This window comes from Chiloscyllium plagiosum, unplaced genomic scaffold (genome assembly GCF_037043375.1).
Source record: "Chiloscyllium plagiosum isolate Xiang-an unplaced genomic scaffold, Cpla_swu_hap1 HiC_scaffold_17, whole genome shotgun sequence".
NCBI lineage: Eukaryota > Metazoa > Chordata > Chondrichthyes > Orectolobiformes > Hemiscylliidae > Chiloscyllium > Chiloscyllium plagiosum.
Window position 1 is genome coordinate 2,358,343 of NW_028270155.1, and position 111,919 is coordinate 2,470,261.

Genomic DNA, 111,919 nt, shown 5'->3' on the forward strand with positions numbered 1-111,919 from the left:
TCAAACGTTTAGGGGAGATATGCGTGGAAAGTTCTTTAATGAGGGTGGTGGGTGCCTGGAATGTGTTACCAGATGAGGTGGTAGGAGTGGGAACGATAGCATTATTTAAGATATATCTAGACAGATATATAAATGGGCAGGAAGCAGAGGGATACAGATCCATATAAAATAGGCAACAGGTTTAGATAGAGGATCTCGTTCGGCACAGGCTTGGAGGGCTGAAGGGCCTGTTTCTGTGTTATAATGTTCTTTGTAAGGCTGCTGTGATATGGATAATAGGTCTGGGAGCAGCAGACGGAATGACTGTACTGTGCATCGGTGAGATTTTCTAATCAACCTGTACAGAGGTAACACTGCATAGGATGGTCTTGAATCTGGGGCTCTCAGGTCAGAGGTAAGATTACTACCACTGACAGGAGCCTTAAAATACATGCTGAGGAAGAAGACACTTTTCCCCAATGAGCCTGCTCAGCCATAACAGCATATTTCTGGAGCAGGAGTGCCTAACCCCCCTGGCTCAGCGATGGGGCACTACCACTGCATCACAAGTGCCCTTTATCCAAGAATCCTAGAGATGTACAGTATGGAAACAGACCCTTCGGTCCAACCCATCCATGCCGACCAGATATCCCAACCCAATCTAGTCCCACCTGCCAGCACCCGGCCCATATCCCTCCAAATCCTTCCTATTCATATACCCATCCAGATGCCTCTTAAATGTTGCAATTGTACCAGCCTCCACCACTTCCACTGGCAGCTCATTCCACACATGTACCACTTTGTGAAAAAGTTGCCCCTTAGGTCTCTTTTATATCTTTCCCCTCACCCTAAGCCTATGCCCTCTAGTATCAGTGAGATCTTGTTAAATTCAGTTACCAGCCTTGGGGCAGCTCAGTGGTTAGCACTGCTGCCTCACACTGCCACCCGCAGGTTCAATTTCACCTTCTGGCAACTATTTATGTGGAATTTTGTATGTTCTCCCAATGTCTGCATGGGTTCCTCCAACAGTCCAAAGATGCACAGGTTAGGTGGGTTTCCAATCGGAAATGTAGGGTTACAGGGGTAGGGTAGTGGAGTGGGTCTGGGTAGGATGTTCTTTGGAGGGTTGGTGTGGATGTGAGGGTCCAAATGGCCTAACACACTCTTGGGATTCCATAACCAGTCAGTGCGTGGGTCTACTGGATTACTAGGCCATCCTTCCTCCACTGCCAGTATTAGGTCAACAGCCTTTAGATCTTCAGTGTGATGCTGTTCTGACTGAGCTACTTCAGCTCTGCCCTTTGGTGTCAGTAAAAGCAAACAACCAGAGAGGGTACATCTGTCAGTGTTAATATGGATGGGAGGTTCTGGACAAAGGGAAAATAACCAAAAATAGTACAAGCTGTGAAACCACTTGTTTAGGTAATAGCAGTGGAATTAAAATGGATGAATTTGTTGCAAGGATGGAGTTGACAAAAGACGGATTAGGTTTTTGAATGCAATAATTTAGTAAAACAATTACAAAATGTTAACATTTCAACTGTAGTTCAGTTTTATAACAAACATCAAGACCATAATCAATCACTGGAATAAAAAGATGAAATTCCTCAGTATTTAACTTGTGATCCATTAATAAATAGTTGTCCACAGTCTCTTAAGGCAAGACCCATAAATACAATGGCAACAGGTTCCTGTAGTGAAAACTCCAGAAACACAATAAATAACTCATGATTAATACTGTCCCCATCTTCATTTAGAATAAACTGAGCTGCCCTGTTCAGAAAGCTAACAGTAAGATTGATGTATCTGTACAGCAATATGTGAAAAGGAGGAGATTTCCTCTTTTGGGAGAATCTAGAAATAGGGATCACTCTTTAAAAATAAGGAGTCACCCATTTAGGGCAGAAATTAACAGAAACTTTCTCAAAGGGTCGAATGTCTTTTGAGGAAGTGAATTCCAAAATGTGGCAGAAACAGAGTCCTTGCATATTTTTAGGATAGCAGGAGATAGATTTTCGATAAGCAAAGTGGGTGAAAGTTTAATCAGGGATAGATAGGACTGTAATTAGATTGGCCATGACCTTATTGAATGCAGCAGCCTACTCCTCATTTGTCTGTTCACATGACTCTGAACTTATTCAAAAGTCAGGTTTAAATACAAGTGATGTCATCATTATGATGAACCTGTAATGATGGACACGGACATCATCATCATGGAAATTAAATTTTGGCTAATTGAAGGGATTAGGTAAATACTTGAAGGGAAAAATTTGCAGATTTTTGGTAAAGAGCAGGGGAGTAGGATTAACTGAATAGTTCTTTCAGAGTTGGCACAGACAACGGGCTGAGATTCACTGATTTTAATCAGATGCCAGGACATTTGCAGTTGTAATTTATACACGTTTTACAGTCAGTGTGACACCTGCAGTGGGGGTGCAGCTTCTTTCTGCTTGGTCCAGTAACCAGCTGCAGAGAAATGAGGCACAAACGTATTGGCGTTTTCACCCTTCAGGGGAGGTGGACACGAACAATGTGGTCACAGCTGATCTGTATCGTAACTGCAATCATCCTGCATTAGCTCCACATTCATTATTGTCCTTGACAAACAAAACTACGGATTTAAAATTAGCTGAGCTAGAATCGACTGCTTTGAGACAGCACCTTTCATATTTCCTCATCCTGTGGGTGAATGTTCCTTCATTACACTCCTGATGGGCTAATGCTGATTTTAGGGACATATTCCTTAATCCTAGGCTCCCGTCAGTTTACTTAGCTACACTATTAATGGAATACTCCAGTCAAAACACTCTTAACCTTATCTATTCTAGGAAATAAATGACTAGTTTAATAATGTCTCCTCAGAATTTAGCTTTTGGAGGCTTGGAATCTTGACTGCACTCCTTCGAAGACCAAACGGTCATACCAAGGTGCAGTGCACAGACTTGTACAGATTACTCAAAAGATTTGTACAACTGTGACACAACTCCTTCCCCTTTATAACAAACCTTTTAAAACAAACAATGACCTGTTTATTTGGCCCCAATTATTTGCCTGACTGAATTTCTCTTCTGGCATCTATTCCATCTGCCTGGATGTTTTATCTGTCTGTCATAGGGGAGGTATTCAGAGTCACTGTTATCAGATTGAGATGACTCCTCACTAGAGAAAAGTAGGCTTCTGTTGAAGCTGTTGTACAACAGCATCTGATCATTAGGAGTCTGCGGAGGTCTTTTACGGAGCGACCATGGTAAGGTGCGTGCATTATGTCCTCTGCAATTATCTGCCTCACTGAGCTGGTAATGGTCCCCAACTCCATATGAACCGTTCCCCTGTGAACTCAGTCTGTTGGATACTGATGGTTGGGCATTCTGGTCAGTGGTTAGTCTGAGCAGGAATATCTTGGGTTGAAACAAGGGAGAATGTAAAAGTGTTGCTTGTACTGCTGGTGAGATTGGGGCTGCTGTCAGGGCCTGCAGATCAATGCCATTTTGTCCAGGCTGGTTTAGTGACAGTAATCCTGAATCAGGAGAGTAGTCACTGTGTACTTGGAAAGGTGATGATGTGCTGGAATGGGATGCACCAGGACAAAGGTCAGCATTTAACCCCAGTCCTGTGGAGGCGACTGGTTGGGACAGAGGTTTATTGGCCTGGGTCTGGATTGAGGGGCACACTGGGACTGGGCTGGTACTGATAACCTGAGATTGGAGTGGGTTGGGAGGGGACAACTTCCTCATACAATCCTCAAACTGTTCATTACATGACTGGTCAAAATGGAGAGCAGAGAAGACCAGCCCTTGACTGTGAGCCAAAGGGGAAGGACACTTCCTGTGGTCCTCCCCCTCTGTGGCAACTCCTTGTCCATTTCTCAGGCTGTCCAGCCTCACGCCAACTTCAGTGTGATTCCCTCTCATCTCTGTCCAGTTCACAGTTTCCTCAACTTCATTTGCTATTTCAGGATGTGAAATTCCCAGCCACTGCTCTGTTACCTTCTCTTCCTGATGTTTCATATTGCCACAGAATGGCTGAGAATTTCCTTCTCCATTCTCCTGGGCTTCCCCAGGTTTTTGTTCTGCTCCAGTGCAGTGGCATCTACTCTGGACACTGTGTAATGGGGAGCTGGTCGACGGAATTCCAAACAGTATCTCACTGTTACTCCAGTTGAGATCTAAAAGACAATAAACATGTTCCATCAATTCAGCACGGTTTTCGAATTGCATCTCGTCAAATGTGAGAATAGGCACACAAGTGTGGACGTTGGAAATCAAACATAAGGAATACTGGAGACACATAGCGAAGGGTCACGAGACTCAACATTTATAGTATTTTTTTTCTCGTCACTTGTTGCCAGACCCGTTGTATTTACACAGCATTCTCTGTTCCTGTTAAACACATTTGGCGATGTCGCCAGACCATAGCAACACGACGGCTGGAGGAAGAGCGCCTCATCTTCCGCCTAGGAACCCTCCAACTATAAGGGATGAACTCAGATTTCTCCAGTTTCCTCATTTCCCCTCCCCCCACCTTGTCTCAGTCCCATCCCTCGAACTCAGCACCACCTTCCTAACCTGCAATCTTCTTCCTGACCTCTCCGCCCCCCCCACCCCCTCTCCGGCCTATCACCCTCACCTTAACCTCCTTCCACCTATCGCATTTCCAACGACCCTCCCCCCTACCTTTTATCTTAGCCTGCTTGGCACACCTTCCTCATTCCTGAAGAAGGGCTCATGCCCGAAACGTCGATTCTCCTGCTCCTTGGATACTGCCTGACCTGCTGTGCTTTTCCAGTATTACTGTATGGGAACAAGTTCTGGAGCATGTCTTCAGTATTATTGCTAGAATGTTGTCAGGACCTCCAACCATTTCCAGATATTGCACGTCAAATAACACCCCAGAGGCCAGTATTGCATTACCAAGTCACCCTTTATTTACCTGGAGAGGCTCTTTGACACTGATCCAGCTCTGAGTGACAGGGTTTCTGACACTCCTGTTTTATTAAACAGTATAAAATACCATTAACAATAAACAGAACAACAGTTCACAAAAATGGGAAGGGGCAGAAAAGCCAAACCCCACACCCCACCGTTCAACCAGTTTTCAGGGAAATGAGGACAAACCTCAAATCCCACTTTCAGTCAAAAGGTAACAGTAACAAACACAGACAAGACAGTGCAATCAATACAGCTATAAAACATACATCCGACACCCGTCCACACCACATACTGATCAGATCGTCCTTCACTAGCCTTCCTGCAGGACAGTTCGTCAGCATTCCGTTCTCTGGCTACCCTGCGTACTGACCTACCCTCCCCAGGCCCACTTACACTCCTGTTTTTACAACCTTATACTCCACAATCCCCTGATGAAGGAGCAGCACTCCGAAAGCTTCCAAATAAACTGTCGTGTGATTTTTAACAACGTATACCCCAGTACAACACCAGCACCTCTAAATCATTCCCTGACCAGGAATCGAACTCAGGCCACAGTGGTGAAAGCACAGAATCCTTACCACTAGACTACCAGCAAAAGCACTGTCAGCCAGGGCTCCCTTATTGGACCACATTAAACAATAATGGAACTAATGCTATGAGGTCCACCTGGCTGACCTCATTACAATCACTACAACATGGAGTGAATCAAATTGGCTGAAGATGGTTATCTGTAATGCTGAGGACCACTGGAGGAAGCAGAGATGGATTGTCCACTCAGCACGTCTGGTTGAAGATTGCTGTGAAAGCTTCAGCCTTACCATTTGCTCTGATGTACTGGGCTCTTCCATCATTGAGGATGGGGATATTTGTGGAGCCGCCTCCTCTTCCAGTGAGTTGTTTAGTTGTTCACCACCATTCACAACTGGATGTGGCAGGACTGCAGAGCTCAGACCTGAGCCATTGGTTGTGGAATCGCTAAGCTCTATCATTTGCTGCTTATGCTGTGTGGCAAGTAGTCCTATTTGGTGGCTTCACTAGGCTGACACTTCATTTTTAGGCATTGAACCTGGGTTGAACCAGTGAAAGTAATAGGGTGGTTGTTATGGGGGACTTTAACTTATCTGATATTGAATGGGAAAGCTATAACGCGAGTTCGTTAGATGGGTCGGTGTTTGTCCAATGTGTGCAGGAAGGTTTCCTGACACAATATGTAGACAGGCCAAGAGGTGAGGCCATACTGGATTTGGTTCTGGGTAACAAACCAGGCCAGGTGTTAGAATTGGAGGTAGGTGAGCACTTTGGGGACAGTGACCACAATTCGGTGACTTTTACTCTAGTGATGGAGAGGGATAAGTGTGCACAACAGGGCAAGAGTTATAGCTGGGGGCAGGGAAATTATGATGTGGTGAGGCACGACTTAGGATGCGTGGCTTGGAAAAGTAGGCTTCAAGGCAAGGGTGCAATTGATATGTGGAGCTTGTTCAAGGAGCAACTATTGAGTGTCCTTGATAAGTATGTACCTGTCAGGCAGGGAGCAAAGGGTCATGTGAGGGAGCTGTGGTTTAATAAGGAATTGGAATCCCTTGTTAAATGGAAGAGGGCGGCCTATGTAAAGATGAGGAGTGAAGGTTCAATTGGGGCGATTGAGAGTTATGATAGCCAGGAAGGATCTGAAGAGAGAGCTAAGAGCAGCAAGGAGGGGACATGAAAAGTCCTTAGTTAGTAGGATTAGGGAAAACCCAAAGGCTTTCGATAGGTATGTCAGGAATAAAAGAATGACTAGGGTAGGAATAGGTCCAGTCAAGCTAGTAGTGGGAAGTTGGTGTGGAGGCTGAAGAGATTGGGGAGACACTGAATGAATACTTTGCGTCAGTATTCACTAAGGAACAGGACATTGTTGCCGATGTGAACACAGAGTCACAATTAATTAGAATGGACGGCTTTGAGGTATGTAGGGAAGAGGTGTTGGAAATTCTGGAAAGGGTGAAAATAGATAAGTCCCCTGGGCCTGATGGCATTTATCCTAGGATTCTCTGGGAAGCAAGGGAGGAGATTGCAGAGCCATTGGCCTTGATTTTTATGTTCTCGTTGTCTACAGGAGTAGTGCCAGAAGATTGGAGGCTAGCAAATGTGGTTCCCTTGTTCAAGAAGGGGAGTAGGGATAACCCTAGTAACTATAGGCCGGTGAGTCTCACTTCTGTTGTGGGCAAAGTCTTAGAGAGAATTGTAAGGGATAGGATTTATGAACATCTGGATAGGAATAATGTGATCAAGGATAGTCAGCATGGTTTTGTGAAGGGCAGGTCGTGTCTCACAAACCTTATTGAATTCTTTGAGAAGGTGACTAAGGAGGTGGACGAGGGGAAAGCGGTAGATGTGGTGTATAAGGATTTTAGTAAGGCGTTTGATAAGGTTCCCCATGGTAGGCTACTGCAAAAAATATGGAGGTATGGCATTTAGGGCGAGTTGGAGATTTGGATTAGGAATTGGCTGGATGGAAGAAGACAGAGGGTAGTTGTTGATGGTAAAGGTTCATCTTGGAGTGCAGTTCCTAGCGGTGTTCCACAAGGATCTGTTTTGGGACCATTGCTGTTTGTCATTTTTATAAATGACCTGGAGGAGGGGCGAGAAGGTTGGGTGAGCAAGTTTGTGGATGATACGAAGGTCAGTGGAGTTGTTGACAGTGAGGAAGGATGTGTCAGGTTACAGCGGAATATAGATAAGCTGCAGAGCTGGGCAGAAAGGTGGCAAATGGAGTTCAATGTAGCTAAGTGTAAGGTGATTCACTTTGGGAAGAATAACAAAAAGATGGGGTACTGGGCTAATGATCGGATACTTGGTAGTGTTGATGAGCAGAGGGATCTTGGTGTCCATGTACACAGATCTTTGAAAGTTGCCACCCAGGTAAATAGTGCGGTGAAGGAAGCATATGGCGTACTGGCTTTTATTGGTAGAGGAATTGAGTTCCGGAGCCCTGAGGTCATGTTGCAGTTATACAAGACTCTGGTGCGGCCGCATCTGGAGTATTGTGTGCAGTTTTGGTCGCCATACTATAGGAAGGATGTGGAGGCACTGGAACGGGTGCAGAGGAGGTTTACCAGGATGTTGCCTGGTATGGTAGGAAGATCGTATGAGGAAAGGCTGAGGCACTTGGGGCTGTTTTCATTGGAGAAAAGAAGGTTTAGGGGTGAATTGATAAAGGTGTACAAGATGATTAGGGGTTTAGATAGGGTTGACCATGAGAACCTTTTTCCACGTATGGAGTCAGCTATTACAAGGGGGCATAGCTTTAAATTAAGGGGTGGTAGGTATAGGACAGATGTTAGGGGTAGATTCTTTACTCAGCGAGTCGTGAGTTCATGGAATGCCCTGCCAGGAGCAATGGTGTACTCTCCCTCTTTATGGGCATTTAAACGGGCATTGGATAGGCATATGGAGGATAGTGGGCTAGTGTAGGTTAGGTGGGCTTGGATCGGCGCAACATCGAGGGCCAAAGGGCCTGTACTGCGCTGTATTTTTCTATGTTTTTTTCTATGTTTTCTATGGTCCCCTGGTTTGATGGTAATGGTTGAATGGGAGATATGCCAGGCCATGAGGTTACAGATTGTGTTGGAGTACAATTCTGCTGCTTTTGATGGCCCACCGCACCTCATGGACGCCCAACCTGGAGTTGATAAATCTGTTTGAAGTCTGTCGCATCTCGCTGTGATCGTGCCACACAACATGGAGGGTATTCTCAGTGCGAGGACAGGATTTTGACTCCACTTATTGCCTGTCCCTAGCTGCCCTTGAGAAGGTTCACCTGCACCTCCACACACACCATTTACTGTATCCGTTGCACCCGATGTGGTCTCCTCTATATTGGGGAGACAGGCCGCCTACTTGCAGAACGTTTCAGGGAACACGTCTGGGACACCCGCACCAACCAACCCAACAGCCCCGTGGTTGAACACTAACTCCCCCTCCCACTCCAAGGGCATGCAGGAGCTTGGCCTCCTCCATCGCCAGACCCTGACCACACGACGCATGGAGGAAAAGTGCCTCATCTTCTGCCTAGGAACCCTCCAACCACATGGGATGAATGTAGATTTCTCCAGCTTCATTTCCCCTCCCCCCACCTTATCTCAGTCCCAAACCCCCGGATTCAGCACCACACTCTTGACCTGCAATCTTCTTCCCGACCTCTCCGCCCCCACCCCTTCTCCGGCCTATCACCCTCGCCTCCTTCCACTTATTGTATTCCCAGTGCCCCTCCCCCAAATTCCCTCCCCCCTATCTTTTATCTCAGTCCACTTGGCACACCAGCCTCATTCCTGAAGAAGGGCTTATGCCCGAAACGTTGATTCTCCTGCTCCTCGGATGCTGCCTTGCCTGTGTTTTCCAGCACCACATTTTTCAACTTGAGAAGGTAGTGGTGAGCTGCCTTCTTGAACTGCTACTGTCCACCTGCTGTGGGTTGACCCACAATGCCATTAGGGAGGGAATTCAAGGATTTTGACCCAGTGACAGTGAGGGTACAGCAATATATTTGCAAGTAAGAATGGTGAGTGTTTTGGATGGGGATTTGAAGGTGGTGGTGTACCCAGCTTGCTTCCTGTAGTTCAATACAAAGGGGTGCAATTCATCATCGGAGGGAGGGTATTACATGGTAACCAGCTAGAGGTTTCATTGCCCACGTTTAACCTGAAGCATGGTGTCTGGTCTCAGACACTGGTCATGGTGTCTGAGACAATGTTAATAACTCACAGGACAACTCCCTCCTGGTGAGACAGGGATGGCGATGGTGGTGTCTGGGGGTTTGTCTTAAGGTATGATTCCTTGAGCATGACTAGATCAGACTGTTGTTTGACTAATCTGTAAGACAGCCTCCTATTGCTGGCACTCTTTAAAATTGTTAGTAAAGAGGACTTTGCAAGGTCGACAGGGCTGTTTCTGCTGGTGTCATTTCCAGTGCTGAGACTGATGCCAGGTGGGCCCCCTATCTGGTTTCGTTCCTTGTTTGCAACTGAAATATTGAGAACTCCGTTTCAGGCACTGAGTCCAGAGAGCCATCACACTGAGTGGAAAACATCCTTAAGTTTCCTCTTGGTCCTTTGGCTCTTCCACCTGATAGCAGGGAGTCTCTATTCCAGTGCAAAGTGTCAGGGTTGGGGTGGGGAAGCTGCTCCACGGATATACCAGGGAGATCTGCTTGATCATTTCAAAGGGCATTTAAAGAGTGTACCATGCGTTTACAGAGTGGAACCACAAGCCTGTCCAGATTGGGTAAGGACAGCAGTTCCTTTCTAAATTTCAGAATGAAAGTTTGAAATCTTTATTTCCAGTATCTTCAAACTAACAACTGGCCATGGTGGGATTTGAACTCATGACCCTGGGATTACTGATCCAGTAAGAGAGTTTGTCCCACCTGCAGGGAGCGGGGACGGAGATAGTAAAAGAGAACTCACTGGTTAGATCCTGGCTGCGCTGTTCCTGGAGTCGTTGCATCAGTGTTAGCAGCACATCAGAGACACACGTGGGGGGGTTGATCAGGACAGACAGGAGGCTCTGTTCTGTTAATGACAGGCTTCCAACATTGACACCAGCAGCCAGCAGCTGTTGAGGCAAACAGAAAAGGAGATAGCATTAAAAGTAGCCCAGGGGCTATCATCAGCGGGCTGTGTGGATGAGCTACTCCCCTCTAGCACGTACATCAATATGACCAACTGGAGATGTGAAGGTAAGACAAAGGAGCAGCAGCCTGGTGTACCATTCATTACATTCACAAATGATCTGATCTTGAACCCAACCTTGTACCTACCTATTCCTCATAACCTGTGACTTCTGGTATTTCCAAGGCTGAATATTTAAAGCGCACCCCCCCCCCCCCACCTTCTCCCAGATCTAACCCTCAACTCGGCACCACCCTCTTGAACTGTCCGACTGCCCATCTCCCTTCCCATCTATCTGCTCCACCCTCCTGTCTGACTTATCACCAAGACCCACCACCTTAATCTATTGCATTCCCAGCCCCACCTCCCATTTATCTCTCAGCCTCCTTGACCCACACCCAACCTCCCCAACATTCCTTAAGAACAGCTTCTGCTCAAAACGTTGACTCTCCTGCTCCTCAGATGCTGCCTGATCGGCTGTGCTTTTCCAGCGCCAGAAATTTTGACTGATCTCCAGCATCTACAGTCCTTACTTTCTCCTGACTTATGTGATACACCAGCCTCCATCCACTGCGGAGGACCAGAATGCCAAACATAAATGCTGTTTGAGAGAGAAATTGCTCCTTCGTTTCATACTGAGAGGTCTCTTACACTGAAACGGTGCCCCCTCGTTCTAGATGCCCACATTTCCACTAGTGATTAAAAAGACCAGGCAAAGATGGCAGATTTCCTTCCCTATAGGTCAGTTGTGAAGCAAGTGAGTTTTTAATAACAATCTTGTGGCTTCATGATCATCTTCCTGACTCCAGCTTTGTAATTCCCAAATTCTTTAACTAATTGAATTGAAACAGTCGAGCTGCTGCGGTGGGATTTGAACTCTTACCTCTGGATTGTTATGCAGTGACATTACTCCTTCACAACCCTCCCAATGTCAGAATGAATGAACGGTGTGCAGTGTCAGTGTTCGGGTGGCCTGACGATATTTCATTGTCAGCTATCTAGAATTGTTCCACACAGATTCATACAACCAAATCAAACAAAAAAAACTAGGGAAGTGCAGCTGAAAATAACTGGCTGGAAACTGAGCAGCTTAACTTTGAGTGAATAACAGGGCCTGTTCCTGGTTACCTGATCAATCCTTGGTTGAGGCAGGATGCTCTCCAACCTCTCCAGGAACTCCCACAGCAGTCTCCGAGTCGAAGCCATGAACAAGCTGCCAAATTCCTCCTCCAGTTCATCCTGCACAGACCAAGTAACAATCACTAATTGGGTCCGATCAGCCCCAGCCACCCAAACACAGACACACAGAGAACGGACACAAAGTGCATCTACAAGTTAGCAGGCCCAGAAGCACCCGCTGAGTATTACCTCCACTGGGACCTTTACAGAGTGGGACATCTTCCCATTGTAAGGTATAATTGACACACTGTTTGTTTAGCTGCCAACGGTGTGATGGTGCCATGGGCCGGGCCTCCTAAAGCTGATCAGTTCATGAATGATTTTTGTAACAAGGAGGCGGTCATTAACCAAACACCCCACCCCCACAACCAACCTGTAAATTCATCCTTTAACTGTGAAACAAATACATGATGATTCACTGACAGCCTTCATCTTATTCAGTGCTGGATTCCTTTTCACCTACAACCTAACTCCATCCAAGTTTTGCAAAAACACGTGCAGTTGTTTCATTGCAGTCAGGTTACACAGTCAGTCTCCAGCTGGGAGACGTGGAGCGCTGAGAACATCAGAGCAGCAGTGAGGGAGGGCCACACTGTCAGTGGGCAGAGGGCTCAATCCATGCTGTTGGGAGGCATTTACAAGAAAGGGGCACACAACGGTGGGTACATAAGTATTAAAATGGATCTTCAGTCTTTTAGTTTCATCCTGTGAAGTGATGATGTGTTGATGGTGAGGAGGATGGGGTTAAGGCCCGGTTTTTGGAGGGGAAATAAGCTGGGATTGCCTTGCTGCTAGTCACCAGCCATGAAGCTACACTGTAAGGGTGAACGGAAAATGAGGGGGGCCGGCACCTCCCTTTGCCCCCTGTTAAAGAACCAGCTACTGATGACCACACCATGAGGGGCCACTAACCCTAACAGGGACTGCCTGTCAGCTACCAGGAGAGGGTGAAGATGGTAGGCAGCAGAAACACCATCCTGAGAAATGCAACAAAAACTCTACTGGAAGCAGCTGAGCAAACCATAACTGCTCCAGTTCTTCAGCCCCATTGGAGCCCCTGGTCCAGGCAGGGCCAAGAAGTGCACCAATGACGAGCCACTGTCCTGCTCCCCGGGAAGGGGTCAGAGTTCAGGCTGGTTTACTGCTAGTACCTGCAGGAACTGTTCCCGGTAAACGTCATCCCGGACCAAAAGTAGAACCAGGTTACGAAACTGCAGCCGGCACTGTCGCTCCTTCTGAATATCTCTTCGGGTCTTCACAGGAATGCAACAGAAACAGGATAATGTCACAATCAGCATTTCCGCCCCCCAGACTCACTCTTCCCCCCTCCATTCCCTGCCACCAGCCATTCCCTGTCCCATGCACTCCCTCCTCCCCATTCCGTCCCCCTGGTGTAACAAGCAGTAAAGTCTGCACAGGGAAAGGGCACGTGGTCAATATGAGGTCAATGCCTAGACACAGAGCGCCCAAGAGGCTGCAGTGGATTGATGGCTATTCTCTTGGGATTGGAGGGGGTCAGCCGAGTGTGTAAAACAATTCACAACTTACTGCCTGAGGATCCGCTGTAACTACTTTGGGGAAATATCGCTCGAGAGTCTGAAGAATGTCCAACAAATTCTGTCGTTTCACAAACATCTCCATCAGCAGCTGTACAGGGAGAGCAATGGAGAGAGAAGCCTCAGCCTCAGCAGGTCTTTCATCACAGAGACAACAGACAAACCCATCAGACAGGACCTTACCCACCAGCCCAGCCTGCTTCACAACCCAGCCATTCAGACAGAGGCTAACCTGGGGACATAGCTCAGGCACAGTCAATTTAAATAATACAGAACCAAGCTCATTACTGGAACAGATCTCCCCTCCATTCAATCAGCCTTTCTACAGTCTGACACACTCAGTTCACTATTGTCAGCGTCTGGATTAGTGGTGCTGGAAGGGCACAGCAGTTCAGGCAGCATCCGAGGACAGGCAAGATCGACATTTCGGGCAAAAGCCCTTCATCAGGAATAAAGGCAGAGAGCCTGAAGCGTGGAGAGATAAGCTAGAGGAGGGTGGGGGTGGGGAGAAAGTAGCATAGAGTACATAGAGTACAGTGGGGGAGGAGATGAAGGTGATAGGTCAGGGAGGAGAGGGTGGAGTGGATAGGTGGAAAAGGAGCTGGGCAGGTCGGACAAGTCCGGACAAGTCAAGGGGACAGTGTTGAGCTGAAGGTTAGAAACTAGGATGAGGTGGGGGAAGGGGAAATGAGGAAGCTGCTGAAGTCCACATTGATGCCCTGGGGTTGAAGTGTTCCGAGGCGGAAGATGAGGCGTTCTTCTTCCATGCGTCTGGTGGTGAGGGAGCTGCGGTGAAGGAGGCCCAGGACCTCCATGTCCTCGGCAGAGTGGGAGGGGGAGTTGAAATGTTGAGCCACTGGGCGATGTGGTTGATTGGTGCGGGTGTCTCGGAGATGTTCCCTAAAGCGCTCTGCTAGGAGGCGCCCAGTCTCCCCGATGTAGAGGAGACCGCATCGGGAGCAACGGATACAATAAATGATATTAGTGGATGTGCAGGTAAAACTTTGATGGATGTGGAAGGCTCCTTTAGGGCCTTGGATAGAGGTGAGGGAGGAGGTGTGGGCGCAGGTTTTACAGTTCCTGCGGTGGCAGGGGCAAGTGCCAGGATGGGAGGGTGGGTCGTAGGGGGGCATGGACCTGACCAGGTAGTCACGGAGGGAACGGTCTTTGCGGAAGGCGGAGAGGGGTGGGGAGGGAAATATATCCCTGGTGGTGGGGTCTGTTTGGAGGTGGCGGAAATGTCGGCGGATGATTTGGTTTATGCGAAGGTTGGTAGGGTGGAAGGTGAGCACCAGGGGCGTTCTGTCCTTGTTACAGTTGGAGGGGTTTGGTCTGAGGGCGGAGGTGCGGGATGTGGACGAGATGCGTTGGAGGGCATCTTTAACCACGTGGGAAGGGAAATTGCGGTCTCTAAAGAAAGAGGCCATCTGGTGTGTTTCTCTAAAGAAGGAGAACTGTAAAACCTGTGCCCACACCTCTTCCCTCACCTCCATCCAAGGCCCTAAAGGAGCCTTCCACATCCAAAGTTTTACCTGCACATCCACTGATATCATTTATCATATCCGCTGCTCCTGATGCGGTCTCCTCTACATCGGGGAGACTGGGCGCCTCTTAGCAGAGCGCTTTAGGGAACATCTCCGAGACACCCGCACCAATCAACCAAACCGCCCCGTGGCCCAACATTTCAACTCCCCCTCCCACTCTGCCGAGGACATGGAGGTCCTGGGCCTCCTCCACCGCCGCTCCCTCACCACCAGACGCCTGGAGGAAGAACGCCTCATCTTCTGCCTCGGAACACTTCAACCCCAGGGCATCAATGTGGACTTCAACAGCTTCCTCATTTCCCCGTTCCCCCACCTCATCCTAGTTTCTAACCTCCAGCTCAACACTGTCCCCTTGTCTTGTCCGGACTTGTCCGACCTGCCTAGCTCCTTTTCCACCTATCCACTTCACCCTCTCCTCCCTGACCTATCACCTTCATCTCCTCCCCCACTCACCTATTGTACTCTATGCTACTCTCTCCCCACCCCCCACCCTCCCCTAGCTTATCTCTCCAAGCTTCAGGCTGATGAAGGGCTTTTGCCCGAAATGTCGATTTTGCCTGTCCTCGGATGCTGCCTGAACTGCTGTGCTCTTCAGCACCACTAATTCAGAATCTGGTTTCCAGCATCTGCAGTCATTGTTTTTACCTCACTATTGTCAGCTCACAGCCCCTAGCCCACACCCTCATTCTACTCAACTCTATCTTGTCCAGACCCAGAGTTCTCAACCACTCCCATTATGACAAACCCTTCATTCCCAGGATCATTCTTGTGAACCTCCTCTGGATCCGCTCCAACACCAGCACATCATCTTAGATACAGGGCCCTAAATTGCTCACAATATTCCATATGCAGTCTGACCCTTATACAGCCTCAACAGAATATCCCTAAACTGTGATAATGCTGCTCCTTTAATAAGGTTAGGTTGTCCTTGATTTTTTTGTTTGGATGGTCGTAAAGACACAGGCTCCAAAATGTCTTGGGGAAGCTTTGAAGTTTTTTTTTAACTGTACATTTGAAGGGGAGTGCCCAGTTCTCCCAGCTCAGCTTCTCTCTGGGTTGGTTTGTTTGGTTTTAGCAGTCTGGCTAGTCAGAGCAGTCAGTCAGTCAGTTTTGAGGCTGCTGGTCAAAAAAACAGCTCCATGGAAGAAGGTGTTCCCTGCTGAATCTCCCCAACATCTCTCCTGTAAGACCCAGTGTTTGATTTTACCTTTGGTGCCAAGGGGTCTTTATGGGGTTTGTTGCAGGAATTTGGAACAGCATCATTAAGCTGTAAGAATCTGTCAGGGTTTCAGAGAGGTTGTTAGTTTATATTCTGCTCTCTTTTGTTTGTGTTTCAGTAATCTTGCAAATAAATTCTGTTTTGTTTAAAACTAACTGGTTGGGCCATCTCCATCCCTCCTGGGATACGTATGTTACATCCGCTTAAAACAGCTACCAGAGTTAGGGTCTGGGTCTGGGCAACTTTCTTGAGATGTTTTGAGGGGGTCTGGCCTGATCCATAACAAAATGAATATTTACATAACATTTGCCATCGGAACCGCCAAATGAACCTGCCTGTTAACCTCAAGAAATCCCTGAACTATGACTTTGTGCTTCAGATTTCTGAAGCCTTTCCCCATTTTGAAAATATTCTATCCCTCTATTCTTCCCACCAAAGTTCATAATCTCACACTCTCCATGTGCCACTTCTTTGCCCACTCTCCCAGCCTGTCCATGTCTTTCTGCAGCCACCTCAACACTACTGTCCCTCCACCTTTTATGCCAACTGCAAGCTTAGCAACAATGTCCTCAGTTCCTTCATCCAGATCATTAATGTATATCATGAATAGCTGTGGTCCCAACACTGACCCCTGTGGATCTCCACTAGTCATTGTCCGCCATCCTGAAAAAGACCCCTTTATCCCCACTCTCTGCCTCCTGCCAGTCACACAATCCTCTATCCATGCCAGGACTTTTGATGAAGTTTTTGAACCCTAGGAAGTTAAATGTTCTGTTTCACTGGCTTATCCTCGTGTTTATAGGCAGTGGGAATTCAAAGGTTAAAAGGTCCCCTATTGGAATGATTCTCTACATATATGACTGTATGCTTGTCCAGTCTCAGGCAGAGACCAGAGATCACAGCAGGGGTCTGGCTGCCCCTGAACCACCAAAGCCGTCTGGAGCCATACGCGTGTATTTCGCTCCCAGCCCCGAGCAGATACTCACTTTTTGAACAGGACTGTCAGCCCCGATCAGACACCCATTAACTACCTCCCATCTCCATTCATATAGTCCCTTGCCAGTTAACAAGAGTATGTGAAGACTAACCACACTACTGATACTAAAACACATTATCTACCCCTTTATCAATTAGCAGGAGATTGAGAACAGTATAGTCACAGGTCTCTGTGAACAGTTTAATATTATCACAGGAAGGCAGTGATCTCCAGCTACTGGGAGAGTGAAAACCACATTGTTAATGAGATTTGTATTCCGCCCTGTGATGTCAGAATCCTTTATATCAATTATACTCAAACAAGATATTAAAAATGCTATTTACTTGTAATGTTCAGAGATTCATTGGTGAATGCCTCCATGAGAAGGCTGCCAGACTCCTTTGGTGGCACTGTTTCTGAAACCCGCGGCAGAGATCCAAAGTGTCCTGGATCTGAAGGTAGTGTCATCCAAAATTTACTTTAACACCTTGCCCCTAACACTATGGGCTCTTCTCATTTAGCAGCCTCCCGTGCGGCACCTTGAGGAAGGCCTTCTGGAAATCCAAATAGATCACATCCACTGGCTCTCCTTTATCTCACTCGTTCATTACTTCAGAAAGAATTCTAACAGATTTATCAGGCAACTTCCTACTACTGTCCTTGATTGGCCCTAATCTTACTCTAGTCATTCTTTTGTCCCTTATATACCTATAGAAAGCTTTAGGGTTTTCCTGATCCTATCCACTAACAACTTCTCACGTCCTTCCTCGCTCAGCTTAGCTCTCTCTTTAGGTCTTTCCTGGCTACCCTGTAACTTGTAATCGCCATAACGAAGTCTTCATATCTCATTCTAACATAAGCCTTCTTTCTCTCGACAAGAGATTCAACTTCTTTAGTAAACCACGGCTCCCATGCTCAACAACTTCCTCCCTGCCTGACCGGTACATACTTATCAAGGACACACAGTAGCTTTTCCTTGAATAAGCTCCACATTTTAATTGTACCCATCCCCTACAGTTTCTTTCCCCATCCTACACATCCTAAATCTTGCCTAATCATATCGTAATTGCATTTCCTCCAGCTGTAGCTCTTGTCCTGCAGTATATACCTGTCCCTTTCCATTGCTAAAGTGATGTGGTCACTATCACCAAAGTGCTCACCTGCCTCCAAATCTAACATCTGGCCAGGTTCATTACCCAGTACCAAATCTAGTGTGGTCTCACCCCTTATTGGCTTGTCTCTATTCCTGAAGAAGAAGGGCTTTTGCCCGAAACGTCGATTTTCCTGCTCCTCGGATGCTGCCTGACCTGCTGTGCTTTTCCAGCACCACTCTAATCTAGACTCTGGTTTCCAGCATCTGCAGTCATTGTTTTTGCCTTGTCTATATTTTGTCAGGAAACCCTCCTACACACATTGGACAAAAACTGACCCATCTAAACTACTTGAATTCTAGTATTCCCAGTCAATATTTGGAAAGTTGAAGTCACCCATAACAACTACCCTTTAACTCACGCTCCTACTGAGAATCATCTTTGCTACATCTACATCTCTGGAACTATTCCGAGGCCTACAAAAAACTCCCATCAGGATAACCTCTTCTTTCCTGTTTCTAATCTCAGCCCATACTACCTCAGTAGAGGAGTCCGTAAACGTCCTTTCTGCCACTGTAATACGGTCCTTGACTAACAATGCTACCTCCCACCCCCACCCTCTTCTACCACCTTCCCTGTTCTTACTGAAACATCTAAATCCCGGAACCTGCAACAACCATTCCTATCCCTGCTCTATCCATGTCATTGAAGTGGCCACAATATCAAAATCCCAGGCACCAACCCACACTGCAAGTTCACCCACCTTATTCCAGACGCTCCTGGCGTTGAAACAGACACATTTCAAACTGACGTCTTGCTTGCTGGTGCCCTCTTGCGACCCTGAAACCTTATTTTGGACCTCCCTACTCTCAACCTCCTCTATACTCAAACCATCATTTAGGTTCCCATTCCCTTGCTGAATTAGTTTAAACCCAACCGAAGAGCATTAGCAAATGATCCCCCCACCACACCCCCCTCCCCTCTCCTCCCCTCCCTCAGGATATTGGTAGTCCTCTGGTTCAGGCAAAGACCATCCTGTTTGTAGAGGGCCCACCTACACCAGAAAGTGCCCCAATTATCCAGGTATCCGAAACCCTCCCTCCTGCACCATCCCTGTAGCATGTGTTCAACTCCTCTCTCTCCCTATTCCTCACCTCACTAGCATGTGGTTCGGGCAACAAACCAGAGATAGCAACACTCTTTGTCCTAGCTGTAAGCTTCCACCCGAGCTCTCTGAATTTCTGCCTTAAATCCGCACCATCTCTTCTTACCTATGTCGTTGGTGTCCACGGGGATCAAGACTTAGGGCTGTTTTCCCCTTCCCTTCCTTGGGATGATTTTCTGCTGTGCCTCCCAAATTACCCCGGGAAACTCCAGCCATTGCTGCTCCATTGTCTTCCCCGCTCGGCTCCCCTTCCAATCAACTCTGGCCAGCTCCTCTCGTGTACTCAATTATAATCCCGTTACATCTGATTCCAGCTTCTCCCTCACAAACTGCAGAGTGAATTCTATCATATTATGGTCATTATCCTCCAGGGGTTCTGTCCAGCTCCCTAATTAAGTCTCCTTCATTACACATCACCAAACCCAGAATTGCCTGTTCCCTGGTAGACTCCAGCACAAGCTGCTCCATCAAAACCGTCTCATAGACATTCCACAAACTCCTTCCCCTGGGATCCACTGCCAACCTGATTTTCACAGTCCACCTTTGTAAAGTTCCCCATGATTATTATATTAATACCGTTTCTGTCTCCAGTCCTCTGGCACCCGTCCTGAAATTAGAGAGGAACAGAACACTTTTGCAAGTGCCCTGATTTCTTCTGTTATATCACCCAATAACCGGGATACATTACATCGGGTCCTGGAGATTTATCTCAATTTATACCTACCATACCACTCAGAGGCTCCTCTCTCTCCGTCTTTGCTAATTTTTGAAAAATTATATAAGATCGCCTCCCTGATTTCTATACCAACATCTCTCTCACTGGTGAACACCGACACAGTATTTATGTATAACCACACTTAGGTCCTCTGCTCCACACACAAATTACCAATGTAATCCTCAATGGCCCCTCCTCTGCCCCAAAACATCTTTTCTCCCTCAATATAATTGTAAAATAATTTAGTTCTTTCATAAAAACCGAAACCACTATGGATCCAGAACTCAAACAAAAACAGGAGTTACTGGAAAAACTTGAATCATAGATTCTTTGATTCTAGCTTTTCCTGTAATTCCGAGCTCAGCCGGTCTGGCAGCATCTACGGAGAGAAATCAGCCTTAATGTTTCAGATCCAGTGACCCTTCATCAGGGCCGGTCTGTTCTGAGGAAGGGTCACTTGACCCAAAACGTTACCTCTGATTTCTCTCCATAGAATGCTATAAGACCCGCTGAGCTTTTCCAGCAATTCCTGTTTTTTGTATCTGAACTTAAAATTCTTTCCCTTATTTTACCTGCCATTATTCAGACATATCCCGTTTTGCTCTTCTGCTTTCTTTTAGGAGTTTCCCCTTGCACATTCCGTACTGCTGTAAGGCTCCTGCTGCTTTAAGTCCTTGGTATTCACCATCATGGTGATAACCCAATGCTATTATCACGGGACAATTCATCCAGGGAGCCTGGTAACCTCCCCCTCTCTCAAACCAAACACTCAATGCTGCCATCTTATGGTCATTGTTTCCTACAGGATATTTTACCTTGAGATCATTTATTATACTTGTCTCATTCCACATCACTAGGTCCAAAACAGCCTGATTCCTGTTTGGATCCACAGCATACAAAACTGTCCTGAATATACCCTGTCAATTCTGCTGGCTCCCACTGCCAGTCGGACTATCTCAATCTATCGCGAAGATGGAAGTCCCCCATGATTAATGTACTGCCTTTGTTGCACATCCTCATTATCTCCGGATTTATTCCCTATCCTCAAGCTCTCTCCCACCAGAGTCTTCTCTCGTTATTCCTTGCCTTCACCTAAATCGATTCTACACCTTCCGCTCCAATGTCATTTCTTGCTGCTGTACTTATTCCATCCCATCTCCCTTTCCTTCCTGCCTAACCTTCAAAAAGCCTAATCTCCTTATAACCATGCCTATGTAATGGCTAAGCTTGTACCCATTTAACCTGTTTTAGCACCATTAATTACTTTATTTTGTTCTGATATTACATACATTTGAGTAAAGAGCCATTAATTTAATCTTCTAACTATTCTTCCCTCCTTTGACCCTATTTGCTGCTTTACACTGTTCACAGAAAAGCCTTGATTACCCAAATGAGACGAGTGGAGTGTATTTCGTTCTGATAACTGATTGTTCAGATAACTGACCTGATCGCAAACAAAAGCAGCATTTACGGGACCTTGAGATCTTGTTCGGATGATCATAAATTTGGATAATTGATGTTTGGATAATCAAGGTTGTTCTATATACATTCTGTTCCTTCCTGTCCCACTTCAGATGTCCTGCAGTGTTACATACCCATTTGTTTTGTCAGCCTACATGTTCCTCCCTCCTTAGTCTTTCCCCCCCTCCTGCATCAGCCACCCTCCTGGCATTCTCCTCAGGATCACCACCAATTAGTTTAAAGCCCTCTGTTCATCACTAGTTATTTGATTCGCCAGGATCCTGGTCTCAGTATGGTTCAAACAAAGCTCTTCACTGGAACTGCTGTCTTCTGCTCCAGTGTCTCTGCCGTACAAACTGAAACCCATTCCTTCCCCATCAATCTTTAACTCCTTGACTTTATTTACCCAATGCCAGTTTACTCTTGGCTTAGTCGCAATCCAGAGAGGATTACCCTGGAGGTTCTGCTTTAGCTCCTAGCTGATCAAATTCTTTGATGGGGTTTAGAGAGGTGCTTCTGCTCAATGTCATTGGTTCCAACATGGACAATGTCTGTAGGATCTGCCTGTCTGTCTCTCCAAGAACATGTCCTTAACCATGGCACTGGGCAGGCAGTTTAGCCACCAGGACTCCTGCTCACAGCTATACAGAACAAAGTCTACCCTCCATCCCAAAATTACACCGACCAACCCCCCACCACATCTACCCACAACCCCAAATTACACCACACCCCCTCCCCCACCACCACATCTACATTCCTATGTCCTTCCCCAGCTCGAATGGCTCCGTTTACCAGAGTACCACGGTCAGTTTGCTCATCCTCACAACAGTCTGCGCATCTCAGAGAACCTCACAGCTGCTGGACTATTGTTGGAGCAAAGACCCTCCGACAACTTTACCCTGGGTCCTCAGACCTCCCTGACCAATAGTCACAGCCTGTCCCTGATCACAGCCTAATTCCAAATGACCTGGTCTGAAGTGTGATTGCCTCTTGGAGCTAAGGTCACTTCCCCCCCTCCCTGATATGGTGCAATATCTGCAGCTTGTGTCCACCATTCCCTTATAATTGCAGCAGTGAGAAATGGAATTTGCCCAGTTCCATACCTACCTTGGCTTTGAATGCAATGCAGAGTTTGAGGTAATGTCGGTAGGAGACCAGGCCTGCAGCCTGTTCCCAGGTGGTATTCACGAAATCCAGGACTCTGTCGTAATGCTCAGTGCGGTCATTTCTCACGCTGTCCCATAAGGCAGCAGAGACTACTCGGAGAGACAGAGCTCCACAATCAGGGATATGAATACCCCTTCCCTCGAGGCAAACTGCAAGAGAAGAGGAACAGCTCCTGACACCTGACTATCTTCTGGCGATGGACACAGCAAAGGTTTATTAGACCGATTCCTGGGATGGTGGGACTGACACACAGGGACAGTCTGTAACGGTTAGGATTATATTGATTGGAGTTTAGAAGAATGCGAGGGAATCTCACAGCAACTATAAAATTCTAACAGGACTAGACACAGTAAAAACAGAAAGAATGTTCCAAATGACCAGGGAGCCCAGAACCAGGGGTCACCGTTTAAAGGATACAGGGTAGGCTGCTTAGGACTGTGGTGAGACATGTCTTCACCCAGAGAGTGGGGAGCCTGTGGAATTCACTGCCACAGACAGCAGTCGAAGCCAAAACACAATGTGTTCAGGAGGGAGTTAGATATAGTTTTTAGGACTCGAGGGATCAAAGGATACGGGGATTGATTTGGATGATCAGCCATGATTGTAGTGAATAGCAGAGCAGGCTCAAAGAGCCGAATGGCCTCTGCCTGCCCCTATGTTTCAATTAGCAAATAATTCCACAATAGTTCTGGCAGCTCTGCATTAGTCTCTGTGACAGGACAGAGTGGAAGAGATTAAAAGGAAGATAGTGATGGGATGAATACAGATATTAAATGCAAGGTCTAAGGGAGGTATGAACGTGAACAGTAAAATCACCATTAATAGCCACTTCGAAAAGGCAGGTTGGAGGTTACAGTATTAAATTGTTAGTATTACCTTCAGCAATCTGTGTAGTGGAGGACACAGCTTAAAAATAAGGGGTAGGCCATTTAGGACAGAAATGACGAGAAACTTCTTCACCCAGAGAGTGGTGGCTGTGTGGAATGCTCTGCCCCAGAGGGCAGTGGAGGCCCAGTCTCTGGATTAATTTAAGAAATAGTTGGATAGAGCTCTCAAGGATAGTGGAATCAAGGGTTATGGAGATAAGGCAGGAACAGGAGACTGATTAAGGGTGATCAGCCATGATCATAATGAATGGTGGCGCAGGCTCGAAGGGCAGAATGGCCTACTCCTGCACCTATTGTCTAGTGCTCAGTTTGTAGTAACCTTCACTGGAACATTCAATTTGATCTTTTCCTGCCCTCCAGAGACAACAGTTTGACATCATTCATGTTGCTCCCACTTGTTTCCCAACCTGGGATCAATGATATCACTGTTTACAGCTCCCCTAGACCTTCCTTTCTGTTTCTGCACTTCCCTGATTACCATCTCCTTTTGTCTTGCAACATCAACCCTTCTGCCATTGTGTCTCTGTTGCCCAATCAGATCCTCTCTTGCTCCTATTTTCCCTGCAGCTATTCTCAATGAAATATGTCACCACTCTCATAGTTCCCATTTCTGATGAAAGGTCACAGACCTGAAATATTCACTCTGCTCAGATGCTGGAAGGCCTGAGCATTTCCAGCATTTTTCTGTTTCAGTTACCTAGTAAATGCAGTGAAATGAGTTTGTTATTTCAAATCCATTACATCTGCTCAGGACAGGGATAATACAGAGATTCTGTTCCCTTGAGTGTTTGCTGAAAGCAGACACAGACTGAGAGCATCTCCTGGGAGAATGCTCAGTAAAGCCTCAATAAATGGCCACCCTCAATTTAGACAGCTTCCAATTACCATCCAAGTTGGAGCCAGGTGTACTGGGTTACCTAGGGACCTAGTTGTTGATACACCTGCTACCCAGGGTTCCAGTTTCTGCTGTAACACAGACAGTATGCTTCCGGTGGTGGGAAATCAGCAAGTTATTTCCTCCTATTCTAAACTGCTTCTTGTTAGTTCAACATCATATCAAATGTAACTGTGACCCAGAGTGTGGATAAGCAAGTCGATCACAAGAGTCACCGCAGGTGATGATATCTTGTCCTGAACAATGTTTATGGCTTCACTGATAAGCAGGATGCACTGTACTGGGTGACTGAGAGCAGAAACACTCGGTCACTTGCTCTCCACACTCAAAACCATATGCATCGTTACAATTACAATCGCGGTTGAGGACCCAGCCTCACTCATCACTCAATACACTCAAGAGAGTGTGGTGCTGGAAAAGCACAGCAAGTCAGGCAGCATCCGCACAGCAGGAAAAATTGACATTTCGGGCAAAAGCCCTCCATCAGGAATGAAATGTTGATTTTCCTGCTCCTCGGATGCTGCCTGACCTACTGTGCTTTTCCAGCACCACACTCTCGACTCTGATCACCAGCATCTGCAGTCGTCACTTTTGCCTGCTCAATACACTCAGGCTGCAGAGGCTGGGATGGGGAATGCTACTTATCTGCAGGTTTGCTCAGACTTTCCTTGTGCAGTTTTCATGTCAGCAGTACAGATCCCAGCAGATAGTGTGCTTTGTGTCAATACACAGGTTTATGGAAAAACATCTTCTTAACTTTGAATATTAAAAAGCATGATAATTCCTGCCACAAAATTCTTGTTAAAGGGAATGCTATGGCTATTCAGGAATAAGGCAGAACAGAGAGAAACATCATAGGCACATGTCTGACTGACTTCATTTAGCAGGAAACACTCAGACACTCAGCTTTTAGTGACTAGACTTGGATGAAACTGTTACCTCACTGACTCTAGGGGGCCTCACATCAGTCTAGGTCCAAAAGGCCGATCCATTCAAGAGCAGAGGCAAGGTTTCATCAGTTTGTTTGGTTCAGTTTGGACCAAACCAGACTAACGACAACCTTAACCTGGTTACCGCAGCCAGCAGCAAGGGAACATCTCTCTGTACAGAGACAGTTCCAGGATTAACAAATTATTCCTCAACTCTATCCTGATAGAGTGTCCCCATATTACTCAACCAGAGAAAAGCCCGAGGGAGCACTGCGCCATCAAAGGGTCAGCGCCGAGAGAGCACTGTGGTGTCGCAGGGTCAGCTCGGAGGGGGTGCCGCGCTGTTGGAGGCTCATAGAGATGTACAGCACGGAAACAGACTCTTGGCCCAACCTGTCCATGCCGACTAGTTATCCCAACCCAATCTAGTTCCACCTGCCAGCACCTGGCCCATTTCCCTCCAAACCCTTCCTATTCATATACCCATCCAAATGCCTTTTAAATGTTGCAATTGTACCAACCTCCACCACTTGCAATGGCAGCTCATTCCATACACATACCACCCTCTGCATGAAAAGGTTACCCCTTAGATCTCTTTTATATCTTTCCCCTCTCACCCTAAACCTATGCCCCTCTAGTTCTGGACTCCTCGGCGCCGAGGGAGTGCCGCACTGTCGGAGGGTCAGTGCTGGGGGAGTGCCGCACTGTCGGAGGGTCAGTGCTGGGGGAGTGCCGCACTGTCGGAGGGTCAGTGCTGGGGGAGTGCCGCACTGTCGGAGGGTCAGTGCTGGGGGAGTGCCGCACTGTCGGAGGGTCAGTGCTGGGGGAGTGCCGCACTGTCGGAGGGTCAGTGCTGGGGGAGTGCCGCACTGTCGGAGGGTCAGTGCTGGGGGAGTGCCGCACTGTCGGAGGGTCAGTGCTGGGGGAGTGCCGCACTGTCGGAGGGTCAGTGCTGGGGGAGTGCCGCACTGTCGGAGGGTCAGTGCTGGGGGAGTGCCGCACTGTCGGAGGGTCAGTGCTGGGGGAGTGCCGCACTGTCGGGGGGTCAGTGCTGGGGGAGTGCCGCACTGTCGGGGGGTCAGTGCTGGGGGAGTGCCGCACTGTCGGGGGGTCAGTGCTGAGGGAGTGCCGCACTGTCGGGGGGTCAGTGCTGAGGGAGTGCCGCACTGTCGGGGGGTCAGTGCTGAGGGAGTGCCGCACTGTCGGGGGGTCAGTGCTGAGGGAGTGCCGCACTGTCGGGGGGTCAGTGCTGAGGGAGTGCCGCACTGTCGGGGGGTCAGTGCTGAGGGAGTGCCGCACTGTCGGGGGGTCAGTGCTGAGGGAGTGCCGCACTGTCGGGGGGTCAGTGCTGAGGGAGTGCCGCACTGTCGGGGGGTCAGTGCTGAGGGAGTGCCGCACTGTCGGGGGGTCAGTGCTGAGGGAGTGCCGCACTGTCGGGGGGTCAGTGCTGAGGGAGTGCCGCACTGTCGGGGGGTCAGTGCTGAGGGAGTGCCGCACTGTCGGGGGGTCAGTGCTGAGGGAGTGCCGCACTGTCGGGGGGTCAGTGCTGAGGGAGTGCCGCACTGTCGGGGGGTCAGTGCTGAGGGAGTGCCGCACTGTCGGGGGGTCAGTGCTGAGGGAGTGCCGCACTGTCGGGGGGTCAGTGCTGAGGGAGTGCCGCACTGTCGGGGGGTCAGTGCTGAGGGAGTGCCGCACTGTCGGGGGGTCAGTGCTGAGGGAGTGCCGCACTGTCGGGGGGTCAGTGCTGAGGGAGTGCCGCACTGTCGGGGGGTCAGTGCTGAGGGAGTGCCGCACTGTCGGGGGGTCAGTGCTGAGGGAGTGCCGCACTGTCGGGGGGTCAGTGCTGAGGGAGTGCCGCACTGTCGGGGGGTCAGTGCTGAGGGAGTGCCGCACTGTCGGGGGGTCAGTGCTGAGGGAGTGCCGCACTGTCGGGGGGTCAGTGCTGAGGGAGTGCCGCACTGTCGGGGGGTCAGTGCTGAGGGAGTGCCGCACTGTCGGGGGGTCAGTGCTGAGGGAGTGCCGCACTGTCGGGGGGTCAGTGCTGAGGGAGTGCCGCACTGTCGGGGGGTCAGTGCTGAGGGAGTGCCGCACTGTCGGGGGGTCAGTGCTGAGGGAGTGCCGCACTGTCGGGGGGTCAGTGCTGAGGGAGTGCCGCACTGTCGGGGGGTCAGTGCTGAGGGAGTGCCGCACTGTCGGGGGGTCAGTGCTGAGGGAGTGCCGCACTGTCGGGGGGTCAGTGCTGAGGGAGTGCCGCACTGTCGGGGGGTCAGTGCTGAGGGAGTGCCGCACTGTCGGGGGGTCAGTGCTGAGGGAGTGCCGCACTGTCGGGGGGTCAGTGCTGAGGGAGTGCCGCACTGTCGGGGGGTCAGTGCTGAGGGAGTGCCGCACTGTCGGGGGGTCAGTGCTGAGGGAGTGCCGCACTGTCGGGGGGTCAGTGCTGAGGGAGTGCCGCACTGTCGGGGGGTCAGTGCTGAGGGAGTGCCGCACTGTCGGGGGGTCAGTGCTGAGGGAGTGCCGCACTGTCGGGGGGTCAGTGCTGAGGGAGTGCCGCACTGTCGGGGGGTCAGTGCTGAGGGAGTGCCGCACTGTCGGGGGGTCAGTGCTGAGGGAGTGCCGCACTGTCGGGGGGTCAGTGCTGAGGGAGTGCCGCACTGTCGGGGGGTCAGTGCTGAGGGAGTGCCGCACTGTCGGGGGGTCAGTGCTGAGGGAGTGCCGCACTGTCGGGGGGTCAGTGCTGAGGGAGTGCCGCACTGTCGGGGGGTCAGTGCTGAGGGAGTGCCGCACTGTCGGGGGGTCAGTGCTTAGGGAGTGCCGCACTGTCGGGGGGTCAGTGCTTAGGGAGTGCCGCACTGTCGGGGGGTCAGTGCTTAGGGAGTGCCGCACTGTCGGGGGGTCAGTGCTTAGGGAGGGCCGCACTGTCGGGGGGTCAGTGCTTAGGGAGTGCAGCACTGTCGGGGAGTCAGTGCTTAGGGAGTGCAGCACTGTCGGAGGGTCAGTGCTGAGGGAGTGCCGCACTGTCGGAGGGTCAGTGCTTAGGGAGTGCAGCACTGTCGGGGGGTCAGTGCTGAGGGAGCGGCAGGGCCCAGACGGTACCAGTATCCGGGCCCTCTCTCTTACTCACTGCGGGTGACGGAGTCCAGACGGTGCCGGCTGCTGTAGTCGAGCAACCATTGCTGTAGTTTCGGGAGAACCCTCCGGGGTGAAGCCTCTTGCAGTAGCATTACCGCCGTCCCTTTGACAAGTCCCGACAAGCCCGGCCTCCCGCCCCGTACCTAGGCCCCGCCCTGCCCCGAGCCAGGCTCCACCCCTTCCCGAGCCACGACCCCGCCCCGAGTCCCGCCCCCCGCTCCCGCCCGAGCCACGGCCACGCCCCGAGCGCCAGCGCCGAACGCCCCAGCCCCGCGCCACGCCCCCATCACGCCGAGCCACGCCCCCGCGCCCAGGCCCCAACCCATTGCCGAGCCCCGCCCCCTCTCCAGCCCCGCGCCCCGCCCCCATCACGCCGAGCCACGCCCCCGCGCCCAGGCCCCAACCCATTGCCGAGCCCCGCCCCCGCTCCAGCCCCGCGCCCCGCCCCCATCACGCCGAGCCACGCCCCCGCGCCCAGGCCCCAACCCATTGCCGAGCCCCGCCCCCCGCACCAGCCCCGAGCCACGCCCCCAGCGCTAGCGACGAACGCCCCAGCCCCGAGCCCCGCCCCCCTCACCCCGCCCCCCTCACCCCGACCACGCACCCGAGCCACGCCTCCGCGCACAGGCACATTGCCGAGCCCCGCCCCAGCCCCGAGCCATGCCTCAGCCCTCGCCACGATCCACGCCCCCTCAAACCGAGACTCGCCCCGGCCCCGAGACTCCGCTCATGCCCCCGATGCCCCGCCCATGGATTCGAGACCCCGCCCCCACACTGCGGGCCCCGCCACCGACCCGCCCACTCCAAGCTCAGCCCCGTCCCTTCCCCGTGACCCGTCCATCAGCTCCGCTCCGCCCCATGACCAATATTTCACGTGATTGGCCAGGCATGTCGCTGACTTGCGGACCAATCAGACCGCACTATCCAGTGGCCCACATGCGAGCGGGAGACACTGTCTATCCAATCGCTGCCCGCGTGGTCCTGTCCAATGAGTGCGCTCGGCGGGAGTTCCGTCAGTCTGAGGTGAGAGTTCATAACGGATTTGGAAGGTGGGTGAGCCTTTACATAATCAGTATTAAGAGTTGTTTGTTTTTAAATCATGAAATAGGGGAGTAGAATCTACTGAGTCTGCTCTGCCGTCCGATCATGGCCGCTGTGTGTCAGGCCCATTCCCCTGCGGCCCTTCCTGACCATGACCCTATCTCTCTGTCTGTGTCCTGCAGTAATGTCTCACAGAATCACCACCCTCGGGATGAACAAGGTCCTCCTTGTGTCCGTGTCCCTTCACTCTGAGGCTGCTCCCTCGGCTCCGTGTCTCTCATATTCGTGGAGACACCTCCTCCATGTCCTCTCTATCCAGGACTCTCAGAATTCTGTAAATTGTAATCTGATTTCTTCCCCTTTTCTAAACTTCATCAAGTGTAGATCCGGAGCCCTCAACTTGTCCTCGTACGGCAAGCTCTTTATCAATTTAGTAAACCTTTTTTGAAGCTCTTCCAACATTGCTCACAATAATAATGACATAAGTTCAGACACTACCCAGAGACAGATTCCAGATCATTCTCAGAAGCATTTTGTGCTGCAAGTTGCTGCATTCTGGATTGCCCTACCTTCAAGATTAATGGAATTAGCCTCGTTAGTAATTTTTAGATGAAAATTAGATAAATACTTGAAAAAGGGGTAAAGTTCCAGGGCTCTGAGGAAGGAGCAGTGAGAGTACAGGCAGATTAGATCACTCACAAAGAATAATCTATGGGGATTGGTTGAGAGGTTTTTCAACTGAGTGGTGAAACTTTTCACGTGGAAAGATTGCATGGTGAAGTGCTTAAGAAGAAGGACTTTTTCTACCTTTTATATTCTATGTTTTAGCTTATTTTTCTGTGTTTTAAGATGGTGCCTGAGAGTGATGACACTATACAACACTTTTCACTGAATATTGTAACAATACATGGTGGTAAATAAATCAAATCAGATAAATCAAACTAACCTGAAATCTATTCTTTGTTTCTATGGGACCCCTGTCTTCTTTTGGCTGACCATAAGACCTAAGAGAGAAATTAGGCTATTCAGCCTATTGAATCTGCTCCACCATTCAATCATGGCTGATTCATTTTTCAACCCTTTCTTTTGCTTTCTCCCCATAACCTTTGATCCCCCTATCATTAATCATTGTCTAGCAAAATGGGAAATGAATTGTACTTGGTGCACTGTTTACGTTTTCCAGGGGAGTTCTTGTAATAGTTTGACTCTCACTGATTGACACTCTCTCTTTGATTCGCAATAAACGTAAAGAATACTACTGGTGTAGTGTTGGTAAAGAAAAGGGATTGGTTTATTTGCAACCATTTATCCAGATTTTGAGCTTTTACACAATTTTGAAACCTGATTTCTGGTTATTTTCCAGACAGGTAAAACAGAATGTGAGATGTTTGTTATAAGATTTCAAGAGCAGTGATGGAAATTTCAATGAGTTCCAGTATGTCAAGCACCCCAGTCCGTGCTGGAGCTAATGCAGTCCCCAGTGGACATGTCATTGTGAATGAGAAATGGAGAGGTTCAGAACTCGTTCAAGGTTTTCAGGGTAAGTTGGTACAAGATAAGTCTTGTTCAATATCTTTGTGTTTCAAAATTCATCGGAGTGTTCGAGGCTGTGGCTTGACCTTGGAGAAATTTATAAAATCATGAGGGGCACAGATAGGGTAAATAGACAAGGCCTTTTTCCCAGGGTAGGGAAGTCTAAAACTAGATGGCATAGGTTTGTGGTGAGAGGGGAAAATCTTAAAAGGGACCTAAAGGATAGCTTTTGCACGCAGAGAAGGTGGTGTCTGTATGGATTGAGCTGCCAGAGGACATGGTGGAGGTGGGTACAATTACAACATTTACAAGTTATCTGGATATATAAGTAGGAAGAGTTTAGAGGAATATAGACCAAATGCGACTAGGTCAGATTGGGATATTTGGTCAGTGCGGATGCGTTTTACTGAAGGGTCTGTTTCCATTCTATATGGCGCTATGATTATAAATACTTTAGTCCAGTTTCTGGTTTCCTTTCGTTTCAAGAAATGTTGATGTCACTGACAAGGTGAACAGTTTTGCCCATCCCTGATTGTCCTTGAACCTAGTGGCTCGCTGAACTGGAGTAGAGATCAGTGAAGGGTTGATCATGTTCTTTGTGGTCTGCAATCACAGTTAGATCAGATCAGGTAAGGATGACAGATTTCCCTCCCTGAAAGGCATTATTGAAGTGGAGAGACTTTTATGATCGTGGTTTCCTGACACCAGCTCTCAATTACAGATGCATTATTGAACTTAAATTTCACTAGCTACCATAGTGGAATTTGGGCCCATGAGCCCAGAGCATTAGTCTAGGTCTTTGGATTGCTAGTCTAGTGACATTACAAATGTGCCACAATATCAGCTAATGATCTGTCACTATACAGCTACACTCCAGGCAAACATCATAAATAACCTCTTGTGTGAGGTTTAGGGTCGTGTATGGAATGAACTGCCAGAGGAAGTGGTGTAGACTGGTACAATTGCAGCATTTAAAAGGCATCTGGATGGGTATATGAATAGGAAGGGTTTGGAGATATGGGCTGGGTTCTGGCAGGTGGGTCTAGATTGGGTTGGGATATCTGGTCAGCATGGATGGTTTGGACCGAAGGGTCTGTTTCTGTGCTGTACATCTCTATGAATGGGACTGTAGCATTGATTTTTTTTCTGTCCTCTGGGAATTCCCTGTGCCACTCACGTCACTTCTTGTTCCCTGCCATCTGGCTCTGTCCAGCTGTATGAGAATATTTCAGTGTTGCAATTTGACCTGTCTACCTGCAGCAAATTTATCTCTAATCTTGACTTTGCTCTTCATCACAGCACTCCTATCCTAGAGGTCCTTAACAATGTCTGGTTCAAACCTTTTCCTTATCCAGACACTCTTTCCTTTCCAGGGATAGTGTAATTCAGTGTGATATTCAGCTCCAGTCTCCACAGACCCTCTGGACCCCACAGATCACTTTGTGCTGTCAGATTAATGATTTGACATCAAGCTCTGAGTCAATATTTCCTCGACCAAATATTGAGGTGAAACTATCATTTCAATCCTTGACACATATGCCACTGTCTTTCCGTTTGTTCTCTTTGGACCAAACAATGCTTGCTGGAGTTTGAAATAAAGGGTGGGTAGATACGCATTTGGAATACTCTTTCACAAAGAGCAATGGTTGCTGGATCAGTTGTTCATAGAGTTGTAGAGATGTACAGCATGGAAACAGACCCTTTGGTCCAACCCGTCCATGCCGACCAGATATCCCAACCCAATCTAGTCCCACCTGCCAGCACCCAGCCCATATCCCTCCAAACCCTTCCTATTCATATACCCATCCAGGTGCCTTTTAAATGTTGTAGTTGTATTTTAAATCAGATTATCTTTAAGCAAAGCTTTCAGGGAAATGGACCAAAGGTAGGTATGTGGAGTTGGGCCACTGATCAGTCATGATTTTATTGAATGGTGGATCAGACTGAAGGGACTGAATGACCTACTCCCATTCCTATGTTCCTTAGTTGACTGTCTTGAACATACAATAAACCACACAAAATAAATTGATTGTCGACAGATACTAATCAGCCACCCTTCTTCCCTCTGTTTGGGCTGTATTCCCACCTGTCATTTACTCCTTACTCCCTCCTCCCACCCTATCTTCTGCATACAAACCAACATTTTCCTAGCTTCCATCAGTTCTGAGGAAACATCACTGGATCCAAAATATTAACTTTGATTCCTCTTCACAGATGCTGCCAGACCTGCTGAACTTTTCCAGCATTTTCTGTTTTTGTTTCTAATCAGCCATCCTCTGGATATACTTTCTTTGTAGGTCGGATAACAGTTATTTTTGAAGATGGTTTGGGTCTGGTTGATTTCCACATCTCCAAGCGTCTGTGTGTCTTGTATGTTTCTGAGGCAGACCTTGTGGCTGGAAATGCATATAAAAGGAAGCTTGTCCGATTTCGAAATGTAAGTATGTGGGTGGGATCTTCCCTGTGCAGTGAAACTGATTGAGTTCAATTTAACTTCGGTTCCAAATTTCTCAAACCTATTTTTTCTAAAAAAAAATTAAAATATTACTTTTAAGTAGACATGGGTCAGTGGAGAAAATCTACCTGTTCCTTCCTTTGCCTGTTATCCTTGAATACCACATTGTGACCAGAAGATGCTCAGCCTACACTCAGACCCTATTGATAAAAGTTTGGAGCCAGATATTATGCAAGATGGACCTTCCTGTTACTTTACATTCCCTTCAAAACAATGATGGAAATTCTGAGAGAGCACCATGATACTTACCTAATAGGCACCTGATGTGTCCCAGCACTCCACACAATTTCTGATACCAATATCATACCATGCCTTGCAAACTGACCAGGCATTTCCAGCAGCTCGGTTTGTACTGAAGGCTTGTGCAAGGTCACCCCATGTCAGTTCAGGCTGCAGTGGAAAAGTAAAAATTGACCACAACATGCCTGCACTGAGAAGTAGGAATAATCCCCAGTTGGGAACTCTGTGTCCCAGGGATTGCACCTGGAGTTACACAAGAACAGGAAGCATTCAACCCATCAACACTTTCATTTCTAAAATAGACCAATGCTGAAACCCCAACTCATTTTCTCTGAGGAAGTGTCATTGGACCCAAAATATTAACACTGATTTCGCTCCACTGATGCTGCCAGACTTGCTGAGCTTTTCCAGCAACTTCAGTTTTTGTTTCTGATTTGCAGCCTCTGTAGCTTGTTCAGTTTCATTTCTCTAGGTCTCATTGTTATAACTCAAAAGAATGGATTCAATTAGTCCTCCTTCCCAACCACCACGCCAAAGGATATCAGAGAGATGTGAGGCAAAGCCTTTTTAAGAAGCAAGTGGTAATGATCTGGAACTTGCTGTCTCCCAGGATGGTAGAGGATGTGATAAATTATTTCAAAAGGAAACTGAGTGGGCACTTCATGGAAATGAACCTGTAAGACTGTGGTGATAGAATGGAGATTTGGGACTGTATGGATTGCTGTACAGAAAGCTAGCATTGACTCACAGGATTATGTAGGACATATGGTATAGATCCAAGCCATTCTGCCCATCAGTCCATGCTGGTGCTTATGCTCGACGCAAGCCTCCTCCCATCTTTTCCCCATCTAAATCTATGATTGATGGAGAAGGTGGGCAGTATGGTCTGATTCTGTGTAGGTATGACATAATGTGGAGCTTAACAAAAATAGACAGCATCCCAAAGAGTCTGGAGGAAGTTATCATCAGTCATTTTAATTTGAGTTTTGCTGAAAAAAGTCACCTTTTATAAAAGCTTTTCACCTTGCAAGGAGGGATTCTGGGTAATCCAAGATGGAGGATGGGAAACATTTCTGGCTGTAACAGCTGCTCCTTTCCTGAGGTGATTTCCTCGAATTCCAGGAGCAGCAATTACTGTTTTATATGCTGTTGCATTGTTTTGGAACTTTGGAAAAAAAAAGTCAAAACAACAGCAGTTTTAAAAGGGAGAAGAGCAGACAAAGGAAGCACATCGTGAGGTCAATGCAGGAGAGAGAAAGAACCCACACTGCTAACTGACAGATTTAGCAGTTACTGCCTTTGCTGTTGGACTCATGTATCGCTGGACATCAGATTGCATCTGGAAAAATTAAAAAAGTGGAATTCATAACTGATCTTAGAGGAACCTGTTTGGAAAGGTCACAGCACAGAAGCAGATAAGTGGATTTTAAGCCTTAAAATAAGTCTGCAGTAGTGAGTAGAGTGGGTTCTTTCTTGATTATATGTTTTATTAAGCTATGTCTCTTGATTAAACTTAAAATATAAGCCATAAGTATTAATTTAACCTGGAGCTGTGTTTTGTAGAGGAATAAGACAGTGTTATGTTTTGGGTCGTAGATTGAAAGAAGCAAAAATGTCCTTTAGTAGAGTGATATGCTGCTCTTGTTGGATGTGGGCGTTTAGGGAGAGTTTACGGGTTACTGAGGAGTATATCTGCAATAAATGCCGTTGGTTGCGAATCCTATCAGATCAAATGGATCGATTGGAGAGGCAATGAGGAATTTACAAGAGCAAGGGAATGTGATGGATGGCACTTATAGGAAGGTGGGAAAGTCACAGATACAGTCACAAAGATGGATTAACTCTAGGAAAGATAAGAGAGGTAGGCAAGTCATTTAGGAGTCTTCTGTGGCTATCCCCATTTCAAACAAGTATGCTGTTTTGGAAAATGTAGGTGATGATGGACACTCAATGGTATGTAGCATGAGCAGCCAAGTTTCTGGTATTGAGACTGGCTCTAATGCAATGAGAGGTACGTCGGCTTCCAAGCGATCAATTGTGTTATGGGATTCTCTGGTCTGAGATACAGACAGACGCATGAGAATTCCTAGGACCATGGCATTCCAACTGGAACTCTATCAACAAACACATGGAGTTAGACCCCATCTACCATCCCCTGAGAAAAGGAACAGGAAGTGACTTCACCACAGGAAATGACATCATCAACCCAAACGTATAAATAGAAACCAGAAATTTTCAGTAGTGCTTCACTGAAATGTTACCCAATAAGGTAACAAAACATTTGGAAATGAACCTTTCAGTGAGTAAACCTACATCCATAAGAAAGAGATGATCATCTATTGGGATTGTGTTATTGGCCCCCTAATAGTCAGAGAGAAATTGAGAAACAAATTTGTAAGGAGATCTCAGTTAATAGGATGTTTATGGTAGAGGATTTTAACTTTCCAAACATAGACTGGGACTGCCATAGTGTTAAGGGTTTAGATGTAGCGGATTTTGTTAAGTGTGCGCAAGAAAAATTTCTGATTCAGTATGTGGGTGTACCTACAAGAGAAGGTGCAAAACTTGACTTACTCTTGGGAAATAAGACAGGGCAGGTGACTGAGGTGTCAGTGGGGGAGTACTTTGGGGCCGGCGACCATAATTCTATTAGTTTTAAAATAGTGATGGAAGAGGATAGACCAGATTTAAAAGTTGAAGTTTTAAATTGGAGAAAGACCAATTTTTATGGTATTCAGCAAGAACTTTCAAAAGCTGATTGGGCATAGGTGTTCACAGGTAATGGGACAACTGGAAAATGGGAAACCTTCAGAAATGAGATAACGAGAGTCCAGAGAACTATATTTCTGTCAGGGTGAAAGGAAAGGCTGGTAGGTATAGGGAATGCTGGATGACTAAAGACATTGAGGTTTTCGTTAAGAGAAAGAAGGAAGCATATGTCAGGGATAGACAGGATAGACCAAGTGAATCCTTTGAAGAGTATAAAGGCAGTAGGAATATATTTAAGAGGGAAATCAAGAGGGTAAAAAGGGGACATGAGATAGCTTTTGCAAATAGTGTTAAGGAAAATCCAAAGGGTTTTTACAAATACATTAAGGACAAAAGGGTAACTAGGGAGAGAATAGAGCCCCTCAAAGATCAGCAAGGCGGTCTTTTGTGTGGAGCTGCAGAAAATGGGGGAGATACTAAATGAGTATTTTGCATCAGTATTTACTGTGGAAAAGGACATGGAAGGTATAGAATATAGGGAAATAGATGGTGACATCTTGAAAAATGTCCATATTACAGAGAAGGAAGTGCTGGATGTCTTGAAATGCATAAAAGTGGATAAATCCCCAGGACCTGATCAGGTATATGCTAGAATTCTGTGGGAAGCTAGGGAAGTGATTGTGGGGCCTCTTACTGAGACATTTGTATCATCGATAGGAACAGGTGAGGTGCCGGAAGACTGGAGGTTGGCTAACATGGTGCCACTGTTTAAGAAAGGTGGTAAGGATAAGCGACGGAACTATAAACCAGTGAGTCTGATTTCGAAAGTACATGTATTTGGAAAGGCAAGAACTGATTAGAAATTGTCAACATGGCTTTGTGCGTGGGAAATCATGTCTGTCAAACTTGATTGAGTCTTTTGAAGAAGTATCAAAGAGGATTGATGAGGGCAGAGCAGTAGATGTGATCTATATGGACTTCAGTAAGGCATTTGACAAGGTTCCCCATGGGAGACTGGTGAGCAAGGTTAGATCTCATGGAACACAGGGAGAACTAACCATTTGGATACAGAACTAGCTCAAAGGTAGAAGACCGAGGGTGGCGGTGGAGGGTTGCTTTTCAAACTGGAGGCCTCTGACCAGTGGAGTGCCACAAGGATCGGTGCTGGGTCCACTACTTTTCGTCATTTATATAAATGATTTGGATGTGAGCTTAAGAGGTACAGTTAGTAAGTTTGCAGATGACACCAAAATCAGAGGGGTAGTGGATAGCAAAGAACCTCACATTACAACGGGATCTTGATCAGACGTGCCAATGGGCTGAGAAGTGGCAGATGGAGTTTAATTTAGAATTAATTTTGGGAAAGCAAATCTTAGCAGGACTTATACACTTAATGGTAAGGTCCTAGGGAGTGTTGCTGAACAAAGAGACTTTGGAGTGCAAGTTCATAGCTCCTTGAAAGTGGAGTCGCAGGTAGACAGGATAGTGAAGAAGGCATTTGGTATGCTTTCCTTTATTGGTCAGTGTATTGAGTACAGGACTTGGGAGGGCATGTTGCGGTTGTACCAGGACATTGGTTAGGCCACTGTTGGAATATTGCGTGCAATTCTGGTCTCCTTCCTATCAGAAAGATGTTGTGAAACTTGAAAGGGTTCAGAAAAGATTGACAAGGATATTGCCAGGGTTGGAGGAATTGAGCTATAGGGAGAGGCTGAACAGGCTGGGGCTGTTTTCCCTGGAGCATTGGAGACTGAGGGGTGACCTTATAGAGCTTTATAAAATCATGAGGAGCATTGATAGGATAAATAGACAAAGTCTTTTCCTTGGGATGGGGAGTCCAGAACTAGAGGGCATAGGTTTAGGGTGAGAGGGGAAAGATATAAAAGAGACCTAAGGGGCAACCTTTTCATGCAGAGGGTGGTATGTGTATGGAATGAGCTGCCAGAGGAAGTGGTGGAGGCTGGTACAATTGCAACATTTAAAAGGCATCTGGATGACTATATGAATAGGAAGGGTTTGGAGGGATATGGGCCAGTGCTGGCAGGTGGGACTAGATTGGGTTGGGATATCTAGACGGCATGGACGGGTTGGACAGAAGGGTCTGTTTCTGTGCTGATTGATTAGCAAGTTGGACTCTGATTGGTATTGGCAATGCATTCTCCTCTCAATAATCTAAATGTTTAGCTTTACTTTGAATTGGCATTCTTGCAAATTGTCCTGATTGAGTGAAAGAGGAAAACTTTTCAACAAAATGTCTGATTTCAACAATTCGCAGTGTCTGTACTACCAAATGACTGTGTTTTTAATTCACTGAAATCCTCCTGTATCCAGGCCAACACTATTCCCTCAGTCGACATCTGTAAAACTTATTGATCTTGATGTTGGCTGTGGAACTCCCCTGGTCTAGAATGGCTACTGCATTCACAACTTTATGAAATGTTATGAAACTAAAACCAACATTGAGGGTGTATTTGAATTGCAAGGATTAGATTTTCGTTGTTTAGAGTCTCCAGAATTTGGAGAGACTGATACCCACCTGGCCAGCAGTGGCTCCTTTGCTGGAAAATACATTGATATCCTTTGGCCCATCCAGGTCTATGAAGCTTTAGCTGAGACTGCACTGTTCTGCTTCCCCTCCATCCTGTTAAGTGGCTGATTGTCTGTCTGGTAACAAGTTCAAATTCTCGCCACTCTCTTGGGAAAAAAATTCTTCTGAATTCCCAGTTTAATTATTTGGTGATCATTGATGAATGGCTTCTGTGTCAACTCTATCAAAGCTTTTGGTCACCTTTCAACGTTTCCTTTTCAAGAAAAAGCTAGACTGTCCGTTATTTCACAATAGGTACATCCTTGCAGTTCTGATATCGTCCTCATGAATAGGTCTATATCCTCACCAGTGCCTCTATCCTTTTTCAAGAAATGGTGACCAGATCAGTACATGCTCCACCAATTGCAGATGAACCAAAGTTCGGTACAATTTCACCTCATTTCCCTCCTATTCAATTTAAATCAATTAGAATTTCACTTGGTGACATGTGGATTACCTGTTCTGCTGTAATAAATGATGGCAGGATGATGGATTGCTGTTATCGACAGCAATCCATATCATCACCCTGCTACTAGAGAATTAGTTCTGTAGAGGTTAGTGGCTGCAAGAGAGGGAGGATATTGGAGAGGCAGAATGTGAAAATAAAAATGGTTTTTGAATATCTAAAGGATCAATTCAAAGGATGATGCTCAGAGTGAGAGGTCCTTCATTATTTGAGGGGTAAATGGTCTGTTAATTTTGTCAATATTTTTATCGGCATCTCTTATCTTGAACTCCAGGCAAGTACTTTAAATGGAATCGTTGTGGTGGAAAAAAGCCCACTGAGTGAGCAGTACTTCCCTGCAGTGCAAAGGTTTGTGGTGTTAGACCTGGGAATGACTGTGTTGCCTGTGGCCAACCAGACGGAGGCCTCGCATCTCATCGCCCAGTTGGTAAGAACTGCCTGCCACATTGTTCTAATGCCTTCCTTCAATTCCAGTCTCCCTTCTTCATCCCTATCCTGTTTATCCTCACCATTCTAGTTTGTGTCTTCTGCCTGGGCCCAAGATTCTTAATAGGAGAAAGTAGGACTGCAGATGCTGGAGGGTCAGAGTTGAAAAGTGTGGTGCTGGAAAAGCACAGCAGAGCCTGATGATGGGCTTATGCCCAAAACGTTGACTCTCCTGCTTCTCGGATGCCTGTTGGCCTGATGTGCTTTTCCAGCACCACACGTTTCAACCCAGATTCTTAATTCCATCCCTCAACCTCTCTCTCTCTCAAACTCTCTTTCCACTTTTTTTTAAGACATTCCTTAAAAACTCTTCAACCAGCCTTTTGGTTGCCTCCCCTAATATTTCTTAAAAGTTATGAAATACTCAGCAGATCTTGGACAGGGAGCGGAAATTAAAATTTCCTTTCTTTTCAGGGATTCACGGGATGTGGGTGTGTCATTAGTGCCCTAGCCTAATTTTCTTTGACAAATCAACAAACTCTCTAGAACCAGTTCAAAATGTAACTGTTTTTCAGCAAGGAGAGACAGAGGGGAGGGGAGATCTGTGATAGTGGAAATGAGAGTAAAATGATGGCAGGATGATGGTACAGCAGTCATTTTGTCATGTTTCTTTACTTGTTCTATGATATTCTCTTTTGACTCGCATCATCGCACTCAAGTGAAACAGATTAACTGTAATTTATTTTGTTGCTGTAATTTATTTCATGGGAGCTTGCTGTGCACAGATTGTCTATTGTGTTGTCCACGTTTTGACAGGAATGACCTCATTGTCGGACAAATCTATGCCACACTAACATGGAAACAGTTTGCTATCGAGGTTAACAGTCCAGTCGACATTCAGCTACCACACTGTGAATCGTTGTGGTGCCACCAGAACAGATCTCTCCAACATGTGTTCAGTTGTGTGGTGATGGTCTAACATTTGCACCCACTGTCACAAATTTGAGCTGTTTCTCATGTCCTCTTGTGCAGCAAGTGGTCACGTTATCCCCTCAGGTTGAGAGTTGTGTGGATTTTCCGTGAAAGATTAAAATCCTGGACATAACTGCTTTGGTCAGTTTCAAGATTGGGGTCAGGGATGTTTGTAGTCAACCTGGAGCTGGGCCATTGAGAGTGGGGCTGTCATCACTTTGTGGAGTGTGCTGTGTGGATCAGGGGCAAGGTTTTGAGGTTCTGTGTCGATAGCAGTGCATCGTCAACTGACAGTCAATGGTGTTTTCTTAATGAGGGCATTTTCATTGTGAACATCAGGAGGTTCAATGTGTGCTTGTACAGGTAGCTACTCTAGTCTAATGTCTCCGAGTACTCTGCTGTTAGGTAGACCAGAGCAAGTGAAGCTGTGTGTAGTCTATTGCCTTTGCTGCCAAAGTGGTTTCCATCTGAGATTCAATCTCATCTTGACCTTCACTCCAATGGCCTGGAGGTGTTGGCATTCATTCAATGTTTGGTTAAGATGCCAAAACATTTTTTAGATTTAGGTTTTATTGTCTTATGAATTCAAATACAGGAGTACAATGAAAAGTGTACAAGGTCACCTTTCTCCAGGGTATATCTTAGTGTACAAAAAAAAAGGATTAAAAACAGAAGCAAAAATTAAAGAACAGCCAAAGAAAATGTACAGATCAATTGCCCATCATGGGTCCTCACTGCCAGAAAAACAAAGTCCATCCCTCCATTTTGATCTTGGGTCATGAGTGAGTGGTCAGCAGAGAACTAGACAGTTAAATTCCCCTTTAAGTTGTTCAGGTGGAATGCTGGAACAACTGTTGTGTTTAACAATGTGATAAAGGAACAATGATTGAGGAAAAAGAGGGTTATGCTGGTTGAGTTAGACAAGGATGAATGAGAGAAGGTTTATGTTGAAATGAGTGGCTGGGCTGAATCACCTGTTTTGGGTCAAACATTGAGATGCCCTGAGGACACAAGGGTTACAAAAGAAATGAGAGTTCTTTCATTCTAGTCCATCTGTTTGGAACAATTGCTGTCACTCGTTTGTGAACTAACCCCACCCACTGTCTTCTTGCAGATTCACGAGGAGAGTAAGGAGCAGGGGCGCAATCCCTTCCAGCGCAGGGCACACTCTCATTTGTCTGATGCTAGGATCCTGGCCAGCATCCAGCAGATCCCTGGAGTCGGGAAAGTCAAAGCCATGAGTCTGCTGCAACACTTCCCCAGTATTCAGCAACTCAGTGTTGCCAGTACCCAGGAGCTAGAAGCCGTGGTAGGTCAAGCACTGGCTCAGCAGATCACTCTGTTCTTCTCACAAGCAAACTGATGCCTGGGCTTTACAGATTGTCAACGTCAGTGATTTACTCAGAGCTGCCTCATGGTGGGGCTGCTTCTTTGCCAGCTGTGAACCAACTCACTATACAATACTCCAGGTTGATCAGCATCACAGGAAGCTGCTGCAGGAGATTCTCCTGCAACATCCTGTGAGTAATCATTTCAGTGATGCTCCTGGCTCGGAATTGATATCTAACTTGGATTAGAGAATGGTGAACTCCGGAACTAATGCGGAGAATACTCTCCAGTCTAGACCAGTTCTGTCTGCTGCAGTGCTGTGTTTTTAGAGATAAGGGGTTGTGTCCTGGGAGAGATGTTCAGAGTGTGTTGACTGGGAAATGCATTTGTGCAAAAGATTCTCAAATTAAAAATAATTCCAATGCCTCTCACTCCCTATTGTGGATAAAACTCCATCAGGTCAGATGCAATTAAACTGAAGTCTGCAGCTTTCTATCAGACACTATTTGCTTCGAAACTCGAGGTTTTTCTTGTCTTACTGTGACTGTTAGAGCAGTTAAATATCTTGATATGGTGATGTATCAGTGATGTCACTGGACTAGTATGACAGAGGCCCAGGCTAAAGCTCCAGGAACATGTGGCAATTGGTGCAGCTTGAATCAGTCTGGAATTGAAACTAGTCTCAGTTATGGTCACCATGAAACCATAGTCAATTAGACTGTGTTTAAAAACTCACTTGGAGTCCTGCCATCCTCACCCACTGTGGTTGACTCAAGTGCCCCCTGAAGTAGCTGGACAAGCCACTCAGTCCAAGGGCAATTAGGATGGGTAATAAATGCTGCTCTGTTATTCACTTCATGAAAGAAGCATTTTTAAAAAACGAAGAGAATATTGCCTAGAAGGTAAACTAGTAAAACTTGCAAATGACACAGTGAGTTGTATATTCAGGACCATGAGAGATAGGAGCAAAATTAGGCCGTTCTGCCATTTGATCAGGGTGGATATGTTTCTCAATTCTATTCTCCTGCCTTCTCCCTATAACCTCTGATCCCCTTACTAATCAAGGCCTAGTAGTATTATTGCTAGACTATTAATCCAGAAACCCAGATAAAAGTGTTCTGGGGTCCTAGGTTTGAATCCTGCCATGGCAGATTATGTAATTTGAATCAACAAAAATCTAGAATTAAAAGTCTAATGATGACTAGGAAAGCAATTGTCAGTTGGAAAAAACACATCTGGTTCACGAATGCCCTTTAGGGAATGAGATTGTCCTGGCCTCTGTGACTCCAGACCCACAGATGGGCAATGAACACTAGTCTAGCCAGCAACACCCACATCTCATGAATGAAACCACCTTTTAAAGCAAGAACTAATCTGTCACTGTCTTAACAGCATTCAATGACAGAGCTGCTAAGGCCTTCTATGGCCAGGAGTCTCACAGTGACCACCCTCTAAATCAGAACATTTGGAAATGAACATCGTGACCAGTTCACTGTTTATTTCCTCTGTTGTAGGACAGGCAAGAAAGGGAACAGGCAGATTTCTCACACTTAGCAAAATATTGCTAACAAACAGGAACTATTCAGGGAGAGAAGCAGAATTAATACTGGAGATGAGAGATATATGCAGCTTCCTTGGTTTGTTTTACTGATTATGAAACCACTGCAAAATCTTGTATAATTAAGCCCAATTATTTTAATTCTTTCACCATTAGAGTGTATAACCAGATCCTGATGTTATTGATCACAATCATCTTTATAGCTACAGGGATAAAGCGTACATGTCAGCAAGGTGATTAAATATAGGTCTTTCCAATCTAGAGGATAGAGGTGGGGCTGACCATGGCCTGGGTTCAAAGGATGCAGCCAGCTGGAAGCTGAGCTATCTGTTTCCATTACTTCCTGAGAGAATCTGGTCACTAAACTGACCATGAAGTGGCTGAAAGTTTCTGGAGATTAGTGTTTGCTGGGCTTCCTCTAGTGTAATCCTGTTAAATGCTCCAACTCCCCTTCCAAGTTGCAGATTGCTATCAGCTTCTGGACTAATGTCTCTTCTGCTCTGTGGCAGTTACTCAAACCTCTTGTGAACCCAGCAAATCAGAACTTTCCAAGTCTAACTAATATATGTGACAGAGGTGCTGGTATTGGACTGGGGTAGACAAGGTCAGAAGTCACATGACACTAGGTTATAGTCCAAAAAGTTATATGAAATCATAAGCTTGAGTAGCACTCTGAAAGCTTGTGATTTCAGATAAACCGGTTGGGCTATAACCTGGTGTCATGTGACTTTGACCTTAAGTAACATGAAGAGTAGGGTCTGAGTTATTGCCTGAGGCTGCAACCCTCTCCTGGTTCCTCTGGAGACTGGTTGCTACCGATTGTCATTCTGGTCACAAGTCAAGAAATTCAGGCAAGCAGTTTTACACTTGATCTTTAATTTCTACACATCTGTACAATGAGATTTTTAAAAATCACAACATAAATAATCCAATTACAAAACAATGGCTGGAAGACTGAGTTGCAGAAGTGTCTCTCTGTGTTGTACAAGGTATAATTGCTGTACCAGCAGGACAGAGTTCCAATAGAAATGGCATCCTGGTGAGCAGTACAGTTTGTCATGGACAGCAGTAATAATCTTCATTTGGAAGAGCTACTTACTACCATCTCATTTCATAGGCAATAGCACTTATGTTTAACCAGGTAGAAAGTGCCATTCCTAGGGGGATAGATCCTATCCTACAGGGTGACGTGGTCAGATCTGACTTCCCCATCCCACAGTACAGGCAGAGTGGGACAGGAGGGGCAGAGCTCAGTGGAAAGATAAAATCTGATACATCTTGATTGCGTTAAATATAGGATAAGCTCTGTACAAAACAATGTATAAATACTTCCTGAAATTAAACCCACATAGACCCGAGTAAAATATAGTTAAAGATATGTACCCAAAAATAAATCAGACTTTGTTTTAGATTTATATTCTAATTATTAAATTAAGGCACAATTTTCATTTGAGTATCAAACAGTAATATTTTAAATCTACCCTGTAGACAGTATTTATAAACTAACAAAGCATTGTATTGGCCATACAACCTCAGCAATCCAAAACACTTGAATCTCTTTTTAAATGGAATCAGCTGCTTGTTCATTCTGCAAAAGACTTGAATTTGATAGAGGGGATGTCAATTCATCTTGGTCCTTTGGAGCCCATTTCTGGGATTTGCACCAAGCAGGGGGTTAGTTGACCAATGGCCAGAACTTCTATCTACTGAGGAGAGTGCGTTAGCAAAGTGTCCTGCCCTCTCTCTTCCTCATTTATCAATCCTATAATGTCAAGTGGAAGCTTCAATCAGACAGGGTGCAGCAGGATGTAAGAGAAACACATACACATACAAGAACTAGGACACCTCTGTTACATTGGATGGTAGAGATAGAAGTTCATTCTGGGAAGAAAGTAATCAGCTGTTGAAATTTGTATGAGGGTTACACTTTTGGTCACTCAAATTCAGTGAGCTGCATAGCAAGAGTTAGGATTAAGGCAGCTGAACATCAAGCAGGCGACATACTGCATCTGCTAGGAGGACACTTTGTGGGAGTTAAATGGTGCTTGTCCAGACAATGATTCTTGAAGCCTTCATTTTCTGGCTTCTGGTGCAAGTGAGAGCAGAGGCTGGGTAGGATGTCTACATTGTGTTAGGGGTTAGACTCAGGAGTCCAGTCACTCGGCAGGGTCCCTCAGTACAGGCAGCTCCCATCTAACGTCTCTCTGTTGGAAACTTGCTGGGGACTATCATCTACTGCCGAGGGAAGGCTGACTGTACTTGCTGTCTTCTTTGTGTTCTTACCACCCCAGTTCAGGAATGACAGTTTCTTCACCACTTTCTTGCCTTTCCTGCTCTTTGCATCATCCAGAGTCAGGCACGTCAATGAATAGGTTTTGGGTAACCCTCCACTGTACGTCGCACACTTGGGCTGAGATCAGAAATGAATAAATTAGCAAAGTGTCCAAAAATTGCTAAAACCAGTCAAGATACTGTCTGTGCTTGAAAGACACTAACTATTTGCTAAACCATTTCCATTGGCTAAAACAAACCAGTTTTCTGCATAATTAGCAAGTGTCTGATGAAACAGTAGCAAGTCACAGAGTTACAAACTCACAACTGGATTTAGAGGAAAACTGAACATTCCCTGCTTTCATATGGTCAGAGATATACAGCACAGAAACAGACCCAACGGTCCAACTCATTCACACCGACCAGACATCCTAATCTGATGTAGTCCTGCTTGCTAGCATTTGACCCATATCCCTCTTCCATCCAGATGTCTTTTAAATGTTATAATTGTACCAGCCTCCATCACCACCTCTGGTAGCTTACTCCATACATGCACCACCCTCTGTTTGAAAATGTTTCCCCTCAGGTCCCGTTTAAATCTTCCCCAGAAGACATAGGAGCTGAAATTAGGCCATTCAGCCCATCTAGTCTGCTCCACCATTCAATCATGGCTGATCAGTTTCTCAACCCATTCTCTTGCTTTCCCCCCACCCCCCCATGACATTTGATCCCCTTGACAATCAAGAACCTATCTCCGTCTAAAATATCCTCAATGACCTGGCCTTCCCCTAACCTTAAACCTATGGCCTCTAATTTTGGATTCCCTTACCCTAAGATTAGAGGAGTCTTTCCCCTCGTTTTTTTGCCACTCTAATGAATTGGATATTTTGACAGTAGAAGCTCCTTTGACTAACACAGAGAGAGAAGGGTTGTAGAAGTCGTTGGTTAAATAATTAAAGTTGAGGAGAAAGAACCGAGTAACCACCAGCAGAACACATCTTGGTGAGAGGATTGCACCAACTGAGCTCCCAGTGGTCTGCTTGGAGATTCCAGAGACCACTCAAACCAATTCAAGGCAGCTTCAATTCCAGGCCCCATCAGGCAATGTACACAGCAAGAATAATGATGTTACATCTGAACAGAAATTAGTCACTTATAATAAACCTCTGTAAACAGAAATAGAGTTTTATCATTTCCATCCTTGAGCCAATATTTCCAATGTTGTTGCTCATTTTCTTGAGAGAAAGTGTGTTTGTTGGAATAAATAAATGGAAATACTTTGCTGAATTTCAACAGCAATTATACTACAGGCAATGAAGCTGGTTGGAGGTTATAGGGAACACAAGCCTGGCCATAGGAATAATTATATTTTTCTCAACCTGTCCTACCTATAATCAGCAATCATCGAGTTAACACCCAGACTGTGTTTTTGATGGAATCCTTGATCCCAAAGTTTTATTGACAGGAGACCAAGCAGGACAGCTGAGGACATGTTCACCTGATCCCTGTACACTGTAACCACATCTCAAACTCATTTGCATTACACTTGGGAAAACACTGGCACAGAATCAGGGTCAGGAGTTGAGCTGAGACTGAGATCACAAAAGGCAAGGCCAGTACCAACCCTATTTCCATTCCAGTCTTAAACCAGCCACCCCTCACCAGCTGCAGATTGCCTAGACAAGACTGGGTGACAATCAGACCAGGCCAGCTGACAGAGGAGAACCAAATGTTCCCTCCCCAGTCAGCAAAACAGCACCACGGTAAGACTAAATTTGCAGTGGAATAAAAACTGGAAGGGGGGGGGGGACCTCGCTGGCACTGGGCCACACTGCTTGCTGGACATGGGGGAGGGGGGGGTTGCACCACTGGCCACCTACATTCTCCTCCAAATCATTTACACTTGTATCACACACAACAGGGGACCCAGCAGCGTGCTCCAGAGGGGGGCCCCGACACTGGCCACACCGCATTGGGCTATTGCTCATGATCCATTGAGTTGCTGATCAATGGGCTAGATTGCCCCTTTAGCTCGTTTGCCCCTTCAGCTCGTTTGCCCCTTCAGTTAGTCTCACCAACAGACCAGCATTGCATCAACCACAGTAATACCCTTCCCTACACCCCAAAGACAGATAATCCCTATCACCTTCTCCAGACAGGCTATAATGCCAACATCCCATGGAGTACTTAATAAATACTCACTCAGTCATAGAGATGTACAACACGGAAACAGACTCTTCGGTCCAACTCTTCCATGCCGACCAGATATCCCAACCTAATCTAGTCCCACCTGCCAGCACCCAGCCCATATCCCTCCAAACCCTTCCTAGTCAGATACCCATCCAAATGTCTCAAGTGTTGCAATTGTACCAGTCTCCACCACTTCCTCTGGCAGGTCATTCCATACACATACCACCCGCTGCATGAAAAAGTTGCCCCTTAGGTCTTTTACATCTTTGCCCTCTCACCCTAAACCTATGCCATCCAGTTCTGGACTCCCCACCCCAAGGAAAAGATTTTATTTATCCTATCCATACCCCTCAATTTTGTAAACCTCTAATACCTTCCCTGGATGTATTTTCAGGAATATCCTCCCTCAGTACAGCTGTAATGCTATCCCTTATCAAAACACCACTCCCCCTCCTCTCTTGCCTCCCTTTCTATCCTTCCTGTATTTTTTGTATCCTGGAACATTAAGCTGCCAGTCCTGCCCATCCCTGAGCCAGGTTTCTGTAATTGCTATAATATCCCATTCCCATGTTCCTAACCATGCTCTGAGTTCATCTGCCTTTCCTATTAAGCCCCTTGCATTTAAATAGATGCAGTTTAATTTATCAGTCCTACCTTGTTCTCTACTTTGTCCCTGCCTGCCCCGACTGTTTGACTCGCTTCTGTTCTCAATTGTACCAGTCTCAGATTGATCTCTTTCCTCACTATCTCCCTGGGTCCCACACCCCCACGTTACTAGTTTAAATCCTTCTGAGCAGCTCTAGCAAATCTCTCTGCCAGTATATTAGTCCCCTTCCAATTTAGGTGCAATCCGTCCTTCTTGTACAGCTCATTTCTACCCCAAAAGAGATTCCAATGATCCAAAAATGTGAATCCTTCTCCCATACACCAGCTTCTCAGCCATGCATTTATCTGCTATATCCTCCTATTCCGCCCTCACTAGCTCATAGCACCGGGAGTAATCCAGATATTACTACTCAAGAACCTTCTTTTTAAATTCCTGCCTAACTCTCTAATCTCCCTTCAGAATCTCAACCTTCTCCCTTCCTATGTTGTTGGTTCCAATGTGGACAATGACCTCTTGCTGGCCCCTCTTCCCCCATGAGAACATTCTGCACCCTGAGACAGCCTTGATCCTGGCACCAGGGAAGCAACACACCATTCGGACTTTTCGCTGCTGGCCACAGAAACGTCTGTCTGTACCTTGGACTAGAGAATCCCCCGAACACAATTGATCTCTTGGAACCCGACATACTCCTTGTTGCATTAGAGCCAGTCTCAATACCAGAAACTTGGCAGTTCATGCTTAGTTCCCCTGAGAATCCATTACCCCCTACATTTTCCAAAACAGCATACTTGTTTGAATGGGGATAGCCACAGAGGACTCCTGCACTAGCTGCCTACCTCTCTTACCTTTCTTGGAGTTAACCTATCTATATGACTGTATCTGCGACTTTTCCCCCTTCCTATAACTGCCATTCATCACATACTGTTGCTTTGCAAATTCCTCATTGCTTCTAACTGTCTCTCCAACCAATCCATTCGATCTGATTGGATTCTCAATCAACAGCATTTACTGCAGATATAATCCGCAGTAACCCGTAAACTCTCCTTAAATTCCCACATCTGACAAGAAGCGCATATCACTCTAAAGGCTATTTTTGCCCCTTCACAATCTACAGACCCAGAAAATAATAGTCTTATTCCTCTACAAAACACTGCCCCAGGTTAAGTTAATAGTTAAAGCTTAAGTTTAATCAAGAGACATCTCTCTCAAAAAAAATCAAGAACGAACCCACTCTACTCACTACTGTAGACTTTCTGTATGCCACACTTAAAACTATACACTTATCAGTTTGTGCTGTGAACTTCACCCAAACAGGTTCCTCCAAGATCATTTGTGAATTTCACTGTTTGTTAATTTTCCCAAACGCACGCCAATGTCCAGTGATACATGAATTCAATAGTGCAGGTTCACTGGTGTCAGTTTCTTTCTCTCTCTCTCCTGCACTGACCTCCCCATGTGCTTCCTTTGTCTGTACTTCTCCCTTTTTAAAAACTGATGTTTTGACTTTTTTTCCTCCAAAGTTCAAAAACAATGCAACAGCATATGAAACAGTAATTGCTGCTCCTAGAATTTGAGGAAATCATATCCAGCACCTAAAATACCTCAGGAAAGGAGCAGTTGTTACAGCCAGAAATTTTTCCCATACTCCAACTGTTCCATTTTCATTGTTGGAGTTGGGGGTCTGCACGGTTGACAAAGAGGAAAAAGGGGTGACAAGGAACTCAGCTCATTTGAGGTACCCAAGAGATGATTTCAAAGTGAAGAGGATTATAGATGAGATATTGATCCAAGCCTGTAGTTCAATCATGTCTCACTTCCCTTCTCCTCAATCCCATAGGAAACAGTTACACTACACTCACTAACCAGCTTGTTAGTTACACTGCACAAGTATACCAGAAAGAATCAGCCTCAAAGAGAACATGGCCAAGTCAGAGAAGAGTAATGAGGAGTGAGGACCAAGTCAGGATTTCTAGTCTCAGGATCGACTTAAACAGAAAGCTTTACTGAGGTAAAACCAGCCAGCGAGAGGCACAGGACCTGCTCTGCCTAACAGATATTGAACAAAACAAACCAGCACTGCCAATGTGTAACAACGGCATTAGATTTGCTCATCCCTATACAATATTCCTACACTGTCCCAGCAGAATCTGTGAATGTCCCACAGTCACTCACCAGCTGCGCAGTCTCCAGGCCTTGAGGGCTGATGACCTGAATGTCTAATCCATTTTCAGGCATTTCCTTCAGCATTTGAATCACTTCACTCACCGAGCTCCATTTACAGTCCTTTCCTGCAACAGACACAATGATATCTCCATCTTTCAGGCCTGACCGCTAAAAACAGAAAGAGACAGAGTCAGAACTCCTTCACAAACTACTAACTGATCCATTAAGCTGCTCACACTGGGGGGATTCAAGCCGGCGATGATCCAGTAGGTCTGCCCTGCTGAGCTCTGCACCAGAACCCAGAAAAACTGGTGCACTCACCCTCCCTCTATTACCCACTGTGGTAGAAATGGTTAGTTTTTGATCCCCAGAATTGCTGTGTGTTAGTTTAAAATAGTAATGAGAAAATTGACTAAAGGGAAGGGACTGCGAGGATTGCAACAAGCAGGGCAGTCCCCTGCAGTACAGGGCACATCCACGGCCGCAGCGTCAGCCCCTGTGAACGCTCTGAGAGAAGATCGATTCAGCAATGGACGAAACACTGACCAGGCTGGAACTGATCTCAGTCATGCTGCAGAAGCATGATCAGGAGATCCAGCTCTCGGGCAGCACATCATGGAGGTGGAGCAATGGACTGCAGAATTCTCAGCAGGCGGGTCCATGCCCTGGAACAGCAAGTACAGGCCTTGGGAGTGCATGTCGACGACCTCGAAAATAGAAGCCATCGGAAGAACATCTACCTGCTGGGTCTCCCTGAACAGGAGGAAGGTGGCCAGCTCGTCAGTTTCTTAGAGCAATGGCTCCTGCAGTTTCTGAAGCTGGTAGTTGAGGTAGGCCACGTGCGGATTGAACGGGCACATCAGGTCAGTGTGTGCAAGCCTGGATCGGACCAGCGCCCCCACCTGGTCCGAGTGCGACTCCAGCATTACAGGGATAGGGATAAGGAAAGGAAGCTGGAAGCCTCTGGAGCACTAGAGAAGGATCTACAGGCTCTGATATACAAAGGATCACAAATTATGCTTTTCCAAGACTTTTCTGCAGTCGTGGTTCGCAAGAGGAAGGCCTTTGATGAGATAAAAAGGCACTTGAAGGACTTGAATGTCCAGTATTCCGAAAGATATCCAGCAATATTACATTTCAGCCACGGAGGTTCCGTGTTTAATTTTGACTCACCAGGAATGGCAAAGGACCTCCTGGCTGCCTTAAACTAGACTGGCTGGCTCGAATAACATGGACAATAATGTTTACTTTGATTTTCTCTGTAGTTTGCCTGGTTTTTCTGGTTGTCGGGTTCTTTTCTATGTTGGGGGGGTCCTAATTGTTCTTTTTCCCCACTGGTTTTTTTTGTATCAGGAGTACCTAGGGTTGAAGTATGGATAGGATGGGGTTGAGTGCCCACTTTTTATTTTGTTGTTATAAGATATGTGTAACTTTTTCTTGCTTTGTGTTATCTGGGGATTCAGCTAGAAGGATCCATGGAGGGTTTAGTGGGTAGTGTGAGCGCCCCTTGTGGGCAAAGGGGAAAGTCTCCTTTCATTTGTCTTATATGTTGGTCTGTTGTAGAAGTAGTTGTTAGAAGTTTTGAATTGATAGTTTTGGTAGTTGTATTTTTAAAAATATGAACTGTTTGCTGTTTGCACTCAGCACACTACGAGTGGGATTCTTCCTTTGGAGGGAGGGGGGGTCGGGTCACGGGCTGTTTCAGACAGCTATGGCTACCCATTCGTTTAAATGGTGCACCTGGAATATTAAGGGAAGTCATTCACCAATTAAAGGAAAACTGATACTTTCAAACCTTAGAAAAAAGAGACGGTCGATGTAGCCTTGTTGCAAGAAACACATGTAAACAATAAGGAGCACTTGAAGTTACAGCAGGGAGGGGTCGGACAGGTTTTTTTTATCATCCTTTAATTCAATCTCCCATTTCAACTGTTAGACCAAATTAAGAATGAATATGGGCAGTTTACGATTCTTAAAGCTTTAATACATGGAAAAGAGTATGGGATCTTGAATGTATATTGCCCCCTGTCACATCCCCTCATTTTTAACACATGTGCTTTCCAGGGTGATGGCCCATGGGGCACGTCGTACAATTATAGGGGGAGACTTTAAATGACTTATCCATCTGGAACCAAGTTGCAGCGAATTACAGCCCTCAGGGCTACTTTGAATGCTGTGCTCACCCAAACAACAAGGAGGGAAATCTCCTTTGCAAAACAGAGGTTATTCAAGTATGGTGATAAACCAGGTGGATATCTAGCGTACCTGGCCAAAAAGAAGAGTGCCCTCCCAATCTATCACATTCAGCAGGGAGAGTGCTGGGACACTTGCGATGCCAGAAATATGTAACGCAGCATTTAGGAAGTCCTACTCTGAGCTGTACCGGTCAGAGGACTGTGAGGACAGATTGGCAAAGATGGAGTCCTTTAAGACCCTAGACCTTCCAGGTGTAACTTCAGAGCAGGCGTTTCTTTTGAATGCCCCTCTGACAATCCAAGAGATAAGACAGTGATAAAGCACCCGGCCCAGATGGACTCCAAAGTGAGTTTTTCCAAGGACTTTATAGACACGCTGGCCGGGCCACTGTTGGATATGTACAACTACTCATACAGTCAGGACTATCTCCCAATCTCTGAAGGAAGCAAATATTTCTCTTATTCTCAAGGGAAAGCACGAGAGGATTGCACTTTGTATAGGCCTATATCGCCACTGAACATGGATTTTAAAATTCTGTCAAAAATTCTGCTGTTGAGGTTGGACAGGGTTTTGCCCTTCGTCGTAAATGAAGGCCAGACAGGTTTTATTCAGGGTCGCAGGTCTACTAATAATATTAGAAGAGTATTAAACATGGTTCAGGTATGCCAGCAAGGGTCGATTCCGGGCTTGGTAGTCTCCCTGGATGCAGAGAAAGCATTTGACTGGGTGGAGTGACCGTACCTCTTATGTACTGGAATGGTTTGGTCTTGGAGGGGTTTTTGCTAGGTGGGTGGCAGCGTTATATAATGACCCAAAAGCAGCGCTTTTCACTAATGGTACAAGATCGGACAATTTTAGTATCGGCAGAGGCAGCAGACAAGGGTGCCCTCTCACTGCTATTATTTACATTGGTGATTGAGCCAATGGCAGAGGCCATCCAGAGGGACCCCGATATAATTGCCCTGAGGTAGGATCAGTTAGGCATAAAGATCACCCTCTATGCAGATGACGTTCTTATCTTTTTAACTGATCCAATGATTTCTGTGCCCAGTTTAATAAAAGTGATTAATCCATTTTGTTAATTTATTAAATTAAATTTAATTAATTAATTTTATGAAGTCAGAGGCCATGCCTGTGGGGAGCCTTCCTAGAATATCTGGTCTTGGGGGTGGAATCAGAATCCCTTTCAGGTGGTCACAGGGAGGTTTCTTAAATTTAGGCATTTTTATCACCCGGCCTTCGATCAATTATATAAAACTAACTTTGTGCAGTTGCTAGAGAAGATAAGACAGGAACTTCAGCACTGGGAGGATCTTACAATATCTTGGTTGGATAGAATAGCTCTGGTTACAATGAATGTTCTTCCTCGTTTATTATATCCCATGCGAATGCTCCATTTGCTGCTCAGGCAAGCAGTACGGAGGCTTTACAGTTGGCTCGGATCTTTCATCTGGCACCATAGGCAGCGTCCTATTAAGCTGGCCAAATAGCAGCTTTCACAGGGCATGGGAGGTTTGGATGTCCCCGATTTTAAGAAATATCAATTGAGTTCCCTATTTTCTTAGGTGGCTGACTGTGCCTGCCAGGACCCGCGATCAATCTGGCTGGACATAGAAGCCTCTCAGGCAAAATGCCCCCTCATCAATTTGTTGTTTATCGACAAGATGAGGACGGTTATGGACCATTGCAGAAATCCAATTGTCCTTAACACTGTTAAAGCATGGAGAATGATGAAACAAGGTGAGGGCAATTTACAAAAAGCTTCCCCTTTCACTCCCATAGTAGGAATGTTCAGATTCTGGCTGGGGTTGATGGATTCTTGCTTTAAACTCTGGGAGTCAAGAGGAGTCTCCTGTTTGGGAGATTTATTTGACGGGGAGGTCATGATGTCTTTCGAGCAGTTGAGCCAGAAATACAAGCTATCTAGGAGGGATCTCTTTCGTTACTTTCAGGTTAGGGATTTTATACAGAAGATGACGACATTGATGGTTAGTCCCTATAAATTGGATATGGAAAGGAGTGTGCTTCAGTCCACGGGCGCTCTCTTGGTCAGCACCTGCTATCACTTGTTAGGAGGCAATGCCCAGAAGGACAGAGAGACTGTGCAGAATCTGGACTCAAGAACTGGGGGTGGAGATCTCGTCAGAGGCATGGAAGGATATTTGGGAGAATGTAAGGAAGATTTTGAATTGTAAAAGGATGCAGGCTATGCAACTGAAGGTACTCCGCAGGGCTCATTTGGCATTGTAGTGGCTTGCGAAATTTAAGAAAGGACTGTCCCCAATGTGCCCCAAATGTAAAATAGATGTTGGTACCACTACTTATGGCTTGTGGTTATGCCATGAGCTTCTTAGGTATTGGGGTACCATAGCAGGTGTTTTGGAAGAGGTCTTGGGAACTGAGGTCAAGGTAGATCCAGTGTCCCTCCTCTTGGGTTTTCTTTGGACACACATGGGAAGAAATTCTAATATTCTTTCATTCTGTGCGAGGAAGAACATTCCAATGTCAGGAAAATTCCCTGGGATTCTCAGGGTGCGTAGGTTAGTTAGAGCTGAAGTTATAGCTTTATGGACTGGTGCACCAGAAAACGGAACTGTTTTATAGGACGTGGCAGCCCTTTCTGAATTATATAGATGCAGACTTGTCAGCTATATTGATCAGAGCCTTTGTGTAGTCACGAGGGTTATGTCTGGAAGGCCAGGGGCCCTTGGGGAAAGAATACTGAACAAATACAGGTTTGCCGACTGATGCTCCCGGTGGTGGGGAGCTTTGGTGGGATTGCGCTGAGTGTGGTAACTTAACTGAATGTAATTTAATTTACCTTGGTTTAATTTAGTTTTGTTTTAGTTATATATTGAATTGTAATTTTCGTAGGACCCCCCTTCCCCCCCCAAAGTGGTTTGTGGAGCAGAGTAGTCGTTTGTTTACTGTTATTGTCATAAGATTGTTATACGGTTTTGTAATTTTGTCAAAAAAATTAAAATCTTGTTTTCTCAATAAAAATCCTTACAAAACAAAAGCTGCTCACACCTCTCTCAGGCAAGAAGGAAAGAGGTTGGGGAAGCACAAAGGAGGGAGTCAGAATATCAACCTGTGAAATCTGTGCCAGGCTGCCTCTGCCCACTGACTGGATTCTTGGGTAATCTCAAATTCCTACATCTTACACTTGTGGACATTCTTGCTGAAGTTTAATTAGAGTGAGAGCAAGCCTCAGTCTCGGTAAAGGGGCAGGAAAAGGGGAAGTAAGCTCAGTATCCCCAGTTCTGGCTTCCTGCCGTGATCAGGTCACCGATTCAGTTGTCATATGCTCATTGTCCCTGGACAGAATGTGGAGTTGAGCTGTGTCTAACAGCTCAGCATAGACCCTGAGGGTTGGCAAATACTCCATCTGGTACGGTTAAAGATGAGAGATGGATTGAGAAACAAACAGCTGGGTTTTGCTCACACAGCAGCATTATTTTAGTAGAGAAAGGTGAGGCTTTACTCACAGCAGCATCACTGGTCGGATCCAAGCTTGTAACCTGCACAGCTGACTCCCCTTGCAGGGTGAATCCATGATCTCTGTCTCCTGCTGTCAACTGGATTTTACGAGGCGCTGTCCACTTCTGTTTCGCTGAGAACACACCAATCGGCCCCTGAGAGACGCAAATCAGCCACAGATTAACACCACGCCCAACAAACTGACTGAATACACTACTTGAGTTAGTAATAGGATTACACAGCTAACCAGGTGATCTCGCTGTGCCAGTGGCACTCAATAGGATGTTTGGCTTCAGGTAGGGTATTAGACCCAGGGGAGTTAAGAGGCTGTTCATCCATGAGAGCTGGTTATGGTCTAAAACTGAAAGAACTATGGGTGCTATAAATAAGAGATAAAAACAAATTGCTGGAAAAACTCAGCAGGTCTGGCAGCATCTATGGAGGGACAGAGTTAACATTTTGGGTCAAGTGACCCTTCCTCAGAACTCCAGGCAGTGATTTCTGAACAAGAATCACTCAATCCAAAACATTAACTGTGATTTCTTTCCATAGATACTGCCAGACCTGATCAGCTTTTCCAGTAATTTCTGTTTTTGTGCTGGTTATTGTTATGGGACACATGATCTCGACAGCTTGGCTAAAGACCTGGCACATGGAATTCGGTCCCAACCTGGCAGATGGTGACATGTGGATTCAGTATAAACTTTGAATTAAAAACTGGCGTAATGATGATCATGAAACCACTATTGAACATCTTAATAACCAATCTGGTTCACTAATGCCAGTTAGGGTATTTTCCTTTCCTCATCCTCACCTGGTCTGTCCTGCACAACTCCAGACTCTCAATACTGCGGTCAATTCTTAACTGTCCTCTGAAATGATCTGGGAAGCCATTTAGTTATATCAAACTGCTACAAAGTCACATAAAACCATGAACCATGTCAAAGCCTAGATGGGTGCAGCTCCAACAACTTTGAAGAAGCTCAACATCATCCAAGACAAAGTCCAAAGGACAGGACTAACGTTGAGTAATTGGAGAGGAATTGCTTTAATCATCTCACCAGACTTCCTGAATCAGAACATGCAGCTGCCCCCTTACCTCCCTCCAGAACCCTTAAACCTCTACCCAGTGTGACAAGCTCTGAAGCCCATTGAATTGTCTGATGTTCCTGATCGGCAACAAGCTGCTTTTTGAAATGTTGGTCTTGTTTATTTTGACAAACTGAAGGGTAGCCGTTGAAGAGTGGAAGCCAGGGCACTATTTGGGAGCTCAGTCAATAGCAGCCTGTGTGGGACATTAAACACAGGTGGAGATGCAACCAGCCAATGGCAGACCCTCCACAATGAATGCAGCCAAATGGCAGAGAGCGCATTGAAAACACACACGTGGATGGAAGTACAGCATCACAACCAGCACTGAACTGTCAGGCCAAATGGCTGTTTCAGTATTTTTCACATAACACTGATTTCCCACTAAGTTATGGCTGCACCAGCCAATCTGATTCGGATTCTCTAAAGCCAATCCCTGCTTCGTCTTGGCTCTGCTGGGCTGCAGTGTGCTCATGGTGAGGATATTAGACAGGAATCCTGGGTTCTGTCCAATAGTGATCACTGGACTGGTTGCTACATGTGGGGCTAGAAATGAGCTTAGCCTGTAAGCCTCACCACCTCTCCAGTCAGTCATCTTTACCAATCATTATGGAAACAAAGGATAGCCATCATGGAAGATGGGTCACATTTCCTCACGCTGAGGAATGTTCTCAGGGATGTTCTCAGCATTGAATATGGTGGAGAGCAGTTTGGGAGTTACACACGTGCGTACGCTTCCAGTCTTGGATTCTTCCGGCACCCATCTGAACCCTGAGCCCGATTTCCTCACCCAAAACACACCCTGGTCCCAGTTCTCCCTCTCCCACCACCCCAATCCCTGCTCCCAGATAATTACCCCACAAAGATCCCTGATCTCTCTCTCACTCTCTTTCTCCCCACCCCCTCCTTGCCCAGATTCCTGCTCCACATCTCTTCCCGACCCCTGCTCCAATCCTCTTTTCGGCCATCTTCTCTTTCTTCTGTCCCGACCCTGGCTCCCCAGTCTCCCCTTCAATCCCAGTCACTTCCCCTTTCCCCATGTCCCCCTCCTCCAGCCTCGAATACATACCAGCTTGTGGAAAAAATCCCCCACTTTCACCTTGGAGAACTGAGGCTGCACTATTTCATTCTTTTGATCACTTTTGGCTGCAGCAAGGAAACAAAACCACACAATCATCAATCAGAGAAGGCAGAGCAATGATTATTGAATAATGAATTAGCAAGAGAGACTCCCAGGGAGATGACAGAACCTTACCGATTATATTGGGGGCATTCAGCATGTCAAAGTCATCCTCCTGTTCATGTTCAGAATACTTGGTGAGTGAGCGTTTGTGAGATACTCTCAAGATCTCCTGTAGGATCTCTATCTTCTTTAGTGATTTGCAGAGATTTTGAACTCTCATAGCTTCCTCATGGCCTATTATGGCCTTCCTTAAGTGTGCTTTCCCTGTAAACACAGAACATCTGTGAGGAAGACCTCAATGCAGACTCACAAAGGAAAGTCTTCCAGCCCACATTGACTGAAACCTGATTTTTGTCAACCCACTAGTCCATTCATCAGAATACTCAAGATTTTAAAACTCTCCTTTTTAAGGGAAATATCAGAGCTGTAGGAGACAGTCTAGGATGTAGTGACACTTCAGAACAAATACATTCCTAAGAATCTAGACACTCAGATGTCCAAGACACCTTTGGAATATTGTATTCAATTCTGGTCTCCCTGCGACAGGAAGGATGTTGTGAAACTTGAAAGGGTTCAGAAAGGATTTACAAGGATGTTGCCAGGGTTGGAGGATTTGAGGGAGGATTATAGGGAGAGGCTGAACAGGCTGGGGCTGTTTTCCCTGGAGCGTCGGAGGCTGAGGGGGTGACCTTATAGAGGTTTATAAAATCATGAGGGGCATAGATAGGGTAAATAGACAAAGTCTTTTCCCTGGGCTGGGGAAGTCCAGACAAGAGAGGGCACAGATTTAGGGTGAGAGGGGCAAGATTTAAAAAGGGACTCAAGAGGCAACTTTACCATGCAGAGGGTGGTTCATGTATTGAATGAGGAAGTGGTGGAGGCAGGTACAGCTACAGCATTTAAAAGGTATCTGGATGGTATATGAATAGGAAGGGGTTAGAGGGATATGGGCCAAGTGCTGGCAAATGGGACTAGAATAATTTAGGATATCTGGTTGGCATGGAGGAGTTGGACCGAAGGGTCTAGAACATTAAAGCACAGTACAGACCCTTCAGCTGGCAATGTTGTTCCGCCCTGTGAAACCAATCCGGAGCCCATCTAATCTGCACTATTCCATTCTCATCCATATGCCTACCCAATGATCACTTAAACGCCTGTAAATCTGGTGGGTCTACAACAGTTACAGGCAGTGTGTTCCACGCCCCTGCTACTTTGAGTAAAGAAACTACCTCTGACATCTGTCCTATATCTATCACCCCTCAATTTGAAGCTATATTTCCTCATGTTAGCCATCATCCAAGGAAAAAGGCTCTCCCTGTCCACCCGATTTAACCCTCTGATTATCTTATATGTCTCAATTAAATCACTTCTCAACTTTCTTCTTCTCTAACGAAGACAGCCTCAAGTCCCTCAACCTTTCCTCGTAAGACTCTCCCTCAATACCAGGCAACATCCTAAATAAATCTCCTTTGAGCCCTTTCCAAAGCTTCCACATCCTTCCTATAATAGTGACCAGAACGCGATACTCCCAAGTGCAGCCGCACTAGAATTTTGTACAGCTGCAGTAGGACCTCATGGTTCCGAAACGTGATCCCTCTACTAATAAAAGCTAACACACGTACGCCTTCGTAATAGCCCTATCAACCTGGGTGGCAACTTTAAGGGATCTATGTACATGGACACAGATCTCTCTGCTCATCTATACTACCAAGAACCTTACCATTTGCCCAGAACTCTGCATTCCTGTTAGTCCTTCCAAAGTGATTCACCTCACACTTTTCTGCATTAAACTCCATTTGCTACCTCTCAGCCCAGCTCTGCAGCTTATCTACATCCTTTTATAACCTACAACATCCTTCGGTACTATCCACAACTCTACTGACCATTCTCGTCCGCAAACCCATCCTTCTACCACCCTCTGTCTTCTTTCAGCTAGCAAATTTCTGACCCAAACCACTAAATGCCCCCCAATCCCATGCCTCCGTATTTTGTGCAGAAGCCGACCTTGCAGAACCTTATCAAACGCCTTACTGAAATCTATATACACCACATCAATGGCTTTACCTCATCCACCTGTTTGATTACCTTCTCAAAGACCTTCTCAGTAAGATGTGTGAGGCAATGACGTACCCTTCACCAAACCATGCTGACTATCCCTAATCAACTTATTCCTTTTGAGATTATTATAAATGCTATCTGTTTTAACCTTTTCAAACTCTTTACCCACAACTGAAGTAAGGCAGGAGAGTCCACAGCAATGAGGATGTCACCTAGAAAGGGAATGAAACGTCTGCAAACCAACTTACTCTTGGTTCTTGGATGCCATTGGTTTTAACTTTTCTGACCAGTCTGTCGTGTGGCATTTTATCAAAAGCCTCGAGAAACCATGTTAACCATATCACTTGCACAGCACTACTCTCCAAAACGTTCCTTCCCTTCACCAATCACTGCTGCCCTTGTGTTTATCTAAATGACCGTGTCTCTGAAATTTTCCCAGCTCGCACATTAGGTGGACTGGATTATAATTACTTGTTCTACCCATCTTTTTAAACAATGCTATAACGTTAGCAATTCTCCAAACCAGTAACCAGAGATTATTGGAAAACTGTGGTCACAACTTCTACTATAATGAACAGAGGAACAGGAGTAGGCCATTCAAGCAATCATGCCTGCTTACCCTTCACTTTCAGAGAGAATGAGCCCTTTCAGAATTGCTCTGTGACTGTGCATCTATACCAATCAATACTTATAGCTTCTCCTTGATTACAACGTCTGCACCCTCTCTCTTGTATGGAAAGATACCAAGTGAGTTTTCCCACACCATCCACCTCTACAAATGTTAGCTTTCTGTTTGCTGACTCTATCCTTTCCATCATATTATCTTGCTTTTGGTGTATTCAGAAAATACCTTTGGGGCTTTGCTTGATTTTATAGAGTCGGATGTACAGCATGGAAATATAATGTTGAATTGCCCATCAGTCACGATTGAATGGCGGAGTGGACTTGATGGGCCGAATGGCCTTACTTCCACTCCTGTGTCTTATGGTCTTATTGTAATAGACCAGTCTATTAGTCTTTAGATGGGTCAGTTTTTGTCCATTGTATGCAGGAGGATTTTCTGACACAGTATGTAGACAGGCCAACAAGGGGCGAGGCCACATTAGATTTGGGGAATTTGGAACGTGGCCAGGTGTTAGATTTAGAGGTCGGTGAGCACTTCAGTAATGGTGACCACAATTTGGTTAGGTTTACTTTAGCGATAGAAAGGGACAGGTATACACCAGAGGGCAGGAGCTACAGGTGGGGGAAAGGCAATTACGACGCGATTAGACAAGATTTAGGATGCATAGGAGGGGGAAGGAAACTGCAGGGGATAGGCACACTTGAAATGTGCAGCTTATTCAAGGAACAGCTATTGTGTGTCCTTGATAAGTATGTACTGGTCAGGCAGGGAGGGAGTTGTCAAGCGCAGGAGCCATGGTTTACTAAGGAAGTTGAATCACTTGTCAAGAGGAAGAAGGCTTATGTTAGGGTGAAATGTGAAGGTTCGTTGGGCGATTGAAAGTGACAGGGTAGCCAGGAAAGACCGGAAGAGAGAACTAAGACAAGCGAGGTAGGGACATGAAAAGCCATTGGCAAATAGGATCAGGGAAAACTCTAAAACTTTCTATAGGAATATAAGGGATAAAAGAATGACAAGACTAAGATTAGGGCCAATCAAGGACAGTGGGAAGTTGTGCGTGTAGTCAGAGGAGATAGGGGAAGTGATAAATGAATATTTTTTGTCAGTATTCACACTGGGAAAAGACAATGTTGTTGAGAAGAATACTGAGAAACAGACTACTGGACTAGATGGGATTGAGGTTCACAAGGAGGAGGTGTTAGTAATTCTGGAAAGTGTGAAAATAGTTAAGTCCCCTGGGCTGGATGGGATTTATCCTAGGATTCTCTGGGAAGTCAGGGAGGAGATTGGTGAGCCTTTGGCTTTGATCTTTATGTCGTCGTTGTCTACAGGAATAGGGCAAGACCAGAGGATAGCAAATGTTATTCCCTTGTTCAAGAAGGGGAGTAGAGACAACCCTGGAAGTGATAGACCAGTGAGTCTGACTTTGGTTGTTGGAACTTATTTGGTTTTGTTCCCACTGTTTCCAGTTGCTTGTTGCAGTGGTCAGTATATTAACTCTTGGTCAATGTCTTTATTGATGGAGTCCATGGAGGAGTGCCATGCTTCTAGGAATTCTCTGGCTGTCCTATGATCGTTGTGTTGTCCCAGTCAAATTAGTGGTCCTTATCATCTATGTGTATAGCTACTAGGAACAGCTAGTTCGTGGCATTTAGTGGCTAGTTGATGTTCATGGATGTGGATCAATAGTTCTCTGCCTGTTTGTCCTATATTGTGTTTTGTGCAATCTCTGCGTGGAATCTTGTACACCACGTTTGTCCTGCACATGATGGATATTAGGTCTTTTGTCCTGATGAGTTATTGTCTGACCGGGGCTATCTGTTTATGGGCTGTCATGAATCTGAGTGGTCGGAGAAGTCTAGCGGTCAGTTCCACAACAAGTGCAGCTGGCACACTAGCTACAAATCCTTACACAAACCTTGAACCAAGAATAAGTTTGGTTCAGAGGTGAGAGCCTTAGGGAATGGTTAACTGGTGTTTTAGTGAAACGAAGGACTGGCTGCTTCTCGTGAGGGTCGGCATTACAGTCAGAATTATTCAGTTTCCTTGACAGGTCTTCCTGAAATTATCCTGAAGGCCATCTTGTATTTATCTGCAACTTCATTCTCAGAAGGGGTGCAGGATACTCTTTATTCTTTCTTCACACTTGCTGTCAAATTTGCATTCTAAATACAATTCCCAATTTGCAATAATAACTAATTATAGACTTGTTACAGTACAGCAGCAGGAGGCCATTTAGCCCACGATGTCTGCACTGGCTCACTGAATGAACATTTTCCTCACAACCATTCTCCCGCTTCTTTCCTCTAACCCTGCACATTCAAATATATACATTAGGATTAAGATTTGACTATTTGGCCCATGTCCACTTCACTATTCAAGAAGATCACAGCTGATCTGTTTGTGTTTCACATTCCACATTCCCATCTACTCCCACATAACCTTCAATTAGCTACCTAACAAGAAACACAACCTATATTAAATGACCTGCCTCAACAGGGTAGTTGTTCCCCAACATTGACTGGGAATACAATAATTCAAGTAGTTTAGATGGGTCAGTTTTTGTTCAATGTGTGCAGGAGGGTTTCCTGACAGTATGTAGACAGGCCAACAAGGGGCGAGGCCATATTGGATTTGGTACTGGGTAAGATGTTACAATTGTTAGATTTGGAAGTAGGTGAGCACTTTGGTGGTAGTCACCACAATTCAGTTGCGTTTACAAAGCAATGGGCAGGGATAGGTATACACCACAAGGAAAGAGGTATAACTGGGTAAAGGCAATTATGATGTGATTAGGCAAGATTTAGGATGCATAGGATGGGGAAGGAAACTGCAGGGGATGGGCACACTTGAAATGTGGAGCTCATTCAAGGAACAACTACTGCGGGTCTTTGATACGTATATACCTATTAGGCAGGGAGGTAGTTGTCGAGAAAAGGAGCCATGGTTTACTCAAGCTGTTGTCAAGAGGAGGAGGAAGGCTTATGTGAGGATGAGGAGTGAAAGCTCAGTTAGGGGGCTTGAGAGTTATAAATTAGCAAGAAAAGATTGCAAGAGAGGGCTAAGAAGAGCCAGGAAGGGACATGAAGTTATTGGCGAATAGGATCAAGGAAAATCCTAAGGCCTTTTATCAGGAATAAAAGATTGACTAGAGTAAGATTAGAGCCAAAGATAGTAGTGGGAAGTTGTGTGTGGAATCGGAGGACATCGGAGAAGTGCTTAATGAATACATTTCGTCAGTATTCACATTGGAAAAGGGCAATGTTAGTGAGAATATAGCGATACAGGCTACAGGATTAGATGGGACTGAGGTTGACAAAGAGGTTTTAGTAATTTTGGAAGATCTATGAAGTAGATAAGACCCCAGGGCCAGATGGGATTTATCCTCGGAGGATAAGGGAGGAGATTGCAGAGCCTTTGGCTTCGATCTTTGTCATTGTCTACAGGACTAGTGCCAGAAGACTGGAGGATAGCAAATGTTGTTCCCTTGTTTAAGAAGGGGAGTCGGGACAACCCTGGTAATTATAGACCAGTGAGCCTTACTTCGGTTGTGGGTAAGGTGTTGGAAAATGTTAAGAGATTTATAATCATCTGGAAAGGAATAATTTGATTAGGGATAGTCAACACGGTTTTGTGAAGGGTAGGTCATGCCTCACTAACCTTATTGAGTTCTTTGAGAAGGTGACAAAACAGGTGGATGAAGGTAAAGCAGTGGATGTGGTATATATAGACATCAGGAAGGCATTTGATAAGGTTCCAGACGGTCGCCTATTTCGCCTATTGCAAAAAATAGAGTGTTTTGGGATTGAAGGTGATTTAGCAGTTTGGATCAGAAATTGGCTAGCTGAAACAAGACAGGGGGCGGTGGTTGATGGGAAATGTTCATCTGGAGCTCAGTTACCAGTTTTGGGGCCACTTCTGTTTGTCATTTTTATAAATGATCTGGAGGTGGGTGTAGAAGGATGGGTTAGTAAATTTGCAGATGACACTAAGGTAGGCAGAGTTGTGGATAGTGCCGAAGGGTGTTGCGGGTTACAGAGGGACAGAGATAAGATACAGATTTAGGCTGAGAAGTGGCAAGTGGAGTTTAATGCGAAAAGATGCGAGATAGTTCATTTCAGAAGTAGTAACAGGAATGCAGAATTCTGGGCTAATGGTACAATTCTTGGCAGTTTAGCTGAACAGAGATCTCGGTGTCCAGGTGCATAAACCCCTAAAGTCGCCACCCAGGTTGATAGGGTTGTTAAGAAGGCATATGGCGTGTTGGCATTTATTGGTAAGGAGAGTGAGTTTCGGAGCCACAAGATCATGCTTCAGCTTACAAGACATTGGTAAGGCTGCACCTGGAGTATTGCGTACAGTTCTGGTCACCGCATTATAGGAAGGATGTGGAAGCTTTGGAAAGGGTTCAAAGGAGGTTTACTAGGATGTTGCCTGGTATGGAAGGAAGGTCTTATGAAGAAAGGTTGAGGGACTTGAGGCTGTTTGCATTGGAGAGGAGGTTGAGAGGTGACTTGATCGAAACGTATAAGATAATCAAAGGGTTAGATAGTGTGGACAGTGAGGGCTAACATGAGGGACATAGCTTTAAATTGAGGTGCGATAGATTTAGGGGATATCAGAGGTAGTTTCTTTACTGAGTAGTAAGGGCATGGTACAGCCTGCTTGCAACAGTAGTAGACTCTCCAACGTTAAAGGTATTTCACTGGACATTGTACATACATTTGGATAATAATGGAATGGTATAGGTTAGATGGACATCAGATTAATTTCACAGGTTGGTGCAACATCAAGAGCCAAATGGCCTGTACTGCGCTGTAATGTTCTATCACCTTTCGAGACAGAGTTCCAAAGTGTCTCAACCCTCAAATAAATTCCCCTCAGTTCGGTCCTAAAAAGGTGATTCCTAATTTAAAAACACTGCCCCCTAGTTGTGGACTGGACTGACCCACAAAAAGAAACATCCTTTCCACAAGCACCTTGTCAAGACCATTCCGGTTCTGATACACTTCCCTCAAAACCCACCTCACTCTGTGAAACTTGAAGGGATGCCTTCTCTTTGAGGTCATTAATTAATGTTGTCACTTTACAGAACACCAAGTCTAACATAACCTGCCCTCCAGTTGGTTCTGTAAAGTGTTGCTGTAAGAAGCTCTCTCGAAACCATTCCATTAGCTTCTCAACAAGCAATTCTTACAGGCGGAACCCCGTGTGCTGGAAACGGATATCTGAACTAAAGGCTGCTGTTTCTTACCAACACGTTTACGTTCCTCTTTGCTTCTCAGAATGGAAAGTGGTGCGAGGCCATCAGGCATTGCATCATAGAGCTGGTAGAGAAGCATCTCCTGTTGGTCAGTGTCATCCCGGGAATTCACTACAACAGGCACAGGGAGAGAACACAAAGATAGTGAACACAGCACCGCCACACGGAGAGACAACACAAACACAGTGGACGTTACTGCTAATGAACTACTAATGAACAGCTACAGATTATCCTTTGCAATACACACTGATTAATTCTCAGCCTCTCAAGACTGTACACAAATACGACACTGAGTTACATAGACACAGTATCTTTTCATATTTGTGTTACAGATTGTGAACTGAAATAGTAGAAGAGCTGTTTTAAAAGTCAAGGAATGCTGAAGGATTGCTGTACCTTTCAAAAGGAATCTGACATGGATTGTTAGTGCAGTTTACACTGCTTCCCCATCAAAGCAGAGCTGGAGCAAGAGGCTGTGTTACAAAGGGAGATTCAGTCAGCAACAAGGAGCTGATTGGTCTGTGAAATGGTGACCAGTTATTGATGGCAACAACTGTGATTGGCTCCCAGGCAACTGATGGCTTGTGGGTGTGAACATTTCATTAGAAACTATCAGACCTCCAGAAGGGGCAGCACAGTGGCTAGCATGCTACCTCACAGCACCAGGGACCCAGGTTCCATTCCAGCCTTGGGGACTGTCTGTGTGTGGATTTTGCACATTCTCCCTGTGTCTGCATGGGTTTCCTCAGTCCAACGATGTGCAGCCTAGGTGAATTGGCTATGCTAAACTGCCCAAAGTGTTCAGGGATGTATAAGTTATGTGCATGAGTAAATGGGTTTGGGTGAGATACTCTTTGGAGGGTCAGTGTGGACTTGTTGGGCCAAAGGGCCTGTTTCCACACTGTAGAGATTCTAACCCTAATAAGGGAAGCTGCCATTTTTTCTCCTCAGTAAACACCATCTCAGGTCTGAGAAGAGCCATTTTATTTCCCCTCACCATATGCTGTAAATTGTGATTTAAATGAATAAATCAGAGGTGTTTGTTAGTGTGAAGCAGTGACCCTGTGCCTCCTGCAAACAATTAAAAGAACCTTGAAAAGGAAATGGAGAGGCAGCTTCCTTAGTCAGCAAACGGATCACCTCAGTAATCTCTGTGGACAGGGAACGCTAAACTACCTTCCCTGTCATTCCCTCCGTCTATAATACCCATGTTTTTGTGGTTCAATCAGCATGTGCTTATACAAGGGCTTTAGAAGAGGCTGGAGTTTTAACTAGGAGAAAGTGAGGACTGCAGATGTTGGAGATTAGAGTCCAGAGTGTGGTCGTGGAAAAGCACAGCAGGTCAGGCAACATCAGAGGAGCAGGAGAATCGATGCTTTGTGCAAGAGCCTTCATCAGGAGTTTTCACTAGTGGAGTGACAGGGCAACAGTTGCTGATTGCCCTGGATGATTCTGGGAACAGTGGGCCTTGATTTCCAGTCTACTGCCTGTGTGTGATGGTTGTTATGGATGGGCTATTTGACTGCAGAAAGTGAATATTTACAGCTGGCCTCCTTCCAGCCACTAAAATAAAACAAAGAACTGCAGATGCTGGGGATCGGAAACAAAAACAGAAATTACTGGAGAAACTCAGCAGCTCTGACAGCACCTGTGGAGAGAGAAACAGAGTCAATGTTTTGAGTCAAAGGACCCTTCTTCAGAACTGCATCCACAGATGCTCTCAGACCCGAATTTCTCCAACGATTGCTGTTTTTGCTTAGCAGCCACAGTGCCCACACCCAGCTGACAGCGCACAGTACTCACACTGATGATCCAGCATTGCTACAGCCACAAAGTAATGAGCCAGCGCTCTGTAATGTTCCAGCTTGACCTGCACAGTGTATGACCAGGCTAAAGGGACATGCTCCTTGATCGGAGCCTGTGTAATGGACTGATGAACAGTGCTGTACACGTCAGACACCTAGAAAATCCAGAGCAAAAACATTAACCAAGTCCATCTGTGAAAAAACCTCCATTTGCAAAATCAGCAATCACTCGAGTTGAGTGCAATTCACCTGAAGTGTTCCCCAAATGACAGTGACTGTTTCAGATATGCATCATTGATTGCCAACACTCTGGGACATCGGGTTGTCCTAATCACTTTTCACTTACCTGCTGCCAGCTCCTGATCCCCCACGAGGGTGTTCCCACAGATGACTAGATATGGACAATTAATGCTGGCCTAGCCAGCGATGCCCACATCCCAGCAAATCAGCACCAAGCAGTATTGAGTAGGGAGGGGCCTGGCAAACAGGGCAGTCTCATTACTAAACGAGCAATGCGAGGCAGTAATCCAGACGCTCAGGCTAAAATTCTGGGAGCACTGATTCCAATCCCAAAGGAAATGGTGTTACCTGAATACAATAACAATCTGGGAATGTCAGTTGTTATTGAATGTTGTCTGGCTTACTGATGTCCTTTTAGGGACATCATTGCCTGCTCTAGCCTAGATGTGACTCTGGACCCACAGCAATATGGTAAACTCTTAACTGCCCTCTGGGCATTTAGGGATGGGCATCCATATCCCATGAAAGGAATAAATAATAATCCCAAGACCTAGTTAATGTCCTCAGTGTAGAAGTTCAAATCCCCCTGTAGTAGTTGGGAGAATTTAAATGGCTTTTATTAAATCAATCTGGAATAAAAGTAGTCCTAATAGTGACCATTTAATGACAGAATATTGAGAAATCTGAGTCACTAATGTCCTTCAAGGAAGGAAATCTGCCGTCCTTCCCTGGTCTGGCCTACATGTGACTCCAGACCCAGAGTAATGTGGCTGACTCAGTTTGTGAGCTGCCATTCAGTTGTATTCAAGATGGCTGACCACCACCTTCAGGGGCAATGGGAAATAACTGCCTGCCCAATGATATAAACTGAACAATGCCACCTACCTTGGCAGCTTCTTGTGCTACCCGCAGCAGGTTGAAGAACTGGTTGTGGATTCCAGGCAGAACCATTTTCTCAAAGGCACACTCCTGAGCCTGGGCCAACATCAAGCGGATCAGCATGTTCTGCATCGAGGGGCTCATGTCGAAACTCGGGGTGTGTGTGAAGGTTTCCTTCAGGTGATTCAGCACCCCTGAAAACAGTGATGTCAAGACTGTAGGTGGGATCTAGGGAGCACACAGACAGAGCCTCACACTGCCCATTAATTTCTTTCTCATCCAGTCCCACAATCCCCTAACTGTCTCAAAGATAAATAACATAACCCAGAGAGAGGAACTGAACAGACAGCAGCTAACAAAACTATGGAGAGTTTTTGCAGAGCCTCTTGTTAATGGAACTCACTGCGTTGTTGTGACTTCTCTTGAATATACAGCATGTAGGTGTGTCCAACATAAGACACAGGATCACCAGTCTGTCTTACCACTCAATAACCTGCTTTACCATTCCATCAGACCACAGTTGCTGAATTTCCCATATCCTTCAACTTCAGTGTCCATCAGACTCAATTTGCACACAATCAGGACTGAGCATTCACAGTCCTCTCAAAGCTTAGAGATTTCCAAAGATTCATAACATCAAGTGCAGACGTTTCTTCCCCAAGACCTTTCTACCCTGCTGAATGCTGTCCCAAAGCTGTGCCCTTACTGCCTCCAGCCAAGGAGGCAGCTTCATTGTCTGTACCCCAGCAAGTGCCTTAAAACAGTTGTACTTTTCTAGGAGATTACCTCTCATTTCTTTTAATGTGAGTAATATCTGTGTCTCACAAATGCTAGGCAAGGATCATCGCCAGTAAGAGACAATCTGCCCACTGCCCTTTGACATTCAATGGCATTACAATCTCTGAATCCCCCACTATCAAAGTTCTGGGGGTTACCATTGACCAGAAACTGAATTGGGCTCATCACAAACAGTGGTTACCAAAGCAACTCCGAAGCTAGGAACACTGCAGTGAATAACTCACCTCCTGACTCTCCAAAGCCTGTCCACCATCTACAAGGCAAAAGTTAGGAGTGTGATGGAATACTCCTCACTCACCTGAAATGGGTGCATCTCCAACAACACTCAAAAATCTTGACACCATCCAGGACAAAGCTGCCCACTTCACTGTCACCACATCCACAAACATCCCCTCCCTCCAACACTAATGTACTGTAGCAGCTGTGTGTACCATCTACAAGATGCAATGCAGCAAATCTCCAAGATTCCTTTGACAGCACCTTCCTAAACCCATGACCACTTCCATCTAGAAGGATAAGGGCAGCAGATAGATGAGAACCCACCCCCCCACAAGTTCCCTTCCAAGCCACCCAAACCATCCTGCCTTGGAAATATATTATCATTCCCTCATTGTCGGTGGGTCAAAATCCTGGAATTCCCTAAGGGCATTGTGGGTCTAGTTACAGCACATGGACTGCAGCTCACCCCCACCTTGCCAAGGGGCAACTAGGGACAGGTAATAATTGTCAGCCCAGCCAGTGATGTCCACATCATGAGTGAAGAAAATCAGCACAGACCCATTCTACTCTGTCTCTTCTTCCCCTCATCATAGGAATCTTGATTATACTCACTTTGTGGCAAATAACTCTCAAGTGGGGAGACAGTAACTGTGTCTCAGAGGCCCTGTGGACTTGCAGCAAGTGTTTTTCACTGACATTGGACACCTCCATGCAGTTCGAACAGCACCTGCCTAATAGCTTGCTGGAGCTGGACTTCAATTCCTGAGCAAGGCTGAATAAAGGAGTTGAGGGGGGGACGGAAGATTTCTACGAGGGGAGGGGGTCAGGAACAAAAGCAGCCTTTAAAAGACTCAAGCCTTTTGGAACACACTTTACAAAGAGGGGCAAAGGATTTGGAACTCTCCTCAAGAAAGCAGTCATGTCCAGTAATCACAGGGAAATCTCAACCTGAGATAAACGTGGATCTGAGAGGCAAGGGGATCATAGATCATGTAACCCCAAGTGGATCAAGACACAGATCAGTTGGGATCCACTTGAATAGTGTAACCCACTGAAGATGCCGCTGAGTGGCTTTCTTTGTTCTTACATTACTAACAGAGTGCTAAGGTACTCACAGGGCAGTATCACTGAGATTATTCCATGCTGCTGACTTCCACTTAGTCACTGGAGGAACTCAAGAACTGGAATCTTGGTCAGTTCCGTTCAGTTCAGAGCCCTGGGTAGAAATCTGGAGGAGAGCTGAGAGCACAGGAAACAGCTTCTGTCTATCTACATCCCACCCCAGGTGCTACACACACAGCTGCCTCATATTTCACACAAGAACGGCAAGCAGCCCTGTGTCTATAAACAAACAGCCAAATGGACCAGACTTCTTCCCAACAGTATTCCTGGAACTGTTTGTTGGTGAATCATATACAGCAGCTGCCCCACTTTCCCCAGGATCATAAACATGGCAAACACATGCACTTCAGTTACCATGGCCAACACAAACCGTTCGTCATCATTGGGGGTAATTCACACCAGAGAGATACAGCGAGTGACCCTCACCCTGCTGAACAAACACTGACCCTGTACAGTTACACAGCGAGTGACCCTCACCCTGCTGAACAAACACTGACCCTGTACAGTTACACAGCGAGTGACCCTCACCCTGCTGAACAAACACTGACCCTGTACAGTTACACAGCGAGTGACCCTCACCCTGCTGTACAAACACTGACTCTGTTCGGTTACACAGCGAGTGACCCTCACCCTGCTGAACAAACACTGACTCTGTACAGTTAACAGTGAGTGACCCTTACCCTGCTGAACAAACACTGACCCTTTACAATTACACAGTGAGTGACCCTTACCCTGCTGAATAAACAGAAATTACCAAGTCAGTAGCCAAGTGTGTTGGGTGAAGATGCCAGGATAAGAGGGTCTGGGATGTGGGAGTGAGGGGTTGGGGAAAGGGTCAGTGTGAATGCTGACCTGCTGCTTTCTGAAAGGCATCAATGGAATTGTCGAGACCAGCCTGGGTCTTGCGATCACTGCGGGTGCCAATCTGAGTGTACAGACCTGCAATATTAAACAGAATACTGGCCTTCTCCAGAGAGAGGTGTTGCTGGCATACAGGCACACCAGTAAAGGAGTCATACCTAGGAATAGGAAGAGCAGTCCGATCACAATCACAGGGAGGGGAAACAATTCAAATCTTACAGCAATCAAAGAACAAGACTTTGACAAAAAACCTCTTGTATCTCAGTAGCAGTCCACTGGAGGACTTAATCAAAACACTATTTTTAAAATTTATTTGTGGGATGTGGGTGTCACTGGCTGGGCCAGCATTTATTGACTGTCTCTAGTTGCCCTTGAGAAGGTGGTAGTGACCTGTCCTTTTGAACTGCTGGAATGCACCTCAATAGAGGAGCTGTTTTTGTTCAAGGGATAAGTACAGATCAAGACACCCCTACTCACCCTGTAATGATGCTGCAATCTTTAACACCCCCCACCAAGCAGACAGATAGCTGACCCTCCGACACTGCGCAGTGCTCCCTCAGCCCTGACCGTCCCACACGGCGCGGCGCTCCCTCAGCCCTGACCGTCCCACACGGCGCGGCGCTCCCTCAGCCCTGACCGTCCCACACGGCGCGGCGCTCCCTCAGCCCTGACCGTCCCACACGGCGCGGCGCTCCCTCAGCCCTGACCGTCCCACACGGCGCGGCGCTCCCTCAGCCCTGACCGTCCCACACGGCGCGGCGCTCCCTCAGCCCTGACCGTCCCACACGGCGCGGCGCTCCCTCAGCCCTGACCGTCCCACACGGCGCGGCGCTCCCTCAGCCCTGACCGTCCCACACGGCGCGGCGCTCCCTCAGCCCTGACCGTCCCACACGGCGCGGCGCTCCCTCAGCCCTGACCGTCCCACACGGCGCGGCGCTCCCTCAGCCCTGACCCTCCCACACGGCGCGGCGCTCCCTGAACGCTGACCCTCCCACACGGCGCGGTCCCTCTGCGCTGACCCTCCCACACAGCGAGGTGCTCCCTCAGCGCTGACCCATATGGCCCGGTGCTCCCTCAGCGCTGACCCTCCCACATGGCCCGGTGCTCCCTCAGCGCTGACCCTCCCACATGGCCCGGTGCTCCCTCTGCGCTGACCCTCCCACATGGCCCGGTGCTCCCTCAGCGCTGACCCAAATGGCGCGGTGCTCCCTCAACGCTGACCCACATGGCGAGGTGCTCCCTCAGCGCTGACCCAAATGGCGCGGTGCTCCCTCAGCGCTGACCGTCCCACATGGCGCGATGCTTCCTCAGCGCTGACCCTCCGACACTGCGCGGTGCTTCCTCAGCACTGCACTTAGAATAGGCAAAAGTGAGGACTGTAGATTAAGGTTGAGTATGTGGTGCTGGAAAAGCACAACAGACCCACTGCACTTAGAATGTGGTTTTCACATGTGGAACTCAATATAAAAGCACATTCTTAATCAGATGTAGAAGTGGTTAAAGAACTGCCCCAAAATGCTAATATTCTCATTAACAAAGCTAAAGACAAGCATTGAGCTGGCTGGAAAGACAGGTTTAACATGTATGTTCAATGAAGTGGGTGTGGGGGAGGGGATTGAGCGAGAGACCGAGAGCTATGGTTCATTACCAGGTGAAGAAGACACCCAGGTGTTTGTTAGGCTGTAGGAAACGACTCTCCAAGAAGCTGAGCTGATTGTAGTAGGATATCAGCAAGTCGACACCCAGGGCATTCCGACTCGGAGTGCGGACAGCCTGGAGATACACAGGGCAGATTTCAATCAGACACCAACACAGGAGCAATGCTATACCACACAGGCACATTCATTCAGTGAGCAGGAGCCTTTCCTGTCCCTCCTGAGTGAATAAACTCATTCACATTGGTAACTCCGGCACCAGCTCACTGTTTAGGATAAGGCAGCTGCAGACAGAGTACAGGGAGCCCCAGAACCCCTCTTCAACTCAAACACTGCACTCAGAAGTGCTATTCTGTCAGTACAGGTAGGATGGGCTGAAAAGCCTCTTTCTGTGCTGTAACAATTCTGAGATACCTGAATCTAAGTGTTGGGAACATTCAGCTTTCCCCACAGAAAGTTAGCATCATAGAGGTACAGCCATTTGGCCCGTCTGATCTGTGCTGGGGCCAATGCTCCACCCGAATCTCCTCATGCTGCTCAATCTCTCATCATCTGTAAATTCTCCCATTACGTGCTTCCTCGTGTTTGTCCAGCTTCCCCTTTCAATGCGTCGATGCAACTCCCCTCCACCTCTCCCAATCACTGTGTATCCCCTACATTCTCTCTGCTCTCTGGGTGGGGGGGAGAAATGTTGCTCCTGATTTTCCAACTGGATTTATTTGAGATTATCACATGCTGAAGGACCCTAGTGCTGGTTTCACCAGTAAATGGAGACACCTCTGTCAGTTTTATGCTTAGCATGAGGCCATTCCACCAGCCATTCACATGCTAGCCCTTTCACAATAATCTAGAGAATCTCACATTTTCTCCATTAGACATGAAAATGAGCTGATGATATCTGGCCTTGCACTCAGCAGGAGGAATTGTATTGTTAACAATGTAACTGCTTCCTGAATGACCTTCAGCAAGTGAAAGATGCTGTTGCCTTGCCTGGCTTTGTCAGACATCTGACTTTACAGTGTCAACTGCCAACTGCCCCTTGCAGTTTTGTTCAGAGTCCGAGAAATGTTTGTATTTTCAACATAGTTTCCTCACTAATCAACTCAAAAGATTTACAAGAATGTTGCCAGGGTTGAAGGATTTGAGCTATAGGGAGGGGCTGAACAGGCTGGGGCTGTTTTCCCTGGAGCATCAGAGACTGAGGGTTGACCTTATAGAAGTTTATAAAATCATAAGGGGCATGGATAGGGATAAATAGACAAAGTCTTTTCACTGGAGTTGGGGGGGGGGTCCAGAACTAGAGGCCATAGGTTTAGGGTGAGAGGGGAAAGATATTAAAGAGACCTAAGGGGCAACCTTTTCATGCAGAGGGTAGTAAGTGTATGGAATGAGCTGCCAGAGGATGTGGTGGAGGCTGGTACAATTACAGCATTTAAAAGGCATCTGGATGAGTATATGAATAGGAAGGGTTTGGAGGGACATGGGCCGGGTGCTGGCAGGTGGGACTAGATTGGGTTGGGATAACTGGTCGGCATGGACAGGTTGGACTGAAAGATCTGTTTCCATGCTGTACATCTCTCTGAGTCAATGCAGTCTTGACATATCTAGAGGATTCCTAATAAAATCCAGCTTTCTGAATTAGCCAATCTGAACATGGGTAACAAAAAGAGACCTCCAATTGATCACCATCAACAAACCTCTAATGTCTGTTCTTATACCACAACTAGACATTAGTCTGCATGCACAGCAAGTAGTTAGTAAGGTAAACTAAATGCTGTCCTTCAGTGCACAAGAAATGGGAGTGTAAAAATAGAGAATTCTTGTTGAACTGCCTTTGGTGAGATTACATTTGGAGTACTATATAGAGTTTTAATCTCTTTTCTTAAGGAAAGATATACTTGCATTTGAGACAGTTCAGTGCAATTTCATTCAGCTGACTCCTGGGATATAGCTGTCATCTTACAAAGTGAACTGAAGTAAATTGGTGCCATAGTCATTATTTGGAACAATACGACGTGATCTTCTTGGAAACACAAAAGACTCTGAGGAGCTAGACATTGAGAAAACGTTTACCCAGCTGGAAGAATCTAGAACGAGGGAGACACCGGCAAAGAATGCAATCTCCCATTTAAGCTGAATGTGAGGAGGCATTTGGAATTCTCTTGCACGCGGGGGGGTGGTGCGTGTGGGGGGGGGGTGTGGGAAGTGCAGGGGATGTGGGGGGTGGTGCAGGGGGGTGGTGCACACGGGGGGGGTGTGCGCGCAAGGTAGTGCACGCGTGGGGGGGGGGGTGCATGTTGGGGGGGGGTTGCTGGATTATTGAGAATATTCAAAGCAACCGCACCAGATTCCTGATGGATGGGGGCAGTTCAGGGATATGGAGGCACACAGTAAAATGGGGCTGAGTCTATAACTAGAACTTTTCTTTTCAAGGAGATCAATGTGAAACAAGTGGTTAGAGATTCACAGTCACTGACTGCAAACCATCAAAATTGCAAGTTTTAACAGTAAAGAGGGTCTGAAATAGAGTAAATGATTGTCATATATGGTTCAGTAATAAAGGTGAACTGTCTTATTTTAAAAGATGTATGTTAAACATATTAGTGTAGAATCATATAGAATATTATTTTGCTTAATTAAGTTTTATGATTAATTTTAAAAAAAAGTGGGTGGCATGGTGGCACAGTAGTTAGCACTGCTGCCTCACAGCGCCAGAGACCCGGGTTCAATTCCCGCCTCAGGCGACTGACTGTGTGGAGTTTGCACATTCTCCCCGTGTCTGCGTGGGTTTCCTCCGGGTGCTCCGGTTTCCTCCCACAGTCACAAAGATGTGCAGGTCAGGTGAATTGGCCATGCTAAATTGCCCGTAGTATTAGGTAAAGGGGTAAATGTAGGGGACTGGGTGGGTTACGCTTCGGCGGGTCGGTGTGGACTTGTTGGGCCGAAGGGCCTGTTTCCACACTAAGTAATCTAAAAAAAACTGCCCTGAACTTATTGAAAGGTGGAGTACGTTACAGAGGCTGAGTGACCTCCTCTTTCTGATGTTTTTGACTTTCCTGCTGTCACTGAAAAACATTTCCAGGGAGATGACCAGGATATTTTGATTCAATTTCAGGATATGGGTGTCACTGGCTAGGCCAGTGTCTATTGCCCATGCCCAACTGTTACAAGTCAATGACATTGCTGTGGTCTGGAGTCACATGTAAAAGCTTCCTTCCCTAAATGAACCAGAGGAGCTTTTCCAGACAATTGATAATGGTTTCATGGTCATCATTAGACTAGCATTTTACTGGATTCAAGTTTCGTCATCTGCCAGGATGGGTTTCAAACCTATGGCCCCAGAACATGAGCCTGGAATTCTGGATTACTAGCCCACTGCACCACAGCCTCCCCAACACATGGCTGGCCTGCTCCTTCCACTGTACACAGCTCCATTGGGATTAGGGGGTAACATCTACACATTACAGACCACTGGCTCGCCTCTGAATGGTTAGCACAGGTCTCCCTTGTACATGGAAGGGCCAACCCAATTCTCCCATGATCTGAGTCCTAACCTGCCGCAGGTCCATAAGATCCAGGATCTTATCCTCATATTCTGCTGGATCATCACCGTAGTGTTCCTCAATGAAATCCTGTAGGAATGAGAAACATAAAGCACTGAGAGGGCATAAGGAGCTGACAGAGAGTAAATGCAAGCTCACGTGGGTGAAATCCAAGAAAAATGAGAAAGGACACCAGTCACAGAAAATTTACGGACCACCTGGTCTTCACCACCATCGCGTTCCTATTCTGCTCCAGAAATGCCTCCCCCACCCCTTTTCCAATTCCATCCATCACCCAAAACTCACTGAGTTAAGAGACAGGTGTCAGTGATTTTTGAAAATGTGCCATTAAAAACCTAACCCGTAGTCTGAGAATGAAGGTCAGACCAATACAGATAGATGTTAGGAAGCACTTCTACACACAAAGGCAAGGAGAGGTTTGGAACTCTCTTCCACAAACAGCAGTGAATGCTGGATTCGTTGTTAGTTTTAAATATGGGATAGATACAGGTTTGTTAAGTGGAGGTGTTCAGGGATATGGGTCACAGGGAAGTGTGTGGCGTTAGGCCACCGATCAGCCATGATCTCACTGAATGGTGGAACAGTCTCAAGGGGCAGAATGGCCTGGTCCTGTTCCTATGTAAATGGACCAGGAAATCGAATTGGTCACACACAGGGATCTCATGGATGTTTGTCTGTGACAGCAGCAAATACTTTGTGCACATCACAGGAATGCGATTCACTTTGTTACCCCTTGGGTCCCCATCACCCCACACATCCCTGGGAGGGGGTGGGGTGTCCCTGTCACACTATGCGCCGCAGGAGGCGTCCTTGGGGCATCCCTAATACCCCACAGGGGGGGGGGGGCCTTCCTCCCCAGGGGTTCAGTGCTCCTGCTCCTCCAAGGCCCAGTATTGACATTTATTACACAACAGTAACACAGGATTCCTCAACATCCACCACCTGCATTTATATATCACCTTTATCATTCAGTTATTTGGTATAGAACTGGAATGTTGATGAGAAAAGACATTTTCTAAAAACTTTTTGTCTTGCACTAAGAATAATTTGCAGGAAAACCCATAGTAAAGAGAAAACAAAACTGATTCCAGTGAGGGGCAGGTGCAGAGTCGTTGGCGTGTACTAGAAGCTTTGCCATGGAAAATGTACTAGTTCATGTTGACTGGGATCTTTGTTTCAATTTTAAAATGTGTCCATTTCCTCGGATAGCCATAAATAATCCCAGGTAGGGAGCTCTCCCCCATCCAACTGTTACCAGACACACAGACAAAGTTATTTTGTAAAGAAGGTCAGATGATATTGTTTGTGGGATCTTGCTGTACTAACATCACATGCTTGATTTCCTGCACTCCTACTGTGATCTCACATCAGTCCTTTGGAATGCCCCAAGATGGTAAAAGGTGCTATGGAAATGCAAGCTCCAATTTGAAGTTTCAACATGAAATCCAGGATAAATAGAAGTTTGGTTGCCTAGGAAACCATCTCCTTGACAGCCAAAGCAACTCTGGCCTTACCCTCAAAGGCGTCACAAAGTCAACTTCCTTTGTCTCCTTCAGTCCCAGTGGAATGAGTGGAAAACAGAGTGCAGCCCTGCAAAAAAAAAATCACAGACACACTCAGGCAAATCCTGACAGTGGGTGCAACAGTCAGTTTACAAATCTCTGAAATCAAATCCTGACCCAACCAGTGCACATTGTGGCTGGTATCCCAGTGAGGCAGGATTATACTGTCCATCCAATCGCAAAAGAAAATACTGTTTGTCATCAAATAACCCCATCAGTACAATTAATCAGCATGTCAAAATGAGGGAGGGATCGGGAAGAGACCAATTCAAATCCAAGCCCAACAGGTATAAGGTGGATTGTTAATATTAAACAGCTCACATTTCCCTGGGTTTGGGGACAGGATTTAAAGTGTTAAAGTTTCAGAAGCAGAAGCAAAGCACAAACTTTACTGAAAAGGATCGGCGACGGAACTGGCTGCAGTGACCTTGAAAAGAGAGTCAGCGAGAAAGAGAACAAGAGAAACTCTTGCTGCGCGGAGATTAGTGAAATTTAGGCAGAGTTGGTGAGATCAGGACACAATGAGGGTTTTCATCACAGTATCTGATGGATTTGAACAAGGTTGAGTTACACTGAATGGGCATGGAGTGAATCCTGCCAGTACATTCCACTGTGCGGTGCCAGGGAGACTGGCACAGACACTGATTGTTCAGGGCACTCAGCAAAAAGGGCCTCTCTCCAGGTCTTCTTCCTCGCCCTGGTGAATGCCCCTCACTTATAAGGTGGTCAGTTATCAGCAGTCCCTTCCTTCTCCCATGTCTTAGCAAACCCTCCTACTCCTTTCCTCCCAAATCCTCTCCCTCCCTACCTCTTCCTCCTACTCTGAACCTCAGTTTCCACAAAGGACAGAGTCAGTAGATTAGCCCGGTGTGCAATTTGGAGTTAGACTACCCTTTACAGAGTCAGGGCTTTTAAAAATTTATTTACAGGATGTTGCTGTCAGCAGCTGGCCCATCATTTATTGCCCGTCCCTAGTTGCCCCTTGAGAAGGTGGGGGTGAGCTGCCTTCTTGAACAGCTGCAGTCTATGTGCTGTAGGTTGACCCACAATGTCCCTTAGGGAGGGAATTCCAGGATTCTGACCCAGCGACACTGAAGGAACGGTGATATATTTCCAAGTCAGGATGGTGAGTGGCTTGGAGGGGAATTTGCAGGGGGTGGTGTTCCCATGTATCTGCTGCCCTTGTCCTTCTAGATAGAAGTGGTCATGGGTTTGGAAGGTGCTGGCTGAGGATCTTTGGTGAGTTTCTGCAGTGTATCTTGTAGATGGTACACACTGCTGTTACTGAGCATCGGTGGTGGAGGGAGTGGATGTTTGAGGATGCGGTGCCAATCAAGCGGCTGCTTTGTCCTGGATGGTGTCAAGCTTCTTGAGTGTTGTTGGAGCTGCTCCCATCCAGGCAAGTGGGGAGTATTCCATCACACTCCTGACTTGCGCCTTGTAGATGGTGGACAGGCTTTGGGGGGTCAGGAGGTGAGTTACTTGCTGCAGGACTCCCAGCCTCTGAGCCCCTGTTACAGCCAGTGTTTATGTGATGAGTCCAATTCAATTTCTGAGTGTTAATAGTGGGGGGATTAGACCCTGAGGAAACTCGTTAGTCCCAGGATTGAGGGACAAATACACCTTTAAACTCAGGCAAGAAGGGCTGAAGGAAGAGGAATTCAACGGAGATTGGGACAGGGCAGGGAGAGGGACTGAATGGCCCATGATCAATTCTTACTTAAAGATAATCCAGAAAAAAAGTGATTTGAGCCTGAGCCACACAAATGCTACCTGTCAGTCTCAATCAGGGCACTCTGTACAGACTCCATCCCCCACCCCAGATATATCCCAGCCCCGACCCCAGACAGACCACCTAGACAGACCCCAGTCATTGGGAGGAAAGTCTCATTGAGAGAACCGCAGAGGGTGATGGGAATGGTCATGGTGATAATAGAAGGTCTACAATGTGGAGTAGCACTGAGTCCACAATGACCCTCTGAAGCGTATCCCACCCAGACCCAGAAGCCTACCCCATTGGTTAGTTTTGAGAACTCACTTTTCATTCTGATAAACTTCAACAGAGCTGTTTAATCCTTCGAGTTCCTCCTTCAGCAGCTGCAAGTTTGAATTGACAAAGCTCAGTTCCAACAGCACTGTTTCCCGCACCTTACTGTTGTCAGTCGCCCTGTGGACACACAATCAGGAGTCTCACTCTCTGCCTGCTCCAGGTAAATGTAGTGAGACAGACATTACCCATCCACACCCTCACAGCCCGTCAGCCCTCATTAGTCTCCCAGGGCCACAGCCCTGTGGGGCTGGGGGTCATCCAAATCAGATAGACATATTTCCAAGATTAGAGCGGTGCTGGAGAAGCACAGCAGGTCAGGCAGCATCCGAGGAGCAGGAAAATCGATGTTTCGGGCAAAAGCCCTTCATCAGGAATCATTGGAAAGATATTTCCAATACAGCCCACTCCTCCCGAATCCTCTGATGACCCACCAGAACAGAACATTCAAAGACAAAGCCTGTTCCTTTGGTCTTTATACCACTGGGCAAGACAAAGGAGAAGGATGGGTCATTAGTACATTCCTGCCTATATAAATATAAATACAAGGCTAAAACTGACAGATCTTTAATCATGAATGGAATCAAGGGCTGTGGGGGAAAGGCTGGAGAGTGGAGTTGGGAATTATCAGATCAGCCATGATCTTACTGAATAGAAAGCAGACTCAATGGGCTGAACGGCCTGCTCCTCTTGTTGGTTGAGGTCACAGTTTACCAGCAGCAGTGATCCTCCTATAGACTTCAGAGAGTTGGACAGCCTACAGCTGGCATTTGGAATCTCAGGAGAAGGGCTACCATTGGGTGTCTTTTCATTGTTCGAATCCAGTGGTGTGAGAGGCAGTCTCACAACAGCATCATCACCTCCCAGCATCGACGTGCCAACCACTCAAAACCAACTCCCCTCAGAAAGGGATGATGCTCTTACTCCTGCCCCCTGACTGCTGATCTCGGTCACAACAGAAGGCTCCCACGAGGAACAGCAGAAACACTTTAGGGATGTCCTCAAAGAGGTCAAACATCGCCACTGGCTCATGGCAAACCCTGGCTTGTGACCGGGCAATGTGGAGGAGGCGGCCATTGGAAAGGCACAGAAAATACCAGGAGAGCTCATCAGGGATCAGTGGACAGTGAGCAGGCGGATCTCCCCTGAGAAGTGGTATTCCTCAGGGATCAATGCTGGAATGGCTGCTGTCCACACTGATCAGAGTGAATAGTGTAGATGGATTGGAGGAGAAACCAGACAAATTCATGAGACCGAAGTGAATCGAGGTTTTCTTGGTAGATCTAGAGGAGAAAGACAGGAGGGGGTGCCAATAGAGCAATAACAACTGAAGGTGGATGGTTAAGCTGAATGGTCTGTTTCCATGCTGCGGTCTATATAACCACCACCACCACCAAATCCCCCCCACCCCACCGCCAACTCCACCACCAACACCCCCCGCCCTTGTTGGTCAGACCATTGTGTCTAGGAGTCAGGAGGTCATCTTGAACTGTACAGGACATGGTTAGAACACTTTGGGATTACTGCATTCACTTCTGGTTGTCCTTCTGTAGGAAGGACATTTCTAAACCCTCTCAAGTTTAACAAAGATTTAAGATTAGAATAGATTACTTACAGTGTGGAAACAGGCCCTTCGGCCCAACAAGCCCCACACCGACCCTCCGAAGAGTAACCCACCCATACCCATTCCCCTACATTTACCCCTTCCCCTAACACTATGGGCAATTTAGCATGGCCAATTCACCTGACCTGCACATCTTTGGACTGTGGGAGGAAACCGGAGCACCCGGAGGAAACCCACGCAGACACGGGGAGAACGTGCAAACTCCACACAGTCAGTTGCCTGAGGCGGGAATTTACAAAGAGGTTGTCAGGGTTGAGGGTTTGTGTTATGAAAGAGAGGCTGAATAGGCTGGGACTATGTGCCCTGGAGGTGGTGAAGGAGGGTACAATTACAAAGGCATTTGGACGGGTTGATGAATAGGAAGGGTTTAGAGGGATTGACCCAACTGCTGGCAAATGGGAGGCGACTTATTTAGAATATCTGGTGGCATGGTTGGGTTGGAGTGAAGGGTCTGTTTCCGTGCTGTATGAAACTATGACATTGAGAATAGACATGGGCTAAATAGTCTTCTCCTGCTCGTGTTTTCAAAGAGACGGAGTTGTGTTTCTCGAGTGGGAAGGGACAGCCCCTGGGGAACTGTACCCATAGCGAGCTAACTGCTGGAGGATAAAAACCAAAGAAAGCCTCACTTTGCAGGAACTGCTTTAAGGGACAGTATTCATGCTGCTGTCCCTCGGTTTAGGGACAAGCATTTACTTCTTTGCTGTTGGTTGGCACGGTGATGCCAGGTCAGGACAGCTGAAGAGTCCTTGCTATGTTTGATCAGGAGCCAGGAGAACACTCCCAGCTGGGGAACTACGTGTTCATGTTCTCACTGAGGGCACAGTGCCTGCACCTTCGAAAAATCAAAGGACAAAACATCACTGGACAGACCCCAGGGAAGGGGGAGGGGAGAATAAGGGACAAAGAAACAGACAGACCCGGACACGCAGAGTGGACTTACCGAAGGAGGTTCTCAGCTCCAGCTCGCAGTCGCATGGCTTTAATGATCTGCTGATTGAGGGTCACTCTCTGGCTCTGCAGCTTGCTGCGCCCAGTCTGAGCGTATGGATTGCAGCCCTGAAACAAGGCAAGGTGGTACATGGGCTCACAGCCAAGGGAGCAAAGGGTACATTAAAAAGGAAGAGGGGTGGTCACGGCAAGGCCAGAGAACAGTAACGTTTGTGCCCCCACACCCCCGGGTCACATAAAGGTCACTGAATGGACCCAGCCCCAAGGTTAGGGGCATCAGGAAGCAGAAAGAAAAACACATCCAACTACTTCACAATCTAACACACTGACCGTCCTCCCCACAACATCAGGTCACAATCTAACACACTGACCGTCCTCCCCACAACATCAGGTCACAATCTAACGCACTGACCGTCCTCCCCACAACATCAGGTCACAACCTAACGCACTGACCGTCCTCCCCACAACATCAGGTCACAATCTAACGCACTGACCGTCCTCCCCACAACATCAGGTCACAACCTAACGCACTGACCGTCCTCCCCACAACATCAGGTCACAATCTAACGCACTGACCGTCCTCCCCACAACATCAAGTTAGAATCTAACGCACTGACCATCCTCCCCACAACATCAAGTTAGAATCTAACGCACTGACCGTCCTCCCCACAACATCAAGTTAGAATCTAACGCACTGACCGTCCTCCCTACAACATCAAGTTAGAGTACAAGGACAAAGCAGATCACCAAATCACAAACAGCAACAGCAGGCCTTTTGGTCCATATCTAGACTTCAGTAAACCGTTCAGCAAGGTTCCCCATGGGAGGCTGGTTAGCAAGGTTAGATCTCATGGAATACAGAAAGAACTAGCCATATGGAGACAGAACTGGCTCAAAGGTAGAAGACAGAGGCTGGTGGTGGAGGGTTGTTTTTCAGACTGGAGGCCTGTGACCAGTGGAGTGCCACAAGGATCAGTGCTGGGTCCACTACTTTTTGTCATTTACATAAATGATTTGGATGCGAACATAAGAGGTACAGTTAGTAAGTTTGCAGATGACACCAAAATTGGAGGTGTAGTGGACAGCGAAGAGGGTTACCTCAGATTATAACAGGATCTTGACCAGATGGGCCAATGGGCTGAGAAGTGGCAGATGGAGTTTAATTCAGATAAATGTGAGGTGCTGCATTTTTGGAAAGATCCTAGCGAGTGTCGCTGAACAAAGATCTTGGAGTGCAGGTTCATAGCTCCTTGAAAGTGGAGTCGCAGGTAGATAGGATAGTGAAGGTGGCATTTGGTATACTTTCCTTTATTGGTCAGAGTATTGAGTACAGAAGTTGGGAGGTCATGTTGCGTCTGTACAGGACACTGGTTAGGCCACTGTTGGAATATTGCGTGCAATTCTGGTCTCCTTCCTATCGGAAAGATATTGTGAAACTTGAAAGGGTTTAGAAAAGATTTACAAGGATGTTGCCAGGATTGGAGGATTAGATCTATAGGAGAGGCTGAACAGGCTGGGGCTGTTTTCCCTGGAGCGTCAGAGGCTGAGGGGTGCCCTTATAGAGGTTTGTAAAATCATGAGGGGCATGGATAGGATAAATAGACAAAGTCTTTTCCCTTGGGATGGGGAGTCCGGAACTAGAGGGCATAGGTTTAGGGTGAGAAGGGAAAGATATAAAAGAGACCTACGGGGCAACTTTTTCATGCAGAGGGTGGTACGTGTATGGAGCTGTCAGAGGAAGTGGTGGAGGCTGGTACAATTGGAACATTTAAAAGGCATTTGGATGGGGTTGGTCGAGATTGGGTTGGGATATCTGGTCGGCATGGACAGGTTGGACCAAAGGGTGTGTTTCCGTGCTGTACATCTGTATGAGCGAGAGTGAGAGCGAGAGCGAGAGAATTGCTGGCACAAAAAAAAAGAGTGGGATCACTGGCCTACAGGTAGATCACTGGCTTGCTGAGAGTGGATCACTGGCAGGAATCCATCCTGCAGGGCCCCTGTTCTGAAGAGATGGGTGAACAAGACGTAAGCTTCACCTTCCTGTCCACAATTCAGGAAGCGTTCTCTCCATCCACTTCTCAACTGGAACAAGGCCAGGGAACCTCCTGACTATCCCTGTGCCAACACCATGCTCCTCCACAGAGCAGCTGACACTAGGCTCACACACTGCCCTCAGCACAGTCTCCAAGTCCTTCCATTCAAAGCAGGAAGGGCCACGCTCATGTTAGCACCAGCCAGCACCATCTCCCCCAGATACAACCCCAACTCGACTGGCCAGACTCCCACTGCTGTCCCCACAGAGTGAGGGAGGGAAAGGAACCAGACTTCAAAACTCCATCAACCACACAGCAATCTCAACACGTAGGGAGTACAAGTGGAAAAAAGATTGACTTATTTGTGGTTAACGTCATGGAGATAGAAACTGTCATTGAAGGTAGGCATCTGCTCTCATCAGTTACAAGATCCAGGAGAGAAATCTCTGACTGCCTGAAGAGCCTCTCAAAGTCAGGTCTAACAGACTGCGAGGCAGCGTGCTGCCGAATTCTGGTTACAACTCTGCCAGAATATCCACATGTCCTTGTACACGGGGAATGTCTGGGGCACAAGGGGATCAAAAGGCAATAGGTCCAGCAACAAAGGAATTAGCTTCATTGAGAATGAAGGTGGGTGAAGGGAAGTCACTGCAGTCTGCAACAGACATTTGGAGAGATGGTCGAACATGTCCTGGAATAATATTCTTGGGATAACATTACCATGAAGTTCTAGAAACCTGACGAAGCCTGTCTTTTCGCCACGCCTTTGTAAAACTTCTGGTTTCAAACAGAGTCCCAGGATCTCAAGAGTGCAGGGAAACCGATCCTTCAGTCCAACCTTCCCACGCTGACCAGATATCCCAATCTGACCTAGTCCATTTGCCAGCAGTTGGCCCATATCCCTCTAGACCCTTCTGATTCATGTACCTACCCAGATGCCTTTTAAACGCTGTAATTGTACCAGCCTCCATCACTTCCTCTGGCAGCTCATTCCACACATGCACCTCTCTCTGCATGAAAAATTTGCCCCTTAGGTCCCTTTTAAAATCTTTCCCCTCTCACCTTAAACCTATACTGTCTAGTTTCAGACTCTCCTACCCTGGGGAAAAGACCTTGGCTATTCACCCTATCCATGCTGTTCATGATTTTATAAATTTCTATTCGGTTGTGGGTAAAGTGTTGGAAAGGGTTATAAGATATAGGATTTATCATCGTGAAAGGAATAATTTGATTCGGGATCATCAATTTGGTTTTGTGAAGGGTAGGTAGTGCCTCACAAACCTTATGGAGTTCTTTGAGATGGTGACCAAACAGGTGGATGAGGGTAAAGTGGTTGATGTGGTGTATATGGATTTCAGAAAGGCGTTTGATAAGGTTCCCCACGGTAGGCTATTGTTGAAAATACGGAAGCCTGGGATGGAGGGTGATTTAGCGGTTTGGATCAGAAATTGGCTAGCTGAAAGACAGAGGGTGGTGGTTGATTGGAAATATTCATCCTGTAGTTCAGTTACTAGTGGTGTACCACAAGGATTGGTTTTGGGGTCACTGCGGTTTGTCATTTTTATAAATGACCTGAATAAGGGTGTAGAAGGATGGATTAGTAAATTTGCGGATGACACTAAAGTCAGTGGAGTTATGGACAGTGCTGAAGGATGTTGTAGGTTACAGAGGGACATAGATAAGCTGCAGAGCTGGGCTGAGAGGTGGCAAATGGAGCTTAATGTGGAAAAGTGAGATGATTCACTTTGAAAGGAGCAACATGAATAAAAAGTACTGGGCTAATAGTAAGATACTTGGTAGTGTAGATGAGCAGAGAGATCTCTGTGTCCATGTCCATAGATCCCTGAAAGTTTGTACCCAGGTTGATAAGGTTGTTAAGGCAGCATACACTGTTTTAGCTTTTATTGATAGAGGGATTGCGTTTCAGAGCTACGAGGTCACATTGCAGCTGTACAAAACTCTGGTGCAGCAGCACTTGAAGTACTGCATGCAGTTCTAGTCACCATATTATTTGAAGGATGTGAAAGCTTTGGAAAGGGTGCAGAGGAGATTTACTAGGATGTTGCCTGGTATGGAGGGAAGGAGAAAGTGAGGTCTGCAGATGCTGGAGATCAGAGCTGAAAATGTGTTGCTGGAGAAGCGCAGCAGGTCAGGCAGCATCCAGGGAACAGGAGAATCGACGTTTCGGGCATAAGCCCTGAGGGAAGGCCTTATGAGGAGAGACTGAGGGACTTGAGGCTGTTTTCATTAGAGAGAAGGTTGACAGTGACTTAATAGAGACATATAAGGTAATCAGAGGATTAGATAGGGTGGATAGTGAAAGCCTTTTTCCTTGGAAAGTGATGGCTAGCATGAGGGGTCATAGCTTTAAATTGAGGGGTGATAGATATAGGACAGATGTCAGAGGTAATTTCTTTACTCAGAGTAGTAGGGGTGTGGAATCCTCTACCTGCAGCAGCAGTAGACTCGCCAACTTTAAGGACATTTAATTGGGCATTGCATAAACATATGGATGATAATGGAATGGTGTAGGATAGATGGGCTTTAGATTGGTTTCACAGGTCAGTGCAACATTGAAGGCCATAGGGTCTGTGCTGCGTTGTATTATAACATAGACCAATACAATCACCCCTCAGCCTCCAACGCTCCAGAGAATTTAGCCCCAGCCCTTTCAGACTCTCCTTGTAGCTCAAACCCTCTGATCCTGGCAACATCCATAAAAATGTATATACAGTATACTAAAAGCAGCCTCACCAACGTCCTGTACAGCTGCTACATGCCTCCCAACATCTATACTCAATGCACTGACTAATGAAGGCTAGTGTACTGAACACCACGGCTTTTGCCCGGAACGTCGATTTTACTGCTCCTTACACGCTGCCTGAACTGCTGTGCTTTTCCAGCACCATTCTAATCTAGACTCTGGTTTCCAGCATCTACAGTCATTGTTTTTACCTCCTTCACTGCCCTATCTACCTGCAACTCTACTTCCAAGGAGCTAGGAACCTGCACTCCAAGGTCTCTTTGTTCAGCAACACTCCCCAGGACCTTACCATTAAGTGTATAAGTCCTGCCCTGATTTGCCTTGCCAAAATGCAGCACCTCGCATTTATCCAAATTAAACTTCACCTGCCATTCCCAGCCCATTGGCCCATCTGATCAAGATCCCTTTGAAATCGGAGTTAACTGTTTTGCTGTCCACTACACCTCCAATACTGAACATTCCTCTTACGTTCACATCCAAATCATTTATATAAATGACAAAAAGCAGTGGACCCAGCACCAATCCTTGTGGCATCTTTAGTACCTTTTGTGCAAAAACTTTCAGAGATTTGTTTCTCCCACTGTTTCTGGTCAGGCAGCCCTTTCCCAACTACATCCATCAAACATAAAAAACAAAAGGGTATCAGTTTCAAATGAAACACCCAAACATGTGACAAATCATGAAAAACAAAAGGGATAATATTTCAAATGCTGGTTTGCAAGATGGTGTCATGAGGTCATGCCTCTTTTAACTTGAATATAATATATTAGGAGTCTACTCAAGACAATACTTTGAATGAATAAATTACCTTTACTCTAAAGAAACACTCTAAAGTTCTACACAGGAATATTATAAAACAAAGTCTGACATTGAGCAACAAAAGAGTTTTTAAGTCAGGTGACCAAAAGCTTGGTCAAAGAGAAAGATTTGAAGAGTTGCTATGGGAAGTGATTGAGGTGAAAGGGTGTAGGCAGGGAATTCAAGAGCTCAGGGTGACCAGGCAGCGGGGGAGGGGCGGTGTGAAGAAGAGACATACGCTGGAGGCTGGAATTTGAGGAATGCAGAGACCTCAGATTTATGGGACTGGAGGAGATTATAGAGACACAAAGGGGGTGAGATAATAGAGGGAGATGAAAACATGGTTGAGAGTTTTGAAATTAAGATATTCCTTGGTCAGGAGGCAATGCTGGTGAGTGAGCAGGGGGCGATAGGACAGAGAGGAATCAGGTAGGTGTGGGCTAACATCTTCAACATGTCTACCTAGTTCTGATCCACACTGAATGTCCCCAAGGCCCCATGGGAAATGGCAACGATGGAGATCCTGTATACATTGTCCCAGGTTATTCAGCAGAATGCCTCATTGTGCTTGTTGGAATGTTCGAGAATGAAGCAACATGGATGATGAAATAAATGGGCCTCCCAGTCAGATCTGTCTGCACAGTTAGAGCGCGGGACCCTGTGCTATATGGTGTATTCACACCGTGGCGCGGGACCCTGTGCTATACGGTGTATTCACACCGTGGCGCGGGACACTGTGCTATACGGTGTATTCACACCGTGGCGCACACTTAGACAAACATCAACTGGAGGACCATCAACTCAGTGCAAGACTCTTTGGTCTGTCTGTACCTCACTGGTAACCCAGTGTAACAAGCGGTCCTTGACCAAGTGTGCATTCCCCAGTGTGAGAGGCCATGGGGAAAGCTCACTGCTATGGACCGACAGACTGAAATCTCTATAAAACCCCCAGGCTGTACACCCCAGAGAAAGTTTAACATAAAACTGATATACACATTGTAAAGACACACTTTAAATACAGTACACTGCATTCAAACAAGAATTCTGAACGGATATTTAACATACTCTACATACTCTAATGAACAAAGTATATATTTCAGAAAAATATTAAAGGAAATAAAAGGATAAGGAGAGAGGACAAGAAAATGGATGAGATGATCTTATTGAATGGTGGGTAGTATTGAAGAGCTGAGTGGCCTCCTCCTGCCCAGAGTAGGCCTCGAAGAGAGAGAGAGCGAGCACGCCTACTGCCCTCACTGGGTTTCATTACTGCCTTTTAGCTCAGACAATAACCTGAAGATTTCCCAACTGAACAAAACCACAGGCACACTCTCCCCAGCATTGCAGCTGATATTAATATCTCAAACAGATGGCAGAAACACTCTCTGGAAATTACAATGGCTCCAACACAGGGGAAGTGTCAGAAGACTACAGGATGGCTAATGTGGTTCCACTATTCAAGGAGGGTGGTAGGGATGAACCAGGAAATTACAGACCGATGAGTCTCATGTCAGTGGTAGGGAAACAATTGGAGAACATTCTGAAGGAGCAAATTAATAAGCACTTGGAGAAGCATGGATTAGTTAGGGATAGTCATGTCTAATAAGTTTGTTAGAATGTTTTGAAAATGTAATCAATGGTGTGGATGAGGCAAGTACAGCTTTCAGCAAATTTCAGCAGATTTCAGCAAAGCCTTTGATAAGGTTCCACATGGGAGACTGGTTGAGAAGGTTCAAGCACATGGAATTAAGGAAAACCTGATGAGATGGATCAGAAACTGGCTGAGCAATAGGACAGAAAGGATAGTGGTAGGCAGCTGTTTGTGTGACTGGAGACTGGTGTCAGCAGTGCACCACAAGGAGCAGTGCACCGGGACCCTTATTGTTTGTTATGTACAGAAATGATACAGATTGGGGGGGGGGGGGGGATGGAATGTTAAGTTAGTAAATGACACCAAGATTGGTGGAGTGGTTAATAATGAAGATGGTGGTTGTGGGTTACAGGAAGAAACAGGTGGGTTGGTCAGATGGGCAGACCAGTGGTAAATGGTATTTAATCCTGATAAATGTGAGGTAATACACTTTGGAAGTAGTAACAAGATGAGGGTGTATTTAATGTATGGCAGGACACTAGGTAGCTTAGAACAACAGAGGGAGCTTAGAGTGAAGTCAGCAAAGCATGTGAATAGGATAATTAAGGCGTATGGGACACTTGCTTTCATCAGCCTTGGCATTAAAATATAACAGCGAGCCGAGAAAGTTAGAGTTGCACAAAGTGTTGGTTAGGCCACAACTGGAGGACTGCGTTCAGTTCTGGGCACCTTCCTACAGGAAGGATGTGATAGCACTGGAGGGGATTACAGAGGAGGTTCACCAGGATGTGAAAAACACTAAGTGCAGATGCTGTAAATCAGAAACAAAAAACAGAAGTTGCTGAAAAAGCTCAGCAGGTCTGAAGAGAAATCAAAGTTCGAACTTCCTCAGAACTCTACGTTGTAGACCCGAAACATTAACTCTGATCTCTCTCCACAGATGCTGCCAGACCTGCTGAGGTTTTCCAGCGATTTCTGGTTTTGTTCACCAAGATGTGCCTGGGATGGAGAAACGGATCTATAAGACCACCCTAGACGGGATTGGATTGGCTTGGATTGTTTTGTTTAGCACAGAGCGACAGAGGGGGAAACATGATTGAGATGTGTATGATAGGATAGATAGAGAGCAGCTGATCCCCTTGGTTGAGGGGTCAATCACAAGGGGGCATAGTTTTAGGATAAGGGGTAGGGGATTCAGAGAAAACTTCACTCAGCGGGTGGCAGGAATCTGGAATGCACTGCCTGGGAAGGTAGGAGAGGATGGAAGGCTTTTGAATGAGTATTTCAAATATTGTGATGTTCACGTGCTGGTATTGGACTGGGGTGGACAAAGTCAGAAGTCACATGACACCAGATTACAGTCCTTACTTTTTGTAACACGTAACACAAAGGAGCAGTGCTCCAAAAACGTGGGATTTCAAATAAACCTGCTGGACTACAACCAGACTTCTGATTTCAAATATCGTAACATTCAAAGATATGGGATAAGTGCAGGAAATTGAAATTAGCACATCTTTAGTGGCAGTTATGTTGGTGCAGACTTGATGGGCCGAAGGGCCTTTTCTATGCTGTATGAATCTACACAATATGGGACCCTGCTGTGTGCAAATTGGTGGCTGCATGTCCTACATTGATAACACTTCAGGTAGACTCGATGGGGGTGAACGACATTATGGAAAGGAAAGCTCTGAGGTTTATATTTAGAGAGGAACAAGCTGTACTGGTTTCAGCTTCAATGTCATCATGAACAACATGAAGAGTTTATCCAGGAGCAGGGAGGAGCCAACTGAGGTGTGACTCACTGTCTCCTCTGACGTGTGGCGCTGCAATGACAGGGTGCAGGTAGCAAAGGGTAAGCCCATCCTGTGTCACACATTCCAACACAGCCACATGTGACATCATGATACCACATAGGGGCAGTGTCCTGACTCTCTCCCAACAGGAGGCAGGTCTACACCCCCAGTCACCTTCAGTAAAACTAAAAGGAACTGGACTAAGACCCAAATCTTGCTCTTTAAACGTTTGCTCCCAGGCCCATGTTTCAAGGGCTTTGACACTATTACTCGATCAATTTTCAACAGAAAGCCTGTAGGGGAACGTGGACGGGAGTGAGATTAATTAGCCAGTTTCTTCAAAGAACTAGAATCAATCAAAAGGGCTGAAGAGCCTCCTCGGTATTGTGCCATTCTGTGAATCTCTGGAAGGGGGATTTTCAGATGGAAACGGGCTGAGTGTGAACAGCAGGATGGAGAAGAAAATTTTCCTCACAGGTCACTCTGTCACCATAACCAGCTTCACTGGTAATCAGAGGCACCCTCACCCAGTGATACCATTAATATCCAAGGTCTTTTCCCTGGGGTGGGGGTGTCCAAAACCACAGGGCATGGGTTTAGGGTGAGGGGGGGGAAGATTTAAAAGGGACCTAAGGGGCAACTTTTTTTTTAATGCAGAGGGTGGTGCATGTATGGAATGAGCCTGCTAGAGGCAGGAGTAGATGCAAGTTCAATTACAACATTTAAATGACATCTGGCAGGTGTATGAATAGGAAGGGTTTACAGCGCTATGGGCCAAACACAGGCAAATGGGACTAGTTCAATTTAGGGAAACAGGTCAGCATGGACACGTTGAGCCGAAGGGTCTGTTTCTGTACTGTATGACTCTCTAAACCTCCCAACACAAATCCCCTCACCCATCCCCTCAGACCCCCAACACTCCCCCACCACCCCATACACACACTGACACCTCTCACACAGCCAAGATCTCACTTACACCATCAAACGGCACGTAGTATAGCATCATTAATATCATAAAACTCTGCAAGGTGTGTCACAGGAATGTTACAAAGCAAAAGCCTCACGCTGCATTACAAAACAAAATATTTGGGCTGATCGCCCAGACCTTGATAAAAGTTAGTTGTGGGCAGTGTCTTGAGGAGGAGAGTGAGGGTTAGGGAGGGGATTCCTGAGTATGGGGCCTAGACTGGAGAGGACATGGCTTTGAGTGGAGCAGTGATGGAGATCACAAACATGTTATAAAAATGCAAGTTTCGTCAACAGATAGTAATCCCCTAGGTCCCAAATCCTACCCAGGGAACCCAGACAGCAGCTGCAATTACCACAAAGCCACACACTCATGCTCTCACTCTCCCCTACACACACCCACACTCAATTACACTCGTGCACACTCATATGTCTGTTCACACTCACATACACTTCCCCACCGTGAGCAGGAGACCGCCCTCACTAACATGGTGAGGGTTACCCACAGCAACAATATTACATATTGTTAAAGGAGATGGGAAAAACTCAATTCACCCTTCTCCCTAATCCCCTCATCACACATTCCTGGTATTAATGTAGCCATGGTAACAATCTGTTATCATTGTAGATTAATACACGTTCCAGAAGCTTCTCTCTCCCTCACACACCTTTGTGTACATAAAGCAATTAATGCCATCAGCTCAAAGCAGTCATAAACATAAACTCTGTCCCTCGCATTCGTTCTCTCGCGCTCTCTCTCTCTTTCATGCCCTTTCCCTGGCCCTCACTCTATTGATGGGAATTACTTGTACAGCACTGTGTATGAACTCCCAGTTAACCTTCGATTCAACAGATACGCTCTGACCACCATTTGGTCATTTGTCTTAAATACCCTCAGGATCAAACAGTGTCTAGTACAGTCTTTGGAAGTTGTTAGTACGTTGAAGGAATGGTCAATTAGATTAGATTAGATTACATTACAGTGTGGAAACAGGCCCTTCGGCCCAACAAGTCCACACCGACCCGCCGAAGCGCAACCCACCCATACCCCTACATTTACCCCTTACTTACCTAACACTACGGGCAATTTAGCATGGCCAATTCACCTGACCTGCACATCTTTGGACTGTGGGAGGAAACCGGAGCACCCGGAGGAAACCCACGCAGACACGGGGAGAACGTGCAAACTCCACACAGTTAGTCGCCTGAGGTGGGAATTGAACCCGGGTCTCTGGCGCTGTGAGGCAGCAGTGCTAACCACTGGGCCACCATGCTGCCCACAAATAGATATTGATGTGGCTGAGGGAAGGATTGTCCTTTTTGCTGACCCTCCAGTTGGCCATCAAGGACATGGCTGAATTCTCTCTCAGAATTGCCATGAGGAAATCCTGAGATTTCGCCCCCTGCCACATAACCAGACTCCCCGTGGCCCTGTGTCAACCCTCTGCTTCAGGGTGGAGTTTGCTCCATCACAAAGCCTATTCGGTAAACAAAACCAGCTCCAATCTGGAGCAAATACCAGGGAACTGTAACTCCCACAGGTTAGAGTTGCATTGTAAGGCTCTCCCAGAATTCATCAGCCTTTCCTTCAATCCTTGCACTCTGATTGTATTCACTCAGGGCCCACTGGAAGCCTGGGGCTTGTTTATTGACTCCCTCAGCCTCCCACAGTCCAGGGGTGGATTAGCCACAGTAAAAGGGATAAGGTGGTACGTCTAGGTGAGGTGCTCTTCAGAGAGTCCATGCAGAAGTCGGAAGAATCGAGAGAATCCTGGGTCTAGCTGCTGGAATGAGGCAAGCAGTCAATATGGTCCACTGTTCACTGCATGAGTCCATAAAGCTGGGTGTGAATAGTGTCCCGTGTTGGCCAAGCTGGTAGGGAGTCTCAGGACATAACACAAAGGGGTTTTATGAAGTCACTGCAGGAATTTCCCAAACCCAGCAATCGGGATCTCAAATTCTGCAACTCTGAACCCTCCAGGAGAATCCCCAGTTCATAGATTAGATTAACTTACAGTGTGGAAACAGGCCCTTCGGCCCAACAAGTCCACACCGACCCGCCGAAGCGCAACCCACCCATACCCATTCCCCTACATTTACCTCTTCACCTAACACTACGGGCAATTTAACATAATCCCACTGGACACTGTTTGATCCTGAGCGTAGTGTTCAGGGTCTGGGTGGGTTGCGCTTCGGTGGGTCGGTGTGGACTTGTTGGGCTGAAGGGCCTGTTTCCACACTAAGTAATCTAAAAAAAACCTTGTCCAGTTGTTAAAGACAATGCACTTGTTAGTTTTAAAGAGGGGGAAAGGCTAAGGTTCCAAGGGGTTAGTCATGGTGGATGGTGAAACGGGAGACTTGAATGACAATGCACAGTGTAAAATTCAGCGGCATTCCATCCACAACAGCAATGGAGGCTGTTTTCTCTCTCAGAAAGTGACTCATCTTTGGAGCTCCCTTCCCTAGACAGTAGTGAAGGCAAAGGCATTGAATACATTGGAGGGGTAGGGAGTTGAAGCTTTCATGAATGATGGAGTGCAAGCTTATTACTCACACCTACAAGGGCTTCTCCCAGTTTGTATTTTGAATTTTCAGCGTCAAAAGGTGTAAAGTTGGAAAAGCAGAGCAGGTCAGGCAGCATCTCAGGAGCAGGAGAATCAACATTTCAAGCAAAAGTCCTTCATCAGGAAGGTGGAGGGGAGGGAAGAGGACTGAGAGATAAATAGGAGGGTGGGGTGGGCGGGGGGTAGCTGGGAAGGTGAGAGATACAGTGGGAGGTGAAGGTGAGAGGTCGGACAGGAGGGTGGAGCAGATCGGTGGGAAGGAAGATGGACAGGTAGGACAGGCAATGAGGGCAGTGCCGAGTTGGAGGGTTGGATCTGGGATGAGGGAGGGGGAGGGGAGATTTGGAAATTGGTGAAGTCGATGCCGTGTGACTGAAAGGTCCCAAGGCGAAAGACGAAGGTGTCCTTCCTCCAATTGGCGAGTGGCTTTGATTCGCCGGGGAGGGAAGCCGGTCTTTGGTGAAAGTGTGTGGGGGAGCGCGATGGGGGCTGAAGTGGTTGGCCACAGGGCGGCGGGGTTGTTTGGTGCGTTTGTTCCTTGAACCTCTCCACAAGTTGGCGTCCCTGATGTAGAGGAGACCACATCAAGAGTAACAGATGCAGTAGGTGAGATGGATGGATGTGCAGGAAAATCTTCGCCAGATTTAAAATGATCCCTTAGGTCCATGGACGAGGATGGGGGGGGGGTTCTCTCATTTCCTCCATTTTGAATTTCCAGTCACCAGTGTTTTGGTTTTTGTTCATAGGAGAAATTTCTTTTTAATGCTTTCTCAGAATGTGGGTGTCACTGGCCTGGACAATGTTCAGCACCCACCCTGAGCTGCCCTGGAGACAGTGGCAGTTGGTGAGCCCTGACAGAGAGCACTGTATTAGAACAAGTCAGAACAAGACAATGTGAACTAGCTAAGTACCACAAACCAAGGCACTAAAGCAAGGCTCCGAGTGAGAGTGTGGAATTGAAGGAAATGAGTATTAGAGAGAAAACAGTGCTGGGGAGTTTAATGGGATTGAAGGCTGACAGATCACCAAGGCCTAATAATGTACATCCCAGAGTACTAAAGGAAGTGGCCCGGAAATTATTGGATACATTTCTGATCACCTTCCAAAATTCTACAGACTCTGGAGCAATTCCTACAGATTGGAGGATGGAAAATACAACCCCAAAATTCATAGAGGGAGAGAAAACACAGAATTACTGACCAGTTAGCCTATCAATGGGGAGAATGCTGGAGCCTGCAATAAAAGACGTGATAACAAAATTTGGAAAGCACTAATGGGATTGGACAAAGTCAGCGTGGGTTTATAAAAGGCAAATCATGATGAACAAACTGACTGTTGTTTGAGGCTGTAACTAGTCGCCTAGACAAGGGAGAGCCAGTGGGTGTGGTGTCTCCGAAGAGTTTTGATAAGGTTTCTCATCAGAGGGAAGTGGGTAAAGGTAAAGTCCATGGGATGGGAGTAATGTATGAGCATGGATTGAGAATTGGAAACAGACAGGAAACCGAGAATGAGAATAAATGGGAGGTTTCCCTGAGTGACAGGCTTGACTCGTGAGGGCCATGTTTCAGCCTCAGCTGTTCACAATAAACAACAACAATCTGGATCAGGGAACCAAATGCAGCCGTTCCCAATTTGCTGAGAACATAAACCGGGCAGGATTGTGAGGAGCATGCAAGGAGGCTTCACAGAGATTGAGACAAGCTGAGTGAATGGGCAAGCAGCTTATTGTGATGTTATATCCTTCATTGTGGAAAACACAAAGGAAGAGTGTTATTTAAATGGTGTACATCGGCAAGTGTGGATGTACAAAGGGATCTTGGTGTATGTGTAAACCAATGAAAGCAGACAGGCAGGTGCAGCAAGCAATTAGAAAGGCAAATGGTATGTTGGCCTTCATTGTTACAGGATTCGAATTCAATAATCCGGAATGTCTTACTGCAGTTAGACAGGGCCTGGCCAAGACCACACCTGGAGTACTGCATGCGGTTTTGGCCTCTCTCTCCGAGAGAGATATTCTTGCCATAGAGGAAGTGCAGTGGAGCTTCCACTGGGCTGATACCCAGGGATGGTAGGACTGTCCTATGAGGAGAGAGTGGTTTAACTGGGCCTGTATTCACTAGAGTTTCAAAGGATGAGGGGGATCGAGTTAAACATATGATGTTCTAACATATGATGGACAGACTAGATACAGGGAGGAAGTTTCCCCCCAGGGTGTGGGGTCTACAACCAGGTGTCACAGTCTCAGGATATGGGGTAAGCGATTTAGCACCGAGACAAGGAAACATTACTACACCCAGAGGGTAGTGAACCTGTGGAATGTTCACCTGTGGAAGGCTATGGAGGCGAAGTCACTGAGTTTATACAAGAAAGAGGCCATGCCGATAATGAATGGTGGAGCAGGCTCAACGGGCTGAATGGCCTACTCCCAAACCTTGTCACATTTTACACAACTTAAACAGTTCACCACAACAACTCCACCTATACCCAGGAACTTGGTAGCCAAGCCATTACTGATGCTCCTGGTGCAGGGCAACTGGGCCCTGCACCAGGAGCATCGGGCATACCTGATGATCTTCACCTATTTACTCTGGCTCACAGTCAGGGGGAGAGCCAATCCTGTGGGCCCCACAAACAGGGAGAAACAGCTTCATTCATCCAATCTTCCTCCCTGTCCCAGTTTTCACGGTCTTCAGTCACTAGACAGTGATCAGGAGCAGGCACCCTGGCCGATCTCTCGATCTCTCACCCAGGGATCACTGGACAGTGCTCAGGAGCAGGAACCCTGGCTGATTTCCGGAGGTATCCAAGGGAGAGTGAATGATAAGGAGAAGCAGGATGATGCTGAGCAGGTACCTCTGAGTCCTTCGATTGCCTCAGTTCAGAGAGCTCAGAAAGAAACTATACATTGCAGATACAGAAGCAGTAACTGTATTGACTCTAGATAACTAGTGAGTCACCTGTTTAAACATCAGCAGCTCAGGAACAAAATACTGGCCAATCCAGCCTCAGCAGTCCCACTGAGATTGAACCTTCCCATTGCCGTTCAGTACACAGGGTTGCTATTACACTGCACACTCTCGTTAAACAGTGATACATTTTAATTATACAATTCACCACTTCACCCCGTCCTGGCAATCAGCAAATGGCCACCCCTGATTTATAAACCAGACAGCTTCACCTAACGAGGCAACCCCTTTACTAAATTATTCAACACCATTCCCCACCCTCTCCATGGCCTAATGTCAATCTCCTCTCTTTAGTGTTGTCAGTCAGCTGTAAGTGAGAGTGTGAGACTGATGTACAGTAAAACCCATAATTACAGAATCCAGATAGCGTGCAAGTCTGTGATCCTGTAGCTGTGTAAATGTTTTGTGGGACCTGGCTCTCTGTGGTGTTACACAGACTAACAGTAGCATCCAATCCACGGCCTTCTGAACTCTCCACAACAACCTGAAATTAGAGACTCCTCCTCACCAATCAGACTGAGGAGACAATTTCAACATCACTGTCCAAACACTCCAATTTTATAATGCCTAGCCAACTTTTACAATTGACAAAGTCCTGTATGACAGACTGATTAATAAAACAGGGTTGGGATCGAAGGGAGTGTAGCGAGCTGGATATCGAATCAGTGCGATGGCAGGGAATGAAAGGCAATGGTTGGTGGTGTTTAATAACTGCAAGGCTGGTTCAAAGGGCATTCAGTGGGGCTCAGTAATACATCTGCTCCTTTTGTGCTATTTATTAATAACTTTGACATAATCAAGAAGTTTGCAGATGACACAAAGACTGGCTGCATGGTCAAGAACGAGGACGGAATCTGGAGACTGCAGGAAGATATCAATTGGGTGGACAGAAAAGTGGCAGATGGAGTTCAGCTGGGAGTAGTGCGAGGTGATGCATTTGGAAAGGTCAAATCAGATAGAGAAATCCAAAGTGAACAGAGAAAGTGAGGGACCTGGAGCAAATATCCGCAGATCTCTGAGGATCACAGGGAAGGTCATGATGTTTGGGAAGATAAATCTTGTTGTATTATTTAAAAATGGCTGGACAGCTGGTTTGTGATGCAGGGCATTGCCAACCGCCTGTTTCCCACACAGACTGAGGTTACCATGAAGGGGTCAGTCGGTCGGTCGGTCTCTTTCTCTCTCCCCGTGGCGATTTTACCTTTTCAATATATAGCAAGGAGGTTATGCTGGAATTGTCACCTCATCACAGAACGGGTGTCAACAAACTAGACAATTACAGAGGAGATTGAGGAGGTTGCCAGGACAGGAAATTTGTGACTGTAAGGAAGCAATATTCTGACATAGTCATACCCACTGAATCAGACCATTCAGACAATGTCCCAGACCCCACCATCCCCATCCCTGGATATGTCCTGTTACACCGTCAGGACAGCCCCAGTAGAGGTGGCAGCAGCAGAGTGATATACAGTGGGAGGGAGCTGCCCCGGGAGTCCTCAACATTGACTCTGCTTCCTAAGAAGTCTCATAGCTTCAGATTAAACATGGGCAAAGAAACCTCCTGTTCATTACCATGTATCATCCTCCCTCAGTTGATGCATCAATACTCCATGTTGAACCTTGCTATGAGTAAACACAGAGGGTGGCAATGACACAATGTACTCTGGGTGGGGGATTTCAACGTTCATCACTAAGAGCAGAACTAGAGCGAGCTGGTCAGGTCCTAAAGACATAGCTGCGAGACTTGCCGCCCCTCCATCCAGCCAAGCTGTTCCAGTGCAGCTACAATACTGGCATCTACCCGACAATGTGGCATCAAGGAGCCCGAGCAAAATGGGAATCAGTGGGTATCAGGGGGCAAGCTCTCCAGTGGTTGGAATCATACTTGGCACATGGGAAGACGGTTGTGGTTGTTGAAGGTCAGTCATCTCAGCTCCAAGACATCTCTGCAGGAGTTCCTCAGGGTAATGTCCTAGACCCAACCATCTTCAGCTGCTTCATCAATGACCTTCCCTCCATGAGAAGGTGGGAATGTTTGCACAATGTTCAGCACCATTCGCGATTCCTCAGATACTGAAGCAGTTCATGTTCAAATGCAACAAGATCTGGACAATATCCAGGCTTGGGCCGACAAGTGGCAAGTAACATTCATGCCACACGAATGCCATACAATGACCATCACCAATAAGAGACAATCTAACCACCACCTCTCAACATTTAATGGTGTTACCATCACCAAATCCCCTACTGTCAACATCCTGGGGGTTATCATTAATCAGAAACTCAACTGGACTCACCATGTAAACACAGTGGCTACAAGAGCAGGTCTGAGGCTAGGAATCCTGTAGCGAGTAACTCACCCCCTGACACCCCAAAGCCTGACCCCCATCGATCAGGCACAAGTCAACAGTGTGATGGAATACTTCCCACTTATTGGAGCTGCACCCATCCAGACAACACTCAAGAAGCTTGACACCATCCAGGACAAAGCAGCCAGCTTGGTTGTTAACACATCCACTCCCTCCACCACCGACGCTCAGTAGCAACAGTGTGTACCATCTACAAGATGCACTGAAGAAACTCACCAAAGATCCTCAGGCAGCACCTTCCAAACCCACTACCACTTCCATCTAGAAGGGGAAAGACAGCAGGTACATGGGAACACCATCCCCTTCAAACCACTCACTGTAATGACTTGGAAATATATCACTGATTCTTCACTGTCACTGGATCAAAATCATGGAATTCCCTCCCTAACAGCTTTCTGGGTCTATGTAACATTGAAGTAGTATTTAGATGTGAACTTGTGATGCCAAAGTGTACAAGGTTATGGGTGAAATGTTGAACAATGAGATTAGAATAGTGAGGTGATTGACTTGTTATTGACTGGTGCAGGTGCAATGGGCTGAAGGGTCTTTTTCTGTGCTATAGATCTCTCTGATTCTCCATGGCTACCTACACCAAACAAACTGCAGCAGTTCAAGAAAACACCTCACCACCACCTTCTCAAGGGCAACTAGGGATGGACATTAAATGGTTCCCTGCTCACATGTACCATTAATAAATAAACACTCAGCTTTCCTCACTGTGATTCAGAATCTCACACAAAATTGCTTCAGAATTCTCTCCAGGATGTGAGTACTCTGCTTTCCTATTTACTGCCTGATCTCTATCTGGTCCCTCAATCCCTTTCACATTAATACAATCACAATGCACAGGCAGTGACCCTCACCCACACACATCCCCAGAGGGACAGAGAGAGAGAGAGACAGACAGACACACACAAACCCAGAGAGAGATACTCTCCCGCCCCTCCCCCCCCCCGAGCGGTACATCCCTCTCCCAGAGAGACACACAGCCAGAGAGAGACAGACAAACACACACACACCCCCACCCAGGGGCAGACCCCACCCAGGGGCAGACTGGATCCTTGCAGTGACCGTGCGGTCGGTCAGAATCTACCCGAAAGTGACTGGAGACGATTCAATCCCGAAACCCCGGGATCCCCCCGATCCCCGGGGCACTGACCTTACGGAAATGGCTGCTGTCCCCGGGTGGACTGGTCGAATGGCCGCTGGTCCGGAGGGTGTCGGTCATCGTGGGATCGACTCTGGATCCCGGATCGCTCTGTCCGACCCCCGCTGGGGCTGGGGCTGGGTCTGTCTCTGGGTCGATCCCCCTCTGGGTCTGGGTCTCGCTCTGGGTCGATCCCCCTCTGGGTCTCTCTGGCTCTGGGTCGATCCCCCTCTGGGTCTGGGTCTGGGTCTGTCTCTGGGTCGATCCCCCTCTGGGTCTGGGTCTGTCTCTGGGTCGATCCCCCTCTGGGTCTGGGTCTGGGTCTGTCTCTGGGTCGATCCCCCTCTGGGTCTGGGTCTGGGTCTGGGTCTGGGTCTGGGTCGATCCCCCTCTGGGTCTGGGTCTGGGTCTGGGTCTGGGTCTGTCTCTGGGTCGATCCCCCTCTGGGTCTGGGTCTGGGTCTGTCTCTGGGTCGATCCCCCTCTGGGTCTGGGTCTGGGTCTGTCTCTGGGTCGATCCCCCTCTGGGTCTGGGTCTGGGTCTGGGTCTGGGTCTGGGTCGATCCTCCTCTGGGTCTGGGTCTGGGTCTGGGTCTGTCTCTGGGTCGATCCCCCTCTGGGTCTGGCTCTGGGTCTGTCTCTGGGTCGATCCCCCTCTGGGTCTGGCTCTGGGTCTGTCTCTGGGTCGATCCCCCTCTGGGTCTGGGTCTGGGTCTGGGTCTGGGTCTGGGTCGATCCCCCTCTGGGTCTGGGTCTGGGTCTGGGTCTGTCTCTGGGTCGATCCCCCTCTGGGTCTGGGTCTGGGTCTGTCTCTGGGTCGATCCCCCTCTGGGTCTGGGTCTGGGTCTGGGTCTGGGTCTGGGTCGATCCCCCTCTGGGTCTGGGTCTGGGTCTGGGTCTGTCTCTGGGTCGATCCCCCTCTGGGTCTGGGTCTGGGTCTGTCTCTGGGTCGATCCCCCTCTGGGTCTGGGTCTGGGTCTGTCTCTGGGTCGATCCCCCGCTCCACTAGATCCGGGTTCGCTGCTGAATCCCTTTAAAACCTCAGCCCGGGATCCGCCCCCTCCCCGTCAAACAACCAATCACAGGCGGAGAGACCAGATCACCCAGAGGCAGAGCCACGGATCGGAGCAAACACTGATCAAACACGGTCCCCAAAGATCGGCGACCGACCAACCCCAGATCCCAATCAATCACCACCCAACCTCAGTAAATCCACCAATCAGCACCCAGCGACCTGGTGATCCGGCTGTAATTTCATCCTGAAACTGAAGCCCTGTTCTGGAATCAATCAACTGGGAAGCTATTCCCAGGATCGACCCCATTCCCAGGATCTACCCCATTCCCAGGATCTACCCCATTCCCAGGATATTCCCCTCCCCCAGAGTCTGCCCGTCCCCCAGGATCTGTCCCTCCCCCAGACTCTACCCCATTTCCAGACTCTACCCCATTCCCAGGATCGACCCCATTCCCAGGATATGCCCCTCCCCCAGAGTCTGCCCGTTCCCCCAGGATCTGTCCCTCCCCCAGAATCTACCCCTTCCATGACTCTACCCCAGTCCCAGGATCTACCCCATTCCCACGATCTATTCCATTCCCAGACTCTATTTAGTGACTTCCATTAAACCAAAACTCCATAATGTACTTGCAGCCTCTCCTCGACATTATAAAGTGTGGTCATAGATGTAATATAACGAACTGGGCTAACTAATCTGTGCAAAGCAAGATTCCACAATGACAGACTGAAAGGAATTGTACATTTATGTGAATGTTGAGGGAGAAATGTTGATCCAGATTTCAGGCAGAATTTTCCCTGCTCATCCCCAAACCAGCCCGATGTCAGTGTTTACAGGTATCTCACAGGGAAAGGATCGGGATGGAGTTGTCACCATGCATCAGTTTGGGTAGCTCCAGCTGAAGACAGACTTTCTGGTGATGTTACCTGGACTGAAGCATCAGCCCACACAGACAGTGCACGGTGATCGTTAATACAGTCCAATTAACAACTCCGGTTACCCAATGTGTACTAGCTCTGACAGCATAGTATAGAGAGAGCTTCACTCGGTATCTAACTCCGTGCTGTCCCTGTCCTGGGAGTGTTTGATGGGGACAGTGTAGAGGGAGCTTCACTCTGTATCTAACCCCGTGCTGTCCCTGTCCTGGGAGTGTTTGATGGAGGATAGTGTAGAGGGAGCTTCACTCTGTATCTAACTCCGTGCTGTCCCTGTCCTGGGAGTGTTTGATGGGGACAGTGTAGAGGGAGCTTCACTCTGTATCTAACCCCGTGCTGTCCCTGTCCTGGGAGTGTTTGATGGAGGATAGTGTAGAGGGAGCTTCACTCTGTATCTAACTCCGTGCTGTCCCTGTCCTGGGAGTGTTTGATGGGGACAGTGTAGAGGGAGCTTCACTCTGTATCTAACCCCGTGCTGTCCCTGTCCTGGGAGTGTTTGATGGAGGATAGTGTAGAGGGAGTTTCACTCTGTATCTAACTCCGTGCTGTCCCTGTCCTGGGAGTGTTTGATGGAGGACAGTGTAGAGAGAGCTTCACTCTGTATCTAACTCCGTGCTGTCCCTGTCCTGGGAGTGTTTGATGGAGGATAGTGTAGAGGGAGCTTCACTCTGTATCTAACCCCGTGCTGTCCCTGTCCTGGGAGTGTTTGATGGGGACAGTGTAGAGAGAGCTTTACTCTGTATCTAACCCCGTGCTGTCCCTGTCCTGGGAGTGTTTGATGGGAACAGTGTAGAGGGAGCTTCACTCTGTATGTAACCCCGTGCTGTCCCTGTCCTGGGAGTGTTTGATGGGGGACAGTGTAGAGGGAGCTTCACTCTGTATGTAACCCCGTGCTGTCCCTGTCCTGGGAGTGTTTGATGGGGACAGTGTAGAGGGAGCTTCACTCTGTATCTAACCCTGTGCTGTCCCTGTCCTGGGAGTGTTTGATGGGGACAGTGTAGAGAGAGCTTTACTCTGTATCTAACCCCGTGCTGCCCCTGTCCTGGGAGTGTTTGATGGAGGACAGTGTAGAGAGAGCTTTACTCTGTATCTAACCCCGTGCTGTCCCTGTCCTGGGAGTGTTTGATGGAGGACAGTGTAGAGAGAGCTTTACTCTGTATCTAACCCCGTGCTGTCCCTGTCCTGGGAGTGTTTGATGGGGACAGTTTAGAGAGAGCTTTACTCTGTATCTAACCCCATGCTGTCCCTGTCCTGGGAGTGTTTGAGGGGATAGTGTAGAGAGAGCTTTACTCTGTATCTAACCCCATGTTGTCCCTGTCGTGGGAGGGTTTGATGGGGACAGTGTAGAGGGAGCTTTACTCTGTATCTAACCCCATGTTGTCCCTGTCCTGGGAGGGTTTGATGGGGACAATGCAGAGGGAGCTTTACTCTGTATTTAACCCCATGCTGTCCCTGTCCTGGGATAAATGCAAGGTGATGCATTTTGGAAGGTCGAATTTGAAAGCTGAGTACAGGATTAAGGATAGGATTCTTGGCAGTGTGGAGGAACAGAGGGATCTTGGTGTGCAGGTACATAGATCCCTTAAAATGGCCACCCAAGTAGACAGGGTTGTTAAGAAAGCATATGGTGTTTTGGCTTTCATTAACAGGGGGATTGAGTTTCAGAGTCGTGAGATCTTGTTGCAGCTCTGCAAAACTTTGGTTAGACCGCACTTGGAATTCTGTGTCCAGTTCTGGTCGCCCTGTTATAGGAAAGATGTGGATGCTTTGGAGAGGGTTCAGAGGAGGTTTACCAGGATGCTGCCTGGACTTGGGGAGGGCTTATCTTATGAAGAGAGGTTGACTGAGCTCGGACTGTTTTCATTGGAGAAAAGGAGGAGGAGAGGGGCCCTAAATGAGGTATACAAGATAATGAGGGGCATAGATAGAGTCGATAGCCAGAGACTATTTCCCAGGGCAGAAATTACTAACATGAGGGGTCATAGTTTTAAGTTGGTTGGAGGAAAGTATAGAGGGGATGTCAGAGGCGGGTTCTTTACACAGAGAGTTGTGAGAGCATGGAATGCATTGCCAACAGGAGTTGTGGAAGTGAGGTCATTGGGGACATTTAAGAGACTGCTGGACATGCATATGGTCACAGAAATTTGAGGGTGCATACATGAGAATCAATGGTTGGCACAACATCGTGGGCTGAAGGGCCTGTTCTATGCTGTATTGTTCTATGTTCTAGCCCCATGCTGTCCCTGTCCTGGGAGTGTTTGATGGGGACAGTGTAGAGGGAGCTTTACTCAGTACCTAACCCCGTGCTGTCCCTGTTCTGGGAGTGTTTGATGGGGACAGTGTAGAGAGAGCTTTACTCTGTATCTAACCCTGTGCTGTCCCTGTCCTGGGAGTGTTTGATGGAGGACAGTGTAGAGAGAGCTTTACTCTGTATGTAACCCCGTGCTGTCCCTGTCCTGGGAGTGTTTGATGGGGACAGTGTAGAGGGAGCTTTATTCTGTATCTAACCCTGTGCTGTCCCTGTCCTGGGAGTGTTTGATGGGGGACAGGATTATACATGCAGTTTAAAATGAGTGTGTCCTTGCCAACTGTACTAATTTCCTCTCCAGTTTCCCGACTCAGGCGACTCTCTGTATGGAGTTTACACGTTCTCCCCGTGTCTGCGTGGGTTTCCTCCGGGTGCTCCGGTTTCCTCCCACAGTCCAAAGATGTGCAGGTCAGGTGAATCGGCCATGCTAAATTGCCCGTAGTGTTAGGTAAGGGGTAAATGTAGGGGTATGGGTGGGTTGCGCTTCGGCGAGTCGGTGTGGACTTGTTGGGCCAAAGGGCCTGTTTCCACACTGTAATCTAATCTAATCTAATTTTATTGTCCCACTGAGCAAGACCATAATCCCCTGTCCAAGCGAAATAATGGAGTTCTCTACCGTTGGCTCCGTGCTGTATTCAGTGACTATTTAGCTGTGAGCTTGTATTCCAGTCAGAAAGGATAGCTTTGAAATTCAAATAATGATGTGTCGTGGCTGTAAGTATCTGAGTGTGCTATTCTGGGCCTATCCAGTTTCTTTCACTCTCAGCCTCTGGCCAAGGTGCTAGAAGAACTCATTTTGTTGAAAGCAGGGTGTCAGGAAGTTACAGTTCATGTCCTAACAGCAAAGAGGAAATTCCACTCCAGAGAATACGGTGGCTTTTCAGAATCATTTTGGTGATCATTTCCTGTGTGATTACTGAGGAACGTTCCTGGAACTGACAGGGGTCGGTCTGCCTCCTGAGTTGGTTCTGTCAGTCATTGGACAGTGACTGATCTGCACCCAAATTACATTTCTCTTCCTTGGCCCATGATTCAGTGGGCTCCTCTGGTGCAATGGTAATGTCCCTACCTCTAAGCCAGGAGGCCTGGGTTTAAGTCCCGCCTACTTCTGCAATGTGTAATAACATCTCTAAACAGGTTGATTAGAAAATAGTTTTTTCTCAGTGTGAAGATAGTGGCTGTTTGGTAACTTCACTGGAATAGTAATCCAAGACCCACACTAAAAGACTGGGAAAGTGGGATTGAATCCCACTGTAGCAACTGGTGAAATCTGAATTCAGTAAAAATCTTGGGGGAGAAACGATGGCTGAGAAAACACTATCAATTGTCAGAAAAACCCATCTGGTTCACAAGTGTCCTTTAGGAAAGGGAATCTACCATCCTTACCTGGTCTGGCCTACATGTGACTCCAGACCCACTCTTCATTGCCCTCTGGGCAATTGGAGATGGGTAATGAATGCTGGCTGGGGCTACACGGGTTGGTGACAATGACAGGGAGATCTCCGGCAGAGATCTCAAAACGAAGCAGAGAATTATAAACACTCTGTTCTCTAACTATTGGCTACCTCACTCTCCCTGTCTGTAGGGTGAGGTAAAGGAACACTGTACATAATCACAGTGTCACATTCGAACCCAAGCTGAGGTTCACACTGTTACTCAGACCACCTACAGTCACCCACTGAACATGCCTCAAACTCCTTCCCACACAATAACTTCCCTGTAGGTTGGGCCACCCTCCCACAGTCAACACTCCGCAAACTAGAGACAACCCAAAACCTGCTGAAAATGTCCTCTCCTCTCATCCTCATCCTCATCCTCACCCTCCCCTCATCCTCCTTTCACCCTCCTTCACAGATTCCTCACCTCACCCTGCCCTCTCCTCACCCTCCCTAACTCTCTTCTCACTCTCTAGTCCCTTCCCCTCCCCTCACTCTCTGTGCTCTTTAATCTAATCCCAGTCAGAAAATGTGTTGATTTTAAAATTCTGATCTTTGTTTACAATCTCTCCCAATCTTTGTAATTTGTTTAACCCCATAGCCCTCTGAGATATCTACAATCCTTATTTTCTGCCCTCTTGAGTATCCTCCCTCTTGAGTATCCCCCACAATCGATGGAGCTTTAGCCACTGTCCCAGCTCCAACAGCTGGAATTCCCTCCCTACACCTCTCCCTCTCAATCTCTCCCTCTCCCTCTCTCCCTCTCACTCTCTCCATTTCTCTCCCCCTCTTCACCTTCCCATTCAACCCCTCCATCTTCTCCTTCCTCCATCTGCTCTCTCTCTCTACCTCTCCCCATCTTACTTGCCCCCACCCCCTCTCCCTTTTCCCCTCCCTTCCCTGTTCTATCTCTCTCCTCTCCCCTTACTTTTGACCTTTGGGAGACTCTGAAAACCTATTTTCTGACTAAGCTTTTGGTCATATAATTAATAGTTTAATAGTTTTATAATCTCAGAATTGTTACAGTGCATGAAAAGGTTATTCAGCCCATCATTTTAAGAGAATGGACAAATTCAAAGATCTGTATCTTTGAACTATGAGAGTTACATGGGGAGAGTAAAGCTGGGAACATTACATGGGGAGAGTGAAGCTGTGAGAGTTACACGGGGACAGTGAAGAATCATAGAATCTCTACAGTGTGGAAACAGGCCCCTCACCCCAACCAGTCCACACTGACTCTCTGAAGAGTATCCCACCCAGACCCATTTCCCTACCTTATTACTCTACATTTACCCCTAACTAATGCACCTAACCTACACATCTCTGAACACTATGAGCAATCCACCCTGACCTGCACATCTTTGGATTGTGGGAGGAAACCGGAGCACCCATAGGAAACCCACGCAGACATGGGAAGAATGTCTGTGTGGTGTTTGCACAGTCGCCTGAGGATGGAATCGAACTCGGGTCCCTGGTGCGGTGAGGCAGCAGTGCTAACCACTGAGACACCGTGCTGGGAGATTTACATAGAGAGAGTGGAGCTGTGGTGATTTACATATTGTGTAGCAAATCTAAGATCTGGTTTGGGTAGAGTTGATGAAAATTTCAGTGAGAACATTAGCATTTGATGACGCAGGATAACCAGCTCAACAATGACCTAACATAGCAGGGGGCCATTCAGCCCATTGAACCTGTGGCTCCCTCTGAAAGAGCTTTCCAATTTGTTCCAACCCCCTGCTTTGTTGTTGTGCTGAGATTGTACAAAAACACTCTTTGATGCTGCCAAAAGCTACAGTTGCAAAGATGTATCAGAACCCTGAGGTATTTATAGACATTTTTTTCCTCTTTTAATTCCTAAACTGTGTGTCTTTTTAAAAGAGAACAATGACAGGAGAAATCCTGCACCAGTAAAGTCAGTGAGAGTCTGGAAAAAATTGCATGTGACGCTTTGGAATGTCATATCTGTGAAAAGTTAGTGACACAGGGACAGGTCTAATAAGAACAGATATTGAGAGGCAGACTATGTCCCTGGCCAAGATTAGACTGGTGCTGGAAAAGCACAGTAGGTTCAGGCAGCATCTGAACCTTCCTGATGAAGGGCTTTTGCCCGAAACGCGATTTTTTTCCTGCTCCTCAGATGCTGCCTGACCTGCTGTGCTTTTCCAGCACCACACTCTCGACTCTGATCTCCAGCATCTGCAGTCCCCACTTCTGCCAATGTCCCTGGCCACTCAGCAGACACGCACCTCTCACACACGTCTGCTTTAATCTCCAACAATAGACAGGACTGGGGTTAAAAACTGACTGCAGCATTAATCAGTGTGTGTTATTGGCCAGACACCCCAGTGTGTCAGCCATTTAAATACCCTTGGATTGCAGGTAAAACAGATGGCGAGAAGCTGCACACTCTAATTGCTGCCAGCTGGTTCAGAAGGAATTGGGACAAAAAAATTTCAATCAGTCGAACAAACCAAGAATCTTGAGATCACATGATCAACTGGCAACCTGAACTCTGCTGGCGTGTTCACAAATAGTTGTGGTGTCTTTGTCCAGTTTCTGTTTTACTTTTTATATACTTGTTTCCAGTCTGGGTTTACGTGCAATTCAATTACTCCTTGCATTTAGTAATTAGTAAACTCCCTTTTTTTGTGAACTCAGGAAAGTGTGATTAAATTGGGTCCTTTTTGAGTACAAGTTTATTTGGATTTGGGAGAAATGTAAACAGAAGGAAAGGAATCTGTCTTTAAATGAGCCTCACTGTGGCCAGCCAAACAGGGCGGTGTCAGTAAAGAGGGGGAACCGGTTCATTCCTCCTCAGCCCAGAGTTTACCAATTTGGGGCATCTAGAATGTAGGAAATTGGGGGAAATCGCTCAGAGATGGGTCATAACACGACATTCATTAACACTCTATGCGATGCGTGAGACAATGGGGCTGTTA

The 111,919-nt window shown here is 46.9% G+C and overlaps 3 protein-coding genes across 6 annotated transcripts; 1 reads left to right on the forward strand and 2 right to left on the reverse strand.

Annotated features, from left to right (window-relative positions):
- Positions 1-1,463: 1,463 nt before the first annotated feature.
- Positions 1,464-28,610, reverse strand: LOC148147271 (uncharacterized). 3 transcript variants are annotated; one of them, XM_087995671.1, is made up of 7 exons: positions 28,464-28,610; positions 22,572-22,780; positions 13,286-13,384; positions 12,889-12,990; positions 11,687-11,797; positions 10,355-10,502; positions 1,464-4,144 (listed from the first exon to the last, which is right to left on the reverse strand). In XM_087995671.1, the coding sequence occupies exons 1-7, from the start codon at positions 28,561-28,563 to the stop codon at positions 3,009-3,011; spliced, it is 1,905 nt and encodes a 634-aa protein (XP_087851797.1). In that variant the 5' UTR covers positions 28,564-28,610; the 3' UTR covers positions 1,464-3,008. The 3 variants fall into 3 exon arrangements, with proteins under 3 accessions (XP_087851797.1, XP_087851798.1, XP_087851799.1); XM_087995672.1 differs by lacking the exon at positions 13,286-13,384; XM_087995673.1 differs by lacking the exon at positions 22,572-22,780 and having other exon boundaries at positions 28,464-28,587.
- Positions 28,611-29,415: 805 nt separating this feature from the next.
- Positions 29,416-42,806, forward strand: faap24 (FA core complex associated protein 24). Of its 2 annotated transcripts, none has more exons than XM_043706488.2 (5): positions 29,416-29,520; positions 30,876-31,052; positions 33,343-33,482; positions 39,837-39,989; positions 42,075-42,806. In XM_043706488.2, exons 2-5 carry the CDS (start codon positions 30,926-30,928, stop codon positions 42,321-42,323), a joined length of 669 nt encoding a protein of 222 aa, XP_043562423.1. In that variant the 5' UTR covers positions 29,416-29,520; positions 30,876-30,925; the 3' UTR covers positions 42,324-42,806. The 2 variants fall into 2 exon arrangements, with proteins under 2 accessions (XP_043562423.1, XP_043562424.1); XM_043706489.2 differs by having other exon boundaries at positions 29,418-29,494.
- Positions 42,807-44,703: 1,897 nt separating this feature from the next.
- rhpn2 (rhophilin, Rho GTPase binding protein 2) lies at positions 44,704-103,594 on the reverse strand. Its single transcript, XM_087995677.1, has 16 exons — positions 103,503-103,594; positions 103,302-103,436; positions 84,291-84,406; positions 81,715-81,843; positions 79,629-79,704; positions 78,106-78,183; positions 74,545-74,669; positions 72,888-73,054; positions 69,903-70,090; positions 68,776-68,932; positions 66,964-67,083; positions 59,099-59,290; positions 58,913-58,989; positions 56,763-56,909; positions 51,088-51,246; positions 44,704-46,257 (listed from the first exon to the last, which is right to left on the reverse strand). The coding sequence occupies exons 2-16, from the start codon at positions 103,368-103,370 to the stop codon at positions 46,021-46,023; spliced, it is 2,037 nt and encodes a 678-aa protein (XP_087851803.1). The 5' UTR covers positions 103,371-103,436; positions 103,503-103,594; the 3' UTR covers positions 44,704-46,020.
- Between the last annotated feature and the right edge of the window lie 8,325 nt (positions 103,595-111,919).

Excerpts from the sequence above, each read along its gene's own strand:
- rhpn2 (XM_087995677.1), bottom strand. The coding sequence starts at position 103,370 with ATGACCGACACCCTCCGGACCAGCGGCCATTCGACCAGTCCACCCGGG. Across the intron at positions 73,055-74,544 it reads CTGGGTGTCTTCTTCACCTG|GTATGACTCCTTTACTGGTG; the intron begins GTAATGAACCAT and ends TCCTATTCCTAG. Across the intron at positions 46,258-51,087 it reads GCCTGGAGACTGCGCAGCTG|CCCAAGTGTGCGACGTACAG; the intron begins GTGAGTGACTGT and ends TTCTGATCTCAG.
- LOC148147271 (XM_087995671.1), bottom strand. The coding sequence starts at position 28,563 with ATGCTACTGCAAGAGGCTTCACCCCGGAGGGTTCTCCCGAAACTACAG. Across the intron at positions 22,781-28,463 it reads TCTGGACTCCGTCACCCGCA|TTTGCCTCGAGGGAAGGGGT; the intron begins GTGAGTAAGAGA and ends CTTCTCTTGCAG. Across the intron at positions 10,503-11,686 it reads CTCAACCAAGGATTGATCAG|CTGCTGGCTGCTGGTGTCAA; the intron begins GTAACCAGGAAC and ends TTGCCTCAACAG.
- faap24 (XM_043706488.2), top strand. The coding sequence starts at position 30,926 with ATGGAAATTTCAATGAGTTCCAGTATGTCAAGCACCCCAGTCCGTGCT. Across the intron at positions 33,483-39,836 it reads AGCTTGTCCGATTTCGAAAT|GCAAGTACTTTAAATGGAAT; the intron begins GTAAGTATGTGG and ends CTTGAACTCCAG. Across the intron at positions 39,990-42,074 it reads CGCATCTCATCGCCCAGTTG|ATTCACGAGGAGAGTAAGGA; the intron begins GTAAGAACTGCC and ends GTCTTCTTGCAG.